General features: G+C 35.0%; 1 protein-coding gene across 3 annotated transcripts; it reads left to right on the top strand.

The window, feature by feature from the left end:
• Positions 1-40,231: 40,231 nt before the first annotated feature.
• PKN2 (protein kinase N2) lies at positions 40,232-141,575 on the top strand (the record flags this gene model as incomplete). Of its 3 annotated transcripts, none has more annotated exons than XM_084242205.1 (22): positions 40,232-40,279; positions 75,288-75,588; positions 85,650-85,804; positions 94,139-94,256; positions 94,857-95,002; positions 95,093-95,306; positions 102,179-102,316; positions 103,321-103,430; positions 118,211-118,354; positions 118,669-118,744; positions 120,260-120,434; positions 120,649-120,775; positions 121,315-121,445; positions 121,528-121,603; positions 121,694-121,785; positions 124,388-124,564; positions 134,849-134,911; positions 136,068-136,144; positions 139,367-139,509; positions 140,900-141,007; positions 141,203-141,283; positions 141,372-141,575. In XM_084242205.1, 22 exons carry the CDS (start codon positions 40,232-40,234, stop codon positions 141,573-141,575), a joined length of 2,904 nt encoding a protein of 967 aa, XP_084098331.1. The 3 variants fall into 3 exon arrangements, with proteins under 3 accessions (XP_084098331.1, XP_084098330.1, XP_084098332.1); XM_084242204.1 differs by having other exon boundaries at positions 102,179-102,364; XM_084242206.1 differs by lacking the exon at positions 118,211-118,354 and having other exon boundaries at positions 102,179-102,364.
• Positions 141,576-144,179: the final 2,604 nt, after the last annotated feature.

Genomic DNA, 144,179 nt, shown 5'->3' with positions numbered 1-144,179 from the left:
GCCCTGTGTCTTCAGTCATTTGCCAGGTGAGCTGCTACAGTAGCAGGGGAATAATGCCAGACACCCTTCTCATACTAGGATAATTACTACACACAGAAGTGACTGCAAACTACATAAATATATTCAACTAAAGGATCCCTCCTTTCCATTTCCTTTCAGCCAGATCCCCAAAACATTTCACATATCACCCAACTTGAGGGTTAATATGAAAGAAGAATATTAGTCAGTGTTTTGCAAAATAATAGAATCAACAGGACATATATCTATATAAAAAGAAATTTATTTTAAAGAATTGGCTTATGTGATTATGGAGGTGATCTTAAGGCCCAGTCTGTAAGCTGGATCCAAGTGACCTGATGGTGTAGTTCAGTCTGGGAGTCAGCAGACTCGAGACCCAAAAAATGTCAATGTTTCAGTTCAAGACCAAAGGTAGAAAAAGACTGATGTCTCAGTTTAAGTAGAAAGGAGTTCCCTGTTACTCATGGAAGGGTGAGCCTTCAGTTCTCTTCACACCTACAAATGATTGGATAAGGTGAATGTAATCCCAGCAACTGCCCCAGACTGAAATGGGACAGGTTTTTCACATAACACAGAAGCCAGTTGTAGAAAGGAGCCTGTCTTGTGAAAGCCCCAGAGTGGGCACAGGTGGGGCTGTTCAGCTCCCATCAAGTTCCACTAACAGGATCTTCCCCAAAGTCTTCAGTTCCAGTGCCTACGCCTGGATGTTGTAGGACAAACACTAATCTGGCTGTCACTCTGGACTCAGAGTCCAGAAGTGGCAGAGGTGTGGGGTATTTTGAGCACAACCCTTGCTCCCCAGCTGATCTCTAGCAGTAAGGAATTTGTCTTTGCCTGGTGTCTGTCTGCTCCCCCAGCACTTAAGTGGTGAATCTCTGCTCTCCAAAGTCTTATTGTTCTCCAGAGGAAGTCCCCTCTGTCATGCCAGGAAGGGCACAGATGCTGGAGCTCTATGATCTGAGCAGATGAGTAAAGGAGAGTCCTGGAGCTCTTGGTGGCTTTTTCAGCTTTTATTTAGATTTTACCAGGTACACAGCAGGCAGGGGTGCCAGGGGCCAGCGAGTCTTTACTCTTCCTGGGCTCTCCGGCGTTCTCTTCTGATCTGGTTCTCTCCTGCTTCTCTTTCATTCTGTTGGTTCCCTGTGACACCACCCTTATAAGCCCAGTCTCAGCCCAGGTGTACCCACCTACGTATGCCCACACCACACTCCAGGCATGCATTCAGGACCGCAGGGATCCATCATTAATCCTAATGGCGAGAGGGCAGAAAAGCCTGATAATCACTTACCCTACACTCTCCTATTTCCACTCCTGGTTATGTGCACTCTCCTCTCCAGTGTAATTCCCAGGTGTGAGGGTCTCTGACATAGGTGAGCTCTTGGATCACCAAAAACAGGCTCACCTTGCTGCTGTCCCCTCCCTCTCTTGGGTTGCAGTGCCCTTGTTGCACTACACGTGAAATCACCTTACTATTTTCCCTATCCTCTCCAACATTTTCTGTAGATAGGCAGCAATATAATAATAGTAATAATAATAATAACAACTTAGGATATCAGCAAATAGATGCACATTTCTAAAAATAAGGCCTGCGGGCCAATATTAAAATCGTGGTGTATGTATTTTGTAGGCTAAATAAAGTTAGCAGGCTTTTTTATACCCTCCCACCATTAGCATCTATGACTAGCTCCTGCAGTGTTGCATGAGCACTTGAAATTATGGATACTTAGACCCAGAGAGCGTGGGGCATGTGTGTATATACAAATAGGGACACCTGTGCTGAGGGCACGGGGCCACAAGGGCAGCATTGTTCTGAGATGGACTACAGACAGGAGGAGACAGCTGGAGAAATGCTAAGAGAGAAAGCTGGTCTGTTCCCTGATTCAGCATTAAAGGCCTGTAAAAAATCTATCGTAGTCTCTTTTCATCTGCAAGAACTGACAGTGAACCTACCTGGCCTGGGATGGTTGCAAAACAAAACATTTTTAAGGTTTTAACATAAAATATTAATGTGTTTCATATGTAATTCCCTACCTTAACGGTATCTAAACCAATTACTGACCCTTCTCAAAATCATTTTGCTATAGACCAGTTCTATGGTTATCTTCCACATGCCATTTTACTTGTTTCCCAATCCTACCCAATTAACAAAACTCTGTGGTCCAGCAAATTTTACCTTCATTTTCTAGTTTCATTTTTTAGTCATATACCTATCCTTAATCCAAACACACAATTCTCTGAACACATGCTCTAATTTTAAGCTCATGCTGACCTCTTTGGAAGAAAGGGATGGTGGGAGAGACCAAGGGAAGGAGGGAGAAAGGGAGAGAGAGGGAAGAAGGACAAGGGAAGGATGGATGGATTCACTGGAGAGGAGGCTACAGTGACAGATCTGAGCTGGTGATGATTTCATCCCATCATCGATGCTTCCACACCACCTGTCCTCCCACTCAGCTCTACCCACCCCACTTATTACATATATCAAAATCTGTGAATTCACAGTGATGTGCTAAAGTGCTAATAAACGTGGCAAGAATTGGGAATACATCAACACTTGAAAGAGGATAAATGAAGTCTATCATGTGGAAGAAAGTAGAATTCAAAAATAATCTAAGTGAAATGTAGGTGGCAAACCTTAAAAAGGACGGACATAGGGGTCTCCCCAGTGGTGCAGCAAGTTGAGCGCAGCACTGTGAAGCTGTCTGCAGCCTCTGCAACACAGGTTTGAATCCCGGCCAGCCAGGGAGATTCCCACATGGCGCGGCAGACCTCTCCTGTTGCACCTACTTTCTATCTGCCCATTCTGTTTTCCACTCTGTCTCTGGTGAATCCTCTCACCCTCTTACGCCTCTGGCCTATACCTCAGCTATTCTATAAATAAAAAAATAAAAGAATCTTTAAAAAATAAAAGGACAAACATCATTTTGAGTGATGCAGAGTTCATTTGATGGTTTTATTCTCTAAATTTGTGTAAGATCACAATAAAAATAAAATGATATGATAAACATACACAAAATATTCTGTAAGATAAGGTGAGTAGTTAAGTAAATTAGGGAAAACTATGCAGACTCTGGGTTGGGAAGAAAAAGACGGGCTCCATTAGCAATCCTTGGGGTTTTAGAACCAATAAATTAAGTGATTTCAAAGTAATTTCTAAAATAACAAATATTGAAGATTTTTTGTCTCCACTTCTGACTCAAGAAGGAATTAATAAGTTTATTATTTTTCTATTTTTCTGCATTACTTTTCAGCTTGTAATTTTATTTTTTATCGATTTGATAATGCTTTTCTAAAAAGTGACAGAATCGTTAAAAAACCTCTATGCTAGAAAAGACCTTGAGTGATTATCTTCCATTTCCCTACCTTTTAGACAGTATTGAAGGAAATAATGTTATCCCAGGCAGATGAAGAGCTACGTTATTTTTTAAACCTCCTGAGGAGAAGCTTCTACAATCTCCCAACATTAACAACTTTCACTGTCAGGAAATTCTTCCACATATAATCTAAGTCTCTCACGCTGCTGTTCAAATCAGTTTCCACTCGGCAAAGCTGAGTCGATACTGAAAACAGCTGGTCTTCAGTCTCTATATAGAAATTCTTCATTTGCTGCCACTGAATGTAATGAGATTGAATTTTCTGTACAGCTTTGATTTAGTCCTTAGCTTATATCCTTCTTCAAGCTGATTAACCCCAGTTTCCCAACCTACCTGGAGAGTTCATTCATACTCTTATCTTTACTTCCACGTCACTTGTAAGTATCTCTACTGGAACATTATCAAAACTCGTGAAATTACGTTTGCATGACCATCTCCCCACATCTTATATGTGTGCCTATCTCTATGAGTGCAATGTAATAAGTCCTCAATAAATGACTCATGAATCAATCAATGAAATGGCATCCAGATAAACCATTTCCTTCAAACCATTCAGCCATGGTTGTCGCTGCTTTCTGTTTAAGTTTCTTTGGATAGCAAGGAACAGAAAACAGGGAATTTATGGGAAGAATACTTTATCTTTCCAAATCTAACAAAGAATTAGACCTCATATCAGAAAAGGAAGGAATTAGGGCAGTTTCGTGTATTTTCTTCTGCAGGAGGTTGTGGGCCTCCTTCCAGTATGCAGCAATGTATCTCCTACACCAACAACTTTCAATAACAAGGTGGCTCTTCTAGCAACTTTTCCAGCTTCTGAGAAATAAACTGATTGGTTCACCTTAGGTCAGATGACAAACCTGATTCAATGAGCCCTAGCCCAGGGGGAGGTTTTTGAACATTAAAATGACTATCAGGGCAGGGGCAAGGAGAGGACCTATCTGTGCAGTTTGGCTGCCCCTCAGAGAAGGGGACTCCTGCATTGGGGGATCCCCACAAGAGGTGCCCACAATAAAGAGTTGCTAATCCTCAGGCCCCTGTCACTATTAGGTCCTTATGAGGATATCAATGAGCTGAATAAACAAGATTATTCAACCTTACTTTTTTTTTTTTTTGCTTGACTATTTTTTCTGTAGACCTCTGATACCTACTTTAAGAAGATAAAAACCTTCCTTATTGAAGTATAAATTTCCTTTGAACTTTGAAACAGTGCTTGAGCTAATGACAAATATCACAAGATTTACAGCACACAGAAAAATTTTTCTTTCTGAAATTCAGTGTACTTTCTATGTCATTGAATTCATAGCAGATTCATATATAAGACACTGAATTTCAAGAAGTAAATAGCCAGTGGCCACACCCCAAACAACCTTCCGATAATGCAGCTTCCTGTCTTAAAATTCCTCATGAGGATACCTGCCAAAAAAGACCCTGGAGAAGGAGGGAAGGAACAGTGGGTCAGTCCCATAATAATAATACTTTGCAATAATGCAACAGTTTTCAATTTAAGTCAAATTCTTACATATCACTTTTTTCATTTTGTAATTGAGTTAAATACCTATCATAGATGAAAAATAGCCACAGATTTTTTTTTTCCCTAACTCTCCAATGCAGAAAAAAATCACTTTCACCACCACTTGAAGTGACTGGCCTTAAGACTTTGACTGAATGAGGAGGAAATGATATTGTAGGAACTGCAAGACTAGGCCTCAAGAGACCTCATGATTATACCATATACAAAGATAAGAAATCTTGTGGTGGGTGGGAGGGACAGACAAAAATACATCCTACTGAATGGGAAAAAGTCTCATCAGACAAGAGGCTAATATCCAGGATTTACAAAAAAACTCATACAACTATGAGTTACAAAGAACTCATGCAATCCATACAACTCAAACAAACTAATGGTAGCCACTAAGGAAAACATTGATTACTTAAAAAATAAAAATAGGACCTCCCCAGTGGTGCCGCAGGTTAAGCAGTGCGGGCTCGATTTCCAGCTGGCCAGGGAGATACCCACATGACACAGCAGACCTCTCCTGTCTCGCCCGCTGCTCCCCACAGCAGTGTCTTCGGTCCGTCTGCCTGTTCTGCATCCCGCTCTATCTCTGGTGAATTCTCTCACCCTCCTGCACCTCTGGTCTGTACCCCAGTTCTTGTATAAATAAATAAATCTTTAAAAAAAATTTAAAAAATAAAAATAAAAATCTAGTGTGACACACCAATAGCACTTCTAGATATTTATTTGAAGATTATGAAAACAGAACTTAAAAAAAATATGCACCCCTATGTTCATAGCAGCCTTATTCACAACAGCTAAGACTTTGGAAACAGTCTAAATGCACATCAGCAGATGACTGCATAAACAAGTAGTGGGATATATACTTAATGGCATACTGCTTGACTATTATTAAAAATGGGCAACATAAAGCAATTATGCTAAGTGATATAAATCAGAAAGTAAAATACAATTACCAGATGATTTCTCTCATATGTGGAATACAAACAGCCAGTGCAAACAAACTAACAAATCACAACAAAGTTAACTATTAGATACTGAAAAGATATGGTTACCAGGGCTTCCCTGGTGGTGCTAGGGTTAAAGTCTCAGCAGTGTCAAGCTATCACCAGCCATTGCAGCCTGAGTTCAATCCCTAGCCAGGGAGTTAACCACATGGTGCAGCAGGCCTCTCCTGTCTTGCCTGCTGCTCCCCTCAGAAGTGTATTTCAGCAGATCCACCTCTTCTGCTTCCCCACTCTGTCTCTGGTGAATCCCTCTGACCTCTGGCCTCTGAACTCTCTCCCCAGTTCTTGTATGCATAAATAAAAATAAATCTAAAAAAAAGATATGGTTATCAGCAGGGGGTGGGAAGGAAGTGTAGAGGGGGTCAATCTGGTCATGGAATCAGTGGCACTCTAACTTTGGTGGTGGTTGAGGGGTGGCTTGTACACATATATGAAGTATGTGTATGAAGCAGCATCCCCCAAATGTATATATATTATTGTAAACTAATGGTAAATCAATAACATTTTAATTAAAATAAAAAGAAAACATGGAAGCTCCATCATTTGGGTAGAAATAGATAATCTATACATTATCAGAATGCACAGATTTCAGACTCTAACCAGAAGATAAGATCCAAAAAACATTTACATGAAATGTATATTAAAAAGTACTTGCATTTTGGGCCTCGTTAGTGGTCTAGGGGTTAAATCTCACAGCTATTACTTGAGTGAGTTCAGTCCGTTGCCTGAGTTCAATCCCCAGCCAGGGAGCAACCCACATGGCACAGCAGACTTTTCCTTTCTCCCCCAGTGCTCCCTTCAGCAGTGTATTTCAGTGGATCTGCCTGTTCTGCTTCCCACACTGTCTCTCACCCCTCCCAATCCCCACCTCTGGCCTATACCCCAGTTCTTTAATGCAAAAATAAATATATTTTTTTTAAAAAGTACTTGCATTCTATTTGAAATGGCACAATCTATAATCTTTATATATATAATATATATAAAATGTCAAACACATCTAATTTACAAGCAAGTTAAACTTTACTTCCTAGCATTTTAGAATTATATTCATACTTAGAATTTGGTTAGTTTGGTTCTTCTGGTTATTTAAAGCATTTAGGCAGTGTGTAAAATCTTCAGAATGTAAGATCATTTTCAAAATTCTTGCTACTCCTTTTTGCACCATTTACTGAGCGAATTAAACTTATGTTTTATATGTTTCCAGTTCTATTCTCCTGAGTGAGTTATCTGAAAGTTAACTGGGTAGTTGAAATCTATGGACCATCTCCCTGGATGTGGAGATTTGGCTTTGTTCCACTTCATCTTCCCTGACTTCCTGATTTGGAGATCTGTCAGAAGCTCCTGCTGTGAGATCTTCTTTATTCTGTTTTTCTTTTATCTTTACCCAGAGACTTTCAAGAATTCTTCTTTGTTCCTCGCATTTCCATAGTTACTTTGGTATTTGAATATCTTTTCTATGCCTCCTCCTGCTAGAGAAGTTTATGGATGCTTAGTTTGAATATAGAATGAGAGATGGGATACTTAATAATTAGCACAGAAGCCAGCACAAAAATTCCCCCAGCTGGCCACATTATATACCCTTCTGTACTCATTATTTTTACTATATTTTTAATAATATTCTGCTTTTCAAAGACTCAATGAGTCATGTTTCTTGCCTAAAGAAAAATTATATTCATTCTGTATGGCTTCACCTTTTATGCATTTTAAATCTAATGCCTTTATTGTCCTTATGTCAGTTCCTTTTTTTCCCATGATGATTACTTGGTTTTCTTTATCTTATTTATTCTACTCCCTTTTGTCTAAGCCTCACCTCTCTTACCTCAGAGAAAAGATAGTAATCACTCTGATAAACAGTAGGCAAAAACTAAACTCTATGGAACAAGAGTTAGAACATACTATTTTAAAAGTTTTCTTTGACTCCTGCTATTTCTCCAGATACTAGCGTATCATGTAACTAGGTGCCTCTAATCATATCCACCACTTGCCATTCCAAAGGAAACAATGCTTTTCTGGACTTGAGATTGGTCCGGTTGGGAGGGTGCTCCTTGAGAATACTGGGACACTGCTCACTAAATATCAAAGCAGTTCTTGTCCTTTAAGACTGTCCTCCTGTGTCTATACAGGTGTCTCTCTTTCATTTTTTTTCCTTTCTTCAATAAACTTGTCATGTGCTGATAAAAATAAATAAATAAAAATAAATTCTCCTAATTCTTGTTACACAGAGTTTACAATTAGGGTGGATAGGGGAGAAGGAGAGGCAAATATTGAGCCCATAGATCAAAAATCATTTTGGTAACACAGTTTACATCTGCAGGTCTCCATTTTCAACATGTTTAATGTAAATGATCTCATATGTGAGGTAGGTAATGGGTTACTGAACACAAAACACTTTAACCTTAATACACTAGATCAATGTGAGAAAAAATTACTTCCTTTTTATACATTAAAAAATGAGGGTCTCAAAGAAATTGAGAGGACTGCCTAACTAATCTGATAGGTTTGGTCTCCTAACGGCTATGAACTTCTGCTTCATATGAGTCTCTCCTGTGCAAGACAAAGGGATAGCTCTAGTTTGAAAGAGCTGACAAATCAGTTCTGAAAAATGCCATATACATAAAAGAACAAACGTTGTTGTTGTTAACACCTAGTGTGCCTACCTTGAACCAAACATTATTTTACATACAGCGATTCATTTAATCCTCTCTGCAATCTTGTCAGATAGGCATTATTTTTAAATTCATTGTACAGTAGAAATGATTAAAAGAGACACAAGTTTAGTAACTTGACTGAGGTCACCAGGGTAGTGGATAGAAACAACATGATTTGAAGTCAGTAACAACTAAGTTGTTACATTGGACTACTATGCTCTACTTGTCCTTCCACAAAACAATATTAGGGAATTCATTCCATATTTATGATATAGTGTGTATGATAGAATGTCAGGGAAATTCATAATGGGGAAAAGAAAAAAAAAAGACAAGCATTTGTCTAACCAAAAAGTATAGAATAGAAATGTGGGCTAAGAGGTACTCAACTGGAAGAAGCTAAAAAAAATGCAATAAACATGAAGGGAAAAGAAAGCTTGTGTTTGGCGTTTTTAACAACAGCCAATGGAGCAGTTCCATTTAAAGCAGAGGATTTGGGTAAGGCATAATGGAAATTAAGACTGCAGTGTTTGATGTGAATAAATGATGGCAGATCTACAAAATGAAAACTTAAGTTTGGACTCAGTAATAAACAATGGTGAAACAGAAGCCTTTTAAGGAAGGGGTTAAATCCTTAAAAATCTATTTTCTTGTGATAAACAAAATAGATTAGGAAAACAAAAGACACAAGACCTTAGACATTAAGGAACTCTTACCATAGTGTTGGGGCAGGTGGTAGCAGGACTTGCTAATATAACATGGAAAGGGGAGAGAAGAGCTACACAGGGCCAACACACGCCCAGGTGGCTTGACAGCCTGGGGAAAAATGGGATGTCACTTTTAGGGGGGCGGGGGCGGGAGGGGAGGGATTGGGGTCAGAATGGGGGGCTGCAATTGTATGGGGAATATAACAATAAAATTTATAAAAAAAAAAAAATGGGATGTCAAACAGTTCTCGAAGTTTCCAAGCCTATAAGAATTTGAAAAATAATGATGCCATTCTTAGGGAAAAGGATGTTCAGAGGAAGTAGATTTGGAGCCACATTAGGTTTATATATACTAGATTTGGAGTGACAGGATAACATCCATGTGAAACATCCAGGAGTCAATCAACAATTCCTTATTGAAACCCTGCTTTGTGTTAAGTAGAAACTGGGACACTACTGTTAAAACAGAGGCATCTCCATAAAAAAGGGAGGTTCCACGTTCCCTTCCCCACATAATGAGGGGTGGAGATGAGTGGTCAGGTGAAGATATTAAGTGCTTAGAGGACACACAAAAGAGAGTTGTGAGGAGAAAATATGTCTCACTTGCTTCTCAGTTTTAGGCTTGTACCAGGGACTTGGGGGACACAGAAGAAACTCATGAAGACACCTGGAAGAGACATGTAGGTAAGAGACACATGGAGAGGCCAACAATAGCAGCCTTTATCTTGATTTGTTTTGTAACATTTCTCCTTTCCTTCCAGACTTGTCTGGCCCCTTCTGCCCCTTTTTCTATGGTTCCCTGCCAGAAGTTGCCTTGGACTTATGGCAAGCTTTTGGGCTTCAGGGGTTCCACTTCAGGCCAACCCTGTTTGGGCACATACTCATAGGGCATGGGTAACTTTTGGTGTTTCAATGCTACACACAATGTATTTAAGTCAGTTCTTCCCTCTCCAGGCATAATCATTCTATCAAAGATCTTTAACATTAAGAGTATGCTTTGTCTTTATATGGTGGATGGGAGAATCCCTTTAGAGCATGCAAGTTTGAGGGTTCTGGGGTACCCCTTAGTCTTCCCACTAACACTGCTGAAACAGTCAAGGTCCTTAACCTCATGGAGCTTGGAATCTAATCTGGACAGTCAGAGGATCAAGCATAGTTGAAGAAAAGTCAGGAACAGATGAAGATTTGGAGACCAACCAATTTAAGTGGCTGACTTAATCCTTGTGAGTAGAACTAGGCTGAGTTACAAGTGTAATCTGAAAAGGGGAAGTTCCATGTTCCCTGTCCCACCTAATGAAGGGTGGATCTGAGGGATGAGGGGAAGCTAAACAGGGTTTGGGAGAGAAGATTTGGAGACAACACTTGGAGGAACCAATTGGAGCAGAGACAAGTAAAGAAGCTGCACCTGCTTCTTGGCCTTGGATTTGCACCAGGGACTTGGGGGACATGAAAGGAGAAACTCGAAAGAGACAGAAAAGTAGGTGAGAGACCCATAGGGAGGCTGACAATGGCAGCCTTTATCTTCATTTGTATTTTGATTTTGCTCCATTCCTTCCAGACTTGCCCAGCCCCTTCAGTCCCTTTCCTGTGGGTCACCATCAAAAGGTGTCTTAGACTTGTGGCAAGCTTTTGGGCCTCAGTGGCCCTGCTTTGGACCAACCCTCTTTGGCTAGGCATTTATCCACCAGGGGATGGGTAATTTGGGATGTTTTATTGGAAACTATTATCCTTTCTTTTCTTCTCTCTATTGCACACTATTCTATTAACATTCTTAATTACTAAGAGTATGTTTTATCTTGGTGCAGCGTATGGCAGAACCTACTTAGTGAGTGCAAAGTTGGGGGGTCCCAGTGTTCCCCTCAGCCAGCCTGCTAACAGATTCTGTTTCTCTATTTCTCTTTCAATGGGTCTTTTTTCTTAGTATTCTAAGTGATTCAGTTATTTCTATTTACTCTCCACCCTATCAAATGAATTACTATGAACAGCTGTTTTTCTTCAGAGAATTAAAATTTAAAATGCTTACTCAGGAACCTCAAAGAGACAGAGATTTATTCCAACTTGTTGGACTTGGGGCAGAGAAACCAGGATTGTGGCTATTTTTAGTATATTAGGTCAGAAGTTGCCAATTGGTGCCAGGGGGCTAGTTGTGGCTTATAGGCCTATTTTGTTTGACTATCTAGTCTTCTTTTAAACTTAAAAAAATAAAACCCACCAATGTACGACTTACTTGGCTTTACTAATTGATTAATGGATGAGCAGCACCTCCTCTAGTAAGTAGAAAGGTGCTGCAAAGGTCCACACAAAATGGAAGGTTTTTATAGACAGAAAGGGGGTGGGACAAGATTATTAACAAAAAAAAAAGATTATTTCTGGCAAAATCATCTTCCCTGAGGAAATGCAAGGGGTTCTTACTATGCATATTATCTCTCCGGTGCTATTCAGGAAACATCGGACTGGTTTAAGATTATACATTTGGAGAGTTGAAAATACACACACACAAACTCCATTTTTATCTATTTTTTTTGTTCTTAACAAACCAATACTTAAAACTCAGGGTATGCATAAAACTCAAGGTTTCTAGGTGTTTGTGAAAAATCAGTATATATGTCAATATTGGGTTAGCTTTTCTAACAATACTGGGCTTTAGTAATGGATTTAAGTCAGTTCTGTAATCCTCTAGACACAGCCCACACCCTCATACAATATATACTGTTCTCTTTATGGCCTGGTAGTGTATAAATTTGCAACCTCTCAAATGTAGTTTTATGGAGAAGCGCAGCAAATGCACTTGCCTACAGTGGTCTGTCCTAAGCCATCATACCAGGAGAAGTAATACTTGAAGGAGCTGTCCACTCACCAACAGGGGAGTCTTTTGGGAGAAAGGAAACTTGACCATTAGCAATCCCATCTTGACCAAGTAATTTAAATTTTCTGAAACTCAGTTTCCTTAATTTGTAAAATGAAACTAATAGGACTTATAATCCCTCCCCAACTACTGTGAGACCTTGCTACATAAAGCCCTTATTATTTTGTCTTAGTGTTAGTAAGCAGAATAAGGGCACCCCAGGCCTTTAAACCTGCATGCTCTAAATTAGTTCTGCCATCTGCCACATAAAAACATACAGTAGTGCGTAAGACTTTCAACAGAAAAGAACTTTAATACAATTACAGTGCAACAATTAGTGTACAATAAAGAGAAGAGAAGGAATATAGTTAAAATAGTTTCCAAAAGAAGAACCCAAAGTTACCCATGCCCTCATGGGTAAATGTCCAGCCAAACAGGGTTGGCCCAAAGCAGGGTCACTGTGGCCCAAGAACCTGCCACAAGTCTAAGGCATCTCCTGGTGGTGACCCATAGGAAAGGGGCAGAAGGGGCCATCAAATCAAAACAAAGGCTGCCATTGTCAGCCTCCCTATAGCTCTCTCACTAAATTGTCCCTCTTTCAAGTGTTTCCTTCCATGTCCCCCAAGTCCCTGGTACATGCCCAAGGCTGAAAAGCAAGTGTGGTTTTTCACATGTCTCTCTGCTCCATACGCTTCCTCCAAGTCCTCTCTTCTTTTTCCCCTCCTTTTTCTTTGTCCTTTCTAGCTTCTCTGGGTTGCTCAGCTCCATCTTTCCTTGGGTGGGGCAGGGAATCTGCAACCTCCCCTTCCTATGGATATCACACTGATACATTAGCAATTAATAGCTGCTAAGTAAATGAAAATAATTATCGTAATTGTGGTTATTATCTGAGGCAATCACAAGCTTCAGGTGCAAATGCTAACTGGCTTTTCTGTGTATTTTATTCATGCATGTTTATTGATACCTCCTGTGGATCTCGTTCTGTGCAAGGCATCAGAAACACATAAAGAATAAACATCTTCGTGCCCTGGGGGGATTCCCTGGTAAAAAGTAAAAGGGTTAAGAGAAAATGCATTTAACAGGACAAAAGATTTTCTTAATACCATCCAAGAGAAAAATTGGAAATGAAAAACTGGGAAAGGGGAAGAAAATTCAAGACCAGGGTCAATATAGTATATAGAAAAATGTCAAAAAAAAAAAAAGTGAAAGTGAAAGAATACATCTGTTCCTTAGATTATGTTGAATTTGGAATTTCTAGAAAAATACATTCCATGTTTCACAGAATGATGAGTATCTGAAAATAACAACTCTAACAACTAATCCTTATGTTTCACTTCCTACATACCAGGCAGTACTTTAATTGCTTTGTACATATTAGTTCATTTAATTTGCAGAATAATTTTTTCAGATAGGTTCTTTCTGTTATTTTCCTTTTGCAAATGAATAAAGAAGAACCCAGAGATTATCAATAATTTGTCCAAGAGTATTCTATCATTGAATGGTGGAGGTAAGATTTAAAAAGAGGCCCAATTGCTGCATAGACCACATTCTTAAGGAAATTTGTAATTAGATCCTGGAAGAAGGGAGGTGTTTTCATGGAAGCACATTTCTAAGTACTAAGGAAAATATAATCTAACATGTTTAACCCAGTGCATTATTTACTGCAGTGGATATACAAGCTGCCTCATGGAATCTGGCCATCCATTTATTCTGATCAAACTCTGTCAGAAAACCCTAAATCCTAATCACGGTTTTGAATTTCTGAGGAGGCATCTAAAAGACTTTGGACATACTCAGGAGCAATCACACCATCTTTCTTTCCTGTTAAGTGCCGAAATTTCGGGAGTGAAAGCTGAATTAAAAGGTGAATGACTGACCATATAAATCGAGTTGCAGGGTAGGATCTGGGTTGTTGTTATACTCAAGATATTGCAATGAAAAGTCCCTCCCAGAGTGGGGACACTTCACTGACTGAGGAAAGCAAGCCAAATGGATGCTTGGCACAACTTAATTGCACACCAAATCTGTACGAAGAAATCCATAAATGTATGAAAACAGTCAGTGATGATACTAGGAAATTTTTATTGAGTACTTATTCTGTGTCAGATTTGGTACCAAGTACTTCCCATGCAGTATCTAGCTTTACCTAACAATTACATGAGAGGGGCAATATTGTTCTTTTTGTACAGATTAATAAGTCAAGACACAAAGGCCACACAGCTAATAAGTGCTGGCGCCAGTTTTGAACCCAAGTAGACTGACCTAGGGTTCATAATAATCATACAATTTTTTATATTCAGGCACACATGTAATCTTAATTTCTAGTTTTTTTTTACTAGATTGATATTTTTGGCGACAATTCAGAGCATTTTTCAGCCCTTATTAAGGACTGAGCCAAAAACTCATGCTCTTGGCAAACTGCAAGGCTGATTGCTTTCCTAACACTTCTCTTAATCTAGGTTAAGCCTACATTTCCTTAGATTTGTGTGATGATATATGGATAAAAATAAAATTATAAGTGTAGATTTAAATATTAATGTGAGTTCCTAAACAGAACTGAGAAAGAATTGTTTGAAATTTGATTTGGCTAGCAAATGTCTGCCTCTTAAGACTCATTAGGTAGTGATGATTTCTTTATATAGGAATGAATTTTCTGTTAATTTAAGTGTCACAATAAAGCAATGAGGCTACGAAATATGTATTTCTACATACTAGAACAAACTTTGAACAGATTCTTTAACATGAAAAACTTAAATCTTTTCACTGAAATCATATAACAGTTTACCACTAGATGGAGCAACTAATTTTTAAATTTTTCACTCATGGTAAACCTTTCAACTTGTTTTGAACTTAGTCCTGATTTTAGGTCACTTATTTCTTACCTCCTCCCTCTTTAAAAAAAATGTATGATATTTTTGGGTGTTTATTATAATCTCTAGCAGAGAAAATTTAATTTGAAAACATCCTGCTAGGGCATTTGATACTCTTAAACATAAGGCTCCATGAGAAAAGATTGAACATCGACAAAACGGAGTTCAGAATTTCAGGCAAAAGAAGTAAAAACTTTAACTTACACAGATGTTAATATGCTTAACCACTATACCAACTGTTCTTTTATCTGAAATCTATATGGAACAATGTGACTGATCCAGTTAAACCAAGCCAAAAATACCTTTGACCCACCAGAACAATGTCACACAGTTTGTGTATATGGCTTCATGCAGCCATGCTTTGTGCCTGCAACACTACAAGTCCTGACTGGCAGAACTGGGATGACGTGTGCATAGGAAACACAACATTTGGGGGCCAACGTTTCTGTGTAATTTGTGGGCAGATTTTTCTAGACCATGTGCATTATTCTCTTCCCACTGAACATCAGAATATACATCCACTCATTTAATAAATATTTATTAAGGGATTGTTACAAGTTTGGTATCATTATCTCCACTCTCATCTCAGAGACAGAAAGCTTGTCTCACAGTTAGGCTGAGGTCAACTATGTGCTGGAATTTTCAGCACTATGTATGTGGGTCTGTTTTTGAAAAACAAGAAGGAAGGATAGTTAAAAGAATGAAGCAAAACTTTTGAAACTTGTGCAACTGGGATAATGGAAGAAGAGCTTCTAAACTGAATGCAGTTAGAGATATTTCTTTTATCCACTACTAAGGGTGACACCAGTTCCAGAACATTGAGTATTTGGGGTCAACATCAGAACCTTAGACTTTTAAATTTGATCTGAGCATCATGATTAATATAAATACTCATAAGTTATATGCTCATATTTTAGGCTGAGCCATTTTTATCTGATTTTAATTGTCATTATAAAGACCTGAATTAAAGAATGCTCATAGAACATTAAATTCTGTCTAAACCAATAATAGGAGCCAAGATTCCATTGATCAGAAAAAGCGTATCAGGTAAGAAGCTCCTCTTAACAGAATGATGCTTCATTAAAGGTTTCTTTCCTGCATGAATGCAACAGCTACATTAATGTTCAAACATTTTCCTTATAGTCTAGTTGGTTAGGCATTCACTAAAAAGCCATTTAATTTTATCTTATTTAGAGTTCAGATAAGCCTGGTTAGTTGGTTTCCAAGTCCTTAGCAAATTTGAAATAACAAATGAGAAGGAGAATGATAATAACAAATATTTATTGAGCACCCATTATTTTCCAGACATTGTTTTAAGCATTTTTACTTCACTTAATCCTCACGACAATCTCATAAGGTAGATTCTATTATTCTCTGCCATTTCATGCACGAGGAAACTGAAGAGCAGAAAGGAAACTTTCCCAGGGTTTCACTCTCTTATGCAATATACCTGTTATCACCCAATAACAGGGCTTCAGACTCACTCTTCAGGCTACTAGCTCTACTGTGAGAGAGGACTATTAACTGGCAGGCCCATGAACCTGTAACAAATGACAAAAAGTTGCTAATGGGATAGCAAGGGAAGGAAATGGTATGCGAAGGACAGCCAAATAAATTGAAAATGCAACTAGCAATCTAGGGTCATTTAAACCACAAGGAAACTATTGCTTATTACATGTTTTCTGGACTTTTCAGGACACCAGATTTTAACCCATTTACTCAAAAATCTCCCAGTTTTTCCAAATTTTTAATTCAGAAAATACCCAGAATTTACATAACATTAGTACAATCTACTAGAGATTATCACATATCTCAGAGATGTTGAGAGTCAATGTCTGAATGTACTATGACCTAGGAGAAAATATTATAGATGCAAAGTCTCTGAGAGTCTTTTGTGGTCCAGGTAGTAGGGACCATCCTAGGGGCCAGGATTTCTACAAATGGCAGGCTGGGATCTGAAGTGTACCATCATATGACCTCTGTTAAGGGGAAGGCTTACAGAGGAGCTATCATAAATCACATTAAGAGGGCAGGGCATGTGCCCCACCCCACTAGGAAAGCTAGAGTTACAAGAGTTACTAGGTGTGCATAGTCTGGAACCAGTTGTCACAGCCAGTCAATGGCTTAGCCAGATCATGTTTCAGATGACAAAAGGTGAAAGCTGAAAAAATAAGACCCCCACCCCCACCAGTGAGACAAGTGGATACAGAACACCTGTATACCACTGTCTGGCTCCTCTAAGATCAACATCCAAAACTGACTTTTTAGGATGAGTCCCCCTTTCTTCCAAAAAATGAAGAACTGGAAAGTTTTTGCAGAGTTTTGTCAATTTCCTACAAGAAGACAAAACATTTCAGATCATGAAGGGTCCTGAGATAGAGTGTATGGGTGCAGGGGTGAGTACAAGGGTGGGTCTAGGTTTTATAATGCCTGATGAATGCTAATACAGTTTGGGAGTACCTATTAAGAAAGCAAATACAAAATTATAATGCAACACCCTTAGGTTCAAAAATGAATATTCATGTATTGAGTAGAATGAGAAAAGAAATAACAACAAATTAAAAATTTTGAGAAGCTGACAAATTCCAAAGACACCCTCTAACCCCCCTAAATAACATTTTATTAATATCATGACATTATCTATAATTTTTTCCTATTTTGGGCTGTATATTCTCTGATGACATTATTTAAATGACAATAATTTTTAATATTTCTGTAGAGGAAAAGAAAAGATACCTTTCCTCAATTATGTTTGATCAAATTTTTTTCATTATTGACACATTTGAAAATTTCCTTTCAGCTCACTCTTCCCAGTATCATTTTTAGGACCATTGTCAAATTTGGAAAATATCAAGTTTATCATAAATCAGTTGTAAGATTTCAGGGTAATTCACATTTTCCTATCAGGGACTACACTAAGCTACTCTGGATTTGTACTCATTAACATATTACTGAGGTCTGGGAAGCAAGCCAGGCAGGTGGTGGACGCTGAAGATTAAGCATAAATAAATTCGTGGTAAAGCCACTTCTGAGTGCATAGACATGCTGTTCAGATTTGAAGACCCACAGAAAGCTCAGTAAGGTTTATTTCTGTGGTGGCAATGGCAGCTAACTACCTAGAGCAACCCCTCCCACAAGTGACCATTTGAGGACTTTGGATTCACTTCTAGCTTCAACAACTAAGCCCCAACAACTCAGAGGCTTCAGTAGCGGGATAAATCTCTATACCTGCAAGCTAAAGGAAGCATTGCTTGAATTCTTACCAAGTCAGTCGGTACTGAGGGTGGTCAGAAGTATAACAGTACTGCCCCAAAGGAAAACATTTTCTATTTCCTTTCCCAAGGTCTTATTCCACCAAAGGGGTGTAATAATAATGCATTAGATAAGAGGTGTGTATCATAGTAGGTGTTTTCAAAAATAACTTCCTTTATTTAAAGATCCAGAAAATACAGTATTGCAATTGATGGTATTGATAAAACAGGTGTGGACTTTGGAATTAAGGGACTTAGAATGAGATTTCATCATCCAGTTTCAAATTTTATTAACTAACCTTAACCTGTTTTATCTGTACTTCTAATCTACACCAAATACCCTTAACCTCTGAGTAATTTTTGAAATAAATTTCAGAAATCAACTATGGGGTCCTAAAAATTTTTAACTTCTTGTCATTTCTTATCTCATTCTACATAAATATTCATTTTTGAAGCTAAGGGCGTTTCATTATAATTTCACATTTGTTTTCTTAGTAGGTACTCCCAAACCGTATTAGCATCCATCTGGCATTATAAAACTTGGACCCACCCTTGTACCCATAGCTGTTCATTCATAAATACCAACAATGTAGCTCTAAAAATAAGAACTCTTTAATCACTTTGGGCTGCTATAGCAAAATACCATGAATTGGGTGGCTTATAAGCAACAAAAATTTACACCTCAATTGTGGAGGCCAAAAGTCAGATCCAGATGCCAGCAGTTTCCAGTGAGGACACTCTTTTAGGACTCTGACTTGACTGAGAGCAGAGAGGGAAACAATCTGTCTCCTCATACTAATAAAGGTTGAATCCCACTCGAGGCCTCCACCCTCATCTGACCCTAATTTCCCTATCTCCCTAAGAGCTATCTTCCAAAACCATCACAATAGCACACTGTTTTCATCATTTTTAAAAGGCCCTAAAATAATATTAGTACTTATTAACTGTAAAATTTGGGGTTTTCATAAAATGTTTTGAAAACTATTAAAGAGTAACTCAGAACAAATCAACAACTTCCTGTGAACATAAGCAAAATTGTGCCACTGTTATCTATGCAGAAAAGATAATTGACTTATTCTATAATTTATCTGTGCTCAGCAGTAGGTAAAAACTGAAAGAGATTCTCGACTCTCTTGAGTCAGCATTAACCTGATATTCTAAGCACATCTCCTGGGAAGTTAGAAAAAGAAAATCAAAGGAAAATATTACTTCTCCCTGTTTGAGATGGAAGCAAGAGTTCTGTCTTAACCCATTACCAAGTAAAGTCCCTGCACCACAGGTATTGAAGGTATAGTTTAATTCTGTAATGTTAGACTGACTCTTCTACGTGTATTTCCAATTTTTCATCCAGCTTTCCTCAGTACCATTGCTCTGCATTGCTGCAGTGATCTTACAGATAAAACAATGACATAAATAAAGTAGGAAAAGAGTAAGACAGCCCATCTAGGAAAAGCCTGTTTGTGTGACAGACCTGTCTGCACATTTTCATGAGATTTAAGTTCACTTTAAGACAACAGGAAGAAGTCATCAACATAAATGCAATGAATTATAAAATAAGTCTTAAGTAAGAAAAGAGAGCATATTATGTAAGAAAAAATATATAGGATTATGGGAAAGGAAAAATATATTGGTACATATTTAAAAAAAAAAACAGATTATGGGCATCCTGGAAGTCTAGAAGCAGAACAAAAACATCAGCATTTACCTAAGGCAGTTCAAGAGGCAATATCTCAAATAATATTAGATATACCCTAAAGAAAAGGTATGCTTTTTGTTACTGGAATGTGAAATAAAATTTTAGGATGTACTATAATTTCTAATATTGCTGTCATCTTTCTCCATTCATTCTAATGTTTTTTTCTAAGAGATTATACTAACCTTAAACTCATGTACCTTGGTCCCAAACCTCTTCATAGGAATTTGTCCCTCTCTACCAACATCAGTTTGAAAATCCTAGAGGCTTGTTTCTAGCTGCTTGGTAATAACTTTTCCTTGTTTTGGGACCTAGTTAGGAGACAGGTCTGTATTTGACTCAACAAGTTCCCATCTTACTTCTAAGTGTTTTCTCCTGTTCTTTCCTTTATGAATCACAGCAGACACCAGCGACTAAACCTCTACGGTTGCTGGAACACCCTGTATTCCTTTTCACCAAGCACTGTAAGATAAACATTCTAATCTTTCCCAGCTGCTCACTAGATGGACTCTAAAATCTTTTCTTTTGTTTGTATTCAGGATTAAGGTGAATTATTTACTTTCCTAACTCTGGATAACTTAGGAACCAGCATCTTCAAAACTGGACTGGATAACTAAAATTGTCAGCATTCTTAGAATCAAGCAGCACAGTAGAGAAACTTAATAAATTATACTTTCAGAACAAAAAATTTGACAACCTTATGTGCTAATCCTCCATTTTAATGATTAATAAATCTGCTGTCCCAAACACTGCCATGTATGGCCTGGCTTCAAATTGTAGGTTAAGCCTGCTTGTCATCATGGTCATAGCTGATCCCTGTCCTGTTATTAAAGGATATTTCCTTTATCTTTTCTCTCTTTTTTTTTTTAGGGGAAAACATGAATGCAGTCCCCATTACCACAAATAATGCAGTCAAGTTTCCCACATTTGGGGAAATACTAGGGGTCAGCACAGCCCTAATATAATGGGGGATTCTCGCCTTCAGCAAACATCTGCGTGATCAGTGTCTCCCCTGCCAGGCAAGTATGACTTTGTCTTGTCTCTAATTTCACCATCTAATCTTTTCTTAAAACTTCATATGCACTTATAGTTCTCAAGTCTACTTATTTTCTAAGATCTTAACATACATTTGAAGAGGTATGAACTTATACCCCTAAATCATAAACAGTGTGGTAAACCACCATTACTCAAAAAAAAAATTGTACAATTTATAAAGAAAAACAAAATATTTCTCTTCAAGTAGTGCTATCAGTATTAGCCTGTGTTATAATGGAGGTTTCATTGGCACAGATCATGCAAGAAAGCTTACTTGATGATTTTACATGCCCCTGGTGATCTTTATCTTACTGATAAAAGTGCAGGCTTTTATTGACCATTCACGGTCAGCTAATTATTCACTCTGATTCTATGTGTTTTGCTCACATGCCTCTATATGGTCACAGTCCCTTTTCTGACTTTTCTCTTTGATAATTTATTTGCCACTGTTGCTTTGTGTTGTATGTGCCCCCATACAGTACTATATTTTTGGTTTCTAACACTTCTCTATTTGTCCAAGGTCATTTAGAATTCTGAGGTTACCTTCCTGTTAATGGCTACCCATTGTGAGATGTTTGGAAGCATCATTGCTAACCTCTCATTAGATCCACACCAGGCTCACTGTTATATACCAGGAAACATCAGCGAGGAAATTTAAAGAGGGAATTCTCACCCACAATAAGCAATAGTTCAATGAAAACTAAAACTGCTGGATTTGAATCATAAACTTTAGCTTATAATTATCAAACTTCTGAAAAAATGGGATTAGACAAAACATGAATTAAAAATGTAAATATTAAAATGCTCATTGATAATACATTTTGTAGGTGAAGCTGCAAGGCGGGAATGGACACAGTGCAGGTTTTCTGATCCCATGCAGACCGGGTAAAGAAGGAAGAGTCAGAGTCCTTAGTGGTTTTTGCAGGTCTTTCCTTGGGGTTCACCAGGCATATGGTAGGCAGGGGTACTGGGGGGCCGGGAAGCTGGCAGGCCTCCCAGCCCCCAGCAAGTCTCCACTCTATCTGGGCTCTCCGACCTTCTCTCACATTCTCTCTGCTCTTCTCATGGCTCTGCTTCTCTCTCGGCTTCTGCTGGCGTCCCCGTGACGCTGCCCTTAAAAGCCCAATCGAATCCCACCTACCTATGCCCACACCCTACTCCAGGTGCCCACCATCAGGCATGCATTCAGGACCGCAGGGTTCTGTTATCTATCCTAATGGCGGGAGGGTAGAAAAGCCTGATATCTTTTACCTTACCCTACAGAAGCTAAGACACATAGTGTTTCGCTTATAGTAGGTCCCTCAAGCCAATCATGTATTTGTCCCCTCATTGAGCTACTACATGTCAGGAAATGGTATTTGCAACTGATACTAAAATAAATACTATTCGTAGCCTTCTAAAAATTCACAGTGCAGTTGAATAACAAATAAATTACAGGACAATAATAAGTGCTGCTATAGAAGTCTGTGTCACATATTTTATGATCTAAAAGAACTCACAGCGGGGAGGCGGGGGGACAGAGGGTTAGCAAAAGTGAATGTAAGATGTGAGTGTCCAGTAGGGTTGACACTGAAGACAGGAATAGCAAGAAACTATCAGTATGGAAAGTTAAACCAGATCATATAGGCATTTGTATGTCATGCAAATGGACTAGATTTTTTCTGGGAGGTAATGAGGAGACACTTTAGAAGGAGTGGCAAAAACTGTTTGCATTTTAGAAATGAACCTCTAATGACAATGTGAAAATGCAGAAGAAGTGAGGCTGGAGATAGGAAAGTCTTCGGGAGGCTATTTCAAAAGCCCAGAAGTGAACACAAACATCTAAAGGAGAACCCTAAGGCAGTAGTGATAAGGGTTATGAAAAAAGTTACCTGAGTGATGTTAGAAAATAGGTTCAGTGCATTCCATGTGATGAGATATGAAGTAAAACATGGAAATGAGGACAATTCTGAGTTTTCTGGTGTGATCAGTTTGGTGATTTGTGGTGCCATTAGCTGAAATAGATAAAATGAAAAAAAAGCAAATTTGGAGGAAACACTAATAATGAGTTTAGTTGAAGATACGTGGAGTTTGGAATAGAAATGGATATTTATGTTAAGTGTTGTGTTGACTAGGACAAATATTTGAACAGGGTACTCATATGTAGATGCACAGATGATATCTCTTTTTAAAAAAGGTTTATTCATGCATACAAGAGCTGGGGTACAGGCCAGAGATGCGGGGGGTGAGAGGATTCACCAAAGACAGAGTGGGGAACAGAACAGACAGACTGAAATACACTGCTGAGGGGAGCAGCGGGCGAGACAGGAGAGTTCTGCTGCGCCATGTGGGTTGCTCCCTGGCCAGCCAGGGATTGAACTCGTGCTGCAGAGGCTATGGATTGTTTCATAGTGCAATGCTTAACCTCTTGCACCACCAGGGAGGCCCAGATGACATCTTAATTAATGTGAATTGATGAGTTGGTCCACATGTAAAACACTAGTTCTTAGTAACCATTTCCTAATTCAACACATATGCTTGAATGAACTCAGCCCTGTTGGGAACTGTGGCAACAGGGTGATTGTAAAGGGTTGTGCTTCTAGCACTATTCATTTTAAGTTTTAAGAAGCAGTCTAGTGTTAGATTGTTAGATTAACAATCTAAGTGACAGAATCTGTGAGAAAGGCAATGACAACAGCATTACTGTTTAAGCATCAGCATGTGTAAGGCCATCCAGTATGCTTGTTAGAATAAATTTGCCTAGATTTATCCAGAGATTTTGATTCAGCAGTATTGGATAAGGATCAGGTATCTGCAAGCTTAAAAGCAACTCCAAGTGTTTCTTATACACACTGATGTTTGAGAAGTTCTTTGGGGACGATCAAGGAAAAAGATAAAAGATAGTCAGAATTTGCATATGTGAATTTTGCCTTTAAAAAGGCATATATTTAACTACATTGGAAATAGTTCTCTTTTTTAATTAATTTATATATTTTTAATTGAGATGATCTTTGGATACCCCCATCAGGTATTGCCAGTGTGGTGCACCCACCACCAAATAATCACTCTTAGCTCCCCACCATAGTCCATTGTGCTTCCTTCCCTCTTTGTTTTTACCACTGCTCCACCAATTGGGATTATTTCTTTTGGTTTTTTGAAATTCAAAACCTAGAGTTATTTTTCCTGGGAAAGTTTTTAACAAATTAAGCGCTCTGGTTTGAGTCATAACGGCATATTTCCTTAGGCTTAATATGGAAATAATCTAAAGTTAAAAGCAAAACAAGCAGTGAAAAGCAATTGTTTACAAAATTTGAAAATGACTAATTTAAAATTTTGAACTCACTGGGCTGAAATTCAGAAAAAACCTCCTCCATTACTCAGTATCATTACTAAACTCAAACGTGCCTTTTGAAGTTTCCAGGTCTTCATTTTCCAATTAGTATAAGAAAAAATTCTCCTAAGATTCTATGTAAGATTGACATGTATTCTTTTGACCTTTATGTTGCTTTGAGACAGGGGAAATTTTATTTAATCATTTTGACCCACAAAAAACCCCCAAATTTCATATGGTTCAACATGTCTGGAATGGAGCTGAGCCATTAGGTTTGAGTAGTCTTGAGGCTTTCTACCACTCCATCTCAATGTCAGTTTGCTTTATTTTCTCCAGCTACAACTAGTCTTTCTCTACAACCACAAACAGACCCACCTTAATATACTCAACCTCTGGGATTTCAAAGGACAATCACCCTTTCACCTCTAAATCAAAAAACTTGGAGGATTCAAATTGATATGTCTTGAATCATACCCTCACCTCAGACAAACACTGGGATCAAGGTACTATTATTGACTGGAAACTCACCACTTTCGGCCCCAGGACCCAAAGGGCTAGAATGGTATGAATGGCAGTGTTTAGTTCCTAAAGGAAATGTGGATCTGAGCAAAAAAAAAAAAAAAAAAAAAAAAAATTAGATGTCCTATTTGTGTCTGCATTTCCTGAGGTGTTTTGTGATTTAAAATGTACTTTCTTCATTAAAAGGACATTATCATTAAACTAAATTATAAGTAAGAGATTTGGATTCAAAATCTTGGTGACCTTGAAGTTATTTTCCTATTTTGAATCTTTTTTTTTATTTTAAATATTTATTTATTTTTGCATAGAACAATGGGGATGTAGGCCAGAGGTACAGGAGGGCAGAGGATACACCAGAGACAGAGTGGAGAGCAGAACAGTAAGATTTACTCAAATACACTGCTAAGGAGAGCAGCAGGCAAGACAGGAGAGTTCTGCTGTGCTACATGGGGTAGCTCGCTGGCCAGGGATTGAACTCATGCCATAGTGGTGATAGCACTGAGACTTAATTCCTAGGCCACCAGGCAGGCACCCTTGAATCTATTTCTTATCTAAAAAATGTATTATAAATACATCCAAGTGTCATTATGGGATTATATGAAATCATGTGTATGAAACTTCTTTGAAAACCATAAGACACTATAAAAGTTATGGAAACTTTCATTCAATAAACATCTATTAAGTGCCTGTAGGGTAAGGCAAAAGCATCAGGCTTTTCTGCCCTCCCACCTTTAGGATGACAGAACTTTGAGTCCTGAATGCATGCCTGATGGCGGACACCTGGAATAGAATGCCCGTAGATGGGATTCACCTGGGCTGACTGAGGTTTTTAAGGGCGGCATCATAGGGACGCCAGGAGAAGCAGAGGAGCATGAACCACGAGAGCAGCAGGACCACCAGAGAATGCCAGAGAGCACAGATAGAGTGAAGACTTGCTGGGGGCTGGGAGGTCTGCCATCCTCCCAGACCCCCAACACCCCTACCTGCCATGTACCCGGTAAATCCCAACAAAAGCCTGCAAAAGGCACCGAGGGCTCCAGGACTCTCTCCTCCTTACCCCATCTGCTTGGGTCATAGAAAACCTGCACTGTGCCCATTCCTGCCCACTACAGTGCCTATTGTAGGTTTTGATCTTTTAGGTGAGGATATATAAAGATGAATTCAGTATGATATTTTTGTACTCTATAACATATAGGATCAGGAAAAATATTAAATATGTAAATATATTTAGTGCATTGTAAGGGCAGGAATGAGCACGGGGCAGGTTTTCTATGATCGAGCAGACGGGGTAAAGGAGGAGAGAGTACTGGAGCCCTCAGTGGCTTTTGCAGGCTTTTATTGGGATTTACTGGGTACATGGCAGGTAGGGGTGCTGGGGAGCCGGGAGGTTGGCGGGCCTCCCAGCCCCCAGCAAGTCTTCACTCTTTCTGGGCTCTCTGGTGGTCTCTGCTGCTCTTGTGGTTCTGCTTCTCTCGGCGTCTCTGTTCTTCTCGTGGTTCACTCTGCTTCTGCTGGTATCCTCGAGACGCGGCCCTTATGAGACAAGTCTTAGCCCAGGAGAATCTCATCTACATATGCCCACACTCTACTCCAGGTGCCAGCCATCAGGCATGCATTCAGGACCACAGGGTTCCGTCATCTATCCTAATGGTGGGAGGGCAGAGAAGCCTGATACTTTTACCTTACCCTACATGCATCTTAATTTTTTTTAAAGTTTAAAATACACTAAAATATTTGAAAATTGAATTCAAGAGTATGACAATTTCACATATGCAGAGATAGTCTAAAGGGTCATATATACATATGTATGTGTGTGTGTACATATATGCTCTTTCAATCAAAATTGGACAAATGGGTGAAGAAGCTATAACTATATTTTTAACTACAGTTAATAATATTGTATTACATGTTTGAACATTGATAACAGAGTAGCTTTTAAAAATTCTCATCACAAGAAAAATCTTTGTAACTAAGTATGGTGATGGAAGCAAACTGGACTTCTTACATTTCACAACGTATACAAATATTGAATCATTATGTTGTACACCTTAAACTAATATAATGTATGTCAATTGTATCTGAATTTAAAAAAAGAACTTACAAAATGCTACCAAGATACAGATATCTATGATAAAGAGGTTAATAATCGTTTTTAATTGAAAGACAACTTAGAATTAGTAACTGCCAAAATGAGTTTCAATGCATGATTATTTTACATTTGTACAGCAGTTTCTGAAATTTGACAATAATCCCAAAAATATTACCAAGATCAAGTTTTGAAGAACTTTTCTAAACTGCCAATGATTAAAAAAAATCTTGATAGAGTTGATTTAGGATGTTGAAAGTGTAACCCTAATGCAGGTAGGCATTGTGGTAAAGCTGTGAATGGGTTAGGGTGTAGAGGTCAACTGTCATCATAAATATGCAAGGGTTCTCACTATTCATGTGAAGTGCCAAATGAGATTTGTTTGTTCTCCAACAGGGGACCTGTGTGAACTTTGGTATGCATCAGTAGTCTCTTGGGAATGCAAGTACACCTTGTGACTAGGAAGAGTAGGGTGAAGGTAGGTTTAGAGGTGGGGGATTGTGGGTGAGGAGATAAAATGATCTACCTCAGATCATGGCTTATCTAGTAATTCTGAGGGAGCAAGCTATGAACACAGGGATCTAAGACTAAGTAAGAATTCCAAAAGAGAGATAGTAGCAGAGATGTGGTATTACTAGAGATTTGTAGTGAATAGAATATAGCTATACATTCAGGTATAGTTCCTAGCCTAAGATAAAGAAAAAAGAAAACCAACTAAGAAAAAGTGCTGGAGAGAACCCAAAGAAGAATTTGATGCTAGTGTTGACAGAACTAATCAGATCCCCCAGCAAAAAAATGGTGCAGCCAAATTTGCAGGGATTGTTCATCCACACTTCCTGTGGTTTTGGAGAATACTTAGTATGAGAGATTATGAGCCCATGAAATATACTAGAGATCTCAACTAAGAAGTGGTGGTAGAAAAAATAGGATGGATGTAAGATACATTGGTGAAGTAATAAACATCAAGACTTAGTAATTGCCAATAGGTGAAGTGCAAAGTGGATAGATAGAGAGGTAGGAGTGAAAAAATTCACTTAAAATTATTTTAGGCCTGAATAACTAGAAGAATGAAGATACTTTTTATAGAAACAAGGAAACCTAAAGGAGAGACTAGTTTAAGAAGAAAGATGATATGTTCAGTTTTAAATAACTTGTTTGAGGTGAATGTGACATATTCAAGTGGAAATATCCAGAATAGTCAATATTTAGTAGGAGATGCAAGGCTGAAGTTAGAGAAAGAGGTCAAGGCTAGAATTCTATAGAGAGGGAGGTGGAAGCTAGAGGAGAAACAAGGTGACTGAAGGAGGTTCTAAGGACCAAAGATTGACGTGTGAGAGTGTCTTTTCTCTTATTTCTACATGTTAATTTTAAATATGTAAACTGAAGCTATTCAATTATTCCTTGAACTGGTGATCATTTACTGCCTATAGTCTGAGACACAACACACCAGGGAGACTTGTCTGAATTTGAATTTCAATATTAACTTAGTTTAATCAAGATTAATCATATTTAAACACCATAAAGTTGCTCCCAACTAGTGGTACAAACTAAATCTAGTTTCAGTTACATTAAAATTTTAAATTGTCACCAAATACTGAACGAATACGATGGTCCTCATATAACATTTTTCTTTAAATCTATTTGTAGTATGTTTTTCAAAGAAGAATTTCAGATCATTTCTGAATTTTCTGAATTTTATAGTACTAAGACAAAAGAAACATGGCTTTTAAAATACAGTGTTAAAGAGTTTAGTACACTGTACATTCCAAAATACCTGTGTGAATGTTTAATTATACTGAGAACATTATGCAAATGTTTAACTGAATAAGGAAGTAGATGTCATTATTAATAATGACTTGTGAACGTAATTAGACATGAGTAATTAGGAAAAATACCACAGTAATAAAGAGTATACTTCAAAAGTAGTACACTGGGGATGTGAAATTAAACCTTATATATTCTTTATAGAGCAGTAGAACATATTTATGGTGCTCCACTGTCTTTGAAAATGATTTGAAGTGAAAGGTAGAATTAAAAGGGTCACAATGGTTACTAACTCCTTTGAGTAATTTAAAAATAAAATATATACATAGACTTAAATAGAGTATGAATCAAATAAAATATACTAACCCCAGAAGAAGTGTTATCCTCTATAGAGCAGATTATATCATCTCCCAAAATAATATATAAAATTATAATATCATCTCCCCAAATCATATATACTTGCTGCATTTTATCAAAGAAGATTTTGCTTCTATAAAGGCATTTTTTTTAAAAGATTTACTTATTTATTTATACAAGCACTGGGTACAGATAGAAGCGGGAGGATGAGATAATTCACCAGAGCCAGAGCAGGGAACAGAACAGGCAGATGGACTGAAATACACTGCTGAGGGGAGCAGCAGGCATGGCAGGAGAGGTCTGCGCGCCATGTGGGACCCTCGCTAGGGGCCAGGGATCGAACCGGTGCTGCAGAGGCTGCAGGCAGCTTTGCAGCCCAGCACTCAACTGCTGCGCCACCGGGGGAGGCCCTATAGTCAATAACTGTTAAGTGAACATTGAATGTGTGGCCTCATCGCTCTGAAACTAGCCCTGAGACTGAACCATAGGATCAGGGATCAGAAAGTAAGGTTCCTGTCCTGTTCTTTTTTGACTGTTTTCAAGTCTGAAAGATTCCAGGTCTTCCAAAGGCAATGAATCAACAAAAGAAAGTTGAATTACTAATATGTGTAGGTATATTAGAGAAAAGAGAATAACCTATAGGAAGCATTCAGTTTGGTGCCCACTCTAGTCAAGGACATGACAGAAAATTTGGAATTTAAAGAACAGTGTCTCAAATCCTCTCTTTCTAGTAACTGGCTCATTCTTATTTGGTTTATGACCATGCGTTCTGACCCAACCCATTAATAACTGGATTTGTTCACTATTGTTCCAGTGAATGTTAGCATTATGAGAACCTAAGTTTTGGAGTCAGATAATTTTGAATTCTAGCTCTGCCTCTTGTAGCTTTGAAGCCTCAAATAGTTCACTTTAACCCTCTGAGTCTCCATTTCCTTCTATAAGGCTGTTAGGATGATATGGCATCAATGTTTATTATTATAATATCATTATTATTGACATAAATATATTTGATCCACATATAGACACACATATTGAACATATACAAGTTATGTTTTGTCATGTGAAATGTGGTCAGTAAGTATACTGGTTGAGGTAAAGAGAGGCAGAAAGAGAATTTTCACTTCAATCTCATAGAGTCAAACTTAGAATTTAGTGCTGGTATAGTTCCTTTGGAGAGAGGTAAAATTGAATGTATATTTTATTTAACTTCTAAGTTCTCCTGTTGTTTCATGCCTTTTTGCCGCTTTACTGTTTTATTCTTTGTAAGTTAATTGAACAAATGCCAATAAGACAGAGAAATACAAAATAATGCAGGTAAAAACAGTAACAGGAGTAATCTGAACCAAATCTAAAGCTCAAATACTAAAGTAACCTTCAGGAGTTTCTGTACCTTGGCTAATCATATTGATCAGATCCACAAGATGATTCAAATTAAGAAGCAAATGAGACCCTAACACAGTCACTTGATAGTTTTAAAAATTAAATTTGATTACATATAAACAGAATAGTGACTGCTGAATAGAGTTGAATAAGTTAGCCAATTAATCTCATTCTGATTATACTTATCTGAAAATACTGAATTGCTAAATGTGAAAATTAAATAGCTTATATATTTTAAACCTGAGAGTGAGAACAAACTTAAATTCAACTGAAAAATTTATAGATTTGACAAAAGGAAGAATTTTAAGACTAACACAGGGAAGACATGGATTTTCTTTCTTTTGAAAATGTTAAAGTTAGGCTTGCTCTCCTGTGATTTTCTTAGAACTATTAAGAACTATCAATTTTACACATATATGTGTGCATGCATATATGTATATATTACAAACCCTGAAATGAATTGATGCTGTAGCTGTGGGATATTACCCTTATTTTCTGCATGCGTTACTTCTCCAATCCATTTCAAGTAATTTCTAACCATCTGGGGTAAAGGAGGTGAGTAGGGGAGAGCAGGGAGCCTGTGTCAGGGAAAAAATGATGTTATACTGAAAAACGTTATTTTGCCACTTACAGATAAAACGACCATTTGTCTATAAGCTATCTCCATCAAGGAGACCACATCAATATCACAGCAAGTGTAGAGGGAATGAATATGTAGAAAATCCTGACTATCACATTTCAAATCTTTCCCAGGTATGTCCTACCTTTCATCCATTCACACTGCCTAAGGCAAAGGATGTTCACCATGAACTGCATACAGATAACAAGTCAAATCTTTAACACTTTGGGTTACCTTTGCTTTTTTATAAAAGTCTTTATAGCTTCTGGCTTCATTACCTTTTGAAGAAAAACAAATGAGTTTAGTGTATCCTTATAGGTACACTATAAGAATTTAAATTCTTCCAGCATTTAAGTGACAGAAGAAGGTCCAAATTGAGATCAACTTTTACTTGGTACTTGGGTAAATAAAACAGGTGCTAATGAAAAATGATTCACTCAGACTGCCTTACTAGGATTGTTAGTCTATATCATGAACCAGTGAAAGGAGAAAAACACATTAGAAGATTAATGGCTTTCAAAGGACAGTTCAAAAGTGAAAATTTGAGGTAATGTAAAAATCTGTTAATGTAAAAATCTGTAAGAAATTATTTGCTTTATTATTCTGTTAACTATACACACATAATGACAAACCAAGAAGTTGGAAATGAGAAAATGCAGTTTCTTTACTTTTCCAAATACAACCTGAATGATGTCTACACAGTGAATTTTAACATATTAGAGTCACAACCTAAATGATATCTTTAAAAATGACTGACTGAAAAAAATGTAAAAGAGCATTTATTTTCATAAACTTCTTTGTCTATGATTCTTTGTCTTGATTCACATATTGGTGGATTTCACATATCATAGTAAATTTCAAATTTTAATATAGTGTGATCAAATCAAAGATTATAATATACTTAGTTAACGTAACATTTTCATTGTCTTAGTATACAAAATTATTTTTGAAGTGTGTTTAAAGTCAGGAAGACGTGTATTTTCTAGGTGAATAATTATATACTTCAAGTACATATTTTATCAGCACCAGGGCACTGAAAAAAGGATACTGATATAAGTAAGTCATTTACAAGTATTTATGAAGAATTTATGCTAAGGCAAATATAACGCAAAATTAAAAATGCCATATTCTTTGGAGTAGACCCTTAAAATGCTTATACCTACAATATGTGGTATTGTGTTTACATTTATCCCACTGTACAGGTTTTAATAAAAAACCACTTTATAAGGTTGGTGATTTTTATTCTTTTTAAAATGTGGATAGTTTCTAGCTTTCCATTCTCAGCACGTAAAATATAGGAAGCATTTTTCTATGGAGCAAATGAACTCATGAGAAGACTCTTGAATGTCTTCTCTGCAGTCCCAATTTCAGTCAATAGATTAAGTGTCCACATTGTTTGCAACTAAGTCACAGCTGTCTAAATTGCCTCAGAAATGTTTAGCAGATTGCTTTATAGCAGGATAACACAGTTTGAACCATAGTTTTTTGAATACATCTTGCTGAGAGCTTATCTCATTCAAATGATGAAGGCAGCTGAAGCATGGTATTTGAATCATCCACATTTTGTTCTAATAAAGGAGAACTTTAGGAAGCTGTAGTTGCGATAGGCAACACAGTAAGGCAATTGAAATGTGGATCTTATATTTTACACCAAACTGCTTGCATGTGTGTGTGCAAATGCGTGTATGTGTGTGTGATAAGATACTTAAAAAATAAAATTTCATTTGGCAAGAGGCTTATAGTTAAACTGTAAAAGCAATACACAGATCATGTGAATTACCAGCATATAAAAATAAACATGCAAATGACTGTAATACTCTTTTCCAAAATAGCATCTTTAATAGGAATCCCTTCATAAGAATCTTTATAAGGTGATATATTTTAAGTCATTTTTATATTTTAAAAGTACTTATAACTAGCAGTTCTTATTTTTAATTAGAAAATAAACATCTTTTCAGCCATTCTTGAATAAACTGTATGTATGAATATACATATATACTTCTATTATAAATTTTAAAGTATCACCAATTAAAGAAGTTCTCATCAATACTAAACGCTGCAGAGATTACAGAAGTCAGATATATTATTATTTTTTACTCAATATGCTTAAAATAACCCTAGAATCTTAAACTCTACTTGGAAAACATAAGAGTGAATATAACTGCATCCTAAGGTGTGTGGTTTTATAGCTACAACCTATATAAATTGTGGACACTCCATAAATATTGTCAACTGAGTGAATGAATTATAAAAGCTAAACTTGTTTTTATTTGATCATTTTACAGAATTTAAATCTTTCAAAGTTCCTAACAGTGGCAAGTTTAAGAAAGCTTATGTAAATACCCAGTTTGGAATGTATGTTCTAGGTATCTACTGTGTATATTTATAACTCTCCCAGCCCAAAACGAATGTACAAACCAATCATTTTAATATGGTTACAAATTCTATGGTTCCAGAAATTGGACAGGGCATACCAGGGATTGTCTATCTCTTTCCATGTTGCCTATGGCTTCATATAGAATGACCGAGCTGGTGACTTGAATGGATTGATGGAGGAATGACTGAGACTGGAACATCTGTTACCAAAATGGTTTCTTCAGTCACCTGTCTAGTGCTTGGACTGGGATGATTTAAAGTTTGGGATCAGCTGAGACTGCTGACCACACGCCTGCAGATGGCCTCTCCAATTGGCTTTGGCTTCTCATAGAATGGTGGCTGTGTTCCAAAAAAGCTCAAGCTATAAAGGAATAACCTACGAAAGCAATCATCTTCACTTGCCGAGTGTCAAAGAATTTGTTTTATTTTCTCATTTTTAAAACAGACACAATGACTGTATTTACTCCAGGCCCTAAGGAATCTGACAGTTACAGATTTGTTGTTTGCATTTTAAAGCCTGAGAAGTACATCACTTGGTTTATTGCAAAAATCATTACCTTAAACTCTATGAGGTGGATACTATGAACTATCAAAATCAAAATTATCTTATTCAGTAAAAGAATTGTGGCAGGCTATGACCAGTTAGTGAGCACATTTCCCGGCTTCACTTGAAGTTAGAATACAGTCTCAGAGTGGAATGGGAGTATAAATGATATGTGCTAATTTTGATCTTGGGACTTAAGATATAAAACATAGGCTCTCTTTTCCTTCTTGCAAGGTAGATCATGGAGTTTCAACCATGCAACTGAGAATAATACCATGGTGGATGGTAGAGTTTTAAGACCGGGATTCTAGATTCCTAGATGAACTTATGGAGCAGAGGAAGGCTTAAAATCGAATTGCTTATCTTGTATAATTCTTGTTTGTGAGAGTAACACATTTTAGGTTTCTTTACACATTATGTACTTGGTGTGTCGTTGCTATAAAAGTTTAACTTTATCCTAATTCAAATATTTGATACACTAATTATTGAATAATAGCTGTGTGCTGAAGTAGTAATGGTAGGGAAAACCACCTCCCTGTTGTCCACCTTCCACTTAAACCCTTTCCAATATTTGGTAGGATCAATATTAAGTTCTGTTTACGTATAATTTTTTTGTTGTTGCCACTTTATAATTGCAGAAGCATTTTCCTCCAAAAGAAGTATCCCAGTAGTAAAACAGTAATGTTTTATATAAACTTCCCACACCTATCTTCCTTTATCATTTCAACAAAGACAACTAAAATTTCTGATGCGCCACACCAAATTTCACTTGAAAAGTTCAGAAATTTATAAGTGTTTTGGTATTATAAAATATATGGCATATGACATTATAAAACAAATTATAAAACATGTTTAGGTCAGCTTAACTCTGGAAGCACAGAGATAATATTCCCATGTTTACATGTAGAAAAATCTTACTAATCCAGAATCATCATAGACAGCCTAATGGTTTAGATTAATAGTTCTTCAAGAGGGGTGATCTCCAAAAATATAACCATTTTTGTAATAATATTAATACAATAAATAAAATATTATATATTATATATAACTAATAATATGAAATATAATAATATTAAGATGTTACTGGATTCTTCACTCCTATTATACAGGTGTAGAGTTTTTCAGAGGCAGTGTAACATGGGATGAGGTCATCACTCTGAGGGCTAATTAAATATCAGTTGATGTATTCTTGTGTTTTAAAAATTCTTCAGTTTTAGCTTCTAATACATTAAACATCAGACGATATAACCCCAGAGACAAAAGTCAATAATTCTGGCGTCAATAATTTTGAAGACTATAAAAGGGATCCTGAGAATTAGAATAAGAAGTTTAACTTTTCAATGATTAAATCTATTTTCATTACCTCAAATACATAAAATTTAAAATGTTATCATTCATTTGATCATTATATAACAATGCTAGAAAAAATGGTAGCTACTGGTATCCCTTTCACAAGAAGAGTTTCTATTCTGGAGAGGAAAAAATCCACATAATTCTATTTGATACAATAGATAAAAATCATAAAGATCAGAGTATAGTCAAATCTTAGGAGCTTGGGAAAGGAATAGGAAATGCTTGTTAATCTATGGAGGGTGGAGAAAAGAGGGAGACTTACCATCAAGGTGAAAGGAGCAGTGGAGGGAAAGAAAGGTTATTTATTTATGTATAAACAACCTGTGAGTCCCCAAAATTGGATTGGCCTGTGTTCAAAGTATCCTGATATTACCTGATATTTTTTTAAAAGATTTATTTATTTATGCATACAAGAACTGGGGTACAGGCCAGAGGTGTGGGGGGGTGAGAGGATTCACCAGAGACAGAGTGGGGAACAGAACAGGCAGATCAACTGAAATACACTGCTGAGGGGAGCAGTGGGCAAGTCAGGAGAGTTCTGCCTCACCATGTGGGTAGCTCCCTGGTCGGGGATTGAACTTGTGCTGCAGTGGCTATGGACAGCTTCATAGGTTGCTTCTTAACCCCTTGCACCACCAGGGAGGCCCCCGAATTCATCTTGTCACTGTGCCTCATTAACTAAACTATTGCAAGAAGGAAAAGCATTAACTAAATATGTTGCACAAAGACACAGACCAGATATGCTTTGGTAACCATTATATTCCTTTTCTCTTTCCATTGAGCAGCTTTTTCTGCATTTTTGTGTACATGCAGACAATGGCCATCTAGCCCCAGAACCAAAATACTTCCCAATTCTAGGGCCATCAATTAATCAGAATTCCAATGTTTTATCTGCAAATTCTTGGAGAATCTGGTTGGCAAAACTTAGACATGTTCTATTGTGGTCCACCCATCATTTACTAAAAGATCTAGGTCAAGCCAAATCTACATGGTTCCAGAGATGACTTCTTTGGAGATGAGGACAATTCTTTTTATGAAGGAAAAGTGGGTTGATAAGATATCCCCCAAAATATCTACTGTAGTCACGATAGCATACTCTATTCTGTGTTCTTGACTTGTTCTCAGGGTTATTCTCATAGAACATATAAGGGACCAATCCCTACAAGAAGGAAAAGGGTGGTGATCTACTAGTTCTGTTTCCCTTTCCTTTGGGAGTCTCACTTAAAATACTTCAGCTTCAGGGCCTCCCTGGTGGTGCAAGGGTTAAGATGCAAACTTTGAAGTTATCCGCAGTCACTGCAGCATGAGTTCAATACCCAGCCAGACAGGTTGCTACCCTCATGGTGCAGCAGACCTCTCCTGACTCACCTGCTATTCCCCTCAGCAGTGTACTTTGGTCAATCTGCCTGTTTTGTTTCCCACTCTGTCTCTGGTGAATCTTTCATCCCCCGTGCCTCTGGCCCATACCCCAGCTCTTGTATGCATAAATAAATAAATCTTAAAAAAAAAAAAGAATACTTCAGCTTCATGTTGACCCATTGGGAGTGGAGAGTTAGTCTTCTCTTTTTCTTTTAACGCTAATAACAAGAACTGCCACCAAAACCAAAACCAAAGGAAAAACCCTTCCCACAATTCTTCACATAATACTGTTGGGATAAGCTAGAATTTTCAAAAACACTTTTACTATTAAGGAAGAACAAAAAAGGAAATAAACAATACATAGCAATTACAAAAATAAGTGTGGCTCACAAAATAAGTTTCTGACCCTTACCCTAGAGAGATGATTCTTGTCTTACTTCACTTGGGACCTAAGGGAAAAGAATCTGAAAATATGATTCTCAGCAACAGCACAGACAAACAAAATTAGAACATAACTTGATGTGAACTATATTTAGGAGTCTCTAAAAACATTTGCAAATAGGAACTGAATACAACACATCTGAATCAACATGATACCAGTTTCCATCTAAACCTATTTCAAATATGCTTCAGTCTGATAAGCATGCTCAATGTCCTATTACTTTTTTGTCCCCCAGAACACAGACTGAGCTGGGTGTTTGTTTTAAGCTTAAATTAAACCAATTTACTATTTAAAATATCACAGTGTCCAGATCATCAAGCAGTTTTAATAAAGTGTTGGTTTCTCTTTTGTATTGTACTGCTTTCTGTAGAAAAACTAATCTCAGATATAATACTTAAAACTTCTTATGTTATTTACATGTGATATGAAAAATTTAAATGATTATCAATGTTTCAAGACTAGAAATATGTAAAGTTTGAAGTCTCCAAGTTAAAAAATTTAAGGGGCTACTTACTGCTTTGAATTCAGTTTAAATAAGGATCCTGTTTTTAGGTTCTAACAGCAGCATGGTATAGGTTAAAACAAGTGGAGAATCGGCAATTAGGAGATTTAGGTTCTAGTCTCCATTTCTGCCAGTAAGTAATAATGTTACCATGTTCCTAATGTTTTAAATAAATTATGGCTCATTTTTTTCTACTTATAAGGGTTATTTAGAAACTTTAAGTCCCTTCTAACTCTAAAATGCCATGGTACTAAGATGTAAATATTTTCTTTCATATATATCTTTTTTTAAAAAAAGATTATTTATGCATACAAGAACTGGGGTACAGGCCAGAAGTGCAGGGGGTGAGAGGATTCACCAGGGTGGGGAACAGAACAGGCAGACTGACCAAAGTACACTGCTGAGGGGAGCAGTGGGCGAGTCAGGAGAGGTCTGCTGCACTATATGGGTTGCTCCCTGGCTGGGAATGGAACTAATGCTGCAGTGGCTGCGGACAGCTTCATAGGTTGCTTCTTAACCCCTTGCGCCACAAGGGAGGCCCCATATTTATCTTTTTAAAAAGAATTCTCATTGACTCTCTGTGTCACTAAGTCCTTTCATAATATTTTATTTCGTAATTTTTAATTCCATTATTAATAAGCACCTACTCTGTGCATATCAATAATCCCAAATCCATTCAGGACTAAGGCAGGGCAAAAAACTAAGCAAAACATATATGCATTCCTTTAAGGCCACTATACATTTAAATGACTAAAAAAGTAAATTTTATATTATGTATATTTTATCACAGATTATATATGTGTATATATGTGGATGCAGCGCTCACCTAACACGTTGTGCTTAACATTTAAAATTGTTTTATAGTTGTTTGGACACCAGTCTGTTTCTCCAAAGGACTCAGTCACTCTGAGAACAAGGACTCTTTCTTAATCCTAGCTGTAACTCCAGGGCCTAGAACACTGTCTTACTCTTAGTTAACAGGGGAGAGCAATTATATCCAGGCTTTTCCAAGTGTTGTTATTTCATATATTTTAATTATGATTTTCAACCAAGGCAATTCATTCAGCACAGACTTTTGCAACACACACCAGAAAAATTCTTTATCTCATGTGTGAATTCAGGAAATATTACCACAGAACTTTAGACTTTTAACAAACGTTTGTCAAATTAATGCCTGAGATTTGACAAGACAAAAAGATCAACATTAAGTCCTACAATCAGGCCAATAGATATAGAGTGTAAGAGAAGTACATAATGTTATACTTCTTAAGAAATATGCTAACTAAACCCTCCTTCAAGCAGCTAGCAGGGTGAATAACCTTCTACCACTTTCTCTGAGTAGTTTTTAACCAAGCCATTGTATTTCAACCTCAAATAATCAAAAAGTAGGCAGTTACCTAAAATAGCAATTCATTCCTCAAACAAAAGCTACCTGTTGGAAACTTTGACATTCCAATATACTATATAATGTCATTTTTTTTTTTTAAACCTAAGCTTAGACTACTTATATAATTGACAGGTGGCTTGGATGCTTACTACACCAAGGATAACTGGCTTTTTTTTTCCCCATTCGTGGGGGTGATCAACTTCCACCCCTTTAGTTAAAACAATTCAAGAAGCCAGTTAAATACCAAAATCTGTCGAATCCTCTAGTCCAAACCTTAGTTCAGCGCTTGGGAAAAAGCATCTTAAAAGACTATGAATAAATTGTCAGGAATCTAGAGCTCTTTACATTCCTTGGAAAAAGTACAGAAAAACATCCCATGTTCAGCTAGCTGTGCACTTCACCGGCTGGAAAGGAGAGACTAAGGGTGGGGGCGACCAAAAATCAAAAATGACATCTTGGGTTGTTGGGGGGAGGAGGACTGAGTTACAGGGTTTGAGTCTGAAAGCTCTTCGGTAGTGGAGGTTAGAGAGCGGCCCATTCACGCTAGGCCTAAACTTCAGCCAAAGAGAAGGTCGCTCTGGGGGAAAAACAAGAAATATACAGCGAAAACGCTCCATATTTCTAGCGTTCTCAGAGGGGCCGTTAACCGCAGCAGGAAAAGTCGGCCCGTTTTCTTCTTCCTCTTCCCGCCTCCCAAGAGACGCGAACCCAGTCCTTTCCCCTCATTTTCACCCCCGGCGGGTCCAATGGCTGCCCCGGCCGGCCGCGGAGCCGCCAACCCACGTCGGGAGCCGCCCCGCCCCCCACGCCGCTCCGCCCCACCTACCCCGCCCGGCGGGAGGCGGCGGCCGCGGCCGTCACGTGTCCTGGCAGCCGCCAAGCGCGGCCGCTTTTGCGACGCGGTGACAGCCAAATGGTGCGACAGGAGGAGCTGCAGCCGCGGCCGCTGCGCCCCGCACCGGGAGGCTCGAGGCGGCTCCTGGCGTAGCCCAGAGGGAGCGACCGAGCGAGCAGAGTCCGGCGCGGACGGGCGGCGGCGGGCCGGCGGGGAGGGGGAGCCCGCTAGGAGTGTCCTCGCTCCCCGCCGCTTCCATGAACGGGGTGAAATAAGCCGCGCCTCCAGCAGGGGCTGCGCCTCCATGAATCCCTAGTTGTTGTTTTTTTTTTTTTTTTCTTTTCTCTCCCCGCTCCTCACCCCCCGCCCCGGCTCCCGTCCCGCCTTCTCCCTTCGCCAGCGGCGGCCGCGTCCAGGTGCGGAGTCCAGAGCAGAGCGCAATGGCGTCTAACCCCGAACGGGGGGAGATTCTGCTCACGGAGCTGCAGGTAAGGCCCGCGGCCCGGCGAGGGGCTGGTGGCGGAGAGAGGGAGAAAGCCTGGCGCGGGGTCCAGGGCCTCGGGGAGCCGAGCTGCCGCCTGCCCCCCAGCCCGCTAGCTGCGGAAACTCGGGGTGTCACTCGGGAGCCGCTGCCTTCGGGAGCAGGACCCTCTCCCCCGCGCCGGGTCCCCGGCCTGCCACCGCTTTAATTTGATTACCTCCCAGAGGAGAGACCCCCATTTCTTTTCGGCTGGAGCCAGCTCTCACCCGGTCCCGGGAGCGGCCAGCTTCCCGCCCCCTCCCGGGGTGTCAGAGCCGCGGGGGGACGCCCCGGTCACCCCCCCTCCCTCCGCGGGGTCGGCCCCGCCCCGCTTGTCCCCCGGACACCGCTCGGTAAACTCCTTTTGAATGACTCGCAAGCTGTTTTCTCGTCCCTCCCCTTCCCCTGCAGACTGTGCACAAAGAGCGCCCCCATAACTTCCAGCCCCCGACAAGTTTTTTTTTTTTTTTTTTTTTAAACGTGTCTCACCAAATGCTTGCTTAATTTCATCAGCTCTTTTCAGGTAACTGTATTTCATTCCTCTAAAAAGGGCTGCCTTTTGGTACCAAATAGTTGATATGTGTTCCTTTGCCCAGCTACTCCCTGTTTAGATCCGGAAGCTCAGATGCTGATGCTTTTCAGACTTTCATTTTCCCTCCCGTTTGAACTCCAGAGAAAGAGCTGCAGAAGTTGTTTACAAATCAGAAAGCAGTTGGCTAAAGGAAAAAGTCGGACACCACAAACCCGCAGAAGATGAGAATAAAATAGGCCCCTTAATTAGTTAGGTCCATATCGAGTAAGGAATATTATTTCTTTGCAGTTTCCAGCTAAATGTTTGATGATGTAGGCTTGATTTTTGTCTTTGGGTCTCTGATGTACAAGGGGACCTACTCAATCCTATAGGGTTTAATTCTTATTATTTTGTAGTGCTCCAGCGATGTCTCCATCTGGGTTATAAATGTCATGCTTATTTTTGACTTAAACTTTGTTTGTTTTAACGTAGTCATCTTTTCAAAGGTTGAAGATGGGAATTTAGGGCGAGATAGCATATTTACATTTCTTTTTCTGCATTGAACAGTTAAATTTTTTGAAAAAATATTGAATCTGGAAAGTGAAGGGTTGATTCTTGATGACGTAAACGTTGAGTATTGCAACTGCTTCTAAATTTCTCGCTGTTTACGTGTATTTTTAGATAGATCTCTAAGCTTGGTTTATTGTGCAGTTAGATGTAATCTGGAAGGCATTGTGATAGTTACACCACAAATAGAGAAATTTCAGCAAGATATACCAGTGCTTTGTTGCAAATTTGAAATCCTTTGGAAATGCAGAGCTGAATTTCATATCTTCAAACATGTTGCTAATTTCAATTACTTAGCCTTTTATGAGGTCTTACAACTCACCTCCTTTGCTGGCCGAATGGAATTTATTTTATTAATTTATATGAGCTTTTAAAATGAAGTTTGTTTTAGGCACATTGGGAATCATTGCCTAGTCATGAAATATGAATAGCACATTTTGATTTTGACAAAAAAAGCCATTAAAGTGATATTTACTTCACTGGGTTATGAAACTAATATATAGTAGAAAAGTATTTTGCAAACTTCTTTGGAAAAACTGCTTTTTAAAAAAACTTCTAAATTGTTTGAATTTATTTAAATTGAAAAGTAGTTTAATATGAAATTCTTAATGCTTCTGGGCCATACAGAGTTTTAAGTATCTAAATAGTAATTTATGTAGCAAGTTTTAAATGTGTTTAGTAGCAAAAAAAAAAAATGCTACTTTGCCATTACTTGTCACAGGAATACTTGTCTCATTCTGAAAGTTATGTGTTACAACCTACTTTTAATGAAAATTGATATTTAGAACCATTAAATATCTGACTTTTTTTTTATTAGTTTTCAAATTATAATGCAGAATTAGAAATGCTTTACTAGTTGAGCTGGAATTGGCTTGTTAATAACATATGGTTGTTATTGTAAAAAGACAAAACTAAGAAAATATAAAAGGACAGTGCTTTAACCTGTTAATTACTATAAAATTTCTGCTAGGTAATACTTCTAATTCTTTACAATAACGTAGGAGGCAATTCAACAAGGAAGCATTAATAAACTACACACAAATTCTGGTTAGAGGCTTTGATGTGTAAGAAAGATATTTACTATACTAAAAAATAAATTAAGCTGCTTAAAAATATAAACTTAATTGGCAATTTCTAATTTTTATCTCTTTAACTTGTGTTATGTTCTCTTTCTTTCTTATGTAGTGAGATTCTTTTGTGAGGCCAAAAGAATACTTAACCTTGAATTACAGTGATTCATTTCAAGAAACATTTATTATCTACCAAAGCTATTTTGGTAGGTGGATCTAAAGATGAAAAGATAAGGTTTTTACTTCCTGAAGATACTACAAATAACATTTATTGATTCTTTGCTACAAGACAAGCATTGTACTTGGTACCCTTATATATTTTATTTAATCTATATAGCAATCCAATGAGGTGGATGTTGTGCTGTTGTTTACATTTTACAAATCAGGAAACTGAGTTTACTAATGTTAACTGAATGGTTCATGGTCAAACTGGAAGTCTGAAATTGAAATCAAATCTATTGAATATGTTCCCCACTGCACCATCCTTTCACCTGCCACTGTTCTGTGGACCTATAAATGTTTTACATTCCAGTGTTATAGATATGTGAACTTTCTAAAAATTTGTCAAAAAATGTAATTAGCTGGAATTAACTTTAATACAAGCTTTATACTAATTGTAAGATTCCCCTATAACTAGTAAAAATGATGTCTATGCCCTATTTGGTAGTCTGTAATTAGGCAGTACTTTATTATTGCAAGTAAGGTGTAATAATTTGCATACAATAACAGTACAAAAAACCTTGCAGGTTTTCCTCATTTAACAATTGCTGTTTCTTATGAAAATTCTCAAGTGCTTACCCAAAACCTTCCAAGAGAGTTGGCATTTCTCTGTAGACTGTGCATAAGATAAACTTTGCCTTAGAAGTTTATGTGTAAGCATGTTATGTGTTTGACATTTAGTAGGTACTCAATACATCAGTGAGAAGGCTCCATGTGTTACCTAGGATAAGAAATGTCTTTTGACTACTTTAAGAAAAGTTGATTATGGGGTCTCCCCAGTGGCGCAGCGGTTGAGCGCTGGGTTGCGAAGCTGCCCGTGGCCTCTGCGGCACCGGTTCGATCCCCGGCTGCTCCCCGGCCACCTGAGGAGGGTCCCACATGGCGCGCAGACCTCTCCTGCCGCCCGCTGCTCCCCTCAGCAGTGTACTTCGGTCCTTCTGCCTGCTCTGCTCCCTGCTCTGGCTCTGGTGAGTTCTCTCACCCTCCCGCGCTTCTGACTGTACCCAGTGCATGTATAAACAAACAAGCAAACAAACAAATAAATAAATAAATAAAACATGCCTCTATAAAAAAAAAAAGAAAAGTTGATTATGGCTACTGACATAAAAAAATTACTTATCTTTTCCTTAATTTACGTTTTTGATCCCTTGTCCCAAAAATATTCCCTTGAAAAGTTAAAGGGATTTTGGTACTGGGTATATCTACATTTTGTTATTTTCCATTTGGTGGGAAGTTAGGAGGTGGCATCTAATGTTGCAGTGCTACTGGAAAGTGGAAGTCTCTTTTGGGGAGATTAAAATTTTAGGGTGGGTTGGAGAAATGGTATATGAGAAAGGAATCAGAGTAGATAACACAGATTTTATAGTTTTTTCAAGCTATATATGTAATACATATTCATTATAGAAAATATGGAAAATGTAGAAAAACACAAAAGAAAATAATAGGTGCTATTAATTCTGTCACTCAGAAAACTGATAATTTTTTTCAACTTTCCCTGGCATTTGTGTCCATTTTCTTTTTCTTCCCTTTATCCATTTTATTTACTAAAATTTTAAAGAAAAAAAAGTTCACAAAGTTTTAAGATAAAAATTGCTATAGATTTATTTTCAGTTTTGCCTGTAGTCTTACATAAATGGATCCGGCTAACTTTCTAATCTTAAACTTTTGACTTTGAGTCGGTGCTTTGAGATGCAGTTAAGAAAATTGGAGAAGATAGCATGAATTTTGTAATAGACAATATAAGCATCAGCTCTTTGCATAATTGATACATTGTGGTTTTAGCTTGGATTTAGAATGCCACATACTTTATTGAATAAGATACATTATTAAATAACTTGTCAAATATTTACTAATTAGATAAAGGTCTGTACTGAAACTGGTGCTGTAAAATGACAACTCTAAAATGGATCGTGTGTTTCAATTATCTAATCAGTGCAACAGAAATTAGTTCAGGTTTCTTGCAACTCCTACTATGCACATTTATGATCAGTGTTGGAAAAATGGAGAGATAGGGGTACTTTGTATTCATTGCCTTTTTACCTTAGTGCTTGGCATCTGATTCCTTGGGCTTTCATCTTTCTGCTTTTCAAATTCCTTTCATCAGATTAATTGCTGTGTGTCTGCTTTTGAACAAATAGGAAGGATGGAGTACGACTTTATAGATAGGAATATAATTCAAAATAATGTTATTTCCAGAAGCATAAGTGATATTTGAATAGGATAGTTAATTCTGCATCATTTTCTAGTAAAAATTTTTAGATGTCTATTCTATTTTTTAAAACTAATTTTACTCTAGATTATGAGGAAACCATGGCATTTAATATGATTAACATTTGATATACAGCAGAGTTCAATCTTGGCAGCAAAATAAAATTGAAAACTGGTTAATAGTTTTAAAAAGATTTTGAAAAATTTGAATGGGAAAAACATGCTAATGAAAAAGTAGCTTCTAATATTTTAGAAAAGTGGAACTGGAGAACTTTTATCTTGTTATATGTTTGGTTTCTTAATTATATCATGAAATTTAGATAAAACATTCAGTTTTTCACACTCTTACAGCAATTAAATTTATATAACATTATACATATAAATACTTTGTTTGTTAAAAATGAAGAACCAGAAAGCCTGAGAGGAATGTATTTGATGATAATTCCTTTAGATGTTGGTGTCTATTATAAAAATGAACTGATATACAAGAATTGCATAATATACGCCATTGCTAGGATTTTACCTATTTTAGAAATTTGGCAGTGATTGCTTTTTCTAATTGGTTAAAACTATCATACTGGCTCACAAACACCTTAATTCATCAGGAAGTTGTTATTAGAGAAAATGGAATTTCAGCTTATAGAAGTTATACTTATAACCTGATAGATGTACTGAATATCAAATATTTTACACATTAATTCTGTTGTTTCCCTTCCCTATCATTGCTGCCTCAAGCATTCTCTACGGAAGTGCTTATTCTATCTGTTTCAATTTTAGTTGAAAATTTTCATGCAATTTTTACTTTTTAAATTAACCTTAGATACACAACATTGGATTAATCATTGTCCATCTATCACTATAATAAGCTCCCTGGACTACCACTTACTCTTTCCCCTCTTCCCCCCAAAGCTAGGAACTTAATCTACATTTGGTTTTGTTTTTTTCCACCCATACCTCCTACCTGTATACCATTCTTTATCATCCAAGGTAGTAATTATGAGTCCTGTACTCATCCTCTTGCTTTCTTTGTATCTAGTTTCGTTGGCTATGTAATTCTAAAAGACTTTTCATTTGGTTATTTTTATATTATTATGTTGAATATCATCTTTCTATACTTGATTTTTCACCTGTTATTGATAATTTCTCTGTATAACTTGCATGTTGCTGTAGTCAGTCATTTTATTTGCTGTATAATATCTTGTTGAGTACAGTATTCAACCTCCTCTTACTTGATATTTGAATTTTTAGCCACTTAACTGTCCCTTATTGGGCATTTAGTTATTTTGTGTTTTTGTAAGTCTGAAGAATGGTTTTATGAACACGCTGTTGTGTCTATATCTAAGAGTTTCTATTCATTGTATACCTGGAGGTAGAATTGCTGAGTGCCCAACTCTGATTTTCTGTGCAGTTATAATCAGTTTATATTCATAGCAGAATTTATGAGATAAAAGATCTTTGAGTTATTCATCCTCTCTGACATTTGATACTATCTTTGAATTATAAATCAGATGAGTATAAAGTACTATCTTACTGTAATTTGATTAGCATTTTCCTGTTCATCACTGATATAGAGCATTCCTTTTCATGTCTACTAACATTTCTGTTTTTGCTCTAGTAAAATTATTACTCTCTTGCTTGTTTTTCTAAATGATTTGTAAAAGTTCTTTTATTCTTGATGTTAATACTTTATATATGTTGTGAAATATCTTCTCTCAGTTTGTAACTAGTCTTTTCATTTTGTTGTAGGTAGGTTTTTTTAAAAGATTTATTTATTTATGCATACAAGAACTGGGGGACAGGCCAGATATGTGGGGAGTGGTGAGAAGATTCGCCAGAGACAGAGTGGGGAACAGAACAGGCAGACTGACTGAAGTACACTGCTGAGGGGAGCAGTGGGTGAGACAGGAGAGGTCTGCTGCACCATGTGGGTTGCTCCCTGGCCGGGGATCCAACTCATGCTGCAGAGGCTGCGGATAGCTTCATAGGTTGCGTCTTAACCCCTTGCACCACCAGGGAGGCCCTGTATCAGGTAGTTTGTGGGAGAAGCAGTTTTAAATGTTTTACCATTTTGGCGAATATTCACAATCATTTAAGGCATTGTGATCAGCAAACCTGAACTTAATATCTAGTCTACATTTGGTATAGGAAGTTTATTTATACAGTTTATGGCCCACTGAGAAGTCACAAATTTTCCAAAAGGAACAGCCATAGAAAGTTGTATAATGTGTTACTTAACACATTCAAAGGTTAGTTGACTCAAGGAGTGAATTTAGGACAGAGAATTATATGGAAATAGTGCTTCATCTGTTTCTTTTTTTCATTCTGTATCTTCACTGCAAACTGTTGATAGTTAAAATTATTAATTACTAATACTCAGGTTTCTTTGTTTAAAGGGCAATAGTTTCCAAGTGTAAAATTAGGTGGATTGTTACTCTTTTTTTTTTTTTTAAAGATTTATTTATTTATTTATACAAGCACTGGGTACAGTCAGAAGTGTGGGAGGGTGAGAGAATTCACCAGAGCCAGAGCGGGAAACAGTGCAGGCAGACTGATGAATTACACTGGTAAGGGGAGAAGCGGGCACGGCAGGCGAGGTCTGTGCGCCACGTGGGACCCTCACCTGGAGGCCGGGGATCGAACTGGTCCTGTAGAGGCTGCGGGCAGCTTCACAGTCCCGCGCTCAACCCATGTGCCACCAGGGGAGGCCCAGATTGTTACTCTTTTGTGTGCATAGTTTGTCAATAAAGTTTTAGAGTTGATTAGATTTAATATTGGCTATAAAAACAAAATATTCTCTTGCAGAATGTGGTGGTATTTTTATTTTTTTAATTTATTTATTTTTTTAAGGATTCCGTTAGAGTACTACTATTACATGGAAGGAGGGAGAAAATTCACATTACATTCTAAAGGAAGGATGTATAATTTTTTAAAATATTTATTTATCTATTTATACATACAAGCACTGGGTACAGTCAGAAGCACGGGAGAGTGAGAGAAATCACCAGAGCCAGAGCAGGGAGCAGAACAGGCAGAAGGACCGAAGTACACTGCTGAGGGGAGCAGCGGGCGGCAGGAGAGGTCTGCACGCCATGTGGGACCCTCGCTTGCGGCTGGGGATCGAACCGGTGCTGCAGAGGCTGCAGGCAGCTTCGCAGCCCAGCGCTCAACCGCTGCGCCACCAGGGGAGGCCCTAAATTTATTTATTTATACAAGAGCAGGGGTACAGGCCAGATGTGAGGGAGGGTGAAAGGATCCACCAAAGACAGAGCAGGGAACAGAACAGGCAGATTGAAGAAATACACTGCTGAGGGGAGGTCTGCTCGCCATGTGGGATTCTCGCCGGCCCACCCGGATCGAACCTGCACTGCAGAGGCTGTGGAAAGCTTCACAGTGTGGCACTCAACTGCCTGCGCCACCAGGGAGTCCCATGTGTTGGTATTTTTAAAGTTAAAATCCTAAATGTGGTTTTTGTCACTGTTGTGGTATTTTTTTATAAAAAATTTAATTTTAGTCAAGTTTGTCAGTCTTTCAGTGTAATTACTTTTTGATTGACAAATTGTTCTTTATGCTGGGTCTAAAGGATAATCACTTGCTAAGAGTTTTGAAGTTTTAATTTTTACATTTAGTCAAGACATCTGGAGTTGACTTTTTAACATGGAGTAAAATAAAGGACCAAGTTATTTTTTAATTTTTAAAATATATTGAAATGTATATCAATCTTATAATGTAAATTTAAAATAGACCACTGTTACATTTTTAGGACAGAGACATTGCTCAATAACCTTATTTAATTTTTGTAAGTTAGAAGTTAAGTTTACATCATAGTAGGTTATATAATAAAGTATACCTGAAGTTATCTTTCCCTAAATCATTAGTACTTCACTTTTCCCTTTTAGCACTAATTGTGGTTTTTATGTGATTTGTTGCATTCTCTAAAGTCTTGGGTCAGAGGAGGTGATTCTTAACTTTCCTCCTATTCAACTTCCATCCCCCTAGTGGCACAAATCTTTTACATTTTTGTAATCTATTCCTCCTTTATTTTCAGTAAATCACTGCGTCCACTGGATAGTACATGATATTTAACAATGAATTTCTTCAACTTTTCTTCACTTTAAGAGTTATTGGAATTTTAGCCCTAATTTTTTTCTTAACTAATTTGAAGGACAAATTGTTTGACCTTGCTAAAGGTATACTTTCCTGGGCTTCTTTTGGAATATCTTGCTTCATTTTTTTATAGGGTGGGGCTCTCATTCTCACCTGACTTTTTGTTTTAAAGCTAAGTTTTGTTTAAAAACTAAGTGTCTGCTTTTAAAAGATAATTGTACTTTTTCTTTAATATTCTTTTCACCATACTTATTTAACCATCACTCTTTTAAAGAAATTTCTTAGTTGTATTTATTTTCTATCATTTATTTATTCAAATATTATTCTGTTGAAATTATTTTCTTATTAATGACCTCCTCCTCCTAGTTTTTAGAGGCAGTTGATAAATCTTCAACTTCCTCAAACACTCTTGTTTAAATTAAGCTTCTGGATCCTGCACAATATTATTTTTAATAATATTTAATTTTAACTTTAAAATTAATTTTCTTAAATCTTATTTTCCTCTATTTAGCACCTTTTTTTGATAACTTCTTTCCTAATTAAAATGTTCAACCTCTGTCTATTCCATTTCTGCTATAATTTGTTCATCATAATTAGTCATCTCATTTTGCTGGGGTTTTAGAGAATAGAAATAAATTTAAATTAACCTGAACAAAATTCAGATTTATTGGAAAACTACATGGGCATTACACTTAACCCAAGGTTAGGATTTATAGCTAGAACCCATGAGTACTATATAAGAAACTAGAGGGTTTCTTTTTCTCTGAGGGCTGGACGTTCTCATGTTTCTTCTTTGGTTATGTATTTCCTCTGCATACTGGTTTTCCTTTCCGGTCATCGGATCATCCCCAGATGACACTCTTAACTTTTGAATTTACATTAACTCTGCAAGTTAATGGTCTGATGGTCCCAGCTAACTGGTTCATTTATTCTGTTCTATAATTCTAAATTTTTGGGTGAGAAAATCTGATTGATTCCATATAGAATGTGTACTCATAATTATATCAACTATAGCAGTGGAGGGATGGAGTTCTCATTACCACTCTGTACTTAACTTGGCTGCAAGGACTCTTCTTGTGAAGCAGGGATATTCTCTGAGAAGGGAGTATAGACTGATAATGCACTTCTGCTTAAGCACTCTGAGTAACTTTCTAGTAATTTTAGAATAAAATATACCTTGCGTCATCAGGTCCTTATCAGTTATTTCTGATTTTACTCCGTATATAGCTTATACTTTGTTACGTTAAAATATTTGCTGTTCTTGGAACTGCACTGCTTCTTTTTATCTCTGTATCTTTGCATATGCTGTTTCTAACTTTACTATTGATATTATATTGCTAATGGGACTACAAACTGGTCCAGCCACTATGGTATGCTGTGTGGAGGTTCCTCAGATTACTAAATATGGAGCTACCATATGACCCAGCAATTCCACTCCTAGGAATCTACTCAAAGGACACAAAAACATAAATTCAAAAGGAAACCTTCACTCCTGTGTTATTGTAACACTATTTACAATAGCTAAGATACGGAAACAACCTAAATGCCCAAAAACATATGAATAGATCAAGATGTGGTGTCTGTATACAGTGGAATACTATTCAGCAATCAAAAAAGATTAAAACTCATACCACTTGCAGCAACATGAATCGAACTGGAAGGAATTATGTTCAGTGAAATAAATCAGAAGGAAAAAGAAAAATATCGGATGGTTTCACTTATAGGAGGAATATAGGGGAACCAAATAAGAGATCAGGAAAAAAGAAAGAAAGAAAACTAGCAGGCAACTAGAAATCCAAGACATTCAACAGGGGAAGAGGGGAAGGAGAGAAATTAAAATGGGCAGGAAGCGCACAAGAGACTTTGTTGATGGTTCACTGGTGACTTGATGATGGGAATTTTCAGGGACTACACCTGAGAGGAAAAATCAAACATTGTACAAAACTGAACAATGTTATTTATATATATCTATTAATAGATATATAAAATAGAATAACATGTAAAAATATATAAATAGAAAAAATTGATATTGATCGTGTGCCTCAAAAGCTTTTGACAAATTGGATACTCCTTAAAAACTCTTAAGAGAATATATCAATATATGAATATATTCATAATTGTGCAACCAAGAAAAAATTTTACATAACAAAGGTTTTTGATAAGTAAATTTAGTTATTATCATGTAGTATATTGACCCATCGACAAATTAACCTATTTACCATTTTGTAGTTCCCATTATTGAATATATTGCCCAGTATGGCAGTTAATTATTAAATTATCTCTCCCCTGTTCATGATAGGAATTAGGTTTTACCCATCTTAGTGTTTTTTGCACCTGGCATATGATTTATATGCCATAAGTGCTTGAATAATTAAATGAACTTTTTCATTGTATGATTTACTGCAACTGATTTCTCTCTATTTCTAAAGATTATCATTCTTCCCCTGCTTGTACATGCTAGACATCTGCAGTCACTTTTATTTGATTAGCCTTTTCATTTGAGTCTTCTAAATAATGCATCTTGAATTCATGTATTATGTTGCTCTTATCTATGTTTGGGCTTTCATAATCATTTGATGACCATAGTATCTAGACAGTACTCCTCTACTCCTGTAGTCTCCTTTAATTAGACTGTCTACAATTGCTAGATTCAGAAGTTACTGAAGCGTGGCTCCTTACTACCTGTGAGGTAAAGTTCTAATTCCTTAGATTGACACTGACAATATCATTGTTGTAACCTCCCAAATGCATTTTAATTCTTTTTTTTTTTTTTAAAGAGGCATGTGTTTTTAGTTATTTATTCGTTTGTTTTGTTTATACATGCACTGGGTACAGTCAGAAGCGCGGGAGGGCGAGAGAATTCACCAGAGCCAGAGCAGGGAGCAGAGCAGGCAGAAGGACCGAAGTACACTGCGGGGAGCAGCCGGGGATCGAACCGGCGCCTCAGAGGCTGCGGGCAGCTTCGCAACCCAGCGCTCAACCGCTGCGCCACCGGGGAGGCCCTGCCTTTTAATTCTTAACTTTTCATACAATCTGCAGGATCAGTAATTTTCCTCATCTGTGTATTGTATTTTATCTACTTGGAATGTTTCTTGAAGGCTCAATTCAGATCTTACTTTTTTCTTTTTTTCTTATTTTCCCCCAGTCATGTATAATCTTTTCAAAGCAAGATATTTATTTTTTGAAAATAAAACAAGATATATCATATTTCAAAACAAGATATATCATATTTATCCTATATTGCATTGCCATGTGGTTCTTTGCATTCTTCTTTCTGTCCTGAATTGGATGATTAAAATCTTTGAGGAAAAGGAATATATATCTTTTACCCCTTTATAGTCTCAAGCAGAACAACTTGTACATAGTATCTACTTATTAATGCTTATTGAATAAATAACCGTTTCATGTCTGAAAATTTCTGGATTTTAGGTTTACATAAAATGTTACAGTAAACTCTTTTTTCTGTTTTTATTTCGGTATTTATGAGGGAGCAGAACTGCATTATCTCACTTTTCTTTAGATAGAGCCACTTGGCAGGTACATACTTGTAAATTTATTCTTTTAGTAATAATAATAATTGAATCTCCCATATCAGATTGAGAATATTCTATTGACAGAGAAGGGGCCATGTCTAGTTAAGACTGAAGTAAGTAAAAATGAAAGTGTGTTTGTATTAAAAACAAATTATAGTTAATTCATACATATGTTATTTCTTTTAATCCTTAAGACAACTGTACCGAAGTAGTGCTATTACCTCCACTTTATAGACAAGTTGGCTAGAGTTCAGAGAAGTTAAATTTAACTTCTTTTGGTCACATAATTGCTTAGAACCAAGATGTAAGTCCAGGTCTCTCTGCTTTGAGAACACAAATTCCTCTTAACACATTTACTCTAGTGTCTGTTTTCTTTTAGCATATATATTTTTTCTCTTTCTTTCTTTCTCTTTTCCTTTTGGCATGTTTCTCTGCTCCTCCTTCCCCTACACTCATCCCTACTTTAGTAACTAGAGCCGGTCTCTTGTAAGCTCAGGTTCTTAAATTGACCTTTCACTTTGTGCGGCATCCCTTGTTTTATATTTCTTTATCCCAGTGCCTTTTCTTTCTCCACTTGCCTTTTCATTAGGATTGTTCTTCATGACTGACAAGTTGATCTGAAAGGCAGATTTATGCTGAAATCTACATAAGATAGATTTGAACATTCAGTGTTATACCCTGTAGCAATCCTATGTCTTTTCAAGGTTTGTTTCCTTGGTAAAGGGCACTTAAATTCTCATGACATCCTCAGCTTCCTGGGTTTCTGTTTCTGCATGTATTTATAGAATACAGTAACTGGTTTCAACAAAGATACTTGTATTTCACTTAGTCCTTCCACCCACCTCCATGTATACCCAGTTTTATATCCTACATTAGCTCCCCTGTCCTCCTATTCATGTTTTTAATCTTTTCTTCCTCATTTACCATTGAAACTCCAAACTCTTCTCTCCCTAGAAAAAAATTTAGTTCCCTCAGATTCCTTCTCAAAGTCCTAGCCAAATTCAAGTGACATCAGATCAGAGGAACTTATGTATTTAATAGAATCATTCCTCCTTGGAAAACACTTATACTTGTAAATGTCAAAATTTATTTCTTGCTATGTCAGTGAAAGTTGTTCTAATATCTTCTTATATTCTTGGGAGCCTTGAAGAGGGAGAAGGGTGTTTTTTAATCTACCAATAAGCCTGTTATTAGAGGCTATTACAATAAAGATACTTGAGGCAGTATCAGTTTAGTTCCTAAAAAAAAAAAAGAGAAGTTTCATTGAGTTTTTTAAAAACATGCATTTTTTTAAAGTTATTTAAGCATTTTACAACCACTGCATCATGGACCAATGCTGTTCATGATGATATTTTCATGCTAAGGACAATGTTATATGAGCATGTATTCTGTATATGTTGATAGAAGGTTGCCAATTTCTAAGTGAGGGGTAAACTATCCTTTATTCTGAGAAATTGCCATTTCTGCTTCTCTTTACTGCCTTTCTATATGTTAAAATACGTTACTGTCTCATAATTGATACTAATGTCCTGACTGGCCAAACTATAAGTTAGTAACCTTGTCTGTATCTGAAATTTGTTTTTGTAAATTTACTGATCAGTAATTTCAAGGCCTAGCTGAAATATCTAGTAGATAATTCAAGTTTTGCAATCATATAGACCTAGATTTAAATAATATATTTTGCACATATTAGCTGTCTGACTTTGATGTGGTTTATTTAGATTCATGGGGCAAGTTTTCTTTATAAAAATAGGGATAATTTGTGACTTAGAGGACTGTTGGAGTATTTTTTTAAAAATATACCCCAAAACAACATACCCTAAGTGCCTGGTATATTTTAGACACTTAGCATCCTTCCCCTTTGTCAGGTTTACATTTCATGCTTCATTTTTCTGTAAATACTTAAGTTATTGACTGCAGTTGGGCACGGTCATACTTCATATGTTAATCCCCCTGCCCCTCTTTTCTTCCTTCTTCATAGAGGGGATAATTAGGATAAGATAACTTACAAGAAGGTTTATATTTTCACAATCGTCTTAATGTAAAACAATAGCATGCTAAGATCATATGTATGAATAATTAAAGAAATCATAGACTGATATAAGATGAACTTCTGTGACTGAGTTTTCTCTTAAGTATCTGGGGTTATTTGTCATGCAAAAAATGCATTTTATATATTAAACTATAGAACAATTCAGTAATTTCATGAAGCAGCTTAAATAAGCTCTCATCTTTATTTTGTCCTTTGCCAGAGATTTTTTGACTTTTTATCAATGTGAACTGAGATACATATCTGCAAAGTCCAATAGGGTCCTGCACATATCAGCACTAGAGAATCATATTTAAGGTGATACACTAGTGAATATTAATAAGTAATATAGGTGTTATTAAATGTGGCTTGAGCTTTGATGTGTTAATTACAGTTAAGTGTCCAGTTTGTCACTTACTGCTTTGCATAATTGATTTTCTAGTTTATTGCTATGGAAACCTTATCTTTGCTTTCCAGCACCAGGAGATTCTTCATTTTATTATTGTTTTTGTTCTGGTATATGTTTTCATTGTGTTAAAACCGCATACAACCCTGCACAAAATTCTTCATTTAGTTTTGGTTTGTCTTACAAGCAATGGGAACCCTAAATACAAGATCTTCCCAAATCCCAAAAACCTCTTGACTGAATCTGTAAAAAGAGGTAGACCTTTCTTTTCCTTTGAGGTTGACAATTATTTCAGCATAGTGCAGTGGTAATTATAGAGAATATACAATAAAGAGAACCATGTTGAAAAAACACAGATATTACCAATAGTGGTAGCCATCTCTATTTATGAAGCTTTGAGTTACAAAGTTTCTTGATTCTTAAAATGGCCCTTTGACTAATTTGCTTATGGTTACTTATATAATTTGCCACCTAATTATAAGTATTCGTGGTAGTGTCAGGATTGTAGTATTTTTGTAAAATTAAAAATACTATAGAAGTGTGGTGATTTCACTTGGAGAGTTGACCATGATTTCAGTTTATGTAAAATTAAAAAAAAAACATTTGAAGAAGCTGTTAATGAAGTTAAATGATGTTTTCCATATTTATAAAGTATCTGTGTTAGAGGTCTAACATGTTACCCATAGTATGAGCTTGCAGAGTGAGTGATTTTTAGATGCATAAAAGATTTTAGTGCACTGACAAAATGCTTATCTTTTGTGTCTTTCAAGGGGTGTAATATGCTGTCTTTGATCCAGGTTTATTCTTCAGTTACTGCTAATTTATGACTTTGGGAAGGGGGGTGTTAGTGGTGGTAAAGATCTTATAGTAGTAAATTGCTTTAAATGAATAATTTTTAAAAGTCTAAGAATAAACTTCATTTATATGCTCTTTTCCACTTGAGATCTATCCTAAAATATTTTGTTGTAACATATTGGCACTCTTAGTGGTCATAGTAGTTCAGCCTAAATATATTCACATAGATATATGAGGAAAAGAATGACCTCTTTAGTTTTCATCTATATTAATTTTATTCTCCTTTCTTGTGCATGTGCTATTTCTTATTAATGGTGGTGCTCTCATCCCTACCGTAGTTTTTTTTGCTATGCTCTTTACTACCAAAGAGTCTACTTGTATTCCAACCTTCCACTAAAATTCAGTTAGTCTTACCTTCTCAGGAAGTTAAAAATAACTGAATACATTTTGAGGTTGTGTTTTTCTTGTTGCTCAGTGTGCCTAGCTCAAGGCCAGCTCTATTGCTAGTGCTTCAAACCAAACCAAACACAAATACTTTACAATTCAGTTTTGACTTTGTCTAGCCTTGTTACTTTTTAAAGGAGTTCCTGTATGCTCTGTGTTAGTAGATCCTGTAGAAGTAAATTGCTTAGTACTTGCCTATGGTGGTGTTATGTAGTACAACTTGATTTATTATAGTGCTACTCTTTTTCGCAGCAAATCTGATGTTTCCACATTGAGAACACTTTATTGCCTTTACTGAGCTGAAGTACTTATTTGATCAAATTGAAATACTTTTAAAAATAATTGAAATATATGTTGTTTTAATCAGGTTAAAAATAATTTTAATATAGGTTATTTTGAACAGTGCTAGATAGTGAATAACATGCTGATTGGTTTATTTTTATATCCTGAATTTAAAAAAACATAGAAAAGCCTCTCATGGATTGTAGAAATATTATTATTTACAGTTGAATAACAATTTGTTAATTTTGTTTGGAAATGATTGTTTTACATTTTTTCAGTAAGATCACAGATTTTTGTTTACTAACTGGAAAGTGTTAAACTATTTTGTGCTGGGTGAACTTTAAATAAACTAGTTCTCCAGTGAAACAAATTGTAACCAATGTCTTAGAAGTTTTATATATTAAGATATATAAACCATTGTATAATTTATATGTTTCAGAGATTCACAGGAAATAGTATGAATTTGAAATCATATTTTCTATCCATTCTTAGGTGTTAAATTGCATCCTTTTTAGGAATTGGAATTTAACTGGTCTCAGGTATAGAAGACAACAAATGATGATTCATAATAAGTTGTCTAGTTTTTTTGTGTTGAGATCGTAAGCAGCTTATCTAAAAATTCTGCAATTTTTAAAAAATTGTTTTTTTAACAGAGATATAGTTGACGTCACATTGTATTGGTTTTAGGTGTGCAGCATGATGATTAGGTATGTAGATGTATTGTGAAGTGATTACCCCTGTAGTCAACACACATCACCGCACATAGTTAAAATATTTTTTTCTTGTGATGAGAACTGTAAGGATCTCAATCACTTTCAAATAACTACATAATATTATCTAGAAATTCTATATTTTTAAGCACTTTATTGTCACTAAGATTAGAGGAAGCTATTTTTTACTAACAGTCACAAATGCCATCTTTAGAGAACTGGAGGAGCAGAGTGTGTGTGACTGTCTTTTCTAATTCTGGGTTGTATGTTTTTATTAATACCAGTTTGTTCTGTCTTTAAATTTCTTTTTTTTTTTTAAAAGATGTGTTTGTTTATTTATTTATTTATTTACTTATTTATTTATTTATACAAGCACTGGGTACAGTCAGAAGCGCTGGAGGGTGAGGGAATTCACCGGAGCCAGAGCGGGGAGCAGAGCAGGCAGAAGGACTGAATACACTGCTGAAGAGAGGTCTGCGCGCCATGTGGAACCCCTCGGTGGCTGGTGGCCAGTGGCCGGAGAGCAGCCGGGGATGGAACCAGTGCTGCAGAGGCTGTGGGCAGCTTCACAACCCAGCGCTCAACCGCTGCGCCACCAGGGAGGCCCTAAATTTCTAAAAAATACTTTTAAATACTTAAAACAGAATTTTAACTTGCTGGCTATGTTTAGAAATGATTTTAACCTGCTAATTACTTGAGCTTGAGAACTTTTAATTATAGCAATTTCTAAGTAATTAAAAAAAAAAGCTCTTATTTAATTCCTTGAGTATATTTTTTTTAAAACTTTGAGCCAAAAGAATAAGACCTCTTTATTTTGAAGAATGGTTTATGTATTTTCAAAATAGAAAGTTGTTCTAATCTCACTTAAATCTGTCTAGTGAATTTTTCCATATTAAAACTTTTATCTGTTAAACTGTATCAATTTAAAAACAATTTTTAATTATAAGTAATAAATAAAAAAATGTTTAATGAATTAAAATATACTGGATTCCAGGCCTCCCTGGTGGCGCAAGGGTTTAGGCACAGACTATGGGACTGTCCGCAGCCTCTGCAGCAAGAGTTTAATCCCTGGCCGGCCAGGGAGCTACCCACATGGTGCAGCAGACCACTCCTGACTTGCCCGCTGCTCCCCTCAGCAGTGTACTTCAGTCAGTCTGCCTGTTCTGTTCCCCACTCTGTGTCTGGTGAATCCTCTCACCCCCGGCACCTCTGGCCTGTACCCCAGTTCTTGTATGCATAAATAAATAAATCTTTGAGAAAAAAAAATTAGATTCCCCATTAGAATTTTACCTTATGAAAGCAAGCATTTCCTAGATTAACTTTTATAAAAATATCAGTACCATCTACCTTCCTTCCAGTGCTCCTTATCCGCCTTCTGTCTCCTCCTTGGTGTATTACATAAAGTAAATGAAATAAAGCATTTATTACTTTATGTGCCTGCTACATAATGGGCACTCTGTAAATACCCTTGCTTAACCTTCCTGATTCTTTGTTAGCCACCAAATTCTTGTCTTTTAAAATTTATAACAAAAAATATTTTGTTTGAATTTGTTAATAATCTGGTAATTATTTTCATATTATATGATTTTAAATTACTATTTTTATAAGTAATAATTACTAATTACTATTAATTGAACACCTGTATGTTACGGGCATGTGTGGAACATCTCACCCTTTTTATTTTACTAATCCTCACAACCTTGGTATGAGTTTAGTGTTTTTACTTACATATAAAAATCTGACGCATAGCAAAGTAAAATTACTTGCTCATGTTACACAGCAAGTAATTAAACTAGATCTATCTAAATCCAAATCCATGCTCTTTTCACTGTGTATTTTGTATTTTAAAGTTATAAAATCTTTTTGAGTTTTCTATAAACATTTTTTCCCATCACAGAATGTAATTTGATTCACCGTAGCATTCAGTTTTCAGAATGCTAAATGATTAAAAGCAGAGGCTAGTGATCTATAGATCCATACAATATTAATCAAGATAGTCATTTATCAATTTAGTCTAATTTAAAAAAATTAAAAAGGTTAACTTAAAAAGGTTAAGTGATTGGTCTTCACTAAGTCAGGGGATCGGAACTATACTATAGAACCAAGATATCCTACCGAGTAGAATATGGTTTTTAATGAACAACCTTGAATTTTAATAAAAGGAAAATACAGTCATCTTTACAATAAAGTTATGAGAATTCAGAAGACTTTCTTTTAAAAAAATACCTATGAAATGTTAACATACGATAAACTGCACATAGTTAAAACATGTAATTTGATAAGTTTTTACATACCTCCTCACCTGTATCAGTGCACTCAGCATAATGGACATACTCTGTGTGGGTGGGTGGAGGTGGAGGTGGGAGTGTGGGTGTGGGTGTATAACACCCAAAAGTTTCTTTGTAAACTCTCCTCTTGCCATCACTGCCTTTTCCCCAGTTCCCAGTCAACTACTTTCTGTTACTATAGAACCATTTGCATTTTCTAGAGTTTTTCACACTTCTTTATCCCAGAGTGCTCTTAGATAATGGCAGACTCTATTTATAATTCCTATTTGAATTATTAGGATTCTTGGGTCTGTAATTCTTATATTTTTCTTTTGATGCATTTTTACTTGTTTGTGAATTAGAAGAAAAATTAGCTTATTGTACTGTATTAAGTAGTACGCGGGTACCACAATGCCAGCCTGGCGTTGAGGAGAATCAAATAATTTATTATTAAATGTTTTCTTTATGCTTTACTGACTTTCTGTAGTGGTAGCCTACCTGTTATCCTCTAACTATGGCTTTTGTGCTTCAGCCTGTCAAACCTGTAGTTCTTGTATTAATGTGAATAGAAATAAAGAAACTAGTTATGGGTATTAACTGGTTGGTTCTCTTTAGGATTTTGTTATCTAACCCCGCCCCTGAAATGTCATTTTATAAACTTTGTTCCATTCAGTAGTGAAAAATATTAGCTCAAAATGTTATGTGTCTGCTTAATCTTTCCTTAGGGTATTGCTTATACCAGTGGAAAAGTTGGCTCTTCATTTTGGAGTATGCAACCTAATGTATTATAATATAGTAACAAGGCATACTTCAAATTACCAATTCTAAATTGTGATAAAGTGTATGTTTGTTTTATTAAATATCAGTAATGCCTCACCAATAGGGAATGTATTGTAGTTTTCAAATAAATTATCCTTAATCCTCTAATACTAAAATACTGATTTTTTAAATATTTTGAAAATATAGTTAGGCAGTGTATATGTTTGCCTGACTTACAGAATATTCATCAAAAATTTGACTTGAGTACTATAGTACTTCTTATACCAAATACTAGTAGTGATTAGTATGATTTTTTTCTTCTTTTTCTCTCAGGTATTACTTCACTCTTTGTCACTTTTAAGCAGCCATTTCTCATTCAAAACATTTATTAAACACTTTGTATATTCAGAGTGTTATTTGGGTCCTGGTCATATAATAAGGAACAAAATATTTAATAGTGATTACATATCCTTCGCTCTAAAATTTAAAGTATGCAGAGGAAGATATTGTAATTATACAAGGGTATTAAACTCCCAGGAGCCATGGGCCATCTTTTGAAAACTGCTAAGCTAGTATAATGAAGGGAGGTGAGATGGAAGGAAGCATACAAACCCAAATCATTAAAGCAAAAATGTTAATAGGATTCGGACTAGTTAATATAAAAAAACCAATCACTATTTTAAAAAAGAAGTAATTGAAACATAGTTTAAGAATTTGTTAGGGATTTTATAGCTAACCATTGCCAGAACTGTGATTAGCACTTAGGTTTTACCACTAATAATTTTTTCTCTCTCTCTTTAGCTCTTGCCCCGTTGTCTTTTATATCTTACCTTTGCTCATTCATTCTATTTTTGCTGGTGAAACATGTTTCTGTGTTGAAATCACATGAATGCCTAAGATTTGTATTGTACTTACTCTCTATTGTAATAGATTTTTAGTTGTATTTTTGATAGGGATGTCATTTTTACCATAGTGATTTTAGCAATATTGAATGTGAGATAAGATTAGCTGGAAAAGATTTCCATATTAATGAAGTTATTAAATCATAGGTAATTTAAATTATTGCTGTGGATGTGCAATTCATTTTAACAAAATGTGTACAAATTTGGAGTGCTTTTAGGATGTGTATAAGACACTACACTGCAGGTAGAAATGTGACTATTCACAATGCTCAGTAAGTAGAGAGATGAAATTGTCACAATGAAAGGCTAAAATGAGGTTTGAGGAATGGTAATTATACTTGGAAGAGGAACTATAATTAATTTTCGTTGATTGCCTTCACATTTCTAATAAACATATCATATGTGATTTCATTGGCTTATGAAATTGTTATACTGGTATATTTATGTATATGTAGACTTGGTAAGAGAAATAGAAAATATGTGGAGAAATTATTTTAATCTTTTTCCTAAGCCTTTGTAATTTTAATGCTAAGACAAGTAAATTTTTGTGACACATTATTGGTTGAGAAATTCTGTTTTATGTGTATACATTCTAATGAAATTTTATGGTATTAATAATTACATTTTAAGATAACATGATTATATTTTTAAATAAATTATATTAAAGTAGATAACCTTCTGTAAACTTACTTGAGCCAGTAGTTTATAAGAAGAGTGGCTTGCTCATCTTTGTTGTTGTGTGTGTCTCTAGTATCTAGAATAGGACTTTATGAATAGCAGGTATTTAATAAATTGTTATTGAATCAAAACAGTTTTTAATAAGGCAAACAAGTATATGAGTTAGAGGACAAATAGTATGTCCGAGACGCAATTATTATTTATATCTGATCAGACTATATTATGCCCATAACTTTTATCTCTGATAGGCTATTTTTTTTAAAGATTTATTTTTATTTATTTATGCATACAAGAACTGGGGTGTAGGCCAGAGGTGCAGTGGGTAAGAGGATTCACCAGAGACAGAGTGGGGAGCAGAACAGGTGGATCTATTGAAATACACTGCTGAGGGGGAAGCAATGGGTGAGAAAGGAGAGGTCCGCTGTGCCATGTGGATTAGCTCCCTGGCCAGGGATCAAACTCATGCTTCAGTGGCTGGCTAGTTGATAACGCTGAGACTTTAACCTCTGCACCACCAGGGAGGCCCTATATCAGATAGGCTGTTTTAGACTGCTCCTGCTCCCCTATACATGTTTTTTAGGACCTTTTGTAGTGTGACTTTTGTGTAGAGGAATGTTCCTGCAATTGTGATTATTATATATTGCCCTAAAAATTTGTCACTGAACACACCGTATTCTGTTAAATGCTTTGCTACTAAGCTGTACCCCCAGTGTACCATATTCTGAATTGTTAAGAATATAATGCATATAGTTTCTTAAGTGAGTAATAACCAAGGTGTGCTATGTATTATTTAAAAAAATTACTATATCATAAGTGTATTTTAAAGTCAGAATCCACAGAAGACACCAACTTATACAGATTTCACTCGCTTCTTAATATAATTGTGCCACTTAAATTGTTTTATCTTGATATATTAAGATTTTTAAGCTTCATAATATTAAAAAATCAGTGTGATATTACTAAATATAATTAAATAGGAAACTTCAATTTTAGGAATTGTAAAAGAAACTTAAGTATTATGCTGGGCATAAATTTAAATGTCTGCTAATACATAGTGATATTTTTCATATACTGAAATACATAAAATTGTTAACATTTTTTTCAAGAAAATGTGCTTAGAGGAGAACAGTTTTAAGAGGTTGAGATGCCTTTACCTGTAGTGTTAAAATTCCAGACGGAGCACTATCCTATGTTAGATGACCTTCTGGGATTCTACATCCTTTAAGTACTTACCCAATAATGAAATCCAACGTAGATAGCTCTCTCCCTTTATTTTTTGTATCTTTTCATCTTATCAAAATGTTATAGGCATACTAAAAAGTGCATTGTGGTGGCACAAGGTGTTAAGTCTCAGCACTGTGAAGCTATCCCCAGTCATTGCAGCACAAGTTTGATCCCCAGCCAGGGAGCTATACCACATGGTATAGCAGACCTTTCCCACCTCACCTGCTGCTCCCCTCAGCAGTCTGTTTCAGTGAATCTGCCTGTTCTGCTCCCCACTCTGTCTCTGGTAAATCCTCTCTCACACACACCCTCTTCCCCTACCCCCTGTACCTCTGGCCAGTTCTTGTATGCACAAACAAATAAATATTTTAAAAAAGAGTAATAAAGCAAAACATTATTATTATATTCCCCACCCAGCTAAAGAAATAAACATTACTAGTATAACTGAATAAGGTCTCCTGGATACCTCTTTCTGACGTTTGTTTCTCCCCACCCCCATCCTTGCCCTAACTATTATATTAAATCAGATATTTATCATTTTGACACAAAAAATTATTTCTTAATGAAATCTCTAGCTTTAAAACTCTTGTGAGAATCATTAGTTTTACTTTAGGGATATTTTAGTTTTATGGTCACTGAGTATCTGACAACTGGCTGTGCAGTTCTTCAGCCGAATCAATATGATAAAACATTTAACATGAGTCCAAAGTCTGATTCCCTCTTTCTGTCCTTCTATCTCCCATACTCCCTTCTGTCCATTAGTTCATCTGTTTATTAATATAATCTTAGTTTGCTTGCCTTTTTTTGTATACTGTCCAACAATAAAAACATCTCTGCAATTTTCCTTTTGTAGTCTTCTCTTAATATCTCTTTATTGAAATCCCTGAATTCTTATCATTATGCTTGAAATAGATAAGTTACTGCCGTCTACTTTGTTTATGTCTCATTATTTAAACAAATATTTAACACTTTAGAACATAGGAGGTTTTAATGACAGATCTGTTCTAAATTAAGCATCACATAAAAATTAATTTGGTTCATATCTTTTCATTTTATATAGTACTATCCTTTGCTGTATCTTTTTAAACTGCATTTAGTAACAATGGTAATAATGTGAACTCTCTTGGTAACTAAAGAAATGGTACTGCAAGATATTTTGACAGATTTATATATTTTACTAATTTGATCACTATAGTCCTTTGAAGTGAATGGCATTAATCTTGTATAAAGGATTAAGAGCAAACATTTTTTAAAAGTTGTGCCCAAAATCACTCAAATAAGTGGTAGAACCAAGATTCAAACAGGAAGATAAAACCTTTGTTCTTAATTGTGATATACTTGTAGATTTCATCATTTTATTAGTCTTTTGGATTTCTGTTTCTTAGGGTCTATGCCCATGCTGAGTCACTTCCCCACCTATCTTTCTGTCTTTTTGTCATCTTCACAACCAGAATGTCCACATATTTCAAAAGTGCCCCTAGGTGGTGCTAAGGTCCCCATTGAAAAGCCTTGGCTAGGGGAAATGACTTAGTTCACATTTAAAGGTGAAAGAAAATTAAAATGTATAAGTACCCTCCCCCTTTTTTTAACCCTTTGTTTTGATTCTAGTTGCAGCATATTGGACTGTAGTAGCTATATGAAACTGTTATCATTTCTTACATTGTTATGATTGTGGACTTAAAACCTTTATGTCCTGGGAAGTTCAGGAATAGAGGAGGTTCAGAGTAAAGATCCCGTGTTTTATCTTCAAAGGAATGAGAACAAATGCAATCTATGCACTGAGGAAGATTTGTGTTCTCTCATCACTGGTACCTGGCTTAATACAATTTTTGAAGTTAAATTTTTAACACTTTTATATAAAGGAGGTAATCTAAGAAATTAATTGATCAAATTCTTATTGTATTTCTTTTTGTGAATGTGATATATTTTCATAAAACAGTGATTTTTTTTTTTTTGCATACTGTGTTCTTAAGCAAAAATGGATAGCTAGATGGTAACTGGTTGACAAAAGATTAGGCCTGCATGTTTTCTGAATTTGGGGTACTTAGATGGACTCAGGGGCCTGTGAGACCCTTAAACTTCCTGTGTGTGTGTGTGTATTGCACACAGAATTTTATGAAGATCCAATCCTTTTATCTGAATTCCAGAGTGGATCTTTGTGTCCCCACTCCTCAGCCCAGTTCTACTCGGAATAAGTTTGAGAACCACTTGCCACTTGCAGTCTTCTAGATCGTCAGGGTTGTGGACTACTATATGCTGAACAGTAAATGGGCTATGAATTAGCTTCCCTGATCTGGTGTGGTGACAGAATAGATCCTGCATGACTTGTTTGGTCACCTAAATCAGGTAAAACTGTGTTGAATTCCCTGGCTAGATGGAGCCACAGGTTTTGTTTTGTGGACAGGAAAAGTCTTGGGCTGTGTCAAGTGCACAATAAGGAAGAATCTGGGCTGTATTACACATCTATCTTGTTCTCTGTGGTGTAGGGGGAGTGTTTCTGCCTCAGCCCACCCGGCTAACCATGCATATTCTAGAATTTTTCTCAGTGGCATCTTCTTCTTGAATAGTTAGTTGTTTTTGTGAGGGAGTGTGAAATAAGGAATGACTTGTGTTGCCATCTTGGTGATGTCACTTCCAGTTCTGTTTTTAACTGGTGTTCACATGGTCATTGTACATAAAAGTATGATTGATCTGCGCAGTCTTGCATCCTATGAATTCATTTATTATAGAGGTTTCTAATTCATTATTATAGATGTTTCTGATCAATTCTTAGGATTTTTTTTTGTAGATGACCATATTTTTTATTAATTGGTCAGTTTTGTTCTTCCTTTCCAATTTATATTCCTTTTATTACTTTAGTACAAGTGTTGGAATGTCAATTTTGTATTTTGTTAATTGTATAATAGTGCTGAGAGCAGATATCTTTGTCCTGATCCTATTCTTAGGGCCAAGAATTTAAGTCTTTCACTATTACATATGATTTTAGCTGAAAGTTTTTTGTAGATGCCCTTTATTAAGGTGAGAAAGTTTTCTTGTATGCCTACTTTACTATGAATTTTTAATCATGAATGTTGAGTTTTGTCAAATAATTTTTCTATATCAATTGGTATGATCATGTGTTTTTTCTTCTTTGGTCTGTTGATATGGTGGATTGTATTGATGAATTTTTGAATATTCAACCAGTCTTGCATCCCTCAGCTAAACCCCACTGGGCTGGATTCAATTGGTTTATATTTTGTTTAGGATTTTTGAGTATAAACTCATGGAAAAAATTAGTTTTTGCTTTCATTTCTTGTGTGGGGGTAATATTGACCTGAAAGGTAGCTGAGAAACATTCCCTCTTATTTTCTGGAAGAGATTTTTGTAATAGTTATAGGACTCTTCCGATTATGTATTTCATATTGGGTGAGTTTGGTGGCTTGTCCTTTTTGAGGAGTCTTATTCATTCATTTAATTAAATTTGTTGATTGATATTTAGATTTGTTTTTAATGTTCCACTACTATTTTAATTCCTGTAATAATGTAGTCATCCCATTTTATTCCTGATATTGTATTTTGTGTTTCTGTCAGTCTTGCTAGATATTTACCAGTTTTATTACTCTTTATAAGTAATCAGCTTTCGTTTCTAAAATTTTTTTATTTTCAGTTTTATTGAGTTCTGCTCTAAATTTTTATTGTTTCCTTCCTTTGCTTTCAATTTATTTCACTCTTTGTTTTATATCTTAAGATGGGAGCTTAAATTATTTGAGACTTTTCCTCTCTTCTAATGTAAACATCTTAGTGCTATAAATTTCCTGTTCGGTAATTGGCTACATCCCACAAAATTTTGTGTCTGAATAGATCTGCTTAAATCACATGACTAATCCTAACCCAGTTATCCTAAGATTGGATACTCTTTTTTTTTTTTTATAAATTTTATTGTTATATTCCCCATACAATTGCAGCCCCCCCATTCTGACCCCAATCCCTCCCCTCCCGCCCCCGCCCCCCTAAAAGTGTCTCTGGTTCATAGTTTTTTGTTGATTTTGATTTTCACTTTCTTATAGTTACTCATTTTCCTGGTCCCTTATTTAAGTTTTCTAGATTCCTGCTATGCGTGAGACCATCCGGTATTTTTCTTTTTCTTTTTGGCTTATTTCGCTGAGCATGATCCCTTCCAGCGCCATCCATGTTGCTGCAAATTGCATGTGTTTATCTTTTTTGAATGCTGAGTAATATTCCATGGTATATATGTACCACATCTTCTTGATCCAGTCATCTATTTTTGGGCATTTGGGTTGTTTCCAAAGCTTAGCTATTGTAAACAGTGCTGCTATAAACATAGGGGTGCAGGTGTTCTTTGGAATTGATGTTTCTGTGTCCTTTGGGTAAATACCTAGGAGTGGAATTGCTGGATCATATGGAAGCTCTATGTTTAGTAGGTCCAGAAATCTCCACACAGCTCTCCACAGTGGTTGGACCAGTTTGCACTCCCACCAACAGTGCAGAAGAGTTCCTTTTTCTCCACACCCTCGCCAGCATTTGTTGTTGCTAGTTTTTTTAATATGTGCCATTCTCACTGGTGTAAGATGGTATCTCATGGTAGTTTTGATTTGCATTTCCCTGATGGCAAGTGATGTTGAACATTTTTTCATATGCCTGTTGGCCATTTGCATTTCCTCTTCAGAGAAGTTTCTTTTTAGCTCTTCTGCCCATTTTTTGACTGGATTATTTTCTTTGTTGTTGTTGAATCTCATCAGCTCTTTGCAGATTTTTGTGATCAGTCCTTTATCATTAGTGTTGGGTGCAAAAATGTTCTCCCAGTTGGTGGGGTTTCTCTTTGTTTTTGTTATTGTCTCTTTTGCTGTGCAGAAGCTCTTTAATTTGATGTAGTCCCAGCTGTTTATCTTTGCCTTCACTATCACTGCTTTGGGTGATGTGTCTGTAAAGATGTCTTTGATGTGCAGATCACGTAGTGTTTCGCCTATATTTCCTTCTATATATTTTATGGTTTCAGGTCTTATGTCTAGTTCTTTAATCCATTTTGAGTTGGTTTTTGTGTATGGTGTGAGGTCAAGCTTCATTCTTTTGCATGTAGCAACCCAATTTTCCCAGCACCATTTATTGAACAAACTTTATTTGCTCCAATGCATATTCTTTGCTCCTTTGTCAAAGATTAGTTGACCATAAATCTGTGGGTTTATTTCTGGATCGAAAATCCTTCTTTAAGGCTGCCCCTCCCCTGTTGGATGCCTCAGATCTATGGTCAGCTGGCAAGTTTTGTCTTTTTCCTGACCCTTGACCTCTTGAAAAATCAGGGTTCAGTACTTTTAGTGAAGCCGTCTGATATTTAAATAAAGTTGAAGAAAAAAGTTTAAAAGATAGGAAAGCCAAACATCATTTTGCAGGTCTGCAAACAGGTACAGAGATGGGATAACATACTTAGGGGTTGCATAACCAGTAACAGAGAGCTGGTGTTAGAACTATTTCTTTGCTTTCTTTTTGAGAGCATTTTCTCCTAAACCAGTATCCTTGATTAAAGGATTATTCATGCAAGTTGATTGGACCAAGGTGTAGTTCAAATAAAGATGAATACGCCAAAGATCTCTAGGAAGGAAGTATGGAATAAAGTAGGAGTCAGGAGATGAGTGTGCTACACTCAACCAGGTCATATACTTTTCTTTATGTTTTTTGGCAAGTTGCATAGCTGCTTTGTACCTTGCTTTACTTAATACTAAAATTAAGGTAGTTAGGCTGTGTGATCCTTGAAATTCCTTGAGCAGAAACAGCATATTAATCATTGTACCCAGTGAGTTTTTATGTGTACGCTAACATTTCTTGGCATCTGTCTGGTCAGACTGTTTTATATTTCTATAATGCAGAGGAAGTAACAGCTTTTTGGCTTCTTCTCTGGGAACTTGGCCAGTGAGGAGTAAACATCCTTTCCTGTCCCTCCCTAAATTAAGTACTTCTTCACAAGTGACAGGCTTGTTCTTTTTGTCCTCTGCATCTGATTGCTATTCTTATTTTAGTGTTTTTCTTCACTTTGTGAGTTTGTTAAAATGTAGTAAATTGAAAATGTCAATTTATGTTTTAGTGCAAAGATCAGAATGTCTTTATTTCATAAAGTAAAAGGGATTTTATGTCATAATGTAAAAGGGATTGTTTGTATCAAATGCATATTAACATGTTTTCTATTTGAAATTTTTGACTGGCACTCTAGTGGTCTCACTAGAATCTAGGAATGTAGCATCCCTTACAATAGAATTGTATTGACTCAAAATAATCTAATTAAATAGCAGATAATCCTGTAGAGTATGAGGTGTCATTATATACCTTTTAAAGTTTTTTTGGGTTTCTTTCCTTTTTTCAAAATTGTGTTATCATTTATTGAGGTAACATTCATATACAACTCCAAATATAATTCAGAAGTATAAGTTCACATCTCTTCAGATGTTTGTTATCACATCCATCACTGAGGCACATATAATCCTCCTCCATAGTTCCCTGAATCCCCTCTCCTCCTGGTAGCCTCAATTCTGTGGTCAGGGTTTGTTTTGGTTTGGTTTTATCTGTCCTTTGTTTTGTTTTTCAGTATTTCACATATGAGTGAAATCATCTGGTATTTGTCTATTCCTTCTCACTTATTTTGCTTAGCATAATCTCTTCCCAGCCCACCCCACCCCACTCCCTGTTCTATCCATATTGGTCACAAATGGAAAAATTTCATCTTTTACTTTTTTAAAAAAAAATCTGAGTTCTAGTCCATTGTGTAAATATGCCATATATATATTTATTTTTAAGATTATATTTTATTTATGCATATAAGAGCTAGAGGGGGCGGTAGGCTAGAGATGTGGGGTGGTAAGAGGTTTCACCAGAGACAGAATGGGGAACAGAACAGGTGGATCTACTGAAATACACTGCTAAGGGGTGCAGTGGGCGTGACAGGAGAGGTCTGCTGTACCTTGTGGGTTGCCCCCTGGCCAGGGATCAAACTTGAGTTGCAGTGGCTGAGGAGAGCTTCATAGTGGTGAGACTTAATCCCTTGCACCACCAGGGAGGCCCCAATATGCCATATAGTCTTAGTCCACTCATTTGTGGTTGGGCACTTAGGTTGTATCCATAACTGGACTCATCTACAGTGAACATAAGAATGCATGTATCCCTTCAAATTAATGTTTTTGCTTTCTTCAAGTAGATACTGGGAGTGGGATTGCTGGGTCATATGGTAGATCTATTTTTAATATATTTAATATTATTAAAAAATACTGTTTTACATAGTGGTTGGATAATTCTTGAGTACTTGAGTATTTTTTTCATATTTCCCTTTTCTTCTACCGTGTGCCTATTCTTCAAAATCACTGAATCAGTCCTCTGACCTATTTTGCTTCCATAGCTTTCTCTGGGATTTTTAATATAGATATATGAAATAATAGATAATTTAATCAGTCACCTTGGACATTTTACATGCTGAGTTTCTGTTTTCTTCTTATCTCTTGTTCAGTGAAGCATGAATCTCTTCCATGCCCTTTCTAGTGCAATCTGTGCTGGTCTGTGTGCTGTCAAAGAGTGGTTAGAGATTCTTTACAAGCCTTTTTTTTTTTTTTTTTTTTTTTCAAATTCTCTTTTCCCCTCCTTTTTGAATAATCAGTATCTGCTAACAGCTAAATAAAATTGAGAAAACATGGACAATTTGAACAAAATGAAAATCCCTCTTAATTTTTTGAGATGATTATTGTTAATATTTTAATCTTCGTAGGGTTTCTTTTCTGTTCTCATTTTCAGCTAATTTGAAAAAAAAAACTGTGTACATAAGCAGAATATATTAGGCTGGACATACTGTTATTGAATAAAAAAGGATAAACAGGCCTCCCTGGTGGCGCAGTGGGTTGAGCCCAGCCCTGTGAAGCTGTCCGCAGCCTCTGCAGTGTGGTTTCAATCCCAGCCGGCCAGGGAGATTCCCACATGGCACAGCAGACCTCTCCTGTTGCACCTGCTACTCCCCTCAGCAGTGCTTTTGGTCGGTCTGCCTGTTTTGCTCCCCACTCAGTCTCCTCTCACCCTCCTGCGCCTCTGGCCTGTACCCCAGCTATTGTATAAATAAAAAATAAATCTTTAAAAAAAGAGTATATACATAAGAGGAAATCTTTCCCTATTCCCTCTGTTTGAAATTCTTTTGTTATGACACTTTCCTAGCATTCTGACCTTTCTTTTTCCTTTGTTTTATTTTTTTAAAAGATTTATTTATTTATTTACACAAGCACTGGGTACAGTCAGAAGCGCAGGAGGGTGAGAGAATTCACCAGAGCCAGAGCAGGGAGCAGAGCAGGCAGACTGACGAAGTACGCTGCTGAGGGGAGCAGCAGGCGGCAGGAGAGGCCTGTGCGCCATGTGGGACCCTCACCTGGAGGCTGGGGATTGAACTAGCGCTGCAGAGGCTGCGGGCAGCTTTGCAACCCAGTGCTCAACTGCTGCGCCACCGGGGAGGCCCTCTTACCTTTGTTTCAAAACCCCACTTGTAAACTTCACTAGGAAGCCTATTCCCAGCACAGTACTTTGTACATATTATTGATTTAACTATTATTGAATTGGCCATTCTATATAGCAGTATAAGTTATAACTGTTTTCTTAATTTGTATTTATAGAATTATTGACTCAAAGGGGATCACTATTTTTAAGCTTCTAGTTACATATTTATAACTTATTTTTTATGGGGTTTATGACTTATGGCTTTTAGCTGGATTACTACATCTGGAACAGTTGCAATGAGGTATATCTTCTACTAAATAATGCTCCTACCCTAAAAAAATTTTTTTTAAATCATATATGCCTAAAATTATTACCAGTTAATGAAATAATATTTTTGATATATGTAAAATAAATATTAGTCTCATGAAAATAGCTATTTAGGGCCTCCCCGGTGGCGCAGCAGTTGAGCGCTGGGTTGCGAAGCTCCCCGCGACCTCCACGGCGCTGGTTCAATCCCCGGCTGCTCCCCGGCCACCGGAGGAGGGTCCCACATGGCGCGCAGACCTCTCCTGCTGCCCGCTGCTCCCCTCAGCAGTGTGCTTCGGTCCTTCTGCCTACTCTGCTCCCCGCTCTGGCTCTGGTGAATTCTCTCACCCTCTCGCACTTCTGACTGTACTCAGTGCATGTATAAACAAACAAACAAATAAATAAATAAATAAAATACGTGCCTCTTTAAAAAAAAAAAACATTTAAAAAAAAAAAGAAAACAGCTATTTAAACCAGTGAAAATCACTGTCTCAAATTGCTCATAATTTTTGTGATGGCCAGGTACAAAAGGATAATTGTATAGATACAATCCTCACTATCAGAGCACACAGAGGGGCATTTTATCTAAATTCCATGAGAGTGCATGGGCACAAAACAAAGTAAAAGTAAACTAAGCAAACATGGGACTAGGAAGTGATATTTGAAGAAAAAGGAAAGGTATCATATCCTGAAGTATACTATGCATAGGAGCTGAGCCAACAATGTATTCGCAGTAAATTTTTGTAATTTGATATGATTGGATTTTAGGTAACAAATGAAATGAAAAGGGAATTGAAGTAGGTGAGGGCCTTCTAGGATTCACAGCAAATACAGAAGCCATTTTTATATAACAGGTAGTCTTTTTTAACAGCCTTTAAATAGTGGTACCACAGTTCTCAAGCTGTGCCGCAAGATTCTCTGGGGTTCATCAGCAAGTTCTCAGAATGCTACAGTATACTTTAATAAGTAACTGTGGTTATTAAAGAATGTAATAAAAATGTGATATCTTTCAATTTGTGAAATTTAAATACCTACTAAATTGTTGTTAAGTATGTTCTATATGTTAATAATGTATTGTGAGTATTCCCGTTATTCATCCTTACTACATAATAAATGAAATGTTTCTGTACGCCTGTTGGGGTATAGGAAAAAATTAACTGAGACACTAAGGTCACCAAGAAATTTAGGAAACCTGGGATCTATAATACATAATATTAAAGCACAGACTTGTGATGTTAATGTGATGTTAAGCATTGTTTTACTCATTTCACTTTATTTGAAGGTAGACAACAGGAGTTTGGGATTTTTCTTTTAATAGTTGTATTAGTGTTATAGATAACCAGCCAAAGATAGATCCATGAACTTTGGAAACTGAATAAATGGGTAGGATTTTTATTGCATTATACATTATAATGTATATTTTATTACATTATTTTTGGCTCGAGTAGAACTTCATTCTATATCAGCATAGATAAGAATCAGAAATTACAGCCAGGGGCCTCCCCTGGTGGCATAGCCATTGAGCACTGGGCTGCAGCACCAGTTCCATCCCCGGCCACCGGCAAGGGTCCCACATGGCGCAACAGACCTCTTCTGTCTCTCCCACTGCTCCCCTCAGCAGTGTATTTCATCAGTGTGCCTATTCTGTTCCCCGCTCTGGCTCTGGTGAATTCTCTCACCCTCCTGAACATCTGACTGTACCCCAGTGCTCGTATAAATAAATAAATAAATCTAATAAGAAAGAGAGAAATTACAGCCAGTACTTAGGTTACCTATCCTAGGAATTCTTATCTAGCATTGATGGAACCTGAACACTGTACGTACAAACTTAAAATTTTCTTTTCTGCTATTTGTGAGGATTTTAAGGGACTTATCAGCTCTAGTAAGAATGGATTTGTAGATAAACTATTTCATATCTTTGTATAGTATTCCTATGGGTGCACAGCATAAATTTGTACCAAAGCCAATATTAGATCCCATATCTTCCCATCTGTTAACTCATTTTTTCCCACTCCCTTGCAAGACACCTCATTTTTTAAAGGTTGTGAATTAGATGTAAAAAGTATTTGTACCAAAAATTTAAACAGAACTTATTTATATGTATGTCAGGCATCCTCCCCAAAATTAAAGAAAATCTTTTAACTAATTAGATCTGTGGTGCAAAAGGCACATTAAGGGTATACAGTGGAATATTAATCTTTTTTCTATGTCCTTCACAAACTCAATTCCTCAATTCCTCTTCCCAGACATAAAAAATTAGGTTTTTGTGTTTTAGAAATTAAAAGTTTAAGAACCAACAGTACTGTAATAATCTATTGTAAAGTAGTAAATGATAAACATAGGTAAAGCATTATTCTGGTTGTTTTAAGTGAAGATTAGATGCGTATAACTGATTTCTTTTTTTTTTTAAAGATTTATTTATTTTGCATACAAGGGCTGGCGTGCAGGTCAGTGGTGTGGGGAGGTGAGAGGATTCATCAGAGACAGCGGGGAGCAGAACAGGTGGATCTACTGAAATATACTGCTGAAGGGAGCAATAGGTGAGACAGGAGAGGTCTGCTGTGCCATGTGGATTAGCTCCCTAGCCGGGGATCAAACTTGTGCTGAGTGGCTGTGGATAGCTTCATAGTGTGGAGACTTAACCCCTTGCGCCACCAGGAAGGCCCTGTTTTCTTATTTTAAGATGAGTAGTTGGGTATTATGTATTGTCTTAGCACTATCTGTAGGAAATAACTTGGACATGCTTTTTAATAATGATGTTTTTGTAGTGAGTTTTGCAAATTATTGAGATAGTTAACTGTAAAATGTTTTGAATGTGGCCTTTCCAAGTATAATCCATGTGACTCATTAAGTAAAAAGTAGTCATAAAGATAGCACTATATTATCACTAATATTGCCAGTATTAAAGTGGTTTCTTAGAGAAAATAAAATAACTCAGCTGTAGAATTTAATAATACTTTTTATTTATTAAGAGACTACAATGGGCCAAGAATTATATTTGGAACATAAAATATTTTGAATTATTACTATATAAATCATAAAATATTTTTAATTATTACTATAGCATAATGCATGTAATACCTGCTCACACATCTATAAAATACTAGTGCTATTATTTAGATTTTATAACCTTTCAGTAGTTTAACTTATTGAAAGGTTAGATAACTTGTCCAAAATTCTCAGTGTAGATATTGGTAACTCATTTGGTTTGATGGTATATCAAAAATCCATTGCCTTTATACAAACCAAAGTATTTTTTGTGTGCAGATGTTAGTTTATTTTAATATAGATTTATTTATCAAGTAATGCTAATGAGTGGGCAGTTTTAGAACTTACGGTTTTGAATGGATATAAGAAAAGTGGTAAGTAGTAGTCTTTATTAAGGAAAGAATTAAATGTAATGTACTTATAAAGAATCACTTTATGTACAGTTTTATTCCTATGATGGGCATTCTACTAGTAACTAACATTCCTAAATTCTCATATTTGTATTTTTTTTTTTTCTCTGTAGGGAGAGTCCCGAAGTGTTTCATTTTCTGAGAATGTGAGTGCTGTTCAAAAATTAGACTTTTCAGATACAATGGTGCAACAAAAATTGGATGATATCAGGGATCAAATGAAGAGAGAAATAAGGAAAGAGCTGAAAATCAAAGAAGGAGCTGAAAATCTTAGGAAAGTTACAACAGATAAAAAAAATTTGGCTTATGTGGACAACATTTTGAAAAAATCGAATAAAAAATTGGAAGAATTGCATCACAAGCTACAAGAATTAAACGCACATATTGTTGTATCAGACCCAGAAGATGTTACAGGTATATATGTATTTTATTTCATGTTCATACTGTATATTGATAAGAAATATATCAGTTATTGAAATAGTAAACCTTGTGACTTAATAATTTGTAGTAGCTTTTCTGAATGTATAGGGACTATTTTTTCTCTTACACTTAAGGTCTTGGTGATAATCTATTCAAAAGGGCAGAGAGTTAATGGATGTGAAAATTGAAACATTTACTTAGAGATGAGTAATTCTGCCGCCTGTTCGCCTACCCTTTGTCAGCAGGACATTACTTAGAGTTATTTTTCCAGTGTTAATCATTTATATTAAGTGAACCACAAGCTCTTACTTGATTCATTCTGTGATCAGCAGCATAAGTTTGCCAGATGACATTTTAAAGTTAAAAATGCGTTCTGTGACCAAAAGATATCTTTATTCTTTGCAAATGTAATTATTTAAACCTGTGACCTTTATTCTTAGTGTACTAAGCAACTGAATTAATAACTATACTACCAGGCATATTGTTTTAAAAAGACAAAAATTTTCAAAGCAAACATTACTTTTCCCTTCCTTAAATATATATAGATAATAAAAGGAAAATATAATGCATAAATCCAAACTAAGCATAATTTTTAAACAGTAGAATATCACAAATGTTTGTGTTGGAAATTTTCAGTGTTACAGAAAATAAAAATAGAAAACTACTCTTGTTCCCCCTAAACCTGCTCCCTAAAGTTAGCATTGCTAATTTTTTGATATATCCTTCTAGAAAAAACTTGGTATTTGTACCATTATCTATATGTCTATGTATACATTACCCCTAATAGTTTTCATTTAAAAAATTATATGACATATTTGATAGAATAGTCTTTGCAAAGATGATTTTTTTTTGCAAGATATTTAATCAGTAACTTGATTTCTGTACTCTGTAACTCAATTTCTTTGTCTGCAAAGTAGTAATACATATAGAGTAATATACATACAGAGCAACACATGTAGAGTATCAAGCATCATAGAAATTATAGAAGAACCTGTGCAATTTCATAATGCAAAATAACGGATATAAGTAAAATTAAATTCAATTAAGAAATACATAAATTTAAGAACCTTAAATTATCAGTCTCATAGATTGCATAAATTCTTCTAATGTTTAGTGTGCTTCATAGAACTTGTTTTTTAATACATCACTTTCAAACCATAGGGATTTCATTTGGAGACTTCATGTGGACTTCAGCCTCTAACAATAATTGAATTTTTAAAATGAAAGGAACCATTTTCTTATTTAGAGTTGAAATAATCCCAAAGGTGTAAATTAATTTGTCTAGAATCATAAGTTAGCTAAAGAATTCTTCGGTATGTCATCTAGCATTCTATTGCTCACATTAAATAATTATATTATAAATGGAAATTTTTATTAAAAAGTTGCTTTTTAAATGCATTATATAAACTTAGAAATAGCCTGTTCTCTTGGAACTCTGCGGAGCTCTACATATTTTGTCCATTACATCTTTAGGATAGAGTCTAAAATAAGAAATGGTCCTGGGGCTTTAAACTCTGTTTATTTAGAGAAAACATTTTCCACCTCTCAGAGTACCTTGTAATTGGAATGTAGAGAGTTTCTGCCACACAAAGAGCAGCCCCTTAAAAAAAAACCAAAAAACTTAAGTATAAACTACATCTATTAAAATGTGCATATTTTAACTGTGTGATTTAATAAGTATTAACAATTGTGTGCCCCAGGTAACCATCACTGCAAGCAGTAATCTTGAATATTTCTATCATCTTAATGGTTCTTATATATATATATATATATATATATATATATATATATATATATATATATATATATATCAGTCAATTCCTAATCCTCATGCCTGGCCTTACTCAACCATTGGTCTGCCTTCAATTACTTTCTGTTAAATTTGTATTTTCCAGAAATGCATAGAAATGAATTACCTTTAAGTCCCACTATCAAAATCCTTTTCTCCATGAAAAACCAATTTGGACCACTGTAAAACCTTCCCTGACTTGTTCTGATTCTTCTCTGTTCTGCTTTTTCCATTGATTAATATATGGACATCATTTATTTCTATACATGTTTATATCACTACACTGTATGTTCCTTCAGGGCAAGGACATATTTTCATTCATCTGTTTTCAAGGCTTATCCCAGAACCTGGTATATTTTGTATTTACACAACAAACAAACAAAACATGGCAAATAGAAATCTTGTATTGGCTCTTATAATTAACACTAAGATAAAATCTGTCATATTTTAAATATTTGATAAATTAAGGAATAAACCTTAAATAAAAGTTTAGGAAGAAATTCAGAAACTTTCTTTACTGATCACTTTTAGTGTTAATTTTTCAGGTAATTACAAGGCAAATGTTATGTGAAATAGTTTCTACTGTGACTTCCTATTATTTCAGTTTGTAATAAACTTGAAAAGTTTATTTCCAAGTTATTAAAATTTTAATTTATTAAAAAATTAGCTCTCTTAGTAGGTGGCATATTCACAAAATTTGATATTAAGTTTTTTTTGTGGTTTTTTTTTATTTACCCTCATTATTGACTTAACAGCATTAAAAGCAAAAACAACACAAGAGTATTAAAGATAGTTCAGCATTCATTTTATGTCAAGTTGCCATAAGATTTTATATATTTTGCACTGCACACAAAGGTAAGCAAAATTATATCTTTTAGATTACATCTGTCAAGAAGATTCAGGACATGGTACATTGCTCTCACTTCTTTAAAATATGTGTCTGATAGTTCTGGCCAAAACCTCTAATATTAAAATAAACAGAAGTGGTGACATTGGGCATCCTTGATTTGTGGTGGCTCTTAGGAAAACTTTACCTTTTTTTACCATCATTATGTTGACTGTTGGTTTGTGATATTTAGACTTTATTATAGTGAGGTAGGTTGCTTCTGGTCCCATCTTGTTTTGAGTTTTTATCATAAATGGGTGCAGAATCTTATCAAATGCTTTCTCTGTGTCTATTCGTATTATAATTTTTATTTTTACTTTTGTTTATATGTTGCATCACATTGATTGATTTACACATACTTAACTATCCTTGTTTTTCCTGAGTAAATCCCATGTGATCATGGGATATAATTCTGTTGATTTTGACTTGCTAATATTCTCTTGAAGATTTTTGAATCAGTATTCATCAGATATATTAATCTATAATTTTCTTGTCCTGTCTTTGTCTGGTTTCAATATTAAGGTAATGTTGACACTGAAGAATGTATTAGGGAACATTCCCTCTTATTTTTAAAAACAATTTGAACAACATAGATATTGGTTCTTTTTTAAAGGTTTGATGAAATTCATATGTAAAGCCATCTACTTCTGTGTGTTTGAAAGATTTTTTTATTGTGGTTTCAATTTCCATGCTTGTGATTGGTTCATTTCATCTGTTTCTTCCCTGGTTAGTCTTGATGTAGGGTGTTATTAACCTAAAAATTAGTCCTTTTCTTCAAGGTTATCAAGTTTATATTAGCATAGAGTTGTTGATAGTAATCTCTTGTTTTTGTTCACCATTTCTTCATGCGTCTCAGATGTTCCTTCTAGAGTCATTTTCTTCTTCCTGAAGGTATATAATTTAAAAAGGTATTTACCATAGGTATGCAATTCTAACTTGGCATTTATTTTCTCTCAGCACTTGAAAACTGTCATTTCAGTTTTCTGGAGCCCACGGTTGTTGAGGAGGCAGATGTCAGTGCAATGTTTACAGCCAGAAGATAACTTGCCTTTCTCTCTAGCTGCTTTTAAGATACTCTCTGTCTGAGGTGTTTTACCCTTTAAGAACAGTAGCATTTGCTCTGTTTGGGATTTGTTGGAGTTTCTGAATCTGAAATTTGGGTATTTCATCAATTAAGGTGATTTTTAGCTGCTGTCCCTATGAATATTGCATCTCCTGTATTTCCTCTAGTCTCTCATTTTCGAACTCCAGTTAATGAAGATAATTTCTTCAAGTTTCTCTCCATTTCTCTAATACCTTCTTTACCTGTGTGCAGTTTATTCTTTGCAGAAAAAGTTGTGATGTATAATTTTTTAATTTACTTTTATTAAGATATAATCTTTAATGTTTTAGTAAGAATAGTTTTTAATTTATGTCTGTTACATCATTGTGTATTCCCTATAAAATTCCCATTACCAATTCACCTGTGAACCTTCACCATAGTCCCTTGTGCTCCTCTCTCCCCGTTTTGATCCTTTCCCCCTCCCTCGCAGAATGTAACTGAGATATAATTGATATGTAAGTTTAAGGTGTACAACATGTTGGTTTGATATATTTATATATTGCAATATGGTTATCACCACAGTATTAGCTGGCACCTCCATTACATAATTATCATTTCTTTTTTGTGTTAGGAACAATTAAGATATAGTTTCTTAGCTTTGAAGTTTATAATACAATGTTGTTTACAGTCACCATGCTGTACATTAGATATCCAGGACTTGTTATGTACTGGTTTCAAGTTTGTACCGTTAAATAACCTCTCTGATTTCCTCTAACCCCTAGCCACTGGTAACCAGCCACCGTTCTACTCTGTTTATTTATAAAATTGTCTGTTTTCAGAGTGCACGTACAAGTAATGTCATGTATTGTTTGTCTTTCTCTGTCTATCTCAATTTAATGCCCTCAAGATCTGTCATTGTTGTTGCACATAGCAGGATTTCCTTGTTTCTGATAATAGAATAATAGTCCATTTGTGTATATATGCACACACACACACATATTTCACCTCTTTATTCATTTCTTGAGGAAGAACCTAGATTGTTTGCATATCTTAGTTATTGTGACTAATGCTGCTTGGATATATATCTAGGAGGGGAATTGCTGGACCGTATTATATATATGTTATTAATTTTTTGAGGAATTTATCAGTACATTCCCAGTAACAGTATACAGGGTTCCTTTATCTTTAAGGAACCCTTACCAATGCTTGTTATCACCTTTCTTCTTACTAACTGTTCTAGCAAGTGTGAGGTTGTATCTTGTTGTGGTTTTGATTTGTGTTATCCTGATGATTAGTGATTTCAGCAACTTTTCATATACCTGCTGGCCATTTGGATATTTTTGGGAAAATGTTAATTTAGTTTCTTTGTCCATTTTTTCATCAGACTGTCTTTCTGATGTTTTCAGTCATGTGAGATCTTTCAGTATTTGCAGATATTCCCTCCTGTAGTTTGTCTTTTCATTTTGTTGCTCTTTTACTGTACAGAAAAGCCTTTTAGTATGATATAGTCTAACTTGGTTTTGTTTTTTTTTTTTGTTGTTGTTGTTGGTTGTGCTTTTGGTGTCAAAAAAAAAAATCATACCCAAAAAATCATTAAGACAGTGTTATGACTTCTTCCCTACATATTTCTTCTAGTTTTTTGGTACCAAGTCTTATGTTTAAGTATTTGAGTTACTGATTCTTGCTTGCCTGTAACTGGATGCTAAAGTGAATGAGATTCTTCCCTGGTTCCCTGGTGTATAGTGCTGGATGGCACAGACCCCATAGAGGCACCCTTGTTCATGGATGGATGTCTAATTTCATTGTTAGAAAAGGGGAAATGAAAGGGAGGAACCATTATAGTCCTCTGATGCTGTTATCACCTATAATTTTAGTTATTCAGTTTGAAATATTTTCCATTGTCTTTGCAATCCAATCCGGTGAGTTACTTAAAGGGGTGTTTCTTAGTTATTAAACAAATGAGGATTTTCTAATTATCCTTTATTGATTGATTTCTTATTTAATCACACTGTAGTTCTTCAAATTTGCTGAGCATGTTCTATTTGCCCTATATATGGTCAAGTTTTAAAAATGTATTGTGTACTTAAAAATAATATTCTCCAGGTGTTTAGTGTTATTCCTGATATGTTAATAGGCTAACCATCTAATTGTGATGTTAAGCCTTCTGTATCCTTGCTGGATTTTTGTCTGCTTATTTTCTATTGCAAAAATATTGCATTAGTGTTTAGTGAAATGTGAAGTTGCCATTTTCTTTTTAATTTTCTTAATTTTTGATTTATCTTTTGGCCTTATTAGTTGGCACCTACCAATTGAAAATTGATACATATTTTCTCTTGAAAAGGAAAATAAGTTATTCTACATGACTTTTTTAAATTTCCCAGTATTTTTTGTTGTTAATGTAATTTGGAGATTGGTGTTACTGATTGCATGAAATACCTTTTTTTCAGTTTTTTACTTTCAACTTTCTATTATGTTTTGGGTATGTATTTTGTGAATAATATTGGGTTGGATTTGATTTTATTTGTTTGTTTTTATCTATGCTAGTGATCTTTATCTTTTACCTGGTTCATTTGGTCCAGTGATTTACATAACTAGTGGTAATATTAGGATTTATATTTAATATTTTGTAATTTTAACAATTTTTTCTTGCTACTTTTATTGTATTTTTAAACAAAAGTCAGTTATCTTGGAAATTTCTGTCATGCATACTTATCAAAGAACTTAAAGTTAATTACTGTATCCATCTCTCACATAATTCAGAAGTCTTAGAATGCCTCTATTTACCCATAACTTGATTTATATGTTGCTGTTACCTTAATTTTAGTTATATTTAGCATGAATGTCAGAGATTAAGCATTTAAAGTCATTCAAAGGAAGCTTTTCTGTGCTCTTCATTACTCAGTTTTCTTTTGATGTACCAATTAGTATTACTTTTTTTCTTCCTGAAGTACATTGTATAACATTTCTTCTTAAGAATTGAGTATCATTTCCATTTTCCTTTGCTAGTGTTTTTATTTTGTTCTCATTCTTGAAAGGTGTCTTCACTGAGTTTACATATAAGCTTGATGGTTATATTATTAACTTAAAGAATCTTCATCTTCTTCTAACCTTCATTGTTGAGTTTGCAAAGTCTACTGTTAATCTAATAGAAGCTTTTTTAAAGGTGCCTTTTTCTGTGGCTGTTCTTACGGTTTTCTGTTACTTTTTTTTTTTTTAATATATAAATATGTGTTCTACCATGAGATGTATATGGTCCTGTTTTTGCTTTGTTTTTTTTTTTTTTTTAATTTATTTTTGTGTAGAAGAACTGGGGTGTAGATCAGAGTTGCAGGGTGAGGGATGAAAGGATTCACCAGAGACAGTGAGGAGCAGAACAGGAAGACCTACTGAAATATGCTGCTAAGGGGAACAGCAGGCAAGACAGGAAAGGTGATTAACCCCTGGCTGGGGATTAAATTCCGGCCATTACAGTGCTAAGACTTAACCCTTAGGCCACCAGGAGGTTCTGTGTTCCTATATTTCTGCTGGAAGTTAATTGGACAACTTGAATCTGTGGAATGGCATTTCTTTCCTAAGTTCTGAAAAAAGTATAGTCATTATCTCTTTACATGCTGTCTTTGAATCATTTTTCTTTTTCTTCTAAAACCCAATAAGACATATTTTAGTTTTTGCCCTGCTTCTACCCTCTTATTTTCAGTCTACACCTCCTTTAAAACTCCATTTTTCACTATCTAATCATCTGTTAAGTTACTCATTAAAATAGTGAAGATCAAGTCCCAGCACTCAAATATTTATAGTCTTGGAGGTAATACAGACATGAAAATAGATCATTATACATTTTCGATACAGAAAATAAAATAAAAATAATTGGAAGACAAATTGAAGGATGATGAGAGGATGTTCCCTGGAAGAAATTAATGAATAAGTTCAGTTATCACTAGTATGAAGGAAGACATATTGTATTTTTCAGAGCTAGGAAGAGTCGTATATTATTCAACTAAATATAGACTTTGACAAAGAAACAGTAGTGGAAAGTTAGTTTGGAGTGGTTAGAATAACGCCTTTAATGCCTAAATATGAAGGTAGTACTTTTGGCAGGGAGGTAGGGGACCTCTTTGATCTAATATATAAGCATTGCATTAAAACATTTGTATTGAATTTGTATAGTTTACATATTGTAATGTTTAGAAGGTTAGAAGCATGAACAGTTCTTGAAATAACCTCCCCCGTAGTTCCCAAGCTCACTTCAGTAATTATAGCAATAAATGTAGCAAATGGATATAATGTCATTCGTTTCAGTCATGAAGTGTAGTTTATTAATCGACAAAAAAATTACTTAGCTTTTTACATTTCCTCTTTGGAGAATTGTCTTTTTAGTTCTTCTGCCCATTTTTTGACTGGGTTGTTTACTTTGTTTTTGTTGAGTTCTGTGTGCTGTTTGTAGATCTTTGATATCAGTCTCTTATCAACAACTGTATGTTTTATAATGATATAACTTGCCCTAACCTATAAAGAGAAAACTGGTGAGAAGAAAATTAGCAAATGGAAAAGCACCTTAATAGGGAAAATAGGTGAGATAGAGGAAGGCGACAAAATGTTTCTCTAAATTGAGCAAAAAAAAAAAAAAAAAAAAGGACTATATGAAACAAGGCAGAAACATTCCATGCATAGTAATATGTTAAGTACTTTTGTAAGCCTGATCTGAGAACTTACCTACCTTTATACGTGTTTTCTGTAAGAATGTCATTTCTAAAATCAACTTTTGGAGCAGCTTATTTGTAATTTATGGAATTCAGTTGCAATAAAAATCTTTCTTGAATCGTGGCTAAATGTTTGGCTTTACCTGTTTTCTTTCACGTAAATTGAGGGTAATGTATGATAGGAATACACATTTGTGTGTGTGTGTATGTATAGTAGTTATATATGGAAGTACACACACATGCACTCTACTTGTTTATAAGGCTTTTACATGGCAAACACATCATATAAAATAATATGGTAAATTTTGGGAACTGTATGACCTTGGATAAGTTTGTTACATCTCAGTGCCCTAGTCTTCTTTCCTATAATCTAGATATAATACTCCTTGTACTGTTTGTGAGGATTTATGACTTTAGATTTAAATTTTATGAGTTAAATTTATGAGTTTATCAGGACTTTACACCAACATATATTTTGATTTGCATTTCATAGTAATATATAAATGATAAAATAATATTTTATATCACTATCTGGCATAGTACCTATTTTTGTAGGTAAATTAGCAAATATATTTAAATGATTTTTGAACTAGTGGATTTTTTTAAAGGAATATAAAATCACACATAAAACATTCATTTAAATCAGTTAGTAACATATTGTAGAGAAAGGAACACTGAAACACAAACATTAAGTACCTTAGAGATTAGGCAGTTTTCCAGTGATTGCTTACTTCTAAGTAAATTATCTCTAGTCTTCTAGTTGTTTGTTTTTTGTTTTTTAATAAATCAAATAGGCACCCAGTGAGCATAAAACAGTAACTTTGATTGTGAGGACTTTTAATTACATGGGAAAATTATTAGAAGTGTTTCAATAAGAATTACTCTGAATAATTAAGGGTCCTATTGGAAAATTTTGGTTTTTTTAAAAACAGAAGCAGCACAGTTTTTATTTTTGGTAAGAGAAAAAAAATATGAGAAGTTTAATGATACATATACCTCCTGTATACATAGGAGAGACCCAGTAAGACAGAGTAGCTTGTCCATGTAACACAGTATCTTTAATCAAAAACTGTCAACTTAAGTTTTTCGTCTTCCTACATCCCCTACAATAAATATGATAGCAATCATTCACAATCTTTAAAAGATTTTTTACTGTGACTAACATCCTGATAGAAGAAAACTAAATGTGAAGCCTTTTATATGTATGCTTAGGCTGTTCCTAATTAATGTTAGCATTGTATTTGAATTATCCTTAGTTCTGTTTATATAAAGAATTACCTTAGTGGAATTTGTATGTTGTGTTATGCTTTGTTCTCTAACCAATTGAGCAATAAGTAGGGAATTTAGTTTAATTATTGATTTGATTATTCAAATTGCTTTGACTTACAACAGTGTTGGGGAAACTTTGGACAATAATCTAATTTAGTTTTAGACTCAGTTTTAGTTTTAGACTCTGTCCTGCAAATCTGCTTGAATATTTTCTTGACTTCAGCAACTTTTGTTAAACACAGATGAGATTTCATTTAGGTGACTTCAAGCTCTTCTTAAACTCTGTAAGTCTTTACTCTTTGAAAATATTAACTTCCAATTTTAAGGAGCAATTGATCCTAGTAATAAATTTTAACTTACTGTTCACAGATTGCCCACGGACTCCAGATACTCCCAGTAGTGACCCTCGTTGTTCCACTAGCAATAATAGATTGATGGCCTTGCAGAAACAATTAGATATAGAGCATAAAGTGAAACAAGGTGCAGAGAACATGATACAGATGTACTCAAATGGGTCTTCAAAGGTAAGTACAGTAAGTAATTGTAAGTCTATATAGTCAGTATTTATTATTTGTATATTTGGTATTTAAGAATTTACTTAAATACCCCAAATTAGTACTTAAATACCCCACTTTACTCAAATACCCCAAATTAGTACTTAAATACCCCAGTTTACTCAAATACCCCAAATTAGTACTTCTGGGACTTTCGCAGTCATTTGTTGACATGCACAGAGGAGTAGAAACATCAGTTCATGTGTATGTTCACAACTGATGTGAAGTCACGTATCATTCTGTTGCCTTGTTTAAGTTGTCACTTTTTTGCTTTTGAAAATTTTACTATTCAAACACTATGATTGGTAGGTATATATCCATGTGTATATATTTATACTATTATAGAAGTATACATGCATATCTTAGCCTTCAAATTTGAAAGTATCAGCAACAAAGTAAGTTGAAACAAAATGGTTTTTGTTTTTTTAACTATAACTTTTTTATTATTATTAATTTTTTCATTTTTTTTTAAGATTATTTATGTACAAGAGCTGGGGTACAGGCCAGAGTCGCGGGAGGGTGAGAGGATTCACCAGAGACAGAGCGGGGAACAGAACAGGCAGACTGACGAAACACACTGCTGAGGGAAGCAGCTGGCGAGATAGGAGAGGTTGGCTACACCATGTGGGACTCTTGCCGGCTGGCCAGGATCAAACTCGTGCTGCAGAGGCTGCGGACAGCTTCACAGCACAGCATTCAACCTGCTGTGCCACCGGGGAGGCCCCAAATGGTTTTTAAAATATTTTTAAAATTGCTTATTTCTAACAAAACTAATAGAAAATTTGGTTACATAAGTATAGGGTACACAGCACTCTATTTGCAAATTTTGTTAAATAGAAAATTTTTTTAAAAATCAGATTCTATTGAATTTTCCATTACTGCATATGTTTTAATGAAACGACAGGATATTCTAGCATAAATGATTATTTGGACTAGATCTGTGAGCTTTTGAGGGATCTGGTATGGGTATATAACTCTTACTTGAAAGTCATTGTTACAGGGGAAAAGTGTTACTAATGACACAGTGTCCTTCTTTTGAGGTATTATTTTGAGAAAGAAAATAATCGGGAACCACTGAACCAGATTATCTTGAAAGTTCTTTCCAATTTTAGAGTCTGTAGTTTTTAAATTTCTAAAAAGGATAGATAGGTGTATTATAAAATGTACTTTTCAACTCTCAGCTCATTTATTTTAAAGATGCTTGCCTCTGCAGATCAATGGGTTTTTCCCATATTTTAATAGGTATTTATTTAAAAAATTCAAGATAAAAGTTGTTTTTTGTGTTTTCTTTTTTTAAGTTTAGGAGTAATTTGAAAATGAGAGGTGGGATCTTCACTCAGAGTCATTTACCTTACCGTTTGAAATTAGGGGAGATGCGAAAAGATAGAAATGCACCTGTGTCCATATTCAAAGGCATTTTTAAATGTTAATAGAAATATATTTGTTCCTACTTGATACATTACTTATGTGATGTAATACAGACAGTATTTCACTAACTTTGATCATTTATTATGGAGTAGCAGAGTTGGTATTTTCTGTTATTGTTCTTGGCATTCAATGCTGACCTTTAGTTTTAGAGATTTTTCATTTTTTGATCAAATGTTATTTTGAACCTTTTTTTAGAGGGCAAATACTATGTTTTTATTTATGTGGATACACTATATTATGCTGAGTGTTTTAAAATTTAATCAACCAGTAACCATCCTTTGGAATAAGGGTTTTTAATCTAGGGAGGATGGATTAGATTGAGACATTTCTGAACCCTCAATGAATGAATCAGAGCCATATGTTTCATTGTATTCTCAAAGTGGTCTGCAACCACCCCCCAGCATTGAATAGGGTTATAGACATGCTTAAAGTAAAATAAATAAAATACTACCATAACTACAATTATAAATTGAATAGGTCTATGAGCAACTTGCTAAAACAAATGGATAATTTTCCCTTAGCCTTTTATTTTTAATTAGGAAATTAATCTGAGAAGGGAGTCATGTAGAGGTCCAGAGCATGCTAACAGCTGCCTTAGTCTCTGAGGTAGGCATGCTAATTATTGTTGTTTAAGTTTGGTCTCAACTATTTTTATTTTTCATCTCTGAACCTCTGAAAGGGTCAAGTGTATCTTCACAAGATACAGGAATATTTTAAGTTGAATAGGATATTAGTTTATTTATTAAGAACTTAACAGTTTGGGAGCCATTATGCTAGGTTTTGGTATATGAATGTAACAAAGATAGTTCCTTATACATAGTAGATACTCAGTAGGTCATATCTTACTTTCAAGAGAGTCATATCTAAAAAAGATACCACATGTAAGTAATTACGTATATAATAGGGGTATGTTATTTTGGAAGCACAATTGTGAAAAATCACTTAGCTGATATAAGAAAATATTAAAGTCTTAAGAGAATATTGAAGTCTTAATATAAGATTAGAAGGATTTGTAGTTTAAGGAATTACTTTCTAGGGATGGTCCTGTGGGTGAATCAAGTATGTACAGGTTAAGCAACTGGAATATTGTGGCTTTTTCTAAGAAATGGAAGTGCTTTTAAATGGCTATCACAACAGTGCTCAGCTTTTTTCTTTTTCTTTTTTTTTTTTTTTCTTTTTTTAGAACTCGGGTATAGGCCAGAGGTGTGTGTGGGGGGGAGAGGATTCACCAGAGAGAGTGGGGAGCAGAACAGGCAGATCTACTGTAATACACTGCTGAGAGGAGCAGCGGGCAAGACACGAGAGGTCTGCTGCTCCATGTGGGTTGCTCCCTAACTGGCCAGGGATCAAACTTGTGCTGCAGTGGCTGCCAATTGCTTGGTAGCGCTGTCTTTAACCCCTGTGCCACCAGGGAGGCCCTCAGCTTTTTTCTTATGTAACTTATCTGAGGGTAAGTGAAGTGCCCTTCTAACAACAGTCATCAACTGTAACAGTCAAACAGTCATTTTCAATGAAAGGTCATGCCTTCATTGGAGAACAAATCTAAACCTCTAGGAAGGCACATCTTATTTTGGATAATCCTCCATGTGATTCCAACAGGAGTTTTTGTTTTTGTTTTTTTTTTTTCCCCCTGTTCACAGCAGGCAGAGCTTTAATTGGGTGAGGTGTAGCATAAGTGAAAGAAACCCAGATTATAAAGTATATTTTGGACAAAATGAAACAGTTGAGATTCTATCTTATAAGACAAATGGGGCTGCTGAAATACTTCTTAGCAGAGAAAATACACATCATCAGATTTAAAGTTTAGAAAGTTCACATCTATTTTCCTCAGACTTGAAGATTTAATTAAAGAGGGTCAATCAAGTCTTAAAGGCTGCAAGTTTAAGTAGACTCTTGGGAAAATCCAGGTTAAACATGCTTCCTCCCCTTGTAACAGCAGTGAAAACAACAGTCATGCTATGTAGTTAGAATAAATATGTGGTCTGGATATGAAGTAGAAGGGAGAGTTGAAGATGATTTTTAGATTGGTTATAGTCAGACTGTTAAATGTTGGTGTCCTTACAATGATAGGTAATTCACTATATATGGAGAAAATTTCAGGAGAGGAATAATTCATTCAGTTTTGCTCTGAACAATTGTCTTTAAAACTCTGGTTAGGGCCTCCCCTGGTAGCACAGCAGTTGAGCGCTGGGCTGCGAAGCTGCCCTCAGCCTCTGCAGCGCCGATTCGATCCCCAACCCCCAGCGAGGGTCCCACATGGTGCGACAGACCTCTCCTGCCACGTCCACTGCTCCCCTTAGCAGTGTATTTCCTCAGTGTGCCTGTTCTGTTTCCTGCTCTGGCTCTGGTGAGTTCTCTGACCCTCCTGCTCTTCTGACTGTGCCCAGTGCTTTTGTAAGTAAATAAATAAATCTTTATTAAAAAATAAATAAATAAAACTCTGGTTATTGGATTCTGTATGATAAAATTGTTATTTTAGGACATCTTAAGCCAGAGTAGTCCTTTCAAAAAGTGTAAGTCAAGTATTTTCACATTCCTGTTCAAAACCCTGCAGTAACTTTCTATCATGCTTAGAACAAAATCCAGATTTCCTACTGTGAGACTGCAAGTTCATACATGATTTACTCTTGACTACCTTTTGATCTTCTAAAATACTTTCATTCTCTTTTATTACCCTCCAGCTACATTGGCTTCTTTGCTATCCCTTGAACATACCAAGCACACTTGTACTTCTGGGCCTTTCATTTACTATGTCTCTGCTTCGATATTTCTTCTCCCGAGTACTTTACATGGCTTTCTCTCTCAGTTCTTTAAAGTCTGCTCAGATGCTACCACCTCTACAAGTTCTTCATTACTATCCTATGTAGAGTAGCAGCCTCTGTCTTTGCTTCTCCCTTTTACTGGATTACCAGTACTGAAAATTATAGTTAATAGAGAAATAATATTAATTTCATGATTCTAAGCAGCACTCCTGGTTTTCAGAATAACCTCTGAGTGCTTGATAAGACATGTCTCCAACATGTCTCCCATTTATATATTCAGATGACAAGCCAAACTGTTAAAATTTGAATTCCTTCTAACCTCTAACTCTTCTTTTTAAAAATGCTCTCACATCTTTTCATACTTTTTACTCACTTGAAAATACCTGACCATTTATCCAGGCTCCCCTTTTTGTCTTCCAGTACTGACATACTTCATATTCAATTTTATGTACAGAAACAACTCATAAAACCTTTTTGGATCCCCTTAGCTAAAATTAATCCCATTCTTCTTTGAGCTTTTCCTTGGGTACTTTTAATATTGAATACATCTGTACTTTTTCAGTCAAACTATAAGATTTATAGGGTAGCATCCTAACTAATTAATCTTTGTATTTTCACTAGATGTGATAACCATAGTATGCAAAATTAGCCATAAATATGTTTTGGAAAAATAATAATTGGTTTATTTATTTCTGAAAGTTGTATGTATAATGTAGTTTATTTGTTATAGTATCCCACTAATGACTTGTAAAAGTTTTAAAATAAAATTTAAAAGTATATAATTTGAAATTATAAAACATTAATTTATGTTTTTGTAATTGTAAAACACTGCACATTCCAGATTTAACTGTTCATTATGGAATGCTAATTACCAATAGTAAACTGCATTAAACAGTCCTTTTTATATGATTCAAACAATTATATAAAAAATTTCCCTAAAATCTTAGTGTAAAAGGAAGGTTATTAAAATAATTTAAAAGGGAGTAGCTGATTTGAAAAGCATACTAGGGCTTCCCCTGGTGGCACAGCGGTTAGCGCTAGGCAGCGAAGCTGCCCGCAGCCTCTGCAGTGCCGGTTCAATCCCCGATCGCTGGGGAGGGTCCCACATGGTGTGGCAGACCTCTCCTGTCGCGCCCGCTGCTCCCCTCAGCAGTGTATTTCTCAGTCTGCCTGTTCTGTTCCCCACTCTGTCTCTGGTGAATGCTCTCACCCTCTCGTGCATCTGGCCTGTACCCCGGTTCTTATATAAATAAATAAACAAACAAATAAATAAATAAATCTTTTTTAAAAAGCATACTATTAGTTAGAATTTCATTGAAATAATCATTAATCAATCAATATTTTTATTGCTCTAAAAAGCACATTTAATCATGTGCTGGACAATATAATTTTAGTTTTATTTAATGCTTACAGAAGTTATATATTTTTAAGTGGCATTCCTTGTCTGTACAATTTCTGTAAGAAATCTAAAGCTTGCATTAAGATAGGCAACTTCTCCAAGCTTATATGTAAGAGACTTGGACCTAAGTCTATCTGCAAGCACATTTGTTCACATTAAATTAGGAACTTCGGGATATTAAATTTTTCTGCTACTGTGATCTGGTTTCAAAGAAATAGAAAAGTAATTTCCTATCTTCGGTTTGTCTGATGTTCCTAATACTGTATAGGAGGAGGAGAAGGAATAAAGGTGAAATTAAAGAGAAAATTATTTTCATTTTAAGTTTTGAAGGCAGATAGTTGATATAGTTGTATATATAAAAGCATATGTAATAAGTCATAAATACCAATCAAGCCAGTATCCTTATTGATAAAGCAAAATTAGCAAATTGGATGTGTGTGCACCTCTTGGTATAAATTGATGTTCAAGGGACTTTATTAAATTAATTCAGCGCCTTGGTGCATGAAATCTAAATACTTAAATATAAAAAAACAAATTGACTGAAAGCTATTTTCATTATTGACCAACCCAGGGAAGAAATGGAAGAAAAATTCATCAATTTGCTGGTTACTTTTTCTTCCACTGTATAGTAACTTAGTTTGGTATTTAACGCAGTATATTTCACCTCACTTTCTTTCTTTCTTTCTTTTAATTATATAATGGCAGTATTGTCTTTCCTACCACACATATTTCCTTCTTTCCCTTTGTTCTTGTATCATTGTATATACTGTGTGTGTGTGTATTTGGTTTATAGATGCTGCCTTACAGTCTTTAATCTCCTAACAAATATAGCTTGATTGTACTTTATTTACAAATTAATGCTTTCTGCCTTTAGTGGTAACAAAAAAGATGAATAAATAATATGAAAAAATCTGCCTGAAAATAAATGAGTGCTTAATAACCTGATACTTAGTTTTATTTATTTATTTATTTATTTATTTATTTATTTATTTATTTTTTGCAAATTGAAATCTAGACTTCAATTGATGTAACTTTTAGAGCAGGGGATTGCATTAACTTCTATTAGTTGTCTCTTATGAGACTTTGAAAAAAATGCTTATATTAGTTTTCTGTGATTGCTGTGACAAATTATCACAAATTTAGTGACTTTAAAAAAGCCTGAAATGGATCTCACTGAACTAAAAAAAATAACAAGGTCTTGGCAAAGCTGCCTTGTCTTTTGAGGATATAGGAGAACTTCTTTCTTCTTTCCAGTTTCTAGAGGCTGCCCTCATTCCTTGGTTCATGACCCCTTCCTCTGTTCAAAGCCAACACAGCAGACTAATTTTTCTCACATCACTCCGACCACCTCTTCTGCTTTCCTCTTCCACATTTAAGGATTACATTGGGTCCACTTGCATAATGTGGGATAACCTCATATTTTAAAATTCGATAACAACCTTAAATTCATCTGCTATCTTAACTTCCTTTGTCATGTAAGGTAACATTCACAAGGTCTGGAGATTAGGACATGGACATCTTTAAGTGAATCACAATTTTGCCCACCACAGATACTAAAATGATTAAGGGTTTTTTTGTGATTTTTCTGTCAGTTACATTCATTCACTGTTACTGGAACTAAACAGAGGTGCTACAGTAGCATTACTGCACTCTATTGAGGACTTTTCTTGAAGTCTTAATAGATGACAGATGTTTATTCACTCTACCTTCCTCCCTAGTTTTACCATTAGTGTTGATAATTGTTTGTGGTTTCCTTTATTAGAATTTAAGGGAACACAAGTATTCTGTGATTAGCTGTTTTTAAAATTTGCTTACATATTTGAAGCTCCATGGAAATGTAAGTGAAATATAACAGGAGAAGAGATTATCTAAAATTTTTAGGTTTGTCACTCAGGTGTATGTCACTTACATTGCTCTGGTGTATGTTAGCTGTATTGACTGTGATACAGGAAAACTCTTTATATTTTATGTAAACAAAGAAAGAGAAATGGGCCTCCCCGGTGGCGCAGCGATTGAGCGCTGGGTTGCGAAGCTGGCCACAACCTCTGCAGCGCCGGTTCGATCCCCGGCTGCTCCCCGGCCACCGGAGGAGGGTCCCACATGGTGTGCAGACCTCTCCTGCCTCTCGCTGCTCCCCTCAGCAGTGTACTTCGGTCCTTCTGCCTGTTCTGCTCCCCTCTCTGGCTCTGGTGAATTCTCTCACCCTCCCGCGCTTCTGACTGTACCCAGTGCTTGTATAAATAAATAAATAAATCTTAAAAAAAAAAAAGAGAGAAATTTGCAGATAGCAATTTGAATTTTTTTGAACAGTAATAAAATTCACTTTTCCCCCCAAATTGTCTTAACTATAGGTTTCCACATGCTCAAAAAACAAACAAACAAACAAAAAAACCCAAAAACCATGTAAAATTAATGGTAATAGCATTCCCAGTGCTCCAGTATAACCTATTAAGTCATACCAAATAGGAATGTTCTGCTTTCAGATAGCAAGGGATATCTGTATGGGAGTTGTTTTTCCTCATTACCCTATCTGTTTGGTGACTTTTTACAATAAATTTATCTACAAGAATATATATATATATATATATTACAGTGCTCACTGCATTCATTTATTACTCAGTTTTCCATTTGCTCATATCATTTGATCTTATTGAGAAACTATGAAGATGTTTTTATTTGTTTATCTATTTACCTTTTCAAACTTCTTCCCAATAGGATCGGAAACTCCATAGCACAGCTCAGCAACTGCTCCGGGACAGCAAGACAAAAATAGAAGTCATACGAATGCAGATTCTTCAGGCAGTCCAAACCAATGAATTGGCTTTTGACAATGGTGATGGAATAAATTGTTATTGTTTTTATTATGGGCATAGAGTGCTATTATGTAGGAAAGAAGCAGTGGTTCAAAATTAAGGAGGAAGAGGCATATTTTTATGTTGAGATTTTATCCTTGAGTTTTTTGGTTTTTTTTTTTTAAAGATTTATTTATTCATTTACACAAGAACCGGGATACAGGCCAGATGCACGGGAGGGTGAGAGGCTTCAGCAGAGACAGCGGGGAACAGAACAGGCAGACTGACAAAATACACTGCTGAGGGGAGCAGCGGGCCGAGACAGGAGAGGTCTGCCGCGCCACGTGGGACCCTCACCGGCCAGCCAAGATCAAACTGGTGCTGCAGAGGTTGTGGGCAGCTTCACAGCACAACGCTCAACCGCCTGCACCACCAGGGGAGGCCCTATCCTTGAGTTTTGATGACTAAAAATGAAAGGCTCTGAATTTCAGCATTGTTTCTGTTCAGTGTTACTTCAGTGTTTATTTACTTAAGGATTAACTTTTGTTTTAATGTAGACTGCATTTTGTTTTCATGAGTTTTAATCTGCACATATTAGACAGTCAAATAAATGGCTCAATTTTTTTTTTTCTTCCCTCTAGCAAAGCCTGTCATAAGTCCTCTTGAACTTCGGATGGAAGAATTAAGGCATCATTTTAGGATAGAGTTTGCAGTAGCAGAAGGTGCAAAGAATGTAATGAAATTACTTGGCTCAGGAAAAGTAACAGACAGAAAAGCACTTTCTGAAGTAATTTTAAATAAAACTTTTCCCTTACTGAATATATTATTCAAAAATATAATTAATTTAAATGATGACAATTACCTTTTCCCTTTCAAGGCTCAAGCAAGATTTAATGAATCAAGTCAGAAATTGGACCTTTTAAAGTATTCCTTAGAGCAAAGATTAAATGAACTTCCTAAGAATCACCCTAAAAGCAGTATTATTATTGAGGAGCTTTCGCTTGTTGCATCACCAACACTAAGTCCACGTCAAAGTATGATATCTACACAAAACCAGTATAGTACACTATCCAAACCAGCAGCACTAACAGGTATGTAGTTTGTGTCTCCTTACTTTTATGTGTACATTTTGTCCCTAGTCTTGGTTTCATAAATGATTTAAAAGTTATGCATAGAATTTTAAAATATTTTGGTAAAACACACAAAACCAAATTTATTATTTTAAACATTTTGAAGTATATGATTTAGAGGCATTTAGTATCCTCACAATGTTGTGTAACTATCACTACTATATAGTTCTAGAGCAGTTTCACCACCCTTTTAAAAGGAAACCCCATACCCATCAAGTAATCACTCCCCAGTCTTGTCCCTCACCCTCTAGCACCACTTTTGACTTCTATCTCTACAGGTTTGTCTATTCTAGATATTTCCTATACGTGGAATTAATAATTTGTCACCTGTCATACGTCTTTCACTTAGCATACTGTTTCAAGGATTTTTTCTTCTTATAGTGTGTATTAGTACTTCATTCCTTTTTATGGCTAAAGAATACTGCATTGTATAAATATGTATTAAATTTTGTTTATCCATATATCTTTTGATGAACTTTTGAATTGTTTCCACCTTTAGACTATTATGAAAAGTGTTGCTATGAATATTTGCAGGTTTTTACTTAAACAACTGTTTTCTGAGAATTGTGTTATTAGGTGATTTCATTACTGGGAAATACCATAGTGTATACCTACACAAATCTAAATATTTTAGCCTACTCTACACCTAGGCTGTATATAAGGACCACATCATGTATGTGGTCTGTTTGTAACTGAAATGTCATATGGCATGTGACTGTATAATTACTATTTATTTTGAAAAACTCTCAAACTTTTCCATAACAACTGTATCATCTTATGTTCCCAACAACAATGTATAAAGGTTGCAGTTTCTCCACATTCTCATCCACACTTTATTTTCCTTCTGCTTTTTTAATTATAATTACTGTCTTACTATGTCCATGACTGAAAGTAGGAAAGTCCAGATATTTTTGTAAAATTGTGTATTTTTCTTTTCAGTTACAAGAATTTTGCTTCATGTATTTTTGAGCTCTGTTGCTAAATGCATATTCCTATAAATTTTGTATCTTTTTGATGAATATAGTCTTTAATCAAAATATAATGTCCTTTGTCTCCTGTAATGTTGGATTTAAAGTCTGTTTTGTCTGCTCTTTGATATTTGTCTAATATTCATGTAGCTACCTCAGTTTTAACACTTTTAGGGCTATCTGTTGTTTGTCCCAACTGATATCCATTGTATCAGGCTACAGTGACTGGTTCATTTCCCTTTACATGTGTTTGAGAAATGCCCTACACTTAACTCTTTCTCAATCCTTGATAAATTTCTGAGTTGGGGAGCAGAGATGAAGAAAATAGAGCCCTTTATAGTCTTTCAAGGAGGTCTTAGACAAGTCAAAGCAGGCAACCACAGTGCTTTGAGAATGAGATACCTGTCTCCTTGGGTACCAGGAATTTACTTCAGGAATACAGGTCTCTTCAAGATCATCACCAAGCATTGTGGGAGTAAGGGGCAATAAAGCATAGGCTAGTTATAATGTCACAAAGATCTTACAATATAACGTATTGTTGTTACAGATTTCCCTCATCCCCCAAATCATTAAATTTTCTTATTACCATGAACATCAGTTAGAGATTTACCTTAAAAATAATATTAATATTTTGAAGTTATGAAAGTATTCATAATTGCATAGCACATACTATCACGTTCTAGTTAGCTTTAAGTACCACTAATCAGTTTTATACTATGGCAGACTTCTGTATTAAAACTTGAAAAGGCACATTTCATTTACAGTTAAATTATGCTATTAGGATAAGTCTAAAATTATAGTTACTAACTTGAGTTCCTATTTTTTCTGCGATCAGACAAGGTTGGGCACATACAGGGTGTATGACCATAGACAACTTGAATTCCTCTAGGTTTCTGAGGTATTCTGGGATGCCAAAATGAATTCACTGGGGGAAAACAGGATATTTAAAATTTTGAGGGAAATTTAATGTTACGTATTTCCTGCAGGCATCAAATTACTAGCTCCAGGTAGTTAAGTTTCAGCATTAGGTGGAACTACATTCTTTTCAAGGATGTCATATGTTGATGAAACTGGGCTTTCCTCTATTGCTATCTTAGTAAATACTCCTAGAAAATCAATATGGAGTAGAAAATAAGGTAGTGGTTTCCAACTTGATTCCAAAGTTTAAGAAGTTACACAGTACTCAGTCCGTATACTTATCCCATTAGGAAATAATCATGGTAATGTAAGAATGAAATAAGATTACTTTTTCTTTCATGCTATGTATATTATTTTTTCAAGTAGTAATTTTTTATATCCTGCATATAGAACAAACAAACAGTTAGATATATCTTTTAAACTAAGAGGATAATGAAACAATTAAGATAGTGTATGAAATAAGAAAGCTTGGGACCCTCTGCTCTAAACTTTCCGTTTATAGGATTTATATTTATCTTTTTAGCCACATCTTCTATAATTCCACCATGAATCTTCTTTCACAGTTAAGTTGACTTGTACACAGTGACTATTTTAAGTCTTTGCTTTATTATTTGTTTTAACTTTTTTTAAGAAATCAAAACTGAACTATATACCTATGAGGATCAAATACCTTGTCTTGTATCTACATATAATTCTAATTCCTAGCTTGAATACTTTCTACATTCAACAGATACTTGGTAATTATGATTTGATGATTAAGTGTGGACTCTGTACTTACCATCTTATGACTCAGAATTGTTGTGGAAAGAATTTCTGAATAATTCGCTAATTTAAAATATAGTTTGCAAATATTTGAAAATTAACAGTATTTCTAGAAAAATAATTAAAGCCACTTTTCAGAAAATTGGCTTATGTGACTGAAATTTTTTTCCTTTTCTGTTCTGTCTCCTCTCAATTCTTTGACCTTTCAGTCACTTTCCCTGTTCTTTATTTCCTAACTGAACACTACTCAATGTGATGTAAATCTATAACTCTAAAAGGGATCTAGAATATCCCTAAATATAGAGTAACGAGGACTAGAAATAGTATTGATATTAATAAAGGATTAGAAATGATGTGGGATAGTATCAGTAAGTAGTAGGAGCATTTACTGTCCTGAGTTGTTCAGTGTATGCTTTTATGTGTGAATTTGTCTAATTTATACTCTGGTTTCTTTGCGGTTAATACTGAAATTTGCAAATTTATTGCTACTTTGATCTAAGGTATATTTAAAATTTTTTGGTCCACATTTTGAGACATTATTAATTTTTGATAGAAAATTTCCTCAGAATTAAAAAGTATTACTCAGTTGTACTGAGATTAAACACTAAATTAGTAAAATGTATATGAAACTTTATCCAGAAAGTTAAAAGAAATAAAAAAGCATATACTTGTTCTGATGGAATTCCTATCTACTGCTTATGAGTACAAACAGTTACTTCTTGTATTTCCTTGTTTTAAAAATTTCATATTGTGAGCTATAAAAATAAAAGATGTAACTTTAAGCTATTTCTAATATGGTTATATGCAATTGCAGTTGTGTTACCTCATAAAAGAAAGAAACTCGAAATGTTTAATAAAGATCTTAAATCTCTCTAGAATTTTTTTTTCCAAATGAAAGCAGGTGTTGAGCATTGTCATGTACTAATATATTGAAATTACTAAAATATTTAATAAGCAACCAAGGTTTGAAGTAGTGGCCAGATGTTTTCAGTTTCCCCAGGATGACTTTTACAGCTGAGCATTTACAGTGGAAATGAACTAAGTTTGCCAGTTTAACAACAAAAAAGGCAAATAAGATACACAAACACAAGTTGTTTCTTTTGAAATAAAATAAAAATGATATTCATTATACTTAATCTCCCTTTATACTTCACAGTAAAATAAGATTTCTGTGGCCTAACAAAACATAAAATTGATGCTTCCTTCCCTCCCCTTTAGCAAATTTATTGAGTTATAATTTATATACATAGAATTCCCCCATTTCAAGTATCCGTTTTCATGATTCTTTTAGTAAATACTGATGGTGCCGACATCATCAGTATTCACTTGTTAGAACAGTTTTATTGAGGTATTCCTGACATACAACAAATGATGTATAAGTTAGAGTTTGAGATGTTTTGTCATATATTTATAATGAGAAACTACCACCATAATCGATAATTATTAAAGATATCATCAATAGAGGACATCCATATGTCCTCATGCACCTCTGTAAAATCCCTTTTTTGCTTTTCTCATGCTCTCCCCACAACCATCTCCAAGCAATACTGACCTGTCACTAGATATTTTATATACATGGAGTCATGCAGTATATACTTTTTTCTTAGGTGGCAGGAAATCTGATCTTTTTGATGCAGAAAAATTATTTTAATTTTTATGTTACACATATTAATGGTTCCTTTAGATTTACTGTTACTAGTATTCAATTGTGTGGCTACACAACTGAATTTTTTATTCACTTATGATTGATATTTATCTTGTTTCTACTTTGTACTTTTTCTTCTATAGCTACTGATAGCTTCCTTGTACAGTTTTGTGTAAATATATGAATAGGTGTATATGTATATATTGTTTAATTCACTTAAGCAAATATCTGGGATTGGCATGGCTGGCTCTTATATGAGTCGGCTAATAGTGAATGCTTCACCCATTTTTATATCTAAGTAGTGTTTATTTTGTCACATATTTGCTTGCATGGTGTGAAAGAATAACTCCCAAAACTCCTCACCTATGAATATGATGAGTCATCCCTTCTGTGTTACTATTTTATATGGCAAAGGGAATTTTGCCTGTTTGATTAAGGTTACTAATCAATTGACTATGAATTAATAAAAAGGGCAGTTATCTGAGTAGACCTCAGATATAATCATAAGAGCTCCTTAAATGCAGAGTTTTCTCTGGTTAGTGGTAGAGGGGAAAGTGAGTCCTGAGTCATGAAAAGGTTTCTATGTGCCATTGCTATCTAGAAGATGGAGGGATGGGGCAAAAGATTTTGGTGGCCTCTCTAAATTGAAATCAGCCTTTGACTATCAACCAACTGGAAAACATGGTCCTCAATCCTGTATCTGCAAGAAACTGGATTCTCAGCTGAATGAACTTGGAAGTATATTTTTCTTGAGAACTTAACCAGCATAGCCTTCAGAGATTTTTTTTTTTTTAAGATTTATTTATTTTATACAAGAACCGGGGTACAGGCCAGATGCGCGGGAGGGTGAGAGGATTCACCAGAGACAGAGTGGGGAACAGAACAGGCAGACTGACGAAATACACTGCTGAGGGGAGCAGCGGGTGTGACAGGAGAGGTCTGCCGCGCCATGTGGGACCCTCGCCTGCCAGCCGGGATCAAACCCATGCTGCAGTGGCTGTGGACAGCTTCTTTGCCGGCACTCAACTGCCTGTGCCACCAGGGGAGGCCCACCTTCAGAGATCTTAAGCAGAGATTGCCTACCAGCCTGCAGACTTACAGAACTATGAAATCATAAGAGGGTGTTAAGCCACTAAATTTGTGCTAATGTGTAATGCAGAATAAATACAAATAGATCTAGTAATCTTTGACTAGATGCCAAACATTTTGAATTTTAGCTTGTACATTGAATATTTTTGTATTCCTATATTCTTGAACTTTGTTCTAGGTCAGATAAGTTATTTGAAAGCAATTTGATCTTTTGGGTATTGCTTTTAAGATTTTTTTATGTGAGACCAGAATATCACATGGTTTAGTAGTAATTGTGCTCTACTACTGTCAGGGGAATCATCTGCACATCTTAGGAGTTCTGTCTCTGGACAACTGTCCTCTTTCCTTTACTCTGAACTTTCGCCACATTTGGTCTCTTTGTATTCACATTTGTGTTTCCTTAACTCCTGTAGTTTACTTTAGTAATCCCTCCTTGCTCTGTGTTGTGGATACTCTAAAAAAGTAGTAAGCTAGAACAGTCTTAGGACTTACCTCATTTGTTTTTCCTCTCTAGAGAGAGCATTGTTTTCATTGCCTGATGCCAATACCTTTAACACTGTTTTTATATATTTAAGCAGATATTTTAGTTTCAATTATGAAGATAAATCTAGGCCTTTAATTTTGTTAAAAGTCCTTTGGTTACCTTTAAATAAAAACTTTAGATAAAAATTGTTAATAATTTAAGTTTAATGGGACAGCTTTTATCAGGAATAATCTTCTTAAAGGGTTATGCTCTGTGCAACATGTAATATTTTTAATAATGAAGTGCCCTTTTAAAATTCTAATATACTTTCTAGCCCACATGATGACAAAACATACCTTCAGATGACCTAATTTACTATCCTCATTTTCATTTGAATATCTTTAACATTTATTTGCCTAATGAAATTACAGTTATTTTATGCCTTTGTAATTATGATCCATAATTATTTGATTAGCTAAACTATTAGATTGTAAAGATACTATTTTACATCTCAAGTAGAATAGAAATCCATTTATTTGTGTAAAAAAGAAAAATCCTATATCTGCCTATTGAACATGGCTGTTATTGAAATAGTTTTCCTTGTTTTAATTTCTATGTGTTTATTTTAATAGGCATGTTATCTCACTTTGTTTCCGCTCCCATATGGTCTAAACACATAATTCTGTAATTCTCTCATGTAGTTACAGAAATGAATATTCACATACACAAAAAGTTTATGTAACTTGTTTTATGCCCACAGACAGCTTTTGGGAGATAACTGTTGTTCCTATAAAATTCTTCATAGTTGTTTTAATTTTAAGACTTTTTGGTAAGTTTCTCTAATTAAAATAGGAAAGATGATTGTTACTTGGCAGAAGCTCTGAAAGAAAAGATTTTGCAGATCAACCCTTCCCTATTTCTGAATAAATAATAAAATTGTGTGTATTTAGAATTGATGTTCTTATTGGACATTTGTTTATGTTAACAGGTACTTTGGAAGTTCGCCTTATGGGCTGCCAAGATATTCTGGAGAATGTCCCTGGACGGTCAAAAGCTACATCAGTTGCACTACCTGGTTGGAGTCCGAGTGAAACCAGATCATCTTTCATGAGCAGAACAAGTAAAAGTAAAAGTGGAAGTAGTCGAAATCTCCTAAAAACCGATGACTTGTCCAGTTGAGTAACCAGATTTTTTAAAAAATCATATCAGAAATTAAAGGGTCTATACAAAGGACTTTGTGGGATCAGTGAAAGAGTGAGAAGAGTCTGAGATGGATTAAAAACTTTAAAATTAAGATTTTTTGTAACAGTTTTAAAATACTAAGAACTTTAATGACAAGAACACAAAAGTAACAAAAATTTTCTTTAATGGAAATTTAATAGAAATCTGAATGATACAGCATTTATTCTTCTGGAAGAATGAAAGATTGAACAGTACTCTTTGTATCAAGTCAAAAGTACATAGAGATTTTGAGATGTCACCTTACAGTATCACACCTTGATTGTTTTAATGGTATAGTGACATTTCTAAACATTGAAATTTTGGTAATCACTGGACCAAACATGTATACTTAGGATAGTATACAAGTAGTAAACTGATATAGGAGAGTGAGGAGAGTAGTAAGAGTAAATGCAAGAGATTGATGAAGTACTTTGGAGACATCCGGAAGTGTAATTTAAACAGAGATATAAGTATAACTTTGGGAGTGGGGATACATGCCTAATTCAATATATCTTTGTTTTACTGTATGTGAAAAGAGACATAATGAATAGTTTCAGATTAAAGAACTGTTTAAGTTAACAAATGAATTGCTTAAGGTAACAAATTTGGAAGGAAAAAACTGCTTGATTACTATGGATATATAAACACACATGGAAAACAACTACTGACTACCTCTTCAATCCTATCAGTTATATTCTAATATAAATAAAATAGGAGTTAACTGGTTTGTCAAATACGTAGCACAATTTGGGAGAGTCTAGTGGAACTATAATGTTGTAGATATAGAGCTGGCCATTAAGATTCAAATGATTTGGTATTGATTATGGAAAACCTTATTTTCTTAAACAATGGTACTGCTGCTTTAAAAGTTTATAAATATTTAAGTAAGTTTATAAATTGTAATTACAGATGATGTCTGTGCAGTTTTGAAGCTAGATAATACTGTGGTTGGTCAGACTAGCTGGAAACCCATTTCCAATCAGTCATGGGACCAGAAGTTTACACTGGAGCTAGACAGGGTAAGATGAGACACTTTTTACTTGAAATTTCATTATGCATATAATTCATTCTGAATGTAAGTTTTATTTTTTTTTAGAACCACTTGGAGAAATTCCATAACAATAAAAGAAGAACCTGGATGTTTTTTTTAATTTCTTATCTGATGTCATATATAAGTTTGCCTTAAGATAGTGGTGAATATTTGACTGCTGTGGTAGCTTTCATTGTTCAGTGATTTGAAAATATGTAGATTGTATCATCCTAAAGATGGACTAGATGAGATCTAATACTGAAATGCTTTTACTTTAGTAATGTCCCCTTTAACCACTAAAGTGATTCTTCTCACTTACCATTTCTAGGTTTTATTATCAAAACTGAATTTGAAATGAGCTGTTTTGCTCAGTCACTGGATCCTCTATGTGTCTCTGTGCGTTTCATTAATGATGTGAATGCCTGGAATGTAAACTAGCTCTAGAACCTAGCAGAAATTAACTTGGTCTATAGTAGATTCAAATCTGTGATAGTAAGTTTATTATTTAGATTTGAATCCCTCTATTGGAGTATGAGAAAAAGATATTAAAGCTTAATCATAATCATATTTAAAAATATAGATATTAAGTCTTTTTATCAACATTCAGATTGATGGCACACATGTTATTTTAAAAATCACTTTAGTGGAAGCAGATTCATAGTGTTTAATGATCATGTGAGTTAAACGATTTTTGTTCTAGCCTCTACTTTAAAATAGTTTTCCAATTTTTTCTTTTTTCCTTTTCCAATTTATCTTTCCTGTTCTCATAGCCAGCGTCTCATAGCCAGGGCCTCATAATTGTTTTCTTTTCTTTTCTTTTTTTTTTTTTTTTTTGCTTTTCATTTCTTTTTTTTTGAACTTTATTAAAATATAATTGACAAATAAAAATTATATATATTTAAGGTTCAACCTGACATTTTGATATATGTATACATTGTAATCACCTCATCAAGTTAATATCCATCTGTAAATGGTTACCATTTCTTTCCTTTTTTAGTGGTGAAAACATTTAAGATCTACCTTCTTGGCAAATTCAAATACACAGTATATGCATTGTTAACCGTAGTCACATTGCTATACATTAGATTTTCAGAATTTATTCTTTAGATCAGTTACTAGTATTATCCCATTTTACTATATTTTTTCCCCAAACCACCACTCTTGTACGCCCTTGTCCCTTTCTTCCTATCTCTTTCTCTTAACCTCACATCCCTCAGATGTTTATTGATGTCCACTGTGCTTTTTTTTTTAAGTATTTTCAATATCAGATTGTCTTATGTAAATGTGCATTATTTTTTTTATCATTCTAACTTGCTTTACTACACATAATTCCCTCCAGTTCCTGCCGTTATAATGAAAATGATTTCATTTCCTCTTTCCTTATGACTGAATAGAATTCTTGATACAATCATCTGTCAATCGAGTTTAGACTGATTCCATGTTCTAACTATTCTAAATAATGCTACAATAAAGACTGTAGAACATACAGTTTTTGGTCTTGATAGTTTTATCTTCTTTGGGTAGATGTCCAAGTGTGGGATTGTTGGGCTGCATGGTATTTACACAGTTAGATTTTTAAGGTAAATCTAGATTGCTTTCCATAATGGTGGTGCCAGTTTATATTTCCATCACAGTGTAATATAGGGTTCCTTTTTCTCCACATCCCCTCCAACACTTTATTTTGGGAGACTTTTTGGTATATGCCATGGTATCTTCTTGTAGTTTTAATCTATATTTTCCTCATTAAGAGTGATGATGAACATTTTCTCATGTCTTTTAGCTTTCTAGATATCCTCTTTAGTAATTTATCAGTTCATATCTACTGCCAATTAGTAATTGCATTATTTGATTTTTGTTGTTGAATTATGAGTTTTTAATATATCTTAGATACTAATTCCTTACCAGTTATAAATTGTGTAAATATCTTTTTCCCATTCAGTAGGGTGCTTGTTTAATCATCTTGTATTTCTTTGCTTTTTAACCTGAAGTAATCCCAGTTGATTATTTTTGGTTTTAACTCCCTTGCCTTAGAGTGAGTCCCAAAGATATTTTTATTATTGATATCATGAAACATAACACCGAAGTTTCTTTCTTTTTTTTAAATTTTATATGTTTTTGTGTAGAAGAACTGGAATGTATAGGCCAGGGATGTGGGAGGTAAGAGAGTTCACCAGAGACAGAATGGGGAGCAGAACAGGCAGATTTACTGAAATGTTTTGCTAAGGGGAGCAGTGGGCAAGACAGGAGAAGTCTGCTGCTCCACAAATGGGTTAGCTCCCTGACTGGGGCTTGAACTCAGGCTGTAGTGGTGGTAGTGCTGAGACTTAACCTATAGGCCACCAGGGAGGCCCAGTGTTTCTTTGTATGTATTTAATGTTACAGATTTTATGCCTGAATCTTTAATCCATTTAGAATTTATTTTTGTATATGGGGTTAGCATGTAATCCAACTTCATTCTTTATGTGTGGCTTTCCCATTTTCCCAACATCGTTTATTTAAGAGAAAATCTTTTCCCCATTTTATGATTGTGGTTAGATTAGGTGCCAGTATATACTTTAGGTACTGGTGTATGCTTTAATTTATTTCTGGACTTTGAGTTCTGTTTCATTTGTCCGTGTATCTATTTTTGTGCCAATACCATGTTGTGTTTTAATAGTGTTGCTTTATAGTAAAGTTTAATCAGATGCAATGACCTCTGTTTCTCTCCTTCTTCCTTAAGGCTGCTTTTAGAATTTAAGACCTTTTGTGGTTCTATATAAATTTCTATATTTTTTGGCTCACATTCTTTGAAAAATATTGCTGGGATTTTGGTGGAGAGTGCATTAAATTTGTGTATCATTTTAGACACGACAGTCATTTTGATTATATTAATTCTTTCCTGTGAGCATGGGCTATCCTTCCATCTCCTTTTGTCACTAATTCCTTTAATAACATTTTATAACTATCCTGTGTGTAGGTATTTTACACCTTTGTTAAGTAATTCTGAGGCATTTAATTTTCCTTCACAATTATAATTGCACATTTATAATTGAGCACGCCTGTCATTCAGTCTTACTTAAAAGATAGAAAAAGTTCATTTGTAAAACCATCAGGTCCTAAGCTTTTATTTTGGGGAAGATATTTTATTGCTGCTTCAATTTCCATGGTTGTGATGGGTTTGTTCAACTCGTCTGTTCCTTCCTTGGTTAGTCTTGGTAAAATGTATTGATCCAGAAATATGTCCATGACTTCAAGGTTATTAAATTTATTTGGCATAAAGTTCATAGTAATCTTAATCTCTTATAATCCTTTGCATGTCTATACTCTGATAATTTCTTTCATTTGTGATTCTGTTTATTAATATTTTCTCTCTTCTTTGTCAGCCCAGTTAGAGATTTGCCTATTTTGTTTGTCTTCTTGAAGAACCAACTTCTAGTTTAAGTGATTTTTTTGTCAGTCTTTTAAATCTCTTTCATTTATTTCTGCTCCTATTTTTATTATTTCCTTTCTTATATCAACTACTCTGGATCTTCTTTACCTTTCTTTTTCAAATTGCTTTAGGTGTAGTATTGCTTGTTTATTTACAATTTTTCTTCTTGTCAGTATTGCAGTTATCTTACCCCTTAGGTCGTTTTTGCATGGGTTCTTGTAGCTTGAATCTTCCTTTTTGTTAGTGTCAAGGTATTTTTTTTTTATTTGTTTTATCTTCCTCCTACCTGATCGTTATTAAACTCTACTTTAGATGGAGTATTTAGGGAAAGTCTTTTGATGAGGCTACACTGACCTAAATGGGTAAAAATCTGCCAAATATGCAGAAATATAGAGCTTGTTCCCAACAAAGAACAAGCATACAACCCCTTGAAATAAACAAAAATGTGATGTGTTACAAGAATAAAAATCATGAGTTTGAAGATTAGTGTGAAATAAAGTAGCAAACATAGGTAGGTACCAGGTTACTTGATACATTATAGGATGTGAATTGAAAAGCAATTGAATAGGTTTTATAGGGGAATTGGCATGGATTTACCTATGGTAAATTCTTTGATACTAATGAGTAGCATGTGCTAGAGAAGCTAATAAAATAAGTTACTCATAATGGGTAAAAGTTTAAAAGAAGGAAAACAAAGGTCTAACAATCAAATACTAAGCAGTATCTTAAGGATAGGAGGGAAAAGGTGGTTTGCCAGGGCCTCCCCTGGTGGCGCAGTGGTTGAGCACTGGGTTGTGAGGCTGCCCGCAGCCTCTGCAGCGCCAGTTCAATCCCCAGTCACCTGCAAGAGTCCCACAAAAAAAAAAAGAAAAGAAAAGGTGGTTTGCTGAAGAGAAATAGAAAACTTTGAATTGGAACAGATCAACCTTAAATTAGATAAGCATTATAAAATCTTATCCAGTGAGTGAATAATTGCCAAGGTAGTAATACAAAATTCCTGTTACACATGAAACAGCTAGGTGAAAATGGGGTTTTTAGTCTATAGAGATATAACAAAACTTTGGTACTTGTCTTTAATGTTTAGAATAGGGACATGTGTAGGAAAAATTAGACTAGGGATGGCAATGAAATTTTAATTTATGTATGTCAGCTCTGATCAAATGGTAGTTACTTTCTTGAGTTCAGTATACACTGATGAGGTAGCTGTGTTTTTGCCAAATGACTGGAGAAGGGACAAGTAGTAAGTTGCAGTACATGTTCCGTTCTTGGGTTGACTATTTTGTGACTGTGGAAGAAAAAGCAAAAATCAATACGTACATTTTATTTCAATACATAGAATTATGTGGTTAACAAAATGAAGTGCACTGCTTTAAGAAGTACTAAGTTCTCTCAAAGTGAGTGAGCAGCATGTAGGAGAAACTTTAAGGGAATTCTTATCAGAAGAAGGTTACACTTCTAAGATATTTAAAAATTTACATATAATGATATATTAGTTGATATAATTAATTTATATGTTATGTATATATTCAGGTGTTTGACAAAAAATTTATATGTTTACAAATTGCAAACTGTAGGTCTTATTAATCTCCATCACCATACATAATTACATATATTTTTTCTTGTGATTAAAACTTTTAAGATCTAAGTATTTTTCAACTGATACTTTCTCTTTCAGGGCAGGATAAGCGCTAGCATTGTTATATACTATGAAGGAATTAATTTGACTGACTAGTTAAACCAACATAATTCAGTGAAGCCCATCTGAGAGGGAATACAATTAAGGTTGTTAGTGTACATAGAGTTTTCATGTCTTGTATTTGCTTCTTTTTTCTAAATTGTGGATATAGAAAAACTTATGACCATAAAATATTTCTTTCATTTTTTAAAGTACTGTTTGTTAATGGACAAGTTACAAAACCATAACACTGGGCATTTGTTTTACCACCTCTAAAATGGGGTTAAAATATAGTATTCACAGGATTGTTAGGATGAAAAAGATAGTGTATGTAAAATACTTTACATTGCCTGTATATTTTAGCCACTCTGTGATAGAAATTCTTTCTCTAGCCCTAGGCTTTAATGTGTGACTATTAATTTGAGCATAATGAAAGAATATGTTAGGTAATGGGGAATTAATTGGTTTAATGTCATTTTCTTTTATTTCAGAGCCTATTTAAAGTAATTATAGGAATTTTGACGAGTGATATGATCCACATGAAACGTAAGAAAGGGAATTATTGTTAGATGGAAAATCTCTGATTAAAAGATTTCTCTTGTAGCCAGGTTATTGTGTTACATAGTTTTATATTTAAAATAGAACTTTAAAGTATTTGTCTTGGCATCATTTTATATTTAAGGAAACAGTACCAGCATAAAATAAATAATACTGGTACTAGACCTTCAGTGTTCTTCTAAATAGATACTCTTTCATTTATGGTCATTTGAAGGCATAAAAAGATAGTGAGTGACACAGAGGAGGAAATAGCAGATGATGATGAAAACACAGAAGAGAGATTATAGTTAAAACTACCTAAATTACAAGCTTAGAAAACTATAAACACTGATAGAGGTTAAATTGGTCATTTTTAGTTGCATTTGTAATCTTCACCTAAATTTGTCTTCTCCATGATATCAATCATATTCTTCCCACTTAGGAGTAATTCTTTCTTTGAAATTTTTTAAGACACTGCACTGCTGAGTAAAGCTATTCATCTCTCAGGTCAAGTGACTGTCTAGGTAACTGTGCATGTTAATCATCCATAATTTAGTTATAAACTCCTCTTCAATAGAGACCACACATACTTTATTATGATAACTCCTATTTATGTAGTACATTTTATTTTTTACATGTGCTGTTTTCTTTTGTCCCTTATACTTGTATTTATTTATAGAAAACTTTTATGGAAACATTTATAGAAAATGTTATTTTAAGCTGACATGTTCATGTCCAGCATTTTACTTAAAATGTCAGATTTCTGTGGTATTCTTGGAACTAAGTTGTATGGTTTGTTTCCTTTTCAAGATATAAATATTCATAGATCTTTTTAGGATTGCAGGATATTCTATAGATTATCTAGAGCTAGAATGATGTAGAAAAGCTCAAATTATGTTCCTTGTTGCTCAGAGCTTTGCAGAATTGTTTCAGGAGAAAATATAGAGCCTCTCTTTCGGAAATTCTGGGTAAGATGTCCTTTGCAATTTACTACTTTAAAAAAGATTTGAAAATTACTGCTGTAATCCAGCCCCCTAAATTTTGTAGATTAATAAGAAAATTTTGGCTAATTAGGCTAGTTAACTAGCCTAAGATATAATCGAGGTGCTTTATGAAATCTGTCAATTCTGTACTCTTTCTGTTCTTAATTTAACCATTTTATATTTTCTTTAAAAATTTGTTTTTTACTAATGATTATTGCAAGCACAGTGGCTATGTAATTACTCATATTCCTCAAATTCCCTCATCCCTTTTGTTATGAGAAGTTTAATCCTCCCCTGAGAGATTAAAATAAGACCAGGGTACACTAACTCCTTTTATCTAACATTTTCAGTTAGATAAGGAATCAGTGCTGTTGAGAGCAGAGTAATAGCGAATTTTCTTTTATCATTGGGAAAGAAGGGAGAAAGGACATAAAGCCAGTGAAAAGGGAAAGGTTGAATGGACTGGAGGTAACATTGGGGTTAAAGGATCAGTGGATATTGAGGTACTAGACAGAGTGAGAAATGAGTTGTGAATTCTTACTATACTTGACTTCCATCAAATCTCTTATTCTCCTTAATGAATTGAAGTACTTAGATTAATACTTTGTACATATGATAATGCAAATGGTAGATGTTATTGTTACTCCTCTGGCTCTTTTACTGCTGTGTTACCATAAAGCTAGATGTTTGATCAAACATTTTCATATTCTTGATTCTTTTCTTTTTTACATTTATTTTATATACTTTTTACACCATTTTTCAGTTTTGTATAATGTATGCATTTGCATCTTGGTTATTGTCCCCATAAAATTCCCCCCCCCCTTGTTTTGATCCCACTCCCCCCTCCCAGTAGTATGTCTCTGGTTTATAGTTGCCTGTTGATTTTGATTTTTACTTTATTATAATTGGTCTTTTTCCTGACCCTTATTTAGGTTTTCTAAATGAGTAAAACCATCCAGTATTTTTCTTTTTCTTTCTGGCTTATTTCACTGAGCATTATCCCTTCCAGCTCCATCCATGTTGCTGCAAAATATTCTTGATTCTTAAGATTTTTTTTTTATGCCATTGGTCCCTGACAATGTGGTCCCTGACAACTGGTTTTACTGTAAAACCAGTATTATTACCCTGAATTCTTTCCTTACTGATGTCCCCAGAGTATTTCTCAGCCTTTTCTTTATACCACACCTGCTGTGAAAACTCCCAACAACGAATCAGTCTTACCATTTATCTTTTCCAGTATTCTAAGTGTTGCTGAAATTAAATATACTTATTATTACAGATTTTAGTCTCTAACCTCAACCGGCACCATGAAAGTTGTCCTTTCAGCTTTCAGTGTTGATACTTCTGATCCTTTTCCCCTTTCAACAACTATTTTTTTACCTCTCTCTTTAAAGGCTTCTGACCTACGTCAAACTACTTTGCTTCTATTTTATAGATAAGATTCAGACCACTGGACCTCAACTCCCTCAGTTTCCTCTCATTTGCAAATATTTCTAGGTCTTCCTCATTTGTCTTAGAGAAGTCGTCTTTCCTGAAAGACTCTACAAGCATTCAGTTTGTTCTCCAGTTTCCATTCTGTGTCAGCTCTAAACCTTGTTCTATCAGTTGTCTATTTTAACATCCTTTCCTCTCACTTCTGATCCTCACTGTATATATTCACTTTTCTCTTATTTAAAAAAAAAAATTGTTTTGCTTCCTTATAACTCTGTCTATAGGTTTCTTTTTCATTGGCAAAATTCTTGAATAATTAGTGCTGTTCGTCTTCATCCTAGCATTATACCTTAAATATTACATTGAAACTTCTGCTGTTACAGAGTTCTAAACAAGGCACATTCTCATTTAATCCTTACTATCATCATAGGAGATACTTAAAATTATTATCATTATTTCAAGGATTGCTGAGATCCTAAAAGTTTTAAAGGCAACACAGCTAGAAGCAGTAGTACTGGGATACAACACAAATGTCTGAAACCAAAGCCTGTATTCTCCTTTATAGTGGACTAACTTGTCTTTTTATATCTAGTCCATTCCAGTCCATTCTAAAAGTAGATTTTTTAAAAATCATATATTACAATAACAGTATTGAAAGCTGGCATATACTGAACACTGACTGTGTGCTGGGTTTCTGTCAACTCTTAATTCTCACACAACTCTCAGAGTTTTAATACCATTATTATATGTATATTTTTACGTGTAAGCAAACTTAACCAAAAGGTAAGTAACTTGACCAAAATCAGAATACTAAAAAGTAGTATAGAACTAAGAGTCGAACGTCTTTCTTTCAACAGGAATTTATTGAGTATACAGCATCAGGCACCCTTGATTTTAGAGTCCTGTGTTTTAGTTGCTATACTGCCTGATCTGATCTAACTCCTACTCCTCTATATTTTAAATCCATTACAGCCAGGTAAGTTAAAAACCAGATTCCTTTGCAATTCATACAGAGCCCTTCATGACCTGTCATTGTCTAGATTCTTACTTTTATTTCCCAAAGCATTCCTGTTTCCTGCTAGACTTTAATTACATGAAAACTATATCTTATTCTTACAGTATACTATGTACTTCCTTCACTTTGCACGTTCTTTTCCCCTGATTAATGTGTCTTCTCTTTAATTTTGTGATTCTTCTCTCAAAACCCAGTTATAACAATTTTTTTTTTCTGATCTTCTTACTACCTTTCCCTGAGGAAAATTTTGTCAGCTCTCCCTTTTATGTCATTGAGCATATTCTAGCCAATATGTAGGCAATATTCTGTTGCTGATACATATGTACATTTCCATCTTTCCAACATAACCGAGCTATTTGAGGACTACTATATGTTGCTTTTTTTTTATTTCCAGCACAGTACTTAGATTAACACCCTTCAGCTAGCTAATACAGTGACTCCCTTACCTATACCAGTATTCTCACACACATTTGAATCTGATTTAGTTTAATCCTTTCTTCAAATTTTATTAGAAAATTATAGGTTTGGAACAATAGGGAATCTTGGAAGTTTTATAAGGTATAAATCGATATAGGAAGCAGTTATACATAGCTCTTGGAGCATTAGTTTATTTCATAATTGCTTACTTTTCTCTTTTCCTGTAAAGGGAACAGAGTTACTCACATCCATAGGAAGCAGCCTTTACAGACAAGATCACAGTCTTATGTTCTCCTTTGTCTCTCCTACTCTTCTCTCTTAAATTCTCATCCTCCAAAAAAATCCTAAGGGTTTCCTCTTTTTGTCTTATTTGTTCCCACCAGTCATTGGACTCCAGAAATGAAAACAGATTATACTGTCTTATAAAGTGGTTGTTTTATTTGCTCCCAGTAGGTTTCAGTGACTTCCCTTCCTTGTCCTACTCTTCGCCCCTATAGGCTGATAGCTGCACCTTTAAATTACTGGGTTCTGACTTAACAATGGAAGACATTGTTGGTAAATCCAAAGACAGGAGGAGAAAGAAATCAGGGTGATTGTTTCTTTCCTTCCCTTTTCCAAGATCCAGTTCTCATTGGACTCTGATAACTGTTGCCTCTTGTCTGATCAGGATAGGGGTGGTAATGAATTTCAACTACTGCTAGTTCTCAGATACTTGCTTCCTCACTCTTGTTGGTTCCTTAACGTGAATGACATCTCTATAAAAAGCTAGTTTTTAAAACACATATTCTTGGGGTATGCAGTCTGTTTCCTGATGAGACCCTAACTGATAGGGTTCCCAAAACTGTCGTTGTACTCAGAATTTCATAGACGACCAATTAATGTGACATTTTCCATGTGCACCTGTATAAAATCTCACCTTTTCTTGCACTTGAATTTTTCATGTTTTAAGTGATTTTTCTCTATTAATGAAAAATGTTTGCTTTCTAGCCTTTATTTCCAATGATCTTTTATACTATGCCTCTAGTTATTGGGGTTGGAAGAATTATACCCAACAATTTCTTTCACTAAGTAGTTACTAGTTACAAAATTTCTGCACAGCAAAGGAAACAATCAACAAAATGCAAAAACAACCTGTAGATAAGAGAAAATAATTTGCAGATGATCTATCTGAAAAGGTGTTGATACCTAAAATATATAAAGAACTCATACAACTTAGTAGCAAAAAGGTAGTGTGATTTTAAAATGCGCAGAAGATCTGAATAGACATTTTTCAAAATAAGACATCCACATTGCCATTAGATACCTGAGAAGATGCTCAACACCATTAGTCATCAGAGCACTGCATATGAAAAATATGAAATTCCACCTCACCTGTTAGAATGTTTATTATCAAATGATAAAAGTTTTGGTGACCATATGAAACAAAAGAAACCACTATTGATGGTAATGTAAATTGGTATAGTCACTATGGAAAACAGTACGGAGGTTACTCAAATTTAAAAGTAGAACTACCACATGAATCAGTAATCCCACTCCTGGATATATATTTAAAAGAAATGAAAATAGGGTATCAAAGAGATGTGTCTGCACTCCTAGTTTATTGTAGCATTATTAACAATGGCCAAAATAGGGACACATGTAGCCAGAGTGTCTATCATGAATGAATAAAGATACGGTATATATATTTATATATGAAATATGTTTCATTTAAATATATTTCAAATATAAAATGAAATACTTTTCAACCACGGGAAGAAAGGAAATCCTGCCATCTGCGACAGCATGGATTGACCTTGAGAGCATTATGCTAAGTGAAATAAGCCAGCAGAGAGGAACAAATACTGTGTAGTATTACTTATATGTGGAATCTTCTTCTGTTTTTTTAAAGTCAAAAAACTCACAGAAACTGGGAGTAAAAAAATGGTCATCAGGTTTGGAAGGTGAGGGAAATAGGAAGAAGTTGGTTAAAGGATACAAGCATTTGTAAGATGAATAAGGTATGACATAGTGACTATGGTTGATAAACTCTATATGCAAATTAGCTATAATTTGCTAATTGAATAGAACTTAAATGTTCTCAGCTAAATATATATACATTCTATGTAGAATACAAACAAATAAAAATATGTAAATGACTATTAACTCTATGAGATGAATCCTTTACAGTGCATACATGTAACTAATCATCATGTGCACTTTAAATTTCTTAAACTTTTGTTAATTTTCTTAAAAAGTAGTTACTATCTTAAAACTTGTGTTCTAAAAAGTCAGTACATTTTGAGAGAAAAAACACTGAGAAAAACAGGTAATATTTTAATCTCATTTTTATGTCAACAGTTACTAATGGGATATGTCTATTATATATACTAAGTAATTTGTCAAAATTTGAAATCTGAACCCCATACCCTTATTTTGCCTCCTCTTTTTTTTTTTTAACATGGAGTTGCTTTTTGTTGTTGAAAATTCAGTTTAGCAAAGATATGTCATCAGAGGAATATAGAACATTCTAATGTTGAAAGTATGAATTTACTGTGAACTTTTATTTCTTACGGTGTTCCACAATTATCATAGTGTTTCTTTTAATAAGTAAAAACCCCTACAAGTAGAGCTATGCAATGTCTCTTACCTTTTTCTATTTACTTTCAATCCTTACAAAGACTTCAGACAAACCACATAGATTCCTTAGGTCTACTGTAGATTTTTATCATTGATCTTAGATTAAAATTCATAGTAAGACAAAATGGAGCGCAAGTTGGGACAGTTTGCCAGTATTTCTAATCAGTACCTTGCTCAGATTATACTACTCCACTGATTTAGTAGTGATTTTACTCCAACTAGAATTTCATTGCTCCTGAATTTGTCATTGTCTTAAGCATGCCTTTTACTTTATAGAACTTAATCCACTGCACCTGGAAAGGTGCCAGCAAACAGCTACACTTGTAGCTTAAATTCTATAAAATTTAGTAGTATCTCATAGTGTAGAAAGCAATTTGTTTTTCAGATGATATATTTTTCCCTATCCAGATCACATTGAATATTTGGGATTGAAGTAGGGTTGGGTTTCCATGAAAGAGTATTTGGGTTTCCATGAAAGAGTATTGTGAATACTGACACAAAATATCTTTGTCTGCTCTAGATCATAGCCACCCTCCCTCTTAAGTTATAAAAAGAGTGATACCTGTGCAAAGTAACAAACAGTGAAGAGCTTTTACTCTTAACACCTCACTGTATAACTGTAAGCTAGCCTAAGGCTTTGTGAGAGGACCTTCAATTCCAAATCTCACATTGTTCCAGCATACTTTAATTTGAAGCATGGAGTAAAGAGAGGAAAGAAAAATGAGTCAATATGGTAGTTTTACCAAAGTGACTAAAATAAATAGTGTATGACTATAATAAATTGCAAATAAATAAATAGCAAATTGGACCTCTTCTCATCCAGAGAAAGATATTTCCTTTAGCAGTGTGAAAGTATAAGAACTTTTTTTTTAAAGATTTATTTATTTATTTATGCAAGCACTGGGGTACAGTCAGAAGCGCAGGAGGGTGAGAGAATTCACCAGAGCCAAAGCAGAGAGCAGAACAGGCAGACTGACAAAGTGCACTGCTAAGGGGAGCAGCGGGTGGCAGCACCTTGTGGGACCCTCACCCAGCGGCTGGGGATCGAACTGGCGCTGCCAGCTTCGCAGCCCAGCATTCAACCGGCTGCACCACTGGGGAGGCCCAGTATAAGAACTTTAAACAAGTACTAATTCCAGCCTCACCATCTATCAGTAGATGCCTCACACATCTGTCTGATCCATAACACACAGCATTTCCTGAGATAATAGAAGATGGGACAACGTAGACCTCTCCTCCTCTAATCCAAAGCAGTGTATATAGTCTAAATAACCAATCCCTGGTTCAGTTATTCCATTTACTTCAAGTTACAAATATTTATTTCAATTACAAATATTGTAATTGTTTCCCAAATACTTAAATTTCTAACTGGAATAAAATATTATAGCTTTAATGTCCACCCCTCCTGTATGTATCTTAATTATAGTCTACATGTACTTCCTCTTTTGTGACAAGTTTTCTGTCACATAATAAATATATATATCAAAGAAATGAGGTGGAAGGCCTGGACTCAACAACATAATGCCAGAGATAACTTTTATAGTCCTTTCCTGATTGGTTATGAGACCTTCTAACACATTGTGTCTTGACTTAATTTTTTCATGGTCTATATTTTATGTGTTTCCTGTGTTCATTTGCATCAACTAATTTTATTATTTAAAGTAAAAATATTTTTTATTACGTATACTAGGAGCTTACATAATAGGATGCATAAGTTCATAAATTGATAGTTATTATATGAAAAGTAATTATTTTGTTGAGCCTAAAAAGAAAAACTTTTATCTTGTGGGTAGTCTACAAAATCCTGGAAAAGCAAAATAATAGAAAAGACTGGTGTATCATAATTAAAATATATGTTGATTATGACATGTATATAGAGAGATGTTTATGACTCAACCCTGGTATATAAGTTGATCGTTAAATCCTTAAATGTGTTTTTCCATATAAACATTTTTAATGATCACAGAGTATAACATAGTATAACATACTCAATTTGTCCCTAGTTTTTAGACATTCAAGTTCTAGTTAATTTGCCATTTTTTTTTTTTGATGTTGTAATAAATGAACATCTTTCTGTGTAAAGCTTATTCTGAATTTCCCTTTTCCTTCCTACTTGTGCAGGCCTATGCTGTCACTGGTCCTATTACCCAGTGATTTTTTTTTAAAGATTGAATGACCTGATATACTTAAGAGTGCTTCTTACTAGCACAATGTGTGGCACACTGTAAGTGCAAAATAAATGCTCTTTGCATATCTTCTCCTGACTCAACTCTGGGTCAAGGATGTAAGAAGGTTTGAAATGAGCTTTCTGAGGTTAGCACTGGAGTCTTTGGTAATAGCACAGCAAGTGATGCCAAGTGGAAGAGGAAAATTGGAAAGCTTGAAGCTATATAATGCAAAAGCATTTCTGTGGTCATTCATATGTATTGGTTGTTCCAAATTGTGTCATCTTTACCTAAAATGAATACCTTGGCTGGAGACTCTTGGAATTTAAGTTTCTTTCTTTCAGTTAAAATGTATGTATGTTAAAATAATATGTAATATGGAAGCAGTACAAAATGCTCTTCGAAAAGCTTGACTATTGTGTGTGTTGTCTTTGTTTATTGTATTTTTATTTTATATTTGCAATGTTTTATTCAGTTGTGTGTCCAATGATGTCTTCTATTTTTTTTCTAAATTATCCTAGTCACGTGAACTGGAAATTTCAGTTTATTGGCGTGATTGGCGATCTCTGTGTGCTGTAAAATTTCTGAGGTTAGAAGACTTTTTAGATAACCAGCGGCATGGCATGTGTCTCTATTTGGAACCACAGGGTACTTTATTTGCAGAGGTAATAAATGTATTTTACTAACTGTGCATAACTGCAATTGAAATTATGTATTTAGGAAGTATGATGTAAATGGAGAAAGTATTGGGCTGAATAGCAGAAAACCTGATTTTTTGACTCAGTTGTGCTACTGACTAGGTAGATTGCCTTGAAATAATTTATCTTTCTTGATCTATTTTTTCATCTAGAAAATAATAGAGTTAGGCTAAATTTTACCTATGATTCTCTTAAGTTTTCAAAATGTAAATGTTTAGTGAATTTCATGAATCATAAATCCATTACTATATTGCTGTCAACTTGTATTTTCTTCACTGCAGGTTACCTTTTTTAATCCAGTTATTGAAAGAAGACCAAAACTCCAAAGGCAAAAGAAAATTTTTTCAAAACAACAAGGTAATTACTAAGAAATAAAATACAAAGTGTTTTTGTTTATTTAACCCTTTGCACTCCACTGTCCCCTCTCAGGGGACATCGGAATTCTAGCATATCACTCGATGTCCCCTCTCAGGGGACATTGCAATTTATTAGTGATTACGGGGAATTGAGTTATTTCAACGCAACTTTTTGAGACATGCATGTTTCCCTGAAGTTTTATCTTGAAATGGCACAAGAAATTAAATCAAAATATCGTAAAATTACTAAGATATATACAGGAAATGTCAACGGGCTTTGTGTCGGACGAGAACGTGAGATGTGTGCTCACGACAGTCCGAGCACTTTGCGGCGCCACTTGAAAAGAGCAATAAGGGGAGTTTGTAGAAGAAAGGTCGGTTTTCGAACATAGTGCGCACTGTATAGTGAGATATTTAATTACAAATAAACAAGTCTACATCTGGAAGAAAAGATTTTCAAAGCTGAGCTCATTTTGGTTTGAAGCTTCGAGCAGTGCACAGATCTAACGAGGAGAAAATCGGAAAAGTGATTCTTAGTGAATAAATTGTTTGGTGAAAGCTATTTTGGTAAATATCATCTTGTCAGTAATAACAATTAGAAATTTTCAACCCATGCATTTATTCATATTTTTTATTAGAACAATGGCAAAGCGTCCAACCACGAATGAGTCTCATGACACAAGTAGTAATGAAGATGAGCTCCAGATAGACCTCTATACAGACATGTCAAACATGGCACTAATCAGCCTGCAATGCATATTGGGGAGTGTTACAAAACTTATCATACTGTACAAAATTATAAACAATAAAATATTGGTTTTTTTGCAAATATACATTCCTCGATGTCACCCAATTCATATAAGTTCAATATCATTATAATACGTTACTTGGTTCCAAAATTATACTAAATAATATGAGGGTCTGTAAATGCACGTTTCTGCTGCAAAGTAGCGTCGAGTACCTGGTAGCCAATGTCCAGAATGGCTTGGAGTGCAAAGGGTTAAAAAGTTATTTCCATCTCTGGTTTTTGTTCCATCTCTTTTATTTGTTCATTTATTTCTACATTTTATTAAGGAATATTTCAAGCATATCCTTAAGTAGACAGACTAGTGCATCTTACCATCACTCAGCTTCAACAGCAGTCAGCTCATGGCTGATTTGTTTCATCTGTATTCCATACACTCACTACTTGCTCAGATTATTTGAAGCAGGCCCAGACATCATATTGATCCATCCACAAATATTATTATCTCTAAAAGAAGAATTCTTTTTTAAAATCTTAACCACATATCAGTAGTAGATTTTTTTAAAAAAGTGAACAGTTCCTATTTATTTCTAAAACTATGTTTGCTGCTTTTTGCTAGCTTTAATAGCAGATAGTTAAGGGCTATTTTTTATGTGACAAATTTTGTTTATTCTTCATAAATTATAAATGGACATGAATTTTTACATTATGGCTTTTGGTAATATATTAAAAAATTACTTGTTCTATTTTCTTTATTCACAATACCCATAGGCAAAACATTTCTCAGAGCTCCTCAAATGAATATTAATATTGCCACTTGGGGGAGGCTAGTGAGAAGAGCTATTCCTACAGTAAATCATTCTGGCACTTTTAGCCCTCAGGCTTCAGTGCCTGCTACGGTGCCAGTGGTTGATGTACGCATCCCTGAACTTACACCTCCAGCAAGGTATGTGTCTAAGATTTTTTTCAACATTGATTATATAAAATAGTTTATTGTGACATTTGTATATATTGATTACAGTGGATCTATTAAAAGCATCATTTTTTTCAAATAGTGTTTTGATAGTGCTTCTATTAAATTTAAATGATTTGCTTTCATTTTAAAGTTATTTAAAATACTTTTGATTACTGTTTTGGTGAATTACTTTATCTTCTATAAGTGATTCTACAGTAACCAAATTAGACTTTGATCTTGAACCTGAACCTCCTCCGGCCCCACCACGTGATTCTTCTCTTGGAGAAGTAGGTGAATCTGCTGAATTAAGAGATTTGGATACACCCGGACAGGCAAGTCATTTTAAACCTTGTAAATTCCTTGTCAGTTGAGTTATCTGTAGAAGCATCATAATGTTTAAAGTGTACTTTTTAATTAATTAAAAATTACTTGTGCGATCTGTGTATTTGTTTCTTATGAATGAACTTTTCTTAACTAAATTTGACCAAGTTGACAGAAAATGATCAGCTTATTAGTGTTGGCATGCCTTTGTCATTAGCCTGTGATTTTCATGAACCGGTAGAGATAGAATAGACTTGTGAAGTTAGAATGTGCTTTGGTAAGAGTGCTTGATACCAGGTGACATATTGCCTAAAGCACTCTGTCTTCTCACTTGGTTAACATGAATTGTGAATATGAATTAGTGATAACAATTATGTACATGTTGTTCATGTTTTTAGATAAGTAATGTAAAATTAATAATCATAAGAATGAATAACCAATATTTGAATCCTTTTTCAATAATATTTATTTTGAATTGACATTTTTTTCTTTATCAATTTTTTCTGAATGTTTCTGATTTAATGAGTATTCAACATTTAATATTTTACAGGATTCAGAAACTGCTTTTGACATTGAAAATGACAGAAATAGTTTACTTCCAAAGTCTCAGTCAGAATATGATTCTGATATTCCTCAATCAGGCCTAAAATATAGTGATATTCGAGAAATTGAGGATAAAAGGTAAAGAATATGTACACAACTTGGTATTTCATGTTTGGTCACATACGTTTGCCTTATTTTTAATTGAAATTACCGTTTTCAGATCTCAACAAATGTTTCAGTTCAATCTACAAGACTTCAGATGTTGTGCTGTCTTGGGTAGAGGACATTTCGGAAAGGTAATCTTTAAAATTTTCTGGGATACCTACAAAATCAATACAATTTATTTTACAAATTATAATTAAATAATTATTTTAATCTCATTTCAGGTGCTTTTGGCTGAGTATAAACACACAAATGAGATGTTTGCTATAAAAGCCTTAAAGAAAGGAGACATTGTTGCTCGAGATGAAGTAGACAGGTTAGTTTTTTAAAGAATGAGTTTTTTTAATTGTAATGTAATATAAAAATTGTATTTATTGCAATAGCAAAACTTTTCGTAGTAATATGCATAAGAAACTAAATGTATCTATACTTGACATAAGGTAGTTGTTAATTGAATATTGTTTTTCTTCCTAACCATTCCTTTTTAGCGCTATTTATGACAGTTTACTGGTTAGTGGATATCAAGGAGGGATGGCAGAATGTTTTAACTATTTCTATTAGTATTTTTATACTTGGAGATGTAAATTGTTTATGTGGAATAGGAACTGTTTGTTTATGGTTAGGTGAGACTATTTCCTATTTCATCTAATGGAAGTAATAAAATGTTATTTATAGATGATCTGTAGTTAAATGGCTAATATAGTTTTTAAAATTCACTTATATCTGTTTTTCCCTTCATTTTTTAAAAAATGGGTTTTTTCCACCATACTGTAATATCTTACCTTCCTGGATTAAATAAATGCAAATTGATGTGTATATGTCTTTATGTAGTTATTAAAATGTAAGTACTTTAGGAATAAACATCTTTATATAGTTATTAAAATGCAAATATTTTAGGAATAAATAATGTTGTAATTAGGTTGGAGAATATACTTTAAAAGGACTATCTTAAGTAGTGTGGTTAAATATGGAAATTATTGTGTAATAATGGCATGTTATCACAGAAGGCTTTCATTTGATATTTAAAAGTAGTATTTTTAAAAACCATTAGGATATATCACTTGACATTAATGGGAGACACCCCTCTATAATGCAAAGACTCTAGGACTATGAGTGGAAAGACTGACTTATCTGGCCCCAGGGCAACTCTAGACTTCACTGAGCCTCAGCTAGCCAACCAACATATTTTAAAAATATATTTTATGGTAATACTTGCCTTATGAAATTAAATTAAGTGCTATATAGATATACCTGCCAAATTGCTACTTTTCATGTTTTTCCCAACATTTGTGAAGTTTACTGAAATAGAGTAAATCTTAAGATTGAGGATTTCCTTTATGTGAAAAATCCTTTCCTTTTGGATTTGCTTTTTTTTTTTAACCTCTATTTCTTATTTACTGATTCTCATACTCAATTGTATTAAAATATATACTTTCACCAGCCCTTACCTTCCTTTTGAATTGTCTTTGCATATATTTCTGTCAGCATAGTCTAAAACTTTATAAAAAATTACCGGAGGGCTTTTTGTTTCTGAATATGTACAAAGTTATTAAGAGTGTCATATCACAGCTGCATCTAAAATGTGCCCATTTTAAATGAGCTTAAACAGTTTCATAACAGCTGCATTTACTGTTGGTATTTAACAGCTTTAGGTCATAATCCAGATGACAGCTTTTTATTAATATAGGATTAAATACCATGCTTCCTCTTCACAACAGGTAGTATGCTTTATTTAAATGTCTTCAAAATTTAATTTAATTTTTTCCTCATTGCAATGTAATCTGGAACCCAAGTAAATACTTTTAAAGTGCTTTTAAAAGATTAACCCTTTTTTAAAGTGCAAACCCCCCCCCCCAAAAAAAAAGAGAGAAATGGGTCTACCTCCTTTTAACCACAGAATTTTAGTTTGGCATTTTGGAATCAACAACAGAAATATAAGCGTTTTTAATTTCAAAAATAAATAATTTTAATGCTTTTATTAAACAAGTAGTCGTCAATTTTTGGTTCCAGTTTCAAAATCACATAAGTGCTTATTTTGTATTAGAAGGAAATATAATTATTTTGATTAGGTGCTAAACGTAATTCTAAGTTTTATTTCTATAAAATTTCACCTCATTTTTCTCTAGTTTGAATTTTAAGTAAAATTGATTTGCTAACTATTTTCAGAGGAAGAGAGGTAAGTTTTGCTATTTGGCAAAACTAGCATTTCCACAGTTAATTAGTTTGGCTACTGTTCTTTGTAGTAGCTTGTAATAGTTCTTAGAGGAAAAAAATCTGTCACTGCTGTAGATTTAACATAGAAATTACATAATTCTCAAGGCATTTCCTGTGATGCATCGTATGAAATTCTCCACTCAGCCTCTTTATTTTCTGGTCAGCCTTCTAAATTAAAATTTTATGCAGCATATCTTTACTTCAGTTTCATCTATTATATGATAAAACATTTGAATACTGCAGCTTATGAATTATAAATACTATCCTTGGAATTACCTTGGTCACAAACTTTATATTTTTAAAGATACGCTCTAGGTTGCTAAATCTCATACCACTTCCTGGTAAATTTTTAGACTTCACCCCTAATTCTGCTTTTTTTAATTAATTGTAACCACTAGCTTATATGTGCTACTATGAGACTATCAATATGAACTCCACAGTTGTTGTGTCACTGATGATCATATATTTCAGTATTCATTGCTGTATTTATTTGAGGTTTTCTCAGTTCAGAACATAGTGTAAGTTTTAGATGTACAACTTTATTTTTCAACATCTATATAGACTACATTATGATCTCATTAGTATATTTCAGTTAATATTATTTTTATGTATCAAAGGATTGATGCCAAAATTAAGATATATTTTATGGTATTTCCTACTAGAACTTAAAAAGTTTATTAATTTTGTAATATTTTCTCTTCCAGCCTGATGTGTGAAAAAAGAATTTTTGAAACTGTGAATAGTGTAAGGCATCCCTTTTTGGTGAACCTTTTTGCGTGTTTCCAAACCAAAGAGCATGTTTGCTTTGTAATGGAATATGCTGCCGGTGGGGACCTAATGATGCACATTCATACTGATGTCTTTTCTGAACCAAGAGCTGTGTGAGTATGCTTCAGAAATTTCTCAGTTTTTTTATTACTGATTTCTCTCTAGGAAGAACGAAAGCTCCTTGAATTTTAGATTTTTTTTCCCACGTGGAAGATAAGTCTCTGCAGGGAATATTAGAACTCTTAACCTTTTGTGATATGTAAATATTTCTGTTTATCTTACTGTCCATGTTAAAAATTTTTGGAGACCCTAAACCGTACTTGATAATTTAAATACATAGTTTATATTCCTTTCAATAAAATTTCTTTTTTCCTATTATATTTTCTCCTTATGAAATGCCATCCATAGAACAGTGACTAAAATACTAGCTATACTCAAAGTACATCATTAAGGGAATAAAGTATAGAAAACTGTATCATTTGTAGAAAAAATTTTTATTTTCATTTTTAAGGATAATTTAAAAGAATATTAAGTAGTTGCTTACATATACTTATGATATCTTTTACTTATAAAAGAAAGTTGTGTCTGTATTGCCACCAATGAAAGGTACAAAAAATAGCCCCAATTCTAACAATAATCTTAATTTTATGCATTCTACAGGCTATGAAGACCCTTCCTCCCTTAATATTCCCAAAACAACTATCCAGTCCCATCAACCATTGCCAGTCCTCATCAAATAGATTTTTCCCTATCACATTTTTTAAGTTTTTGTGATTTTTGCATTTGATATTATTTGGAGGTTTACTTATTAAACTGCATAAAAATAAACTGAACACTTGAGGTAAAATATATTTTCTCCAGTTGTTATCATTGTTTTATACCTCTCAAGTAGTTGGACTAGGATTCAACCCTAGGAAAGTATTTAGCAAATTGTTTATAACCCCAACAGTTTCCTTAAACTTCCAAATCTATTAACATTCAGCATCCAACTTGATTTTTCCCTTTGTATGGCTAATAAGTATTTTTTGTTTAATTTATGAAGCTGTACACCTGAATTTTCCTACTTTCCCTGACTCACCTCCCACTCGCTATGTTTATTACTCTTCTAGGCTTCTCCCTCTTACTCAACAGGGTACCCTGTTGCTAAAATACAGTGTGTCATTATTTTCATCTTTCCCTTCCAACATGCAACATCTAAGCTATTAGCAAGTTAAATCAGTCCTACCTCCAAAACATCAAATTATACAGATCATAAATCAGTGTAGACTTTTATTGGGTTTATTCTTAAATTTTCAGTATCTGCCTACATTCTGATGAAATAGTAACCACACCTTTTATTTGATTGTCATCATAACCATTAGCGATATATAGAGTTTATCAATACTGTTATACCCTCGTGTTTCAGATGAAAAAATAGGGAGTTGGATAGTGAAGCTTTTTATAAAGAAGGCAAAAGTCAGAAAGTGATATATGGCTACTAATAATTATTCCCTGAATATTTAAATATTAAAATCAGGATATCTAGACTGTGCCTCACCTTGTGCTGCCATGTTAATGTTTGTTTTCCTTTTGTTGTTACCTTTTTTCCTTTAAGAAAAAAGAACTGTTTGGGTTTTGCTGAGAATGTAAATTATATGCATGTGAAACAATTAAGTTCAGTGAAATATAAGAATGAAATGCTACATTTTACATCATATCTGAATTACCTACTTCTAATCCTTCAGCGCTCACCTCAAATGTCATTTCTTTGAGGATGTATTTTTTTTTTATAATAAATTTTATTTTCATATTCCCCATACAATTGCAACCCCCCCATTCTGACCCCAATCCCTCCCCTCCTGCCCCCCAACCCCCAAAAAGTGTCTCTGCTTCATAGTTTTTTGTTGATTTTGATTTTCACTTTCTTATAGTTATTCATTTTCCTGGTCCCTTATTTAAGTTTTCTAGATTCCTGCTATGAGTGAGACCATCCGGTATTTTTCTTTTTCTTTTTGGCTTATTTCACTGAGCATGATCCCTTCCAGTGCCATCCATGTTGCTGCAAATTGCATGTGTTTATCTTTTTTGAATGCTGAGTAATATTCCATGGTATATATGTACCACATCTTCTTGATCCAGTCATCTATTTTTGGGCATTTGGGCTGTTTCCAAAGCTTAGCTATTGTAAACAGTGCTACTATAAACATAGGTGTGCAGGTGCTCTTTGGAATTGATGTTTCTGTGTCCTTCGGGTAAATACCTAGGAGTGGAATTGCTGGATCATATGGAAGCTCTATGTTTAGTGGGTCCAGAAATCTTCACACAGCTCTCCATAGTGGTTGGACCAGTTTGCACTCCCACCAACAGTGCGGGAGAGTTCCTTTTTCTCCACAACCTCGCCAACATTTGTTGTTGCTAGTTTTTTTAATATGTGCCATTCTCACTGGTGTAAGATGGTATCTCATGGTAGTTTTGATTTGCATTTCCCTGATTACAAGTGATGTTGAACATTTTTTCATATGCCTGTTGGCCATTTGCATTTCCTCTTCAGAGAAGTTTATTTTCAGCTCTTCTGCCCATTTTTTGACTGGGTTAATTTCTTTCTTGTTGTTGAGTCTCATCAGCTCTTTGCAGATTTTTGTGATCAGTCCTTTATCATTAGTGTTGGGTGCAAAAATGTTCTCCCAGTCAGTGGGGTTTCTCTTTGTTTTTGTTATTGTCTCTTTTGCTGTGCAGAAGCTCTTTAATTTGATGTAGTCCCAGCTGTTTATCTTTGCCTTCACTATCACTGCTTTGGGTGATGTATCTGTAAAGATGTCTTTGATGTGCAAATCTCGTAGTGTTTCGCCTATATTTCCTTCTATATATTTTATGGTTTCAGGTCTTATGTCTAGTTCTTCAATCCATTTTGAGTTGATTTTTGTGTATGGTGTGAGGTAGTGATCAAGCTTCATTCTTTTGCATGTAGCAACCCAGTTTTCCCAGCACCATTTATTGAACAAACTTTCTTTGCTCCAATGCATAGTCTTTGCTCCTTTGTCAAAGATTAGTTGACCATAAATCTGTGGGTTTATTTCTGGATTTTCTATTCGATTCCATTGGTCTGTATGTCTGTTCTTGTTCCAATACCATGCAGTTTTGATGATTATGGCTTTGTAGTATAGTTTGAAGTGTGGGAGTGTGATGCCTCCATTCCCTTCTTTTTTTTTCAGGAGAACTTTGGCAATTCGGGGTTTTTTGTGATTCCATATGAATTTCATCAATAATTGTTCTATTTCTTTGAAGAATGACATTGAAATTTTGATTGGAATAGCATTGAATGTGTATATTGCTTTTGGTAGGATGGCCATTTTAATAATGTTTATTCTTCCAATCCATGAGCAGGGGATGTCTTTCCATTTCTTTGTGTCTTCTTCTATTTCTTTTAACAGTGTTTTATAGTTTTCTTTGTATAGGTCCTTTACCTCTTTTGTTAGATTTATTCCCAAATATTTGATTTTTTTTGTTTCAATAATAAAAGGGAAGGTTTTTTTGATTTCTTCTTCTTCAGATTTATTGTTTGTGTATAGGAAGGCTACTGACTTTTGTGTGTTGATTTTGTATCCTGCCACTTTACTGAACTGATTGATGAGTTGAATTAGTTTTTTCTGTGGAGTTTTTGGAGTTCTCTATGTATATTATCATATCATCTGCAAATAGTGATAGTTTGACTTCTTCTTTTCCTATTTGGATTCCTTGGATGTCTTTCTCTTGTCTTATTGCTCTGGCTAGGACTTCCAGTATTATATTGAAAAGCAGTGGTGAGAGTGGGCATCCTTGTCTTGTTCCAGATCTTAATGGAAATGCTTTCAGCTTTTCACCATTGAGAATGATACTGGCTGTTGGCTTGTCATAGATGGCCTTTATGTTGTTGAGGTATGTTCCTTGTATCCCAAGAATTTCAAGGGCTTTTATCATGAATGGGTGTTGCATTTTGTCGAAAGCTTTCTCAGCATCTATTGATATTATCATATGGTTTTTATATTTCTTTTTGTTGATGTGTTGGATAACGTTGATTGATTTTCAGATGTTAAACCATCCTTGTGTCCCTGGAATGAATCCTACTTGGTCGTGGTGAATTATCTTATGGATACATTGTTGGATTCTGATACTAAAATTTTGTTGAGGATTTTTGCATCAGTGTTCATTAGGGAGATTGGCCTGTAGTTTTCCTTTTTAGTGTTGTCCTTGTTCGGTTTTGGTATTAGTGTAATGTTGGCATCATAGAACGTGTTTGGTATTGTCTCTTCCTTCTCAATTTTTTGGAAGAGTTTGTGAAGGATAGGCACCAATTCATCTCTGAATGTTTGATAGAATTCGTTTGTAAATCCATCAGGTCCTGGGCTTTTCTTTTTGGGGAGGTTTTTGATTACCATTTCAATTTCGCTGCTTGTAATTGGTCTGTTTAGGTGTTCTATTTCTTCTTTATCTAGCTTTGGGTGATTGTAGAGTTGTAGGAATTTGTCCATCTCCTCTAGATTGTTGAACTTGTTTCCATATAACTGTTCATAGTAGTTACTGATTATTCTTTTGATTTCTGCTGTGTCCGTTGTGATTTCTCCTCTTTCATTGATGATCCTGTTTATTTGTGCTTTCTCCCTTTTTTCCTTTGTGAGCCTGGCTAGGGGTTTGTCTATTTTATTGCTATTTTCGAAGAACCAGCTCTTGGTTTCATTAATCTTTTGGATTGTTTTTTTAGTTTCAATTTCATTTATTTCTGCTTTGGTTTTTATTATTTCTTTTCTTCTACTGGTTTTGGGGTTTTTTGTTGTTCTTTTTCTAGATCTTTGAGCTTCGAGATTAGGTTGTTTCTTTGAGTTCTTGTTTCTTGATGTGAGCTTCTATTGCTATATATTTTCCTCTTATTACTGCTTTTGCTGCATCCCATACATTTAGGATATTGGTGTCCTCCTTGTCATTCAATTCAAAGAATTTTTTAATTTCCTCTTTGATCTCCTCATTAGTCCAGTGGTCTTCCAGTAGTGTGGTTTTTAGTCTCCATGAGGTAGGAAAGTTCCTTGCCTTCTTTTTATGGTTTATTTCTAGCTTGATGCCTTCATGGTCAGAAAAGATGGTTGGTATGATTTCAATCTTGGTGTATCTGTTGATGTTTGTCTTGTGCCCCAGTATGTGATCGATCCTGGAGAATGATCCGTGTGCGCTTGAGAAAAATGTGTACTCCGTTTTTTGGGGGTTTAGTGTTCTATAGATGTCTGTTAAGCCCAAATGCTCTAGGTCCTTATTTAGAGCTTTAGTTTCTTTACTTATTTTTTGTCTTGTTGATCTATCCATTGTTGATAGTGGTGTGTTGAAGTCTCCCACTACATATGTGTTTTCTCTGATGTCTGTTTTCAGAGATGACAACAGTTGTCTGATATATTTTGGTGCTCCTTCGTTTGGTGAGTATATGTTAATTAGTCTTATTTCTTCTTGAAGTATTGTCCCTTTGATCATAATGTAGTGACCGTTGGGATCCCTTTTTATTTTTTTGAGTTTGAAATCTGTTTTATCTGATATAAGTATAGCTGTTCCTGCTTTCTTTTTTGGTCCATTTGCTTGTAGGATTGTTTTCCATCCTTTAACTTTGAGCCTATTTTTATCTTTTGTAGCTAAATGTGTTTCCTGGAGACAGCAAAAGGTTGGGTTTTGTTTCTTAATCCAGGCTGCAACTCTGTGTCTTTTTATTGAAGAGTTTAGTCCATTTACATTTAGGGTTAATAGTGATATGTTAGCATCTGTATTTGCCATTGTGTTTGTCTTTCCTTTGATTTTATTTATTCTTTTAATATCTTTTTTTTTTTCCTTGCCTTCTTTCGTTGTTATTCGTCCCTCTGAGGTTCTGGCTTTAGGATTCCTTGTAGTATTTTTTGGAGTGGGGGTTTACTGGTAGTGAAGTTCCATAGTTTCTGTTTGTCTGGGAACGTCCTTATTCTTTCTTCGTAGAGGAAGGAAAGCTTTGCGGAATAGAGTATTCTTGGTTGACATCTGTTTTCTTGGAGTCTGTTGACTATGTCCTTCCACTCTCTCCTTGCCCGTAGTGTTTCTTCAGAGAAGTCTGATGTCAGCCTGATTGGTTTTCCTTTGAATGTTATTTGTTTCTTCCCTCTTGTCAGCTTCATTATTTTTTCCTTCTCCTGGATTCTTGGGAGCTTCACTATTATGTGTCTTGCTGTATTTTTCCTTTCGTCATGGAAGTTTGGTGTTCTTCTTGCTTCTTGTATATCAATTTTCAGCTCCTTCTTCACATTTGGGAAGTTCTCTTCAATTATCTCCTGGAATATTTTCTCTGTTCCTACATCTCTCTCCTCTCCTTCTGGTATTCCTATAACTCTTATATTTCCTTTCCTCATGAAGTCAGATTGTGCCCAAAGTCTTTCTTCGTTCTTTTTCCTTCGTACTTCTCTTTCCTTTTCTGTTTTGGTTCTTTTTATTTCTGAGTCTTCAAGAGAACTTATTCGTTCTTCCATTTCATCTATTCTGCTTTCATTGCTTTTCCCAGAATTCTTTAGTTCTTCCATTAATTCTTTGATCTCCTGCATTTCTTTTACTTCCCTCTTTAGGGACTCAATTTCATTCTTCTGATGGTTGATTATTTTTCCCTTATCATTGTTTTCCTTTATGAGTTCTGTCATTTTTTTAATCATGGCAATTTTAAATTATCTTTCTGGAGGCTCAGAAGTTCTTCCAAGTTACTGTCGTTGCAATCTGGGGGCTGGTTTCCTTTTTGTGGTGTGCTTCTTCCCTGAGGAGTTGCTATGTTGCGTGTGGTTCTTCTACTCCCTACTGTCTGTTTTCTAATTTGCCGTATGCATTGGGACACTGTGTTGCTGGGACTGGCCGGCATCTTGGGTGAGCTTCTCTGCTCCCCTCTGGCTCCTCCGGGAGCCATCTGTCAGTTTCAAGCAGTCTTTACTGAAGAAAGGTCCCTGTTCTAAAATGCCGATGTGGGGATACACTCCCCTGTGCTCCTGGTCTGCCCCAGCAGTGGGTTCCCTCTCCCCCTCTGGGCTTGGACTGCAGTCCAGAGGTGTTCTGGTGTGGGCGAACTTCCCCGGCTCACCTCTGGCTCCTGAGGGAGCCTTCTGCAGGCAGTCTTTACTGAAGAAATGTCCCTGTTCTAAAATGGCGATGCGGGACACACTCCCCGCGTGTCCAGTCTCAGGCACACTCTTCTGCCACCTGGTCTGCCCCGGCTTTGGGTACTCGCTCCCCCTGTGGGCTCAGACTACTGGTCGGCAGGGGCCCGGTGTGGGCTAACTTCCCAGCTGGCCACTGGCTCCTCCAGGAGCCTTTGCTGGTTTCAAGTCGCTAGGTGGCGCCAGAGATCTCTCCTAGAGCCCTTGGGGAGCTGTTTTTGTTTGTTTTTTTTTTTTTTCACCCCGTGGGACAGGAAACAGAGTGGGAATGGTAGGGCAAACCTCAACGGCTTTGGGGTGCTGTGTCTGCCTTGTGCCCCACCGTCGTGGAGAACCCACGCCCTGAATTTTGTGCCCCGGATCTCAGTTCCAAAGCCCTCAGGTCCAGAACGCGGGCTGTAGCCCAGTTCAGTGTCCACAGAATGGCGTCTTTTGCACCCCGCTCCCGTGCCTGGGTGCCTGGTTCCTGGTTACTCAGTGAGGGACTTTCACCTCAGTGAGGGTCTTCGCGCGCGTCTCCCTGCAAGCCTAGTTCGCAGGCGCGGGGACCTGGACAGCCGCGATCCCAATCCGCGTTTGCTTTTCAACCGGGCTGCTCTTCCGCGCTATCCCGATCCCGGTCCGCATTTGCTTTTCCAGCCCTCCGCTTTTCCGCGTGATCCCGATCCGCGTTTGCTTTTCTAGCGCACCGCTTTTCCGCTCAAGCTTACAGGGTGGCCCGGTCCTGGCCTCCTCCTGGGGGGCGGGGTCTCTGTTTAATGGCGCCTGGAGCTCACCTCCGTGCGAATCCTGCAGGGTTCTCCGCAGCTCCCGTTCACGGAGTGTGGTGGCTGCAATAGTTCCTTTCCACTCACAGTCCCGCTTGATGCGTAGTTTGTTCTTGTTGGTCGTTTTCGTTTGTTGTTTTCCTCCTCTCTGCTGGTCGGAGAGTGCAGACTCTGTGGGTGGGGGAGGGGAGCAGAGTTCTTGCTTTCCTCCCTTCTAGTCCTCTTTTATGGCAACTTTCTTCTTCGGGTAGTTTGCTGGAGTGGTCTGTTTATCTTCCGTGTCCCAGTTCTCACTGGGACCTGTCGCTTTTCCTCCCTATTAACTTTTTTTAATGGGAGATCTTACTCGCAGCGTCTCCTCTCCGCCATGTTGCTCCGCCCTCCTATGGAGGATGTATTTCTGATTACCTTATCTAAAATAGCATCATCAAATCAGGTCACTCTGTTTTGCACAGCATTTATTTTTTCCATAGTGCTTTATTTCTACCTGAAATCATCTTATTTATCTTTTATATTTTTTGTTTTTGTCTCCCCTCCTTAAAGGAGATGAATAAGAACCATATCTATTCTATTACTGGAACTCCTGAAGGATAGCTGATACATACTAGGTGATCAGTGACTTTTTATTGAATAAGGTTATGGAATCAATATTAGTTTGATTCCTAGTTGATGCTATTTTGTTGTGACTTTTTACAAATCAGTTATACTTTTGGAGAATGTCATTTTCAGCTTCTATATAATACTTATCTTAAAGGCTTGATTTCAAGATTAAATAAGCTGTTAACAAAATCTCTCATAGTACCTGACTCTTGATAAATATTCATACTTTTTTACAATATTTGGTCACCCAAGTAAGTTTGCTAAAAAATCATATGTATAAAGTAAACTTATGTTAAGTAATTATATAATAGTTAATATGTAGTCAAGTATTCTCCCAAATTGGCCATTTTTATAAAAATCAGTAAACACAAAACATAGTTACTTATTTAAATGTGTGTCTAAATCCATTCTAAAAATTTGAACATTCACCAAATTAACAAGAGTAACAGCTCTTGTTGGGAACTACTAGTAACTGTTATTGATGGGAATGGTGTTTAGGTGAGATTGATGAATGATATATTGAGGTAACATTGGTGTTGTAAATTATTTAGAGGTATAGGATCTCTCCTCGGGTGTCGTTACCACACTTGCACCCACCACCAAACACCCATAGTCCATTGTGCTCCCTCCCACTTTGTTCTCTCCGCTACCCGCCTCCTGCTAATTTCAGCACTTGGGGCTACGGTTTTATAAAGAAAATATCTATATATTACTTGTGTAATGAAGAACTGATTTTCCTAAAGTGTATCCTTACAGGCTATTTTCTACTGAAGACAGAGCTGCAATTTTTAAATTCAGTTATTTATCACCTTAACTACTCCTTCAATAAACCTACCATACGTCAGCCATTATGCTAAGTATTAAGGATAAACACCAAAAAAGACAATTATGATCCAATCTTTCAAGAGTTAATATTCTAGCTAGGTTCAAGTATTCCTAAAATCTAAACCCATATGTTCAACTTCTAGACCTCTTTGCCTGTCCCAAAGCAGTGCAGTGTCAACATATCTAAAGTCAAACTCCATTTCTTTACCTTTTCATTACACTAGGAAACTGTAAGTGTCATCTTTTCCTTTTCTTTCATAGCTTTTCTCTCCCCTTCATTGTCTACAGCTGCTTGAGACTCATACTTCTTTTTCTTTAATTCCTCTAGAGTCATTTCTAATTTTTTTTTTTTGCCACTGTATGGATATTCTTATGATCTTTTGTCTATGCTATAGTAATAGCTTTATCTATTCTTCTTTCCCTCTAGATATCTACCTATTACTATACTAGTCTTCACACTACTATAAGAAAAATCTCTCTAACATAAATCTGGTCATTCTGCCCTGATTAAAATGCTTTGATTCTCTATCGCTAAGAGATTTCAGTATCCATGGTAAATTCAGGGGTCTTCACAATTTGAACGCGGGCTATCTTTTTAACCTCATCTACTACTTCTTCACCGTTCTATACTCAGCCACACCGAACTTGGTAGTAGTTGTTAAATATGTTATGTTTTTTATATTTCTCTTCATTTTCTTCTTAGGGGAATGCCCTTTGTTCCCCCCAATGAAAGTTCTACCTTACAGGTTATCTTTTGTTCTTCTGGCAAGTTATATTTCTCTTACAAAACCAGATCAAATGTTTACTATTAAGACATCAGTGATTGCACCACACAAAGTTAGTGACTTCATTTCTAAAGATTGTACTTTTTTCATTTTTTAACTGTACCCTCAGTATCATATACCCTTCCTGCATTTGCTCATAGGAAGGACTAAATAAATATCTGTGAAATTAGTCACCTATAGAATTCTGCTTTGAAGCATAAACATATAAATTAGAATTCAAAAGAAGTGGAATTTATTAAATTTCTTTGATTTAATTCTTCAAACAGATTTTATGCTGCATGTGTAGTTCTTGGGTTGCAGTATTTACATGAACACAAAATTGTTTATAGGTAAGTGAAGTTTTGACCCTTTCTAATGGCTTACTTTGGTGTGAATTAGAATTAATTAGATAATGTGGAAGGACAATTTGTATTTACAGCGTCTTAATTTTCTCGTTACTATAAGTGACCACTAAAAATGTCCAACTTGAATTTTGAAAGATGTGGTTAACATAATAATGATATAATGAACCTCTTCATTCCTGATCATCTTTCCATTTTCAGGTTAAAATAGTCAAATTATAAAGTAGACTTTTATAACACATTTCACCAACAATTTTTATCTTACTGAGTATTTTACATTCATCTGTTCTACAGATGAAAACCAGAGACCAGTAGTACACAAAACGTGTCCACAGTAAGCTAAGTAGCTTGTGATAGAGTGTAAAACATCATCCTGCTTCCTTCATTAGTGCTATGTGTCATCTAAACAGTGTATTAGGTGACATAGTTGATTTATGTACTGGCACAAGGTTCTTATCAAATTGAGGACCAGTAACAATTAGTTATAGACCAGTGTACAAATGTACAGGTGATTCTTTGAATATCATTACTATAGACTAGATAAATTATGGGAAAGCTGATCAAAATTAGACAATACATTTTGACTTGTTCAGACTTCTAATAATATTTCCAATGTGAGGTTCTGTTTTACTCAGAGGATAAAATGTTTTCAACTACTTTATGATCTGTTAGTATAGGTGGACAACTTTCTCTTTATTTTGAATTACTCAGTAGGTTAAATTTGTCCCCCCGATACCTTATTTAGCTTGATGATTCTTTCTTATGGATTGTATATAGGCAAATTTCAAATTTAGTCTAAGTCAGATAATCACAAATAACAAATTAACAAACCTGAGGTAAAGATACTTGAACTCCTTCTGTTCTTTAAAATATACATTTAAAGAGATAAAACATTACTTTTTCCAAATCATTCTTCCATTTCTCTATAATAGGGGAAAAAATTCAGAAAGTAAATTGTATAGCAATACGTTTGCTAAAATACAAAAAAATGACCATTTGTAATATAGTGTTTAAATCTCAAATCATAACTGGAAAAACTTGGTTTTTTAGTTAAGTATGGCTCCTGTTGAAGCAATTATTTTGCTACATCTATTGATTTTGTTGGTTTTTTTTTTCATTTTACTTTTTTTTTTATCCTGAATAGGGATTTGAAATTGGATAACTTATTGCTAGATACAGAGGGCTTTGTGAAAATTGCTGATTTTGGTCTTTGCAAAGAAGGTAATTGGATATTTTAAAGTTCTTTTTCTAGATTACTGTTCTTTGTACCTTAGTAATTTTCAAGTTTGTGAAAAGTAAAATAGATTAAAAATATGGATTGTTTACACAACCTGATTATCACATTAAGAATTTGTTCTGTAGATTTGAATATGATTGTTTTCAGAAATCATAATAGAAAATTAAGACTTTCTTTGTGTGATTAATAATTTTATCATAACTCTTAAGGAAGCACCAGAATTTTCAGTCTGCTGGCACTGTACAGAATAAATTACATAGATCTAATAGACTTCTAGCTTTTTTAAATGTTTGATACCTTTAAATAGGAAAAATATATGCTTCTGTCTCAAGAATGCTTTCTGTGTATTGAAACAAAAACAAACTAGGGAAATTTGAACCAGAGGTAGCATAAGAAAATGTAAACAGCATGAGCATGGGCACCAGACAGATCACTCTAGGTATGAATCTTAACTCTGCTGTTTATTTACTGCGTGTCTTTGAAGGAGATAGTTTAAACATTATTGAGTCTTTTTTCTCACCTGTAAAATAGAAATAATCCTTCCTGTTTCGGAGTATTAAGAGAATTGGAGATAATTATAAGACACAGTTCCTAAAATACAAGTAAAGAGGTATTTTTAAATTTACATTTAGTATATTGTATTATAACTAACATTGTCTCTTCCTTTACATTGGTAGCTTCTTATTTCTGAGTTTTGCTTCTATAGCACATAGTATAATGTTTGTCACATCTTAATCTAAGTAATTGAATGAATAAATGAATAAACTCTGTAAATATTTGTTCACTGATTACTGACCTAACTATTGAATCCAGTAGAAGTTTTTTCTCTTATTGAGCATCTCAGTATTTGACAGTGTTGATAATAAATGCTTTTGTTCCTCAGAGTCTGTCCTTGGCCCATTGTTCTTCACTGATAGTTTTTAACTATATGCTAATGATTCCTAAATACATTAATTTTTTTCTGACACACTCAACCATCTACCTTAATAGTCAATAACCACCTCAAAAGCTTTATGAATAAAAAAAGCCTCTTTTCCTCAGATAGCCTAGCTCATAGTTAATAGTGCCAGAGTGCTCTTAGCCTTCCAACTTGAAAATGTGGAATTCTATCCGGGCTCTGTTGTTTTTTCTACTTTCCACATCCACTTAATCATCAAATTGTGCTGACATCTACTTCTTTAATATTTCTTAAATCTTTTTTTTTCCTTCTGCCACTACTGCCAACCATCATCTTATTTTGACAAGACTGCTTTAATAGCCTCTTAACCTCTGCTATCTCTAGTCTTTTTCTCCTTTATATCAGTCTGCATGTAATTACTAATATGTTAAAGAGGCCCACAAAAATACAAATCTTACCATGATATAACCCTGCTGTTATCCTTTAATGGGTAAAATATGATATACAGTGTCCTTCCTGATCGGCCTGCTTATTTCTCTAGCCAGATCGTTTGCTGTTGTCTGCCAAGTACATTCTGCTTTAGCAACAAAACTGCTTACAGGCTATGTCTCTTCACCACTGTCACCTATCTCAGCTCTACTTGCTAACATCCACTTATCCTTGAGGCTTAGCTTTGGTGTCACCTCCCCAGATAAATTACCTGAGACTTTTCTCCTGTCCCAGCTCTCAGGAGCTATTCTTCAATATGTTTTCATAATATCTTACTCTTACCATATCATCATAAGATTTTATTTATGTATATACACACATGTATCTGTTTCTTCTACTTAAGATAAGAACTCTCACTGTTGTATTCCTACCACTTGGCATGGGTGCCTAGAATATAATAGGTACAGGTACTCAAAAATATGTTTTGAGTAACCATAGCATTTAAATGTGTTTTTCTGCATTATAAAAATATATAAAATAAATTATAATTGTAGTTAACAATTTCTGAGCACTTATTGTATGCCAAGAACTTTGCCAAATGGGTTACATATATGATCTCCTTTGATTTGTAACAATCTTAGGAGGTAAATAGTACTATTAACTCTGTCATACGGATGAGGAAACTATGCTTTGAGATTTGGCACGTTTCCCAAAGTCTCACAGCCAACCCAATGGCAAAGCTGGAATTTAAACCCAGATCTTTATGACTCCAAAGCCTCATGCTAACTACTTCATAAACTTTTACCAATTTGAAGTCCTAATAACTAGTTTGACTACTTTCAGTGTACTTTTAAAAAAGTATCAGAGAGCAAGAAACTTTTATCAAATGAATGACATACCAGTATTATTGTAATTGACATATACATTGTACTAATATGTCACAGATTTTGTCATTATTATAGACAAAAGAAGACAAAAAAGAGTAGTTGTATACCAAAAGTGTTACATGTAATATGCTTTAGTTGTGAAGAATGCAGAATAAAAAAAAATTTTTTAAAGATTTATTTATGCATATAAGAACTGAGATATAGGCCAGAGGAGGGAGGAGGGAGTTGAGTGGACTCACCAGAGACAGAGTGGGGAACGGAACAGACAGACTGACTGAAATACACTGCTGAGGGGAGCAGTGGGCAAGTCAGGAGAGGTCTGCTGTGCTTTGTAGGTAGCTCTCTGGGCCCAGGGATCGAACTCATGCTGCATAGGCTGCGGATAGCTTCATAGTGCTGTACTTAAACCCTTGTGCCACCAGGGAGACCCTACATAATAAAAGTGAAGAAAAATTAGTTCTCTTTCTTTGTTAACTTACTTTTTTCTAATCTTGGCAAGGGTATTTAAAAGACTTACACAGAACGTATGTAAATATTATCACAATTTTTTTAAAGATATTTTATTGAAGAAGAAAAGCCAGTATGATAATGTTCAGAAATTTTGCAAAAAAAATAAAAATCCTCCACCCTAAAGTATTTTGCCTTAGTCCTAAACTTAGAAATTCATTTGAAATTTTCAGTTATTATAAATACATAAATATTTATATTTAGAATTGAGAACATTTATTTCAGATTCACCCATAAGATGGCATTCATAATGAATTTTAACTTTAAAATGCATTGAAACATTAAATTTGTAGAATTGTGAGGAAAATGTATTTGGAAGCTTGTTAAAATATTAATATAATAGCTCTATACTATATGACACACTAAATCAACTTATTTTCTTTAGAAGTCTTTGTTTTGTGTTCTTCAGTTTGGTCACATCACAAAATGTGCAGTTTGCCAAATTTCTTTCTGTGTTAACAAATACTCAAATTTACTTTTTTCAGGAATGGGATATGGAGATAGAACAAGCACATTTTGTGGCACTCCTGAATTTCTTGCCCCAGAAGTATTAACAGAAACATCCTATACAAGGGCTGTAGACTGGTGGGGCCTTGGTGTACTTATATATGAAATGCTTGTTGGTGAGGTAAGCAATAAGAAATAGGTGACAGAGAAGAGAGAGGAAGGATGATTGAAAAACCAAAGCATGTCATATTCAAAAAAACCACTTAATATGTCCTTCATAAGTAGAAATTGTTTTAAATAATTATAATGATTACCTATAGGTCTGTTACTTTTACTGTCTTTTTTTTTTAGATTCTTGCATTTTCTGCAAAATGCATTACCAGTGCTTTGAAAGTAGCTCCTTGTATTTCAGTAATGCTGTGGTTATGAGTTTAAGACATAATTATTTATGTCTTATTTATTTTTTCATAGGGAATAGAATAGCAGGAAGACTAATGAAAAGAATACTTTATATGTATCACGAAAAGTCAAAAGTACAGCAAAGTTGAAAATATTGACCATTTTTTCCCTGTTTTCTTTAGATTAACTTAAAATAAATTTCTGGAGATAACTTAGATAACAATTTCATACACAGAAATCGTTACTACTTAGGAAAAAGTAAATCATAGCAAATAAAGTAGTAATATTTTATTGTTTTTTAATGTATTTATTTACATGTGAAATTTAATTAAGCTACCAAAAATTATATTCTTACTTAAAATTTACTCTCTATAGAAGTGATATGTGAAAACTGTGAGTTTATTGCAGAATACTACACAATTAAGAACCAGCTAATTCTACTTTCTCTTATTCTAAATGACTGGAAGACTTGACAGTGAACAGATGAGGAAACTCCTGTTTGTGTGTGTGTATGTGTGTTTACTTTTTTTAAAAGGAGCTTATAATTGATAGAGCTCTTAATTATCTAGGTGATAAAAGATAATGGATCTGGCTGTTCTCCTGGATTGCTCTTTGCTGTCTTATTTCTCTTTAGTACCTCAAGAGAATAGTTGGGAAAAAGAACTAAAATTAAAACTTATCAATATACTTCATAATTTCATAGCATTGGTGGTGAAGTGTAAGCAACAACTATTTTTTAGTTTTGCCTAAAATTTATGTCACATTTCTCATTATGAGTGATTGAAATCTCAATCAGATTGAGATTTTCAAATATGTGTTTGAAATTTATAATTGTACAAGTTCTGAGGATTAGTAAGGCTTCAGGCATAAACTAACATACCAGGACCCCTTTTCCATGCAGCAAAAAGAAGTGAAAGTATCAGGGAAATTAAAGGACATTATATGATAAGACCAAATTTGTTGTAAAGATCTGTGAAGTAAATTTACAGGCTAATTTAGTATGAGTATATGGTACACCCTCTAGGCTATTGACATCTATTGTGGTTTCCTGTAGTCCTCTTTTATTGTTTTGGTGGGGTTTTTGTCTTCTTATTGCTTGGTTGTACTTTGGAGCTTGGTAGGATTTTATTGTATTGAAACTCATTTTACTTACTCAGAGATATTTCTTCTAGTCTCCCTTTCCTGGCGATGATGAAGAGGAGGTATTTGACAGTATTGTAAATGATGAAGTAAGATATCCAAGGTTCTTATCTACAGAAGCCATTTCCATAATGAGAAGGGTAAGAATTAATGGTTTTTAAACTACTTACATTTTTTATGTTGAATGATATGTTCCAGTAGAACATTAGAAATTGTTTTTTCCGCTTCATAGATGTTGCGTACTTTAGATAAGCACATCCCCAAAAAACATCTAGATATTTGCAGGTTATAAGATGAAGTTGCTAGTTTAAATTGTTTTTGCTTTATGTTGTTAGCTATTGAGAAGAAATCCTGAGCGGCGTCTTGGAGCTGGTGAGAAAGATGCAGAAGATGTAAAAAAGCATCCATTTTTCCGGGTAAGTATGAAAGTTTAAAATTTTTTTATGGAACTATAGCAATAAGAAGTAGGGAACTAAACTGGCCATTTTATATTTTACAATCCAGCTAGTTGATTGGAGTGCTCTGATGGATAAAAAAGTCAAGCCGCCTTTTGTACCTACCATTAGAGGACGGGAAGATGTTAGTAATTTTGATGATGAATTTACCTCAGAAGCACCTATTCTGACTCCACCTCGAGAACCAAGGATACTTTCAGAAGAGGAGCAAGAAATGTTCAGAGATTTTGACTACATTGCTGATTGGTGTTAAATTCCTAGACACTGTGAAACAAAGCAGACTGACTCACAAGAAGACCTCTTAAAAATAGCAACCCTTCATTTGCTCTCTGTGCCACCAATAGCTTCTGAGTTTTTTTAAACACATGAAGATTTGTTTAAATACTCTTCTAATACCTTCTTGAAAAGTGGTTTCTCAATGTATTTTCAACATAAATCTGAGCACTGGAAACAGTTTCATGGAGTTTAAGCTGAATGAACATTGGCCATGAAATCTATCACAAATGAATACTTTTGAATCAAAGTTAAAAAAAAAAAACCAAACACTCTTCTACAGTCCCTCGTTTTGCTATATGTCTGCTTTCGATGAAAGGAAGATTATTAATCGGTTAACTTCACTTAGCTATATTTTACAAAAAGAAAACAAAAGGGCTTGGGATGCTATAACTATTTACACATAATATGATTCTGTTTGAACAAGGCAAATGTTCTTATTTTTTTAAAGAAATTACTGTAATGTCAAAAAAAATTAGTAGTAGATTATGCACATTTTGGGGGCCTTTTTTAAATGAAATGAATTGATGTTTTATAATTTTTCTATATTTATTAGAAAATTTTGATTGCCTTATCTTTACTAACCATGTAACAGAGCCTTATAGCTTTCCAACAGAGCTACTTGCCAAACAATTTTTTGTTTATTAAACTATGCCGAAACTATGCCGAGACAAACAGGAACTACTAACATCAGCATTTACTTAAAATTTTAAGAGTAAGGACTTCTGATGAACCTGAACCAAGACACTATGTCATGTGTATGCATTCCCAAAGTCTAGACATTCAGTGTGTTCAGTTGTATCTTCTTCCAAAATCAGTGAACTGATCATTCTTTTTTGATACTCATTGTATATTTATCAACCTAGTTCATCTTGTTCTTGTGTCTACTGTAGAAGGAAGCTATATCTTTTTTAAAACATAGGGATTATCATTGTATACATGCTGTGAACATGTATATGTGCAAGTTGTAATGTATTCTATGTTGTAGGTTTATTATTTAATTTCACCACTTTATCACTTTTGTACAGTGGCCAAGCAGACACCTCAAACTCCAGCATATATGTTAAAGTGCATTTGTACATTTTGGGCCACTGGATCCAGATTTTATATTGGCAGTTACTAAGGGCAAAAGCAATATATTGTAACAGAATGTATAAATATTTTTGATAAAACAGTCTATATTTTATAAAAATTATTATAACACTAAAGCTGTACCTCAAAAGACTCAAAAATAATTTGATCAAGTACTTTTTACAGAGGATCCATTTGTGGCTTTTTTTAATGCTCTTATAGGAAAGTCTTTTTGCAAACCATGACTTTTCCACATGCCTGGAGTTTTGTTTTTTGTTTCTTTTCTTTTTTTGGTTTTTCTCCCCCACCAGTCTATGATTTCATTATTTTTCCTTATTTCAATAACAACATCTTTCATTCTATGTTTTGCATGTTAGGGTATCATACCTCAGGAATAGAAAGTTGTTAGCTAACCATACACAATTAACCATTTAATCAAAGTGATATCATGTCATGAAAATTATTCAAGTTTAAATTCTATAAGGAACATGAAAGCATATGAATTTAGAGTTGAGCTAAAAATAGGTATGTCAGCCTTGCCACAGTATGTTGGCATGTTCTCCTTGTACTCTGAGAATAATCATAATTCTTCAGAGATATTTTATGCATTCTTTTCAAATTGATTATTATCCAAGATCCTCGGGGAGAAAATCTTAAACAATGTATTGTTTAAAATTATTCTAAAACACCAGTTAACTTCATTAGTAAAGGACAGTAGAGAATTGTAGCGTAATTATATGGCTTTAATTTAAACAGTGTTAACAAAATATTAAAAAAAAAAGAACTCTAAATACTTTTGAGGTACAGTCTGCTCACCTTTTCTGGTTCTCAAATATGCAGAGAGAACAATGTCTAAAATAGACTTTTAGCTTTGAAAATTGACATAGCATTTTGTAACTACACAGTGTACAGAAACTTTTTTTTTTAAATAGAAGTCAATCACTAAAAAAAATTAGAGGGCAGGCTATATTCACACAATTAAGCTGAAGAAAGCACTAATTTTTTTTCTGTAGTCTTAAATATATATATATATTTTAGTCAGATTAAAAATTTTTAAACTATAGAGTGTAAATATATTTTGCTATTACTGTATGTGTAAGTGACTGCTAAAGCACTTTGTAAGGAAATTAGAATATTTTAGAATGGTACACTATGCATTCAAATGAAATGTGCCTTTATGTCATTCTAAGAAAAAAAGTGTTTTTGCAGTCATAAATTACCACAAATGCACAAATTAAAGTTTAAATAGATTGTAATTTGTAACTTTGGTTTTAAGTATTATTTCCTTTTGGAAACCCCTTATTGGTCAAAATATGAGTTGGCTTTATTTTAATCAAGATCTCAAAGACTAACTTTAGTTAGCCTTCTTGTGTGTACTTTCTGTCCTGGGGAAGGGCTTAATCATGAAAATTTTGAGCAAAGTGTCTACTTCACTGGTAATAGTAGAGAATATTTGCGCTCTAATCATACGGTTTGTAGCATCTTTCATTCAGTGGGTGTTTATGGAATATAA

This window comes from Talpa europaea, assembly GCF_964194135.1.
Source record: "Talpa europaea genome assembly, chromosome: 9".
NCBI classification, from domain to species: domain Eukaryota; kingdom Metazoa; phylum Chordata; class Mammalia; order Eulipotyphla; family Talpidae; genus Talpa; species Talpa europaea.
Note: the sequence above shows the minus strand (reverse complement) of the source record. Positions and strands in the feature narration are given on the sequence as shown.